The sequence below is a fragment of the Natrix helvetica genome, assembly GCF_964273705.1.
Source record: "Natrix helvetica genome assembly, chromosome: Z".
Classification (NCBI taxonomy): domain Eukaryota; kingdom Metazoa; phylum Chordata; class Lepidosauria; order Squamata; family Natricidae; genus Natrix; species Natrix helvetica.
The window spans coordinates 58,558,103-58,702,281 of record NC_138554.1 but is presented as its reverse complement, the minus strand read 5'-3'; the positions used below and the strand labels follow the sequence as shown (position 1 = coordinate 58,702,281).

Genomic DNA, 144,179 nt, shown 5'->3' with positions numbered 1-144,179 from the left:
TGAAAACACACATTAATCTTCTAAGATGTGGTTGGTTAATTAGTTGTGTTCTGAGAATACAGCATATGCATTAATACTACACTTCTCCTGGTTGATACTTTATGACTCTGCCTGTGTAATGCATGCAATCATTGTTCAAATATGCAACAAGTGGCTTCTGAGGTAACTCTGTAGGTGAAGATTTCCTTCCTTGCAAGTGGGAAGACTGCTAGTAATGGCACATGAAACTATAATTAACACGTGCAGCTGCATTCCTGCATCTTGCTCATCTTTCTCTATGTCTGACAGAGAAGCATATCTCTCTCTCACCACCTCCTGCTGTTCTTGCCTGAGCAACTTCCATCTGATAGCATCCCACTAATTAAGACTCCTCCTTGACATTGGGGCAAGGAAGTCTCTTTGGCAATGTGGGGTGCCAATTAGGGGTTAGGTTGGGGCAGTGTTAGGAAACAGGAGAAAGGTGGAGATCCAATTGGTTTCTAAGACTCTGCAGTGTTTCCACACATAGTTTTGAAATTAGGCTGTGTGTGAGACATTGTGTATGAATGTAGTAGCAATAGCAGCAGCAACATGTTCATTGCTCCTGATCATTCTCTTGCCAGGAGGTTTTGAAAAAAGCTTTTGCTGTTTCTAATGCAGGAATCTGAAAGATTTGGCTTTGCTGGACTGATGAATTATCAAAGACTTCAAGGAGGAACATAACACTAAGAAAGGATGGCAAGTCCTTTCAATCATCCCTTCCTAGTTAGCTACGTATTTGCAAAAGAGGCATTTTCTGTGACAGTTCTTCTAAATTCATGGTAAATGGAGAGCCTGTTTGTACAAACATCTGCCTTTGGAGAGACACGGTTGATAACACTTTGCAGGCAACACCTGCAGCTCATCTCAAGGTCCAAGTTTCAACCACACATACATAAACACTCCCTAAGAGGAGATGCTAGTCTGATGTAAAGAAATCTGAAGGTTGTTGCAAATCACTATCCTCTCAACAGGAAGCCTTGTTTCTTGCATGCCAAGGGTGCTGGCAAGCTACTATCATTACCAAATTTGGTGCTTACAGGTATTCTTCACTGCAGCCTTTCCAAAGCTGGTGGCAATCAGATGTGTAAGTTCCCAAGTTGCAAATTCCCAATGATCTGGACAACAGGATGAGATACTGCTTTGCTGTTATTTCATACAGGCTATAGTATATTCAATATTAGTCTTTCAGTCTTTATGATAGAAGCAGATCAATTCAGGAAGTCAACAATTTCTGGCTACCATTTCCAGCCACAGCCTTTTTCTATTACAGGTCAAGGATGTTGACATTAGATTACAAGAGGAATATATGTGCATCACTGACATTGGCAACAGAAGTCACTTTAACTATATTTTGAACATGACTTTTGTGATTTTGAGAAATGGAGACTTTCTTGTAAGGAAGATTACAAGTCCCTGTTCCATAAAAATTAAATGAGAGTTGTTTCAGATTTTAAATATATTACAAGTCACAAAAGTTGGCTAAAATGGAGCATGTGACATGCATACAAAATGTAGCAAATGGTTTAGCTTAATGGGTCTTTGAACATATCCAATCCCTCTTTCTAATAAAAATACCATGATACAATTACATACACGCATATATAATAATGTATATAATATAATGATATTAATGTAACAATACATACATTCTGTAGAAAGCATTTCAATATAAAGTTTTCCATAACTGCCATAGCTAAATCCCACTCCCCATCTTTCCATTGGTGTTAGTCACTATTTTTCAGACCTGTATCTATCAAAATTTTAGGAGCACCAAAAACTTCTTCCTCGTGGAATTTTTTAAAAATCCCTTTAAAACATTTTTTTCTGCAATTTGAGAACTGTTTTAAAACATTGCTATTATGGGATTTTTCATATATGATTTTAAATCTTGAAAGAGAAGTTCAGGAGTCATTACTGATGAGACAACATATTTAAAGGGCTTTAGATTTAAATACTTTTGTTTGAACTTTCACTGAAGTTTAGAGCATGATAGATTGGATTTTATAAATGTATTGTATATATTGGATTTTTCAGCATTTGAGTCAGGTTTAACCATTATGAAAATATATCACAACTTACACTTGTGGTTTTATTAATATGTTCACTATGTTTCATAAATATGAAAAAGTCCATCTGGACTGCATTGCTTCCAGTACGACTGAAAATTCTTCCCTTCAAAAAGAAAACTTGTAGATTTTATCCCAGATTTTTTACTAACATGACACTTTTCTCTAATCAGTGATGGAATGTTGCTGGCTTTGGCATGAAGTTTTTTAAAAGGAAGGTGGAAAAAATAATTCAACAACATCTCCATCTTCAGTTTTTCTTAGTACATCCCACATATAGAATTCCACTTCTAGTTAGAAATTACTTCTTCTATTCTGAAGAAGCAGTTTCATTCATGAAACAGGCTGCCCTTCAGCCCCTTTCCCATTACTGCAGGACAACATGTATGTGGGTGGAAGTTGAAGATGGAAGGCAGTTGCTTTTGGATTCTTCTGACCTAAGGAATTAATTAAGAAGAAACTACTTTGTAGTTAATTTTTCCTCCACACTGCTGAACTCAGCATTCCTTCTGCCTTACGGAAGTTACCTGGGGCTTCCTTTCACCTGGATTAAATATACAGACCAGTTTTTTTTGTTTTTTATTCCAAAACCCATAGGATTGAGAAGGCACTGAAGTATTGAGCAGAGCATGCTAGACTCATGCAGAATGTTACCAATTGCAGAGTAACAACCAGATCACTATTTGCCTCCCACATCTATTTAAAAAATAAATAAAATAATCCACCCCTCCACGTTTATAATCAGATTTTGAACTGCTAGATATTAATAGCTAATAGCTGTGATTTAAGAAACCTGAGGCTGAGGAGATTAACTAATTAATATAGCTTGGCACTTTTTAAAAAACACAATTTATTTGTTTCCTTATATGGAGAGACTTACATTTCAAAGCTGTTTTCCAAGATATATCTATCTCCCTACCTGCACTATAAAGCATGTAAAGGCAGCATTTTAGCATTAAACCAATTGCATACCAGAGACTGAACATCTGCCCAGGAGGATCATGAGTCAACAGGGCTAATCCTGGGAGTGGTGCCAGAGCAAGGCTGGATTTGGAAAGCACTTATATAAGTGTTCTGGAGCAGGGTTAAACCCATTGCCCTCAATTCTCTTATGATCCAGCTGCTGCTTCCCATCCCATCCCCCTTATTTGAGCATTGCAAGGCAGTGCCTGTCTGGGCAATCATCTGAAATATACTTTCTCTCCTATATTTGCCCCAAGGAGAAAGCACCTATGCTGTGGGAGAATGCTATCAAGTTCAGAACAAAGCTCTTGACTATTTGACAGCAGATCTTTCAGGCACTCAGTTTTGAAAATTTGAGAATTATTTTTTAAAGTATACTGCATATTCTTCCTCCTCCTGAAGCATTATTCTTCATAAATTACCTCTCATTTCCGTAGAATATGTTCTCTAGGCAAAATCTACACAAAAATTCCTTTTGGTTAAAAGTCAAACAGAACTGTGAATAGAAGAGTTGCTCTGGGCTGTCCTTAAATTACAAACCCGAAACCACTTCTTAGCTATTGGTGTGGTGCAGTATCAAAAAGACAGGTGTAGCACAGTTTCTTGAATCATGCCCTCAAGAAGTAAGGTACTGTATTATTACTCCCATCTTTGTACATGGCATCAACTCAGTGTTTGAGAGATGCAAGCTGTATCCCCAAATGGTCTCAGGATGCTAAGTTGGAAAAGTCAGGGAATCACTAACACAAAGGGCTTCATTTGAACTGGGGCTTTCTTAGACTTTAGAACCTGTTTTAATAATGCCTCATTGCAGTCCCCTTCAGTGAGGAAAAAGGAATACACATACCAAAAAAAGAAAACCAAGTAGCTATCACTTCACCATTGTATAAATCACAATTGGTTTTTCTTACAGAGTTGGAATGAAGGGTCAAATTACTAATTTTTAAATGAATGTATCGTATCCTTCTTAATGTATTTTAAAACTTCAAGTTAGGGGCATACAAGGGCATCTCATTTTGGAAGTGCCTCTCAATAGGTCACTTCTAGCATTTTGAAATTTTTTGGAAAGAGAAGTCTTTTCCTGCACTGTTCTGTTCTCTCATGTCCAGAAATGAAACCTTTAGAAGCAAATGGAAAAAGTATACATAATTTTGGACAGGATAATTAAGTATTTTAAAATATATATTCAGGAGTCCTTGTGAGCTGGAATGTAATGGGGATATTTGAAAAAGATGTTTACTGAAAGATTTCTCCCACTCAATAACCATTTCCAAGTTAATATGATCTTTGATATGTTGAAGCTAAAAAAAGGGTATAATTTCCACCCTACAAAGAGGTTATCTAACATATTTGGGAGGGTATCAACTTTAAAAAACCTGCTATAAACTAAGCAATAATTTCAGCTGAAACCAAATAACAATCCAGCAAGAATTTGATTAGGAAGAATTGGAGTTAGTGGTTAAACTGCCACTGCAGACTGCAAAAAATGTGCAAGATATGCCCAATTTAAAATGAATAAGCACAAATGTTAACTCTTTACCCATCAGCAAAACAACTTATTTTTGATCATGTAAACACATGATCTAAATTATGAATTATTATCTTCACTATAAACATAAATGTTTTTGCAAAATGAATCTGGAAAGTGATGTTTCTACCAATTGCGTTAGTAGAATTGCATCAAGCTACTAGATGGTAAATTTCTTTTGGTTTCAAAACAGATCATGTAAAATTTTACTTGATCTCATTGATGGAAGCTAGAACTACTGGGAGCACCACTGTGCCTAAGGGCGATGCTCCCTTTGCCCTTCAGCCTAGATATGAGTTGTCTGACTGGAGTGATTATGTGCTTAGAAAAACATTATACATGTTCAATTTTGTCTACCGAAGCAAAGGAAATGTAAAGATAAATGGAAAAAGTTTTTTAAAAACTCACAGCATGAAGTCATTGAATTTATTAATCGTATGCAGTTGCATTTTATTCCTGTAACAATTTTTTGCTTTTTTAAATTACTCTTTACTGTGTAAGAAGAACCTAGGCATTGAAAAATTTATTTGGAAGTTCTGCCTCAATTCAAACTCTTTGTCAAAGTATAAGCCAAGTGCCAAATCTAGTCTTCTGGTAGTTGTGCTTGGAAGTGGAAAGTATTATCTGAAAATAAACACCTGCAATTTTAAAGCCATTCATGATCCTCTCATTTCATGAACGGCTCTGTCCCTTTACCTTTCTCTCCAAGCATAACATTCAAAGGCAATTCATCCTCTCAGGCAAAGCTAAAATCAATATTTTATTTCTGAAATGAACTATGCCAAAGCTTTAGTCTATCTGGGAATAAGGCATACTTTGCTCTTAAGGAGATGGAGATGTTGGCTGTTTCATTTTTAAAAAAACAAATAGAGACTCCCATAATTAGAACAAGTGAGGGATTCAAGAAAATATAAACAGTTGCAGCTGCCTTTTCCTCATTCTTCTTGTTCATGCAATCTGCAAATGCTGAGAAGAGTAAATGATGATATCTATATAGTGTCTTGAGGTCCAGCAGTGGTAACATCTGATGCTTGCTTTCCCCCAAAAAAGTTAGTAGCCCCTCCACACTCCAGTTGTATGACTAATATATTGAAGATGACAAAGATGCTTTACCTAAGTCCACAATCAATCTGTTTAATAATTTAAGTTATGCTTTCTGTAAAAAACAAGAGTCTTTGAAAAGAGCCCAAGAAGATATTTTTTAAAGGTAAACTTAAGTATGAAAGGATTGCTGAACTCATAGAGCACAACCCACTACTTTGAAAAAAGCTTCTCCTTCTTCAGTCTGGGCAGATGCTCATTCTTTTTAGGGTAACAGGAAAGTAGACATGATAAATGTTTAGACATTCAACAACTCATTAGTCCAATAATTAAAAACCACCTAGGAAGAAACTAAAGACTTGGTTCATTAGTTTCCATGAATCATGCTTGGAATGATTACTTTTGTCCAGGTGGAAACATTGTTTCTCAGCACTTCTTCTTACCATTGCGAAGGAGTTTTTTGCGTTTGAGAATCATTTCATAGAGTTTTTCCAGAGCTGGCTGGAGGCCTAGTCCACTAATGGCACTGCAACCTTGGATGTGGCTCAATGTTGAAGTGTACAGTTCATGTAAGCCAAGGTGCTTCTCTACCTCAGCTACAGAGAGTGCGTGAGCCACATCCTGTTTATTGGCCAGCACAAGCACAGGGATTCCTTGGTTGTCTGAGGAATGGGCAATTTTGTGCAATTCAACTCGAGCCTCTTCCAAACGTTCAACCTCTGTTGAGTCCACTACAAAAACAACCCCATCTGTTCGGCGCATGTAGGATTTCCAGAGAGGACGCAGCTTTTCCTGGCCACCCACATCCCATACTTGGAAAGTAATGATGCGAGAGGTTCCCAGTGGCACCCGGATCTTCTCCATGTTGAAGCCCTTGGTAGGTGCACTCTTGATAAACTCCTGAAACTTCAGACGGTAAAGCAGAGATGTTTTGCCAGCTGCATCTAATCCAACTACAACCACATGCAGAGCCTGCAAGTGAGGCAGGAAAGGAGGCACAGGTGCCAACTGATTCCCCATAGTCATTGAATTGACATCAAATCTTGAAAAGCACCAGTAGATGATCACTGCTCACGGCAGCTAAGAAATTGTGACAAGAAGAGTTAGAGTTAATAATTTAAACCCATGAATGTATACAGCATTTGTATTGAGCTAGCTATGCATGAATATTGTCTAAAGATGTAATTTTAATCTTCATCATCCTAGCGTTTGCCACATATGCGGAGTCCATTATTTTGGATATTAAGAACAAAACTAATGTAGTTTTTCTTCAGGGGCCTATATCATATATGAGGATATTCTTCAGCTATCCAAAATAAATCAAAATTAACTGAACTCTAAAATTAACAGAACTTTACATTGACCTGGCATATAATAAAGAAGCCACCTACAGAATAGCTATGGTGGCATTCCTTTGCAACAAAAAGGAGATGCTGAGATTCCACAGATTCTGTTGAAAATTTTTGGTGAAGACTATTGCTAAAGATCCTTCTTTACAATCCACATTATAAAATCTTCTGATCTCCAAAGCTTCTACCCTTTCTTTGAGTTGGCCTAAAAATTATTATCCTAAAACAAAATTTAGAATGTCTATAGCTAACACAATTATTTTTTACTTTTTGTATTATAAGATTTTTCTCATTTATTTTATTTATTTATTTATACACACACACACACACAATTTTTTCACAAACAAAATGTGTTCTTGCACCTTAAATTCTACCCTGTTTCCCTGAAAATAAGACCTCCCCGGATAATAAGTCCAATCGGGCTTTTGCTGCATGTGCCAAAATAAGTCCTCCACCAAAAATAAGCCCTCCCCAAAAATACTGCAACACAGTAGCAGCTCACCGCCTCCTGTGCCTCAAAAATAATAAGATCTCCCCAAAAATAAGGCGAAGTGTTTATTTTGGGGTCAAAAGCAAATAAGACCCTGTCTTACTTTTGGGGAAACAAAGTAACAAATGCAAGTTAAATCCATTCTGATCAAATGGACTGGGACTTATGAAAAATGTTATTACTATATAAAATTTCATGAATTTAATCCAAACAGGCTTTAGTGTATGTAGTAATTAGGGTACCAGAAAGTATTTTTGCTTTATTATTCTAAAGGAAGAACAAACAATCTCTTTCAATCCACGTAAATGCCAGAAGATAGATAATGATCAGCCAGAATTAAGTAATATCCCCTCCACAATTATGGTTAAATCATAACCCGAAAACAGGAATCAATTTTTGCTAAGAAGAATTTTCCAATCAGTCTTCAAAATACTATTGATTACAAACATGCACAAATTTACTATAAAACAAGGCTGTATCATGCTTTCTAATATAATAGCTGCTGCACTATTGCTCTTAAGAGAAAGCAGGTACCCTTATATATAAGAGGAAAGGATATTTATATATACTGAGAAGAAATTTTTTTTCCTTCCTTCCTAAACCCAGCTGGACTTGGGCCATTATAACCAGAATTTCGATATGTATGTTATATACCTTGGACTCCCCCACTAACTATACAAAGAAAGAGCAAGGTTTGCACTCAGAAGCAGGCTAGAAAGCAGACAGATTGTAGGCTTCAAACTTAGCCCTGTCAACTGCAGGCGACCACAGTAGCCTTTTTAGAATTAAGACTGCAATTTAAAAACGTGGACCAGCAAACTTTCAGCCCACAAATGCACTAGAGAAGTTGCCTGCACAGAAAGTTACTCCCTGGAGCTTTTTATTTTTTGCTTTCTTCCTGCGATTAATTTTAAAAAAAGAAGGGTTTTTAATTTTTGTTGCCTTAATTATAAACTACTTTAAAGAGATCTGGCTGCAAATCTCACGGAGCAGCTTCTATCAGGCAGGCGAGAGACAGCCAAGCGATCCAAATCTTTTATCTCTGAGCTGCCAATTTCTTTTAGAGAATCTGAACAGTAGAAAAACTGCCCGCTTAGGGCCATTGCCCTGGATTTAGGTAACAACCACCGAGCGAGGGGAAGTGTGGTCTGTAATCACTCCCTGGAGAAAGGGAAACAACTCCTCAGTTTTTAATTTACAACATTATTTCGATTTCTAACATAAAATTAGTTTAGTACGGAAAATAGACGCCGAGATCCAGACCAAACTCAGATCTGCCTAGTGAGAACTAGCGGGAACTTTACCTCCATCAGGGATCCCAGCTGACAACTGAACACCCGCAGTCCGCAAAAACCCAGCCGGCACTGCAGAAACTCCTCACGCGCCTAACCATCAGCTACCGAACTGGAAGCTGCGGTCGCGAGGAAAAGAAGGCGGGGCTTCTTCGGCACCAGTCAGCATCTGCCTGGAGCGTGGATGGCTGCAAAGGGGCGGAGCCGGTCCTGGCGTCGAGAGCAGGAGAGGGCCAACTAAAGGCTCGCGAGAGTCCCCGATCCTACTCCGCTCGGGCCGGGACTTGTTTGAAAGGGATGTGAGGGCTGAGCGCGTCCTTGCGGCATGATTTACTTTTAGTTCCCAAATCTGTACCTTAACCCACCTTATGTGAAAGAACAAAATAAAGCCACAGTGTGTCCCCGGGCAGGTGTGCAAAGTTTATCCCCCCCCCCCAATCAGTCGCATAGTTTATTACATAGGGCAGGGGGTCCACAAACTTGGCAACTTTAAGACTCGTGGACTTCAACTCCCAGAATTCTCCTGGCTGGAGAATTCTGGGAGTTGAAGTCCACGAGTCTTAAAGTTGCCAAGTTTGAAGACCTTTGACATAAGGGCATTCACTGCCCGTGAAAAGTTTCACTATCCGTGAAAAGTCGTCCTGGGGCACTCTGAGTTCCCGACTCGCTTATGAACGGCATGAAATCAGGGTGGAGACAACATTCCAGAATATAGGCAAGCGGCTTCCTCCCTTGGAAATCGCTCTCCGAAACGCGAAATTTGGGACCAGCTATTCAAAGGAATTCCGAGTTACAGGTCGCCTGCTTGTGTTCGCAAACATTTAGCCTTAAACCATGGTTTTCAGCCTAATGGGGTTTGGCTGGGTTCGTATAAACGCTACACTAGAAAAGTCTACGGGGCTCTGTTTTTGTATGAAGTTAGTTCATAAACGTAGGTCTGCACCTTTCTACTTCGCAACGAACCATCCTCGGATACACTCAAGACTTCCATAATAACTCAAACATCGCTATTGGGAAAGAGGCTCGCAAGCCTTCTTCAACCGATCAGGCTGAGAAGGAATCATGATCCAGTGTTCAAAAACATGTGCTTAGCATAATAATATCTTACTCTCCTGAGCAACCGTAGTCATTACTTCTTTCCCCAGCAAAGTGAGACGAAAATTTAAAGATCCTTACTAGACCCACGGTTTGAACTGTTGCCAAACTGTGCGCAACTCTTGTTAACTTCACAGTAAAGACTTACAAAGCGGAACTTTTCGGAAGGGGAGCTTGCCTTACCGATAACCGCCAGCTCGCTCCTCGAATTTGATCGGGACTTTTAAGATTTCCATTGTTTCCATCCATCATGCTCCCTCCTCTCCACCTCCCTCCTCGCTTTAAAGTACAAGAAATATCGGGCTCTTTGTTTTCGCTGCTCTCTGGTGGCCAATTGTGTTACGTGCAGGAAGGAGCGGCTGGCGTCTCTTGAGTTGCCCAGCATCAGAGCATTGTGAGTTTTCACCTGACCGTGAAACCCTCTGTCACTGCGACCAAGGTCGTGTGGTTTCTTCTCGCCAAGCTTCAGAATAACACATTGTAGAATGGCTGCCTACCATTGGGAAGCGCGCCGCAAGCAGATAATAATGGAGCACCGGCTGCGGCTGATGCAGGTGGTCGGAGTGGGGGAAAGTCCTGCACAGATAAAGGGGCAGCTACCGCCGAAGTGGGGTTGCGGGGGGAGGTTGGGGCGGCGGCCAGGAGGATTAGATGGACGCTAGTAAAATGGAGGGGTCGAATAACTTCCTGGTCATTGGAGGCCTGTTTTTAAAGGTGGTGATCTACAAACTCTCGAAGTTTTTAGGATAAGTTCTGGAAGGCGCTAAGATAGGCGATGAATCATAATGCATTTCTTTATCTTTAAAGCGGAACAAACCTAAGCAGGAGGGTCTCCATGGAAATTGCCCTGTCTTAAGAATGGGCATTTCTGATCCAGGCTTTTACTGCGTTTTGTAATCCTCTGACTTTGAGATCCAGAAAATAACAGCTTCCCTATCTTTTCTTATCACCTATGCTGTCATAAAGTAGGCTTACCAAAAAAAGACAAAATATCTGCATAAACTGTTTTGACTAATGAGATTTGTTCACTAGACCTCCCCTCCCCCATCCCAGAATACTATGCTGAGTTGATGTTTTCGAAGTCTCTTTGGGTGGCATAAAACAAAACTAGCCTGACATTTGTAACCCCCTGCAAATTCCTTCTATCTCTATTGCTTTGTTTACTGTCACCATCATTACTCAGATAGTGAGAAAGCCTTACTAGTTTTATATACCTTAACACTACCCTGGTGAGGATAAGAAAGAAATACTTTAGTAGTTATACAGATGAGTGAGGCAATGGATGAAACTAAGACAGTGTGAATGTGGTAGAAAATACTGGGATATATTTGCATCTTGGTTAGGTGTAAGTAGGGAAAGACTTGGGTCAACCTGTCTTCTGACTTACGCTAGTATTTGTTCCTGACTGCGTTGGTGTTGAAGGGCCCAGCCACGCCAGGGTTTTAAGAGACTTATCTTGTGATTCTAGGGATGTGACAAGACTTCTCTCTCCAAAGCAAAGTACATGTGCTTTGCTCATAGTAGACCTGGCATTTTGTTTTCCTGGCATTTTTGGATGTGGGCTGGGAAAGCACCAGGTGTTTAACCTGAAGGAAGAAGGGCTTAAAAAAAGTTGGGTGCCAGGCACTAAAGGAGAGAAAAACATAATCAGAAACCATATGGTAAAGAAATTAGACCAGAGAAAGGAAGAATAATGAAATACACAGGATGCAGAAAACAGAATAATTTCAGAAAAAGTAGTATCTGTTCTTATAAAATGATCTATAAAAATAAAGGAGAAAATATAGATTAAATTAACCAGCAACAACAGAGGTGAGGAACTGAGAACAGGCTTTAAAGAGATGGGAAAGAGTGGAGGAGCCAAAAGGCAGGCTAGGAGATACGTATGTACCATTTCAATATCAAGCAACCTTATCAAAAATGGGCAGCTTAAAAAAAGTTACACTTGAATTTGTGCATTTGAGTAGCATTATTAACCTGCAGGATTGATTGTATCTTCATAAATAGCTCTCATAAATAACTTTTCAAAATGTCATTTAGTAGGAAGCCAATTGATTGAGGTTGTTCACTATCTTATCTACCTCTCCACTCTCTTCACAATATTGGATCTTCACCATTGCCCCATTTTATGTGAGATGTTTTATTTACAGCATCCCAGATTTTCATTTTTAAATTAAAGGAATCAGATACGGCATGAAGCCCGGCAGACCTGGGCAGAGGCCAAAAGGTTTAAAGAGAGCAACTACAAATAGGCAATCAAAATTGTCATTGTAATATTTTCGATTAGCAACTCCCTGTGGGCAATTCCTTCCTAAGCACCAGGAAGGCTGCTGTTAGATTTCATTATCTGAATTTGAGCATAAATTTGCCAAGAAATGCAATTTCTCAATTCTCATGCATGTGGGGTTTTGGGGGGGATGGACATAGGAAAGCAGACCATCAGAAGAAAGTCAGCAACAAGTTTCAAAGGAGAAAACCTCAAGTTCCACTGCCCTTTTGTGCTCCAGCACGACGTCTCAGAATTTGCCACAAAAAGGTAAATAATTTAAAATATGTCACAAAAGGGGAAGAGATTGTTTTGCAGATACAAAAGAAACTGCTTTAAATAATACTTTTTTGAACTGCCATGGACTTGCAGATATGGTAGACAATAACACCTATCCTCCCCAGCAAAGATAATTGATGTTATGCTTGTTTGGGATATGAGTTCTGTCCCACTCCATCTGGAGAATGGGGAAGGCTGGAATAGATTTTCAGTATACAGTATGGATAGGCAATTTTTGGGGGACTAGACGTAGTTTTGGAATGTTGATAACTTGTGATGGTGATACTCAAAATATAGTTTTCCAATTATGCATTGTATCATGCCAATGGGACTGAATGAGTTGCATTATATTTATTTTTAGCACAGTATGCTAGCAGTGATAATTTAAGTCAGATTACCTATATTTGATTTAATCCACATCCCAAGAAAGTTTCAAAAACCTTTGCATCTATTTTTTTAAGAAGTGACCTCAATAAAATAAATGAGCTGAATTGTACAGTAGTAGTTACAAAGGCTGAGGTAATGCTAAACAAGAAGTCAAAATGCCATAGAATCTGTTCCACCAGTAAATACATTTTCAGTATAATGTAGGACTAGTGGAAAAACAAAATAATTTTGATTTTAGTAGAAGCTAAGTGTCAGAAAGCTTGTTGGTTAACATCTCTATCAGTTTCATTTGTATGGGGCAATATAGAAAATAGCTACATTTGAAGTGTGTGAATTGCCCTCTATGAGCTACTTCTCCAAGTTATAAGAGGCTATTCAAAATTGTTACTTTGATAGCTCACAAATGAATTTCTTACATAAAAGCTACATTAATTTCTATAGAGACTGTGAATTGTTTGTAAACCTTTTCAACCACTTTCACTGGAGGCTTCTGCATAAAATTTTCAAAGACAGCAGGTTAGCCAGCAACCTTTTCCAAAACAAGGGACCATATTTCATGGTTTTATATATTATGAAGTAGTCACTCTATGAGATTTATACCAACAAGAATTACTAGGTGTGTAGTGACACTTCTAAGCCTGAACACTGACACATTGCGGGAAAGGAAGTGTTTGATTAACCCAAATACAACAGTGAGATACCTATGCATCTGGTTTAAGTAATATAGTGCTTCTGGATGTTGTGGATTCCAGCTCCTCCTGCTACAACCAGCAGTGCCAACAGCAAAAGATAGTAGAATTGTAATTTAAAACTTCTAAGGAGGTACCTTGCTTTACCTCTCTTCTTCAATTAAGCCTTGCAAAATAAACTCTCAAATTTTGTTCTTCAGATGATCTGGACTAGCATTCCCAGAAACCCCAGACAAGTACACAAGGATTATAGAAGTCATATTTCAAAACAATTGGAATTACCATTTTAGTTCTACCTTTATATTTTATATTGGTAACACAAACATTAGTATTTTAATTCAACATTATGAGAGCAAGATTGACTTAATACATTTATTTCCCATCAGCAAAGTGAAAAGACAGGCTTGGTTCACAGAGCTCAAACCGTTAAATATAACTAATAGTCCTGCTATTTGGTTGAGTTTACACAATACAGTAATAATCCATACATTAGAGAACCATATTTTATCATGTTTAATGAACATGATAGCATGAGGATAGAACATGTTTAATATGAGATCATGTAATGGAGTACAGTATGCTGCACAAACCCAGGAAATTTAGTAAATTAGATAAAACTGTAGATAAACATGCCGTATAAACAGCTTTACCAAGTACATCACACATCTTTTTCAGAAAGAGAACTTTATTTCTTGGATATTGAAAGATGATGCTACTATGCATCATCTTTCAATATCCACAGTCCACTATGCACTGATTTGTTGTTTGTGCCTTTACGTCTTGGCAACTTCATTCTTGGCAACTGCCTAGACTAGTCCATGCAGTTTTTTTGCTAACATTTTTGAAAGTGGTTAGTCTCCTTGCTAAGTCTGGGAGGAAGTGACTGGCCTAAGGTTACTCAGCTCTCTTCATGCCTAAGGAAAGACTAGAAGTCACAGTCTCTTGGTTTCTATACCTTAACCACTACAAAAAACTGGTTCTGATAGATATGTTCTAATAGTTTGTGCTGACCTTACAAGATGTGCAAGGAAACCTCATAACATAATCATACAACAGATAGGTAAAGTAAAAAGGATGGCAGAGTTCCATATGACTAGACTTTCTTTTCTCCGAGAAATACTACAAACTAAATCTGCCTAAAATTGCATTATCTGCACTTTATATAACTTTTCCCCACTTCTACCTGCACCTCTGATTGTCATTACTATATTTTCAATGTGGTCAATTTTATATGAAAGAAGTAGTCATAGAACGATCTATGAAACCATCTGTACCGCCTGAATAAATTCACTCCTTATTTGCAGAGGTCACACAGGATGATCGTTGCCTATGCCAGACAGAGCATATTCCAAGTCAAAGTGGTAAACTACTCAAACGATATAAGGTAAGATGTCAGAGGTAAAGGATGGGTTTTTCTTCCTTGCATGGAAAATCTGCTGGAGACCTATTTATCCCCAGATCTGAAATGAGGCTCATTTCAGTCTAGTTCAGGAATGTTGCACTTTTTAAAAGAAAGTGCTATTGGGCAATTTAGATGTTTAGTTTTCTTTATGACCCTTTACTTCCCATAAGGGAACACGCCTACTTCCCTGTTGCCCATCTGCTTTCAGAGTTTTCTTGCTAGAGTAGTGCCTACAACTTCCCTGACCCATTTCATAGGAGAACCCTGGCTGCTATGAAAGTTTTAAATGCACCTTGAAGCCTTGAGGAGTCAAGGTAATGAGAACAAAAGGTATGTTGTTGCCGAAGTCCATTTGACCACAGAAATGGCAATAGCTATAGCAATAGCACAGACTTATATATCGTTCCACAGTGGTTTACAGCAATCTCTGGGCAGTTTACAATGCCAACATATTATCCCAAACAATCTGGGTCCTCATTTTACCAACCTCAGAAGGATAGAAGGTTTGAGCAAGGACCTGTCAGGACCAAACTCAAGGCTGTGGGGAATACTACATTTTAACCACTGTGCCACCAGATAGGTGGTGCCGTAAAACTCAAAATGCATTTTTCTGCATTGAAACTTTAGGTAAGATATTAAAGAAACTAGTTGTGAAGCACTGCTCTCCTATATCTCCTTTGTTCTTTTCTATAAGGTTTCTGGCATTCTGTGGCTTGGTTCTTAGTGATTCTATGGCCCATCGCCTTTCTGTTCCTCTGATTTCCATCTTCAGATTTGTTCTTCCAAAATGTTCTTACTATAACATATGGCTATGCGTAGGATGGGGTGCGGTGTTGGATTAGGGATTAATGGGCTATATTTTCTCTTTTAGTCAATAGACTACATACAACAGTGGTAACAACAATAGAGCTGAAAACTGTATGGAGAAATGTTGTTCTGTAACTGCTGCAGGACAAAATGCCACCTGTCTGAGCTGAAAAGTCTGCCAGAGCGTACAATGAAGATTAATCTTTTTGGGAATTCTTCTAATAAAAGTTCTCTGGAGTCACAGATCCACAGTGCCTGCCTTTGTGTGAAGCTTTGCTATGACGTCTCCCCACTTTTCTGCCTGAAACTTCTAGCCACAGCCCAAACTTGCCTGTTATCTATTTTGTTTTGGGGAACAGGTTTGAGAAAGACTGGGAAAGAATCTGGTAGGACAGATTTAAGTTGTCATGCTAGGCCCTTTAGCAGTGCTGAGACTTTGCTATTCTGTAATGCCCCATGAAACTAAAACAGAAATTTCAGAACAGTAATTAAGAACAGAAGCAGGCTGTCTTATCCAGAAAATTCCTTCCTTGTTTCTAGGCTTTCACCAAGAAATCCAGCTGAACAAATTTTGTAATAGTTTCTTTTTTGCAAACTCTGTTCTGCCCATTTATTGCTTCTGGTTAACTGAGGTGGTGGAGTTGGTGCTTAATTTTTTTTTTAAGTACTAAGCACCCGCCTCACAGTCCTGATCAATGGTTTTTAATTTGCCCATTGTCAATTCCAGTTTCAGAGAAGTTAAAAGGAAGGAGTCCACATTGTCTTTTTTGTCTCATGATTATTTGTAGCAAAATAGCTTTATTCAGAAAAAGAATGAAAAAGAAATCAGATCATCCTGAACAAGAAAATAAACTACTGTTGATCTCTAATCTATTAGCTATAATAATAATAATAAGAAGTGCAGCCAGAAAAGGTTCATTAGATCCTAATAAAATACTTCTTTGTCAACCTACCTGATGTTTACTCTGCACTGCAGTACTAAATAGTCTGCATATCAAATGAAACCAAACTTGAAAAATTTAGGAAGTATTGTACAAGTATCTCTTTAAAAAGATGGGTAAATAACTGCCTTTTCCAGTTACGAGTTTTTTTAATCCAACTGTCTTTCTTACCATATATTATCACCAGGCAGCATTGCACAATTTGCTTCAAACCTACCTAATTTTAAAGGCCAGCAATTCTATCAAGGCATAATCATTTTTTACAGATCATTTTTTGTATGTGAACTGTCATACTGGTCTATGAGAAAATATATTCAGGATTTTATTCACCTTTTAGCTCCAACAGTGAGTAAACCTTTTAATGTTTTCTTTGCTTTTTTGTATTCTATGCTTTTAAAAAGTTAATAAAGTTTAAGGAAAAAAAACAAGAAAATAAAGCTGTGGTAGAAATAGATTTAGAAAAGCAGCATTTGAACAGAGCAATTATTTTGGCTTCATAAACCTTTTTTTCTCCCTAAAACTTATAAAAGAGCTGAACTAATGAACAGGGGAAAATCTAGTGGGAGAAGAAGTAAAACCTTAATTCAGTGGTAATGCCTCCTTCAAAAAGTCCAAGTTTTCCTCCTGCTATATCGGTATGGGAGAAGATAGTTCTGGGAAAAGGAGAACGCATCAGATCAACCCCCAGCCCTCCAATAAAGTCTAAAGTTGTGTGTTTCATTGTGTTTACAGATCCCAGTTCCAGGCAGTAACCTCCAAAAGAAACAGTATCAGCAAATTCAGCAGCCACTTGGTGATCCATGCAGCCTAAATCTATTCAAATTCCAATATGAAGCATAACTGTCTCAAGTTAGCATGTTCTTACATTCTGTTTTCTGCACTCAAGTGCCATTCTGCTGTTCTTTTAAAATATTGCTAGTCCATTAGCATCATCATATGCTATCTTAAAAGGAATGTGATGCCATAGCCATCTTCCTGTTTTGTAGAATTGGCAATAAAGAAATCAAAACTTCAGTTTCTTCCCACACTACAAATCCCCAGAGGCATGAAAAACATGCTACTGCAATTTCACGGAAGGGGACTGGAGAAACAGCCAAAAGAAGTTCTGCCAGGACTCTACTGTAGCCATGAGAGATTTTAGAATCAAGATAGTAGGACACTATCTCTGCAATCCACATACTGATACTTTTCAAAGGAGAGTTGCTCCGAATGAGAGAGATAGGAACAAGTCAGTGCACCTCTGGAAGGAGAGGAAAATAAGAATTTGGTAATATAATAAAATGTTTACAAATACAATACCTCCTTGTCACTTCTACCAATAATTTAAATTCCAGATTTTATTCTCAATGGTATATTTTGGAAGATAATGGACAAAGAATGCAAAATTAACAGATCTGGAAGTTTATTAGTCATTATAGAGAGAACCAATATGTTTTTTTAAAAAGAAGTGATATAATTCCTATAGAAATTACATTAATTACATTGATTAGTGATATGATGAAATGATTAAATGAGGAGTGAAACAACTACCGTATTTTTCAGAGTATGACGCACCTTTTTTCCTCAAAAAAGAGGCTGAAAATCTGGGTGCGTCTTATACATCGAATATAGCATTTTTTCCCTCCTGAAGCCCCGCCCTCTTCACCAAAATGGCTGTGCGTATATACCCTTATGCAGGCTTTCAGAGAGCTCCTGGGGGCTTGGGAGGGCAGAAATAAGCAAAATATTGGTCGTTTTTTGCCCCCAGCCCACAGCAGCACTCTATAAGCCTCCATAAGGCTATTACGGGCTGTTTTTTGCTCTTTTTTGTCCTCCTCACCCTCCCAGGAGCACTCTGCAAGTCCCCCCCCAAGCTATTCATGCCTTTTATTTGGGGAAAAAAACAGGCCTTTTCTTGGAGGTTTGCAAAGTGCAAAAACTTTTTTTTCCATTTTGGAAAGCTCTTTAACTGATGAGAATGTCAGTTGGTCTTACCTGAGCTGCATGTCTCGAAGATGGCGTAGGAGTAGTCACACATGGGTAGCCCTTTTGCCCTGGAGACTGAGGTAAATCTTGAGGCCACACCTCCGTACCTCCTCTGACCTCCCAGATTAACCGATGGTTCGTCGCAGAGCACCTGGAAGGAAGGGACAGATAAAATACACACACGTCCTTCCTGCCTAGCCCTGCCTGACCACTGAATTAACTCAGGCTCCTGGTGCGGTGCGCCCTAAGAAGGAGGGAAAGTGACTACTCCCACGCCATCTTCGAGACATGCAGTTCAGGTAAGACCAACTGACAGTCTCCGAAGTGAGGCATGTGAGGAGTCACACATGGGACATACCAAAGCTAGATGTCCTTGGGAGGGATCAATGGGCCTGAGCCCCTCAAGAGTCCAGGACTCCCTGAAGAACCCTCTTCCCAAAGGCCGCCTCCGCAGAGGCGTACGTGTCTAGCCGGTAATGCCTGATGAAAAGCGATGGAGAAGACCAGGCGGCAGCCCTGCAGATCTCCTCTATGGGAGCCTGAGTGGCCCAGGCTGCTGAGGTGGCCGTACTCCTGGTGGAGTGTGCGGTGATGCCCCCTGGGGCCTGGAGGCCTCGTGCCTCATAGGCTTTGGAAATGGCCGCTCTGATCCACCTGCTAATGGTTGCCGGGGAAACCTTGGCTCCCCGGGTGGAAGTCTGAAAGGAAACGAAGAGGGCTTTTGAGTGCCTAAAGGGCGCCATGCGCTTCAGGTAGATGCGCAGGGCTCTTCTAACGTCCAGTAGGTACCAAGATCTTTCTCTATCCCTGGAAGGCTGCGGGCAGAAATCTGGCAGAACTATCTCTAATCCCAGTGGAATGGGGAGTTGATCTTGGGCATGAACGCGGGGTCCAGTCTGAGGATGACCCGGTTCTCCAGGAAGGAGCAAAGGTCCGCCCTGCTGGACAGAGCGTTAAGCTTGGAAACTCTCCTGGCTGAGGTGATGACAACCAGGAAAACAACCTTAAGCGTCAGGAATTGGAGGGAAACCTCCCTCAAGGGTTCGAAGGGTGCCTTCGTCAGTGACTGGAGTACCGTGGGTAAATCCCAGGTAGGGAATCGATGGACCACGGGGGGTTTGATTCGCCGCTCCCTTAAGGAAACGACTTAGGACCGAATGGTGTGACAAAGGCGGGGAGTCCACCCTCCCCCAGGACAGTGGAGAGGGCAGAGACTTGTCTCCTGGTGCTGGGGGCCAGACCCTTTTCCAGTCCTTCCTGTAGGAAGTCCAGAACCTGGGGCACAGAAGCTGAAGCCAGGACAATGCCTCTTGCTTGGCACCAATCCGCGAAAGCGGCCCAGGAGGCATTGTAAATGCGAGTGGTGGACTGCCTCCTGGACGCTTCGATGGTCTTAATGACCTCCGCGGAGAAGTGGGCTCCTCTCTGTTGTTCCCGCTCAATCGCCAAGCGGTCAGATGGAGCCACTCCGGGTCCGGATTTCCAGGGACCCCTGGTGTAGGGACACTTCCCCTAGTGGAAGCTTCCAGTGGGGAGCTGATGACAGCTCCACAAGGTCTACTGGCCAGAAGGGAGCCACTAGAACCATCTCTGCTCTTTCTGACACTAACTCCCTCAGAACCCCGGGGATGAGGGGGAGGGGAGGAAAGGCGTAGAGGAGACCGGTCGGCCATCTGCAACGAAGAGCATCCGTGTCCATGGCGCCTCTGCTTGGGAACCTCAACACGAAGGTTGGCAGCTGGGCGTTCGCTGGAATTGCAAAGAGATCCACTGTCGGACGTCCGAGCCTCTCGCAGATCTGTAGGAAGATGTTGGGATGGAGTTGCCACTCTCCGTTGTCGACTGTCTCCCTGCTGAGCCAGTCCGCCTGCTGGTTCTCTGTCCTGGAGATGTGTTCCGCTCTGATGGATTGGAGGTTCCTCTCTGCCCAGTTCCCCAATCGGAGGGCCTCATCGCACAGGGCCTTGGAGTGAGTGCCTCCCTGTCTGTTCATGTGGGCCTTGGCTGCCACGTTGTCCGTCAGGACCAGGACATGATGGTTGGTCGCAGTAGTCCTGAAGTGGCATAGAGCCAGATGGATGGCCATGAGCTCCAACCAGTTGATGTTGTTGCACAGGTCTGTTGGAGTCCAGCGGCCCTGGGCAATCTGGGCCTCCAGGTGTGCTCCCCAGCTGAACAGGCTCGCGTCTGTCGTGAGTACCTTCCTTGCTGGTTCTCTGAAGAATGACCCCTTGTCTAGGGTTAGTGTCAACCACCAACGGAGCGATAGGAGAACCTGGGGTGACACCCGGACCTTGAAGCTGGCGTTGCTCATCCTGGCTCTCTGGTGTGGGAGCAGGAACCACTGGAGCTCCTTGGCATGGAGACGAGCCCAAGGCACGATCCCTATTCAAGACATGAATTTCCCAAGGAGCATGGAAAGAAGAACTACAGGGACAGAGCGTAACCTGCGTATCTCCTGAACCAGCTGTACGATGCTGTCCCTATATTCCCGGGAAAGGAATACCTCTCCAGACACCGAATCTATCATGGACCCTAGGTGTTGAAGCCTGGTAGTTGGGGCTAGGTGGCTTTTCTCGAGATTGATCGAGAACCCCAGGGACCTTAGCGTGTCGATGGTGAGACCCAGGTCCTGCCTAGCACTGTCTGGGGACCTGGCTAAGACTAAGATGTCATCCAGGTAGCAATGGAGTCGGACTGGGAAGGAACGAAGGTGACCCGCAGCCGCGGCCAGTACCTTGGTAAAGGTCCTGGGAGCTGAGGCCAGTCCAAAGGGGAGGGCTCTATACTGGAAGTGGCTGCCCTCGTGGGAGAATCTGAGGAACCTACGATGTTCCGGGGCGATTCTGATATGCAAATAAGCATCCGTGAGGTCGATGGAAGCCAGGTAATCGCCCTGTCTGACGCCCTCTAGGATGGATTTCAGCGAGGCCATCTTGAACCTACGGTAGACCACTCTGGAGTTGAGCAGTTTAAGGTCCAGGATGGCCCTCCACCCCCCTGAACTCTTGGGAACCAGGAACAGGTTTGAATAGAATCCAGAACCCTTCTCCCCTTCTGGTACTTTCTCTATAGCCCTGATGTCTAACAGGTGCTTGATGGCCTTGGCCTTAAGGGCCCGTTTGGCCGGATCTCTAGAGGAGGTGAAGGTGCGGAATCTATTCGGGGGCTGCGAGTGGAACTCCAGCTGGAGCCCGAGCTTGACCGTCTGGAGGACCCACTCGTCCGATGTGATGCAATCCCAGGCATCCACAAATAAGGAGAGGCTACCGCCAATGGGGTGATCCCCGATCGGATCACTTGAACCTGCGGAAACGACGGGCCGCTTGCTCTGCTGCTGGCCTCTGAATCTGTCCCTTGGGAACTGCCTGTCCCCCTGCCTGTGAAACCTGGGAACCGGGTACCTCTGATTCTGGGGGTCCGTGTCAGGCGGGTGGTAAGATGCTCTCCTGGGGTACGGGGCCGGTCGGTGATCTGACCTTCTGGTCGTGGCCGGAAAGACCTTCTGCTTATTCTTGTCCTCCACCAGGATTGGATCCAGCAAAGAACCAAACAGTTTGTCCCCGGTGTAGTCAGCTCCTGCCAGGTGCCACTTAGCTCGAGACTCCGCCTGCCAGTGACACAGCCATAACAGGTGCCTGGAAGCTACAGAGGACGACAAAGCTCAAGAGGCATACTTAACTGCATCCAGCGTGGCGTCTGCCGAAAACTGGGTGGCTGCCAGCACCTTGGAGATGTCTTGCAGTAAATGTACTTCTGTGGACGGGGTCCTGTCTGTCAGCTGTTCCAGCCATAGCACTGTTGACCTGTTAAAAAAGGAGGCGGTTGCGGCCGTCCTAATAGCCCAGGTTATTGCCTGGAAGGACTTACGCATGATCATCTCCAACTTTTTGTCCTCTGCCTTGAGGCAGTTGGCTTTGTCTTCAGTCACCACCGAGGAGCAGAAGCTAGGCTGGCGACCGGAGTGTCCACTGAAGGTACCTGCAGAGCTTGGGCAAAGGTAGAATTGAGATTATAGAATCTACGCTCATTGCTCTCCGGGTTGGGAAAAGATCCTGGCTTAACCCACTGGGATTTAAGCACCTCTAGGAACATCTCTGGAGTGGGGATCTCCTCCTTTTCCACCTGGGGCTTGTGGAAGGGCCCCTTCTTGTTCCCCCCTCTAGTGCTGGGGGTGGCAGTAGTAGGAGTGGGCTCTGGAGGGGAGTCCAGATCCGCTGTGGCCCTGGCCTTATGAAGTAAGGAGCTAAAAAGGGAGGGTGGAAAAAGCCCGGTGATGTTGGGCGCTTCAGGGGCCTGGGCGTCTTCATCCTCAGAGAACCCCACCTCCTTCAACTCCCCTTCCTCCAAATCTGAAACCTCACTGGCAGTGGAGGGGGAGGGTGACCTGGGTTCTCTGGAGGTGGTGTTCCTGGGGTGATCCTGATGTCCCCTGGACTGGTCCCGGGAAGACCTACTCCTGGCACCTTGTGACTGGTGCTTCATCCCAAAAGCAATCCCTTGGGCTATGGTCCTGGCTAGGACCTACTGGAAGCTCTCAGGAAGCTCTGTGAGGGAGGGATGCAGCTCTGGGGGTTGCAGAAGCTCCTCTGGATCAGGGGACTGCGGTGCCAGTCAGTGCCTAGGCTGGCTGGATGCCCTGCACCCAAAGGGGTCTGCCCCTATCGCCTGGCCATCAGATGGATGGCCAGGCGATTGGGGGGGGGCGATAGGGAACTACGCGCTCCTCCTGAGCCCCCTGAAGAGCCAGGGGATGCCACCTGGGTCCTCTCCAGAGCAGGGAGCCTGCGGTGGGGGGGGGATCTGGAAGGTGAGGGGCTGATGGTGGCCCTGAATCTTCTAGAAGTAGCCCTGGTCACCCGAACCTCTTTCCTAGAGGTTCCCTTCTTATGGGCCCTGGGGTGGCCCTTCTTGGTGGGGGACTTCTCTCTGGTGAATGGGGGAACCCCCCTGGAGGTCCCCGCGCTGGGCTCCGCATCCCCTATGGATCTGGTTCTCGCACCCCCACTCCTCACCATCTCCGCCATCGTACTCACGGTTCTGCTGATCACCAATCTCCTCCCTGTTTGCCGGCCTCAACTGTGGGATCCGAATCTCCTTGCAGTGAGCTCAAGACTCCACTCTTCTTCTCTGCCGCCAATCTGCGGCCCGAGTTGCTGGCAGGCACCGATCCATGGCCCTCTCCGGCTTGCCGGCAGAATTGAGGCCCTTCGAAGCCTCTTCCGGCTTCGGCAGTGCTTCCTGAGCGCTCTTGGCGTCCGTAGGAGGAACGCTGGTCATGTGCTCACCCACGTGCTCAAGATGGTGGGGCAAGATGGCGGCCGCCGATCTGCGGCCCAATCTCCTCTTGTAGCTGGGGAGCGTTGGGGCGATCCCTGCCGGATCCCCGGTCCTCCGAGAGTCTTCGCCGGTCTCCTGGAAGCCGGGCAGCCGTTCCAAGCGCTCACGCGGCGCCGAGGCTTCTTCCCCTTTTACGCGACCGTCCGGCCGCTTGGGGAGCGTGCGCTAGCAAGCGGCAAGGCTTTGCACTACCAGCACTGAGCACGGTAGAGGAGGGGTCAGCAATCCAAGTGAAGGTAAAAGGTAGAAAAATTCTTGCAAAAAACCTGTAAAAAGAAAACCTAAGTCTTCGAAGTGAGAGAGAGTCAGGAAAACACTCCTTCTGGGCCGGAGACTGAGGTTAATCTGGGAGGTCAGAGGAGGTACGGAGGTATAGCCTCAAGATTTACCTCAGTCTCCAGGGCAAAAGGGCTGTGTTAATACCCATGTGTGATTCCTCCCACGCCTCACTTTGGAGACTTACATTGATCAAGTGCTGTGCCAGCAGAAACAAAGTCCTAAGGTTTGTCAGCAATTTCCTTCTCCAGCACATGGATAAATACACCTGGAAACCTACTCTCTCTCTCTCTCCCTACCTAGCTACTGTATTTCTCTCTCTCTCTCTATCCCTCTATCTACCTACCCTCTCTCTCTCCCTACCTATCGTATTTCTCTCTCTATTTCGATTTCTCTCTCTCCCTCTACCTACCTACCCACACTCTCCCTACCTACCTACTGTCTCTCTCTCTCTCTCTCTCTCTATTCCTCTTCCTACTTACCTACCTACCTACACACACTCTCTTTCCCCCTCCCTATCTACTGTATTTCTCTTTATCCCTCTCCCTACCTACACACTCTCTCTCCCTACCAGCTATTGTATTTCTCTCTCTATCTTTCTATTTCTCTCTCTCTATCCCTCTACCTACCTACCCTCTCTACCTACCTACTGTATTTCTCTTTCTTTCTCTCCCTCTACCTACCTACCTACCTACTTTTTTAAAAATTTGCTTCTTCAAAATCTTGGTGCGTCTTATACTCCGAAAAATACGGTAAGTAAGAGAAGATTCTCTTGATTAAAAATATGCTCCTCATTTGAGCAGGATGAAATATTTGGCCTACAAACTAAACCAACCATCTAACCATTAGGATTTTAGGTTAAAAGATACAAATACTGGACCAAGAGTTAGCTATCATAAAACAGAAAAGAGAATCAGACTTACTGTATATGCAGAAGAACATTGTGAACCTTTATTTTGGTCCATGTGCAAATTTTGCTGAAATAATGAAGGGAATTTCACTGTTATTATGTGGCACATGCAAAATCATACTTTAATTCATTTCGTATTTTAGTACTCCTTTATGGTGTGTATTGAATTAGACTAGTTTCTCTAGATTTTACAGATGAAATGGGTATATTCCATATCAATGGAAAGATTTTGGTCAATGGAACCCAGGAATTTGTATGTTCAAGTCCTGGCATCCATAAATGAAAGTATCTTGGGGAAAATAACCAGAAAAATCCTTAAGGATTGATCTGCACAACCAGGTTACCTTAAGGCAAGGATAGGCCATTAATATCTCTTAAGAGCAGGGATACATATCATCCTCAACCAAGCCTCAGTCACCATTTCATGCTGGGTTGCTGGACTATGTAATGATGAAAGGCTGGACTTTTTAGTTTGTATGTGTGTGTAGACACCCATAAACACATTTGCAGACAAGTTCACCAGTGGAAATGTGAAAAGCTAGGCATTTTTAAAAACAGTTCACAGATGGAATGGTTAAAGGTGGACCTTTTTTTAACCATGTGAACTTGACTAGAGTTTGCTAGTTTCCCCTTATGTCCCAAGGGAAAGAAATACATGTGAATTGGTGATGCTTGCTACAAGGTCATTGATGGCACTGATATGGTAGAGTTCTCTTACCTCTTATCGGGTGAAATGGACAAGAGTTTTTCCTTTTAGTTCAAGTATTAAGAATAATGATAAAATCGTGTTTATATCCTTACTGGACCCATGAAGGCATCAGATGGAAAAATATCAAGTACTGTACAAGAACTGAAGTTCAAGTACTATACAAGAGTTGAAGTAAAATGTATCAGTGTATCAATGAAATCCATGTGTCCTTAAACACCCACCAAAGGGAAGAAAAGTGATGTGCCTGTTTTTCTAGCAATAGGGGCAAGGAACAAAGTGAGGTAATCCCACAACAGGGACCAATGCTTCAGTAAGAAAATATAAATGCATCAGGGTGAACGAAGAGGAGGAAGGGATTAAAATGTGAAGATTTTTTTTATGATGGCATAATTTTCAGCCAATTTATGCACAGGAGTCAAGTAGCTTAATGCTGCCATGGTGGGGGTGAGGAGGAACACAACTATAGATTCTGGAGAACTGCAGGTGTATCCATCTAAAGTCTTAACAGTTGATTTTGTTTCAGCTAAAGATTATTATTTTGTTGACTAAGCATGGAATTGGCATTATGTCAGAATGTTATAAAGCAATTTTTAGTCAAATTAAGTATTTTTAAATCCTCTACTTTAAAATACAGGTAGATTTCAAATTCATCTGTAGTTCTGTTGGCTATGTTAAATTACTGCAATGGGGATAATCAATTCTGTATCGCCAAAATTAATCAGGGAAAATTAGCATTATAGATGCTATAATGCTTCTAGAAAGAACGTTGGTCTTACCTGAACGTTTTTTTCTGGAGAGTGGAGGGAGGGGTCACTGGAGGGAGGGGTCACTGAAGGGTTATTACAGCCTGATTGGTCCATTTGACTGAGAGAAAACTTCTTAGCCTTCGGCTTCTCCCGTTGGCTCCCAGTTTCCGCGATGTCACGGTCAGCGTCTGCATGATGTAAGAAGACAAGGGAAAGCCGCCCAGGGCCACCCGATCCTACCCCTCCCGGACCCTGTCTATCTACCTAGGGCGGGAAAGTGACCCCTCCCTCCACTCTCCAGAAAAAAACGTTCAGGTAAGACCAACGTTCTTTTTCCAGTAGAGTGGAGGGAGGGGTCACTGAAGGGACATACCCACGCTACATCCCAGGGAGGGGAGACTGGGTCCCAGGGGGAGGATCGGCCGCCACCCGCTGGAGCACCCTCCGCCCAAAGGATGCCTCGGCTGAGGCATAAGTGTCCAAGCGGTAGTGTCTTATGAAGGGAGTAGGGGAGGCCCAGGTGGCTGCGCGACAGATGTCCTCGAAGGATGCCCTTGTGGCCCAGGCCGCTGAGGAGGCCGCACTACGAGTGGAGTGAGCTGTAATCCCCGAAGGGGGGGATTTTCCCGAGGCTCCGTACGCCTCAACAATGGCCAACCTGATCCACCTCCCAATAGTTGGAGACGAGACCTTTTTACCTAGGGAACTCGGATGAAACGAGACAAACAGCGCCTCGGTCCTACGAATGCCCTCCGTCCGTTTTAGATAAATACGGAGGGCTCTGCGTACATCCAACCGATGCCACGCCTGTTCTCTCTGCCTTGTTGGATTGGGGCAAAAATTTGGTAGGACAATTTCCTGGGCCCTATGAAACAAAGTGTTAACCTTCGGGATGAACGAAGGATCCAAACGCAGGACCACCCTGTCCTGGTGAATCATGCAAAGGTCACTTCGAACAGAAAGGGCCCCCAATTCAGAAATACACCTGGCCAATGTAATGGCCACTAAAAATACTACTTTCAGTGAGAGGAGACGCATGTGGACCGACCTGAGAGGCTCAAAGGGAGGACCCATCAGCGCCTTCAGGACGAGGGTAAGATCCCAGGTAGGGAACCTATGAACGGGGGGTGGACGGATGTTGGCCGCCCCTTTAAGGAACCTCTTCACCAATGGTGAGCGAGAGAGGGTAGAGGAGCCCTCTCATCCCAATATAGTGGATAGGGCCGCTACCTGTCGCCTGAGTGTATTATGGGACAACCCGTCCTCTAGTCCTTTTTGGAGAAACTCTAAAACGTCTGGAACCGTGGCCCTAGCTGGATCCACCCCCCTGGGGCTACACCACTTCGCGAAAGCCGTCCAGGTGGCGTTATAGATTCTAATTGTGGACGGTCTCCTAGCTGCCTCCAAGGTAGCTATGACCCCTGATGACAACCTCCTCCCCTTCAGTAATCCCCTTTCAAGAGCCACGCGGTCAGATGCAGCCACTGCGGCTCTGGGTGAATTAAGACTCCCTGACACAGGACTACCTCTTCTGGCGGAATCCTCCAGGGGTCTGTGACCGAGAGCTGGACCAGGTCTGCGAACCATGGTCTCCTCGGCCAATATGGGGCTAATAGAATGACGTGAGCCCTCTCTGTGACTACCTTCCGAATGGTTCTGGGAATGAGGGGAAGGGGGGGAGGCGTAGAGGAGACCCGGAGGCCACCGGGTTCTGAGAGCATCCGCTCCTTCTGCTGCTGGAATCTTGAATCGGGTGAAAAATCTCGGCAGTTGTGCGTTGCCGGGGGAGGCAAACAGGTCTACAAGGGGGTTGCCGAATCTGAGGCAAATCTTCCGAAACAACTCTGGGTCCAGCTGCCACTCGCCGTTGTCCAGAGTCGCCCGGCTCAACCAGTCTGCCTGGTGGTTGGACTCCCCCGATATATGTTCCGCCGTAATTGAGGCCAAGTGTCTCTCCGCCCATAGGCCTAATGTCTGTGCCTCCCGCCACAGGGCTCGGGAGTGAGTCCCCCCTTGACGGTTGACATGAGCTTTCGTCGCTACATTGTCCGTAAGCAGGAGGACGTGTCGCCCCTGCAGCTGGCGGTGGAAAGTCCGGAGGGCCAGTCTCGCGGCCTTGAGTTCGAGCCAATTTATATTGTGTCTGAGGTCCGAGGCAGTCCAACGTCCCTGGGCCATGTCGGACCCCATCACGGCCCCCCAGCCGTAAAGGCTTGCGTCCGTCGTGACTTGTACTCTCTCTGGCTCCCAAATTGAGGCCCCCTGTCGCAATGCCGGGGACATCCACCACTTGAGCGAGCATCTCACTTCCGGCGTTAAGCGAAGCGGTCGCAGAGAGTTGCTCAACATTCTCCTTTGGGCTGGTATCAAGGCCCACTGGAGGGGATGCAGATGTAGACGGCCCAGGGAACTATCCCTATACAGGATACTATCTTCCCCAGGAGTCGGGATAAGGTCAGGGTGGAAACGGACCTTTTTGTCCTGATGGACGTGATCAATTGTCTCAGACTGGTTAGGCGGTCTGGGGACAGGCGAACCCTCCCTGACTCAGAATCTATTACTGTCCCTAGATGCAGAATCTGTCTGGATGGGGATAGATGGCTCTTGGGAAAGTTTACTGAGAAACCTAGTGTCTGGAGCCATTGGATGGTCAGCTGGAGGTCTGCTCTGGCTCTGGGGAGGGACCCTGCCTGCACTAGGACGTCGTCCAGGTAGCACTGGAGCCTCACCGGAATGGATCTCAGGTATGCAGCCAGGGCCGCCAGGACCTTGGTGAACGTCCGAGGGGCCGAGGCCAGGCCGAATGGAAGAGCCCGGTACTGGTAATGCTGGCCCTTGTGGGAGAACCGCAGGAATTGACGGTGAGCCCGGAAGATGGGGATATGAAGATAGGCCTCCGTCAGATCTACCGAGGCCATGTAATCCCCTTTTCGGATGCCCTGCAGGATAGACTTTAGGGAGGCCATCTTGAAGCGCCTGTAAACTAGATACTGATTCAGGCGCTTCAGGTCGAGAATCGCCCTCCAACCCCCCGAGGTCTTCGGGACTACAAAGAGGTTTGAATAGTAGCCCCGCCCCTTCTCCGGGTCCGGAACGACCTCCACCGCTCTGATTTCTAGAAGGTGTGAGACGGCGAGGTCCATGAGACGACGGCGTTCCGGATCCCGGGATGGGGAAAACACTCTGAAGCGTCTCGGAGGGTAGGAGAGAAACTCTAGTCTTAGGCCGTGGCGGATGGTCGCTCGGACCCACCCGTCTGATGTGATCTGGTCCCACTTGTCCGCATACAGTGCCAGACGGCCGCCTATGGGATGACTCGGGTTCGAGTCATTTCCCTCTGCGGAAGGGGCGCCCCCCCCCCGCGAAAGGGCCGTTTGGATTGGGACTGGTACCTGGAGCGGTCCTGAAAATTCTGCCTGTTGTATTGCCTGTCCTGTCTGTACTGCTGGAAACGGGGCTCCTGGTCCCTGTCATAATTCCTGAAGGAAGGCCTGCGATACGGGTGACTGCGTGTTTCGGCCTTCTTGGTGGAGGTGGGCATCACCTTTTTCTTGTCTTTATTCTCCACCAAGATTGGGTCTAGAGCAGACCCAAACAGATTGGGACCCGCAAAGGGGGCAGCTATTAAATCCCATTTGGCTTTATTATCGATCTGCCAATTCCTAAGCCAAAGGAGCCGGCGAGCGGCCACGGAGGTTGCTAAGGCGCTGGAGCCGAATCGCATAGCATCCAGGGTTGCGTCGGCCGAATACTGGCAGGCCGCCATAATCTTAGTTAAATCCTGATGGATGCGATCGTCCTGGATCGGGATACGATCCTGGAGTTGGCGGAGCCACATAACGGTCGTGCGATTAAAATACGAGGCGGCGGCCGCCGCCCGCATAGCCCATGCAGAAGCCTTGTAATTTTTCCACAAGGTGAGCTCCGCCCTTTTATCCTCCGGCTTAAGCTTATCTGCCGCATCCCCTGAGACCACCGGGGAAGATGAGACCAGGGCAGCTATCGGTTGATCTATGGCCGGCAATTGGATGGCCTGTAGGAAGGCCTTCTCCATGTTATAGTCCCGCCTGTCATTGCTGCCAGGGGGAGAAAAATTTGAAGGTCTAGCCCACTGACTGGTGGCCACCTCCAAGAACAGAGGAGGGGCAGGGATCTCTTCTTTATTGGTGGCCGTGTTTGAGAACATTACCATATCTGGATCTCTGGGCGGGGGCACTGTGGGGTCCCCCGTGCCCACCTTGGTGGTTCTCCTAGCCTTTTTCAGTAAGGGCTTAAACATGGCCTGGATGAATAGATTGGAAGAGGTGGGCTGATCAGTGGCCGCATCCTCTTCCTCAGAGAAACCCCAGTCGTCTTGACGACTGGCCTCCCCCCTAGAGGAGACCTCGCTCATGAGGGAAGGGGAAGAATTCCTAGACCTGGCCCTGCTGAATGGAGTAATCCTATTATGCCGGGAAGGTCTGTCTCTTTGAGCTATTCCCCTGGAAATGGCTGCAGAGATTAACCTTTTTAGATTTTCAGGGAGGTGTTCTAGATCCTCCACGTCATAATCAGAATCATAGTCATGGGGAATCGAATCCCTGTGGGACCTCCTACCCCGGGAGGGGCCTGCAGAGGGGCCCTTTAAAGGATCATTTCTATCCAAGCCCCCTGTCCCAGGGGAAGTTGGGGGTGGGGGTGAAGCCCCCCGTCCTTCACTCCTAACAGATCTGGAGGAAGAGGGAGAAGAAGGGCTGAACCCCCTGTTGACAGAAGGGGAATGACTAGGAGCCTCAGGTCTGGGGGATCTAGATCTAGGCCTGGGATCCCTGACCTTCTTCTTTTCTGCCCTCTCAATGGCTTTCTCAATTGCCCTGGAACGCCTAAGCTCGTCCCTTTGTAGGGCTCTGGAGGGGCGATCCTCCGCAGAAGGCCTAGAGACACGAGGCCTGGCTGGGGCAGTGGGGCCTGACTTATCTTCTTGGGCCTGGGGAGTTGCAGCTTGAGCTGCCTCGGATCTCGCTGCCATCGCCCCACTTACGTGCTCTGATGAAGTATGGAAGAAGAGTAGTCGCAGCCAGAAGCCTCTTGCTGGTAGAAACTCTCAACTTGGGCCTTGAATGTTGGTGGGGGCTCGGTAGGCCTGGAAAGCTAGGCCCGACACGTGTCCAAAATGGCCGCCGGCTGAGGATTGTTGTTCTTCTTCTCAAGCGGCCGTTAAAATGGCGCGCGAGCCTGCCGCTTGCCTCCCCAGCAATTTGTTAGGCTTGCCGTTTAAAAACAAGGGATCGCGGCCCGTGGACGATCTCCGCCGGTCTTCACGCCCGGCAAGAGCCGCTGGCGCTCCGGTCTCGTTTGCGCGCCGCCGCCGAGGGCACCGCCGACCCGGTAGAGGCGGCGCGGTTGCGTTTAATGGCTGCCGGTCTTCACGCGCGGCAAAAAGCCGCCGGCGCTGCGGCTTCAAGGCAAGCAAATCGTCTTGGGGGAGGATTTGTGAGCTGTAAGCCCCCCGGCACGCCCGAGTCACCAGGAATCAGTCGGGGGGGAAAAAAGGCCCGCAGGGAGTAGGATGGAAAGAGCTTCGCTCCGCGCTGCTTTCCCTGCCTATTTAGGACCGCGATAGTTTGTCCTATTGGGCACAGCTCTATTTTATGCTAGTAATTTGCTTTGATTTAAAGTATCCAATTGATCCAATTAATTTTCGAATTTAGTACTCACAATCACTCTGGGAACCAAATTTAAGTCTTTGGACCTTCTTGACTGAGAGGAAACTGGGAGCCAACGGGAGAAGCCGAAGGCTAAGAAGTTTTCTCTCAGTCAAATGGACCAATCAGGCTGTAATAACCCTTCAGTGACCCCTCCCTCCAGTGACCCCTCCCTCCACTCTACTGGAAAATTAGGCCTTTTCTCCTTTGAAATAAATCTAAAGGAGAAAAAGAACTTCCTCTAAATATTTTAAAAGCATCTCCATTAGTTCTGCGACATAAAAATCTATCAACTAGTTGATTAAAAGGTTATGTAATTGTCAAGACAAATAAAATTTCACTTTTGACACCATTATTTTAAAATGAATTAGCTAATTGCTGGATCATTTCTTAGAGATATACTTACTAAGTGTTGGTATCCATGATTGTACTAGAGATGCTGTAAAGGATCTAAAAATATATCAGAAAGAGAAAGTTACTGTAAAGTGTTTTCATATTTGTGTTCAGACAAATTAGTAAAGCCCTTCAAGTCCTCACCTGGGCACTCTGCAAAAGCTTGATATCCAACTGAGTCATCATAGTTTTTTTCCCAACCACCACTGTTTTATGCAAGACTTCAATGTCAAGCTTAGCCACATACACAGGATAAAAGTTGTTGTTTGTCACATTTAATATGTTCTAAAGAGAAGGAGGATAGGTGGTCAGGAAAAAGTGGTAAATTGGCACATTGTTTGCATTCATAAAAGGATTCTCTTGAACTTTTGCCCTTAAGAGGTTCCTACTCTGCCTCTGTTGCTGCTACTTTTTAAGATATAATACAAAACATGATGAAACATATGGTTTCCAGGTTTGTGCAAAGTTTCAGACTTTTAATTCAAAAATCCACAAGTGCTTAATCCCAGTCCACATCTGCTGGTCTCTTCCGAAAATCATACAAGCACCTTTCTGAAATCATATATAAAGTCCTGCAAAGCCCCAGTGGTTCCTGTCTTAAACAGTACACATCTTTATAGTAGATAGCCATTTACTTTTATGGGGATGAGAGGTTGAATGCAAAAGGAGAGGACAATGATTGTGGGATAGTGATCTGGACAAGTAGCAGGTTGGCCCTGGATAAAGGTTTTTCTATGTATATTACTTACTAAATTTAGCTCTATCTTTTTAAGAGCCGCAGGAGCCAACTCTACTAGTATACTATTCAGAACATGGAATTGACATGTTTTTACACTTGGTGCATACTAAGAATTATTGTGACACTCCAAGCTGTGGATTTTGGCAGGCGATTGTATAAAAGCTTGTGCATTACCTACTTCTTTTAGGTACAGAGCAATATTAACCGAACTAAATTTAGAACAGCTTCCTTTTGATCAATTTCATCTTGTCCATGAGATGAAGGCTTATAGAAGACTAGTTATTTGGTCCTTTCCATGTTCTTCAGCACATTCATTTGCATGCAGCATTTCTACACATGAAATAATATTGTGCTTATTTCTTGGTAGCATAATGCTACTTTGAATGTCTGCAACATTTATCTTTGGATGTGGTATGCTGCTAAGCTGCTGTACAAGTTGTGTGCTGATAATACAAGTCTGTTCAGAGTTATGACAATGAGAGATGGAGGGAGGAAGGAAAGCTTTATGAGAACTGCAATTTCATCTTGCTCTGGAATTCCTTTGAATTTATAATTTCCCCTCCAACCAAGATGTGCATTATGACCAAGTGCCAGAGTAATGCTTTGCTGCATGAAAGAACAGCAACCATTGATCTTCACAGCTTCTCTCTCTCTCCCCCTCCCACCCTCCCGCACCCCCACCTTCTCCCTCCCTCCCATCCTTTTTCTATCACATATTTACTTAGTGACCATTTTGCTTCTGATTTAAGGAATGGATTGTGGTTGCTACACAAGGACAGAGTATATATTATATACTTATTGCACAACTTAACACATTGAACAAAGATTAAAAATATGATGTTGATAATTGAAAATAGTAAGATTGATCTGCCAATATAACAGATATGTACTATATTTTATTCCATATATAAAAATAATTAAGTTCAATTTCTTTCTTCTTCCCCAAAAGAAAGATTTGAATTTAATGAGCTGATTTTTGCTTTCCTAAAACAATTCTAATTCTGGTATTTTCATCAGGTACAGGCAATTTAAAAGTTCTTCAGATATTTTAGACTACAGTTTTCTATACTTAATCAACAGGTTATGCTAGCTTAGGTTGATGGGTGCCATAGTCTGCAATATCTGAAGAGCATCATCTTGATGACAAAAATTAAATTGGCTGTCAACTCTGAGGTATTTTCAATGAATGAATACATGTCTAGGCATCCTGGCACATTATCCTGGACCCCATTATATGGAGTACTAAAAAATATTTACTTTTTAGAAAAGTACTGCTGTTCAAGGCTGAAAAAATTAAATTGAATTGCTGCTTGCTAACAGTGAAGGGTCCCCCCCCACCCGTTTTGATTGCAATGCAAATTATGAACAAATGTTATTTTCCTTTTGTCAGAAGGTTTGTTAGTAATGATCTAGGAGTTCAATGAATATTGAGGTCCTTGTTCATGCCCTAGCCCTTCTGAGTAGGAAACAAATTCTTGATGTGTTATTAACCATGTATTTATTTTATTGTGTCTTGAAATATATCTTCCAGAATGGTACTATCAAAAGCCACACAAATCCCTTTAAAAATTGAGTTAGATTATCATGTGTAATTCTTGGATCATATATGCTGGGTTCAGACATTGTACTAGGTCATTTATTTCATTCTAGTTTTAAAATCTCCTTTAAAAAAAACAAGCTAGATCAAACCATAATGGGTTAACCAGTGACAACTTTTTGAAGATGAAACTTATGATTAAATAAGCATTTAAAAAAGAGACCATGTGGCCAGACACAAGCTTTTTAGAACTTGTATTATGTTACATAAACTTTCTTCTCCTTGCTATATGCAGGTTTCAAGTTTTGATTAAAAAGAAACTGAACCATGCTCACACAAAACCCAGTGAAATGCTTGGTCTGGGTTAAAAGAAATAGAAAGAGACTGACTAAACTTTATTCCATTTAATGTCATTTAGTCATTTATTCTTTTGTTTTAAAAGATTAAGATTTAATTTGGGAGCAAAGTTTAACCCAACAACTATTCTACCCACCAGTGTTCAGTCTTAAAATAGATATTTTGACAAAAATTACTTCTAACCCTATTCACCAAGCTTTCCTTCAAAAATGAGCAACTACATGCTATAGAAACTGGACAAAAGAGAGGCTTCCACATCAGAATTGACATGTTTTTCAGCTTATGGCCCTGCAATATTATCCCCCTGCTTCCTATAAGCAGCACACAATTATATTCAATCTCAGATGAATTTAAAAAAAGATTCATAAGATGAATTTGGTCCATGTCTCTCCCCAACTCACTCTTCCGTCACTCTGTTCCTTGAACTTACAGTCATATTCAGGATGATGCTGGAAGAAGAATTGTCAAAAGAGATGGTGGAGGCATTGAGACCTGAGGGGAGCACCACAATTGAACGTGGGAACAGGAAGTACATCATGAGACAAGTTGTCAGCAGGCAAATGGCTACTGTGAGGAATACATACATCTTCCTGCCAAAACAGATCATAGGCAGTTAGTGATAACAGACTTTCCTCCCACCTCAACATACATAGCAATCGCTGATAGGAATGTCTAACAAATAGGGATAATAACTCCAGTAGGATGAAGCAGAGGAAGAAAATGATGAATTCATTTAGCAGAAAAAGACTGTACTTACGTCCGTCTAGGCTTCAGCCGCTGATCTCCATATGGAATGAGGGCCACTAACTGTTGCTCCTGCTCTAGAAGGAGAACAATAGAAGAGAGAAAAATGAAGGAATAGTCTGGAAAAGCAAATCTTTAGGAAAATTCAAAGCTGCCAGAACTGTTGGAATCTGTCAATTTAATAAAAGCTTCCCTATGTGCAAAACACGATGTATGGGTTCTGACTATTTTCATTGCAAAAATATGTACATGAGAATTGCCTATCTTTCCACAGAGATTTTAATCAGGCCAAAGCAGCTTTATAGACTAGCATTACTAAGCCCAATTAATGAATCTCTTGTTTAAACAATACATAAAATAGGAGGGGGCCAGGTTTGACTCTGAATGTCAATCAACAAGGCCAGGTCACCTCTGCAAAACAAGCCTTGAAAATGTACTTACCTCTGGGGATTCTTCCAGTGCCTTGGCAAGTCGGACAAGTGACAAAACCTCGATTGGTATGATTACCGCAAGGAACACAAGACACCTCAGAAGCATCTGCTCCATTAATGCTGGCATAACAGGGTGCTTTATTCTCAGCATATGAATTTTTCTGTATAATCGATTTGCTTTCTTCTGTCTCCTTTCTGGTAAACAGGTTCTTGAACCATAAGATGGCTTTATCCATTGTACATAAACACTGTTTTTCTGTTGAAAACAAGCAGCATTAACAAATCAGAGCACAAAAAGGACTTTTGATTCTATAAAGCAGCACTTCGTTCCTGAATTTAGGACTCAGACAATGAAAAGAGTGTTTAAAATTAGTGATTTCTTCATAAATTACTTTCCCTTCTAAAGCTTCCCCACATTCCAGAAATTCATTGGATCCAGGTATGTGATATTGAATTGCTAATAATGCTGCTGTTTATGGTCTTAAGCTCAGCTGTGAAATTTCATAAATACATAAACAACATCCTGCCCAAGTTTATCAATCTGTTGAATAGTAAAATTGATGCAATTAGTTCATTTAATTCAGTCCTGTGAGTGGCACACGTTTTAAGTTCAAATAAATATTCGTTTCAAGAGCAGAAACACTTTGAAACACTCTACCTGGCCGGAGGTGGAGGGTTGTCCAGGGGGCTTATTTGCGGGGGAGGGCTTATATTTTTGCCCACCAGAAAAATGTGGCATGGCCTTATGATCAGGATATGTTGTATTTTCGGGGAAACACGGTACTTTAAATTTTTCTCCAAATTTTTACAAAAAAATCTTCTGAATGGGATAACATTTTAGCTCTTTTGCCTCCATTCAAAAAAATAACAATGGGAAACTCCTATTACAGCAGAAGAAAACTTGGAGGTAGGCATGGCTCCAACAATTTTTTTCTAGCTCAAATGTATTGGCAAAAATCTGAATAACTAACACAAATAAGTACAAATTATTTCAAGATTCTTTTCTGAATCTATCCTACTTTACAAAAATAATCCCTTCCAATTAAATATTTTTTTCCCAAAGTTCATTTGTATACAGAAAAGGAATTTTCTATTTAATTATGGTGTAATCATGGATTGCATTGTATTGTGCCTGGCAACCTTTCTGGAAAAATGATTGATTCCTAGGAGAAAGTCAACATTCAAACGAAAATAATTTTATTCTATTTAAGAGGGATCTCTTTCTAAATGTTGTTCCTTTAGAACTCTAGATAGGATTTAGTTGACCGTCTGTAACCTAATGAACTACCCTAAATTATGTTCCATTTCTGCTGATACAAAACCTGGAATTCTTCTAAATTCTACTTTCTAGCTGATCAGAAGCCTGTTGAACTTTACTCATGTCACAAAACAGACTGAAAACTAAATGAATTTTAAAGAGGAAGCAGTTAGTTTGTTCCTGAATGCTAGCTGTAACCTGACACTAATATTGCCATCATCTACTGAATTCAGTCCCACCATTTCGTTTTTTGAGATTAATTTTTAATTACCTCATGATAAGCATTTGACTTAATTTCTGGACTTTTTATTTTTGTATTATCCCATCGACGAAAAAATTGATTGATGAATTTGAAACTTCTATTTTGTGCTTTGATCCTAAACTTAGGTTTATTAGTTTATTAAATTTATGTTTCCCGTCTTACCTCAAGATTTTGTTTGTTTATTTTAAAGTTTCCATGGCCTTCCATCCTAAATACAACTCTGAGCAGCTCACAACAATAAAAACTTAGCTAAGTAGGTAATTAGTCTTTGAATTAGTCTTCTATAAATATTTTATAAAGCACAGTAAATAATTGATTGTTTATCATTTGTAAATATCTACACTTGAAACAACTCAGATTTATATTTAAAATAAAACAACTATTATATATACTGAAACACAGCTGGGTCAATTTTTTCAAGATTGTTTAGAAAGTCAATTAGATAGAAAGCATATCTCTACAATACTGTTTTGTACCTTTAACATATATGATAACTTCAAAATATTAGCAGACAATAATATTGTGAAAAGCTTCAACCATTGATTCTATTAAATTCTGAAGAAAGGGGCAGAAAGGGCCAACTGAAAAAGAGCTGTGCCTACCAATGATGACATGGGAAAAAAACCAAGGAGCCAAAGTTGTTTTTACATACCCTAACTTATTGATGTTAAATTTTTTCCCATTAAGCCAATGTTTAGGTTTTGCAAAACATACCTAATTATAAATTAATTGTGAGAATTATATATGCACAGCATTCTAGGATCCATAAGCTGCGACGCTTATGCTTTAATATGAGTTCTTGTTCATGCCTGAGAAATGTTGCTAAGGGCTAGATTGCCATTTTGGAACGAACTTTGCCTTCTCATTCCGCTACGCAATCTGAAAAGAGTACAGATTAATGAATTTGCTTCACAAGAACATCACCCTCATTGGTTGCTTCCCAGCAAATAGGAAATTCACTTAAGTTCCCTTGTTCTACCAACTGGGCATTTTTCTGGTTAGCATAATGGTGTTAAATGTCAAATTACTTTGCTGCAAAACAACGGATATTAAAAACCACTCGTCTAAAAGAAATGGGGCATGAAATCAGAGAGAAATAAAGTGTTTTTTAATCCTCATAACGGCCCAGCAAAAGGTTTCAGAAAGACAGACAGAAAGGTTAAAAAAGTAGAAAAAAAAACAAGAGCGAAAGCAAAGCAGCGGAAGATAAATCGATGAGGGAGGGGGTGGGTGGGGAGAAAACAGTGCGGTATAGAAGAGTATGAGAGTCATATGTTGATCGTTAGAAAGGTTTCTGAAGAACTTAAGGAGAGTATGTGCTCACCGTATCTCGCCGAGGCCAGAGTCAGGCGCTAAATCCTTAGGACTCCTCAGCCAATGATACACATCAAACAGAAAATAAATAAAAAAATACTACAACGGTGCCAGCCTTCGTCCCTTTACACGACTCCCACCGTCCTGCAAGAGGTGGGAAATAAACAGCTCCACCCTCGACAGTCACTTCCCTTCTTTTTCAGTCGTTCTATTAAGGTGCATTTTTCTCCCCGAAACGTAGCAAAGATTCAGATCCGCATTTTTTCCCCGGGAATGGGAGGTACCAAAGTTAAACACTGACTGAAAAAATGAACCTTGTGACTTACAACGTGATTCTTTACGCTTACTTATTCGACAATGAAAGTGCTCTTGGAAATATTCCAAAGTAAATATCGTTGAGGACTGGAGCCTTGCAATAGATCAATCCGTTTCATAATTGCATGGAGGTGAAGCCCATCAAAAGAATAGTTCTTCCTCCCAAAAAGAGCTCTGAAACTCGTAGCTTAACCAACCTAACCCTTCCCACGCGCTGCAAACCCATGCCAAAATCCGCTGTACAGGTGCGGCATAAACAAGTCGCGTTAAATAAAAGGACTGGCTTAATGTAAATGCCCACGCTCACGTGTTTGAGCGTCTGCCTTCCGCGTTTGGCCCTTGGAAGGGTGTGAAAGGAAGCGCTTGTGTAATTTTGACACTCTACTGAATGGGGGTTGTGCTTCCATCGGTTAGCATTTCGCTCCATTTATTAACAGTGATCTTTATGAAGTGTGTCTGAGCTCGCTTCGCTTTCTCTGTTCGGAGACGCTGGTTCACTTTCACTTTAAATTCAGAATGTAAATACGCTCTCTGGATTTTATGTGATTTTTTTCAATGCGTTTGGTAAATTTCCTCGTTACAGTGTCTATTGCAATTGTTCTAATGAGCGATTGCACGGTTTTTTAAAAAGACGAAACTGGAAAAATGTAACTGGAATTTCTCGTGCAATTTACTATTCAGCGTTTGGCCTCAGGCAGAGTAAAACGGAAGTAGTTATCTCCTTAAAGGCATTAATGTTCCTTAATAGTGTTTTGGGGTTGGAGATGCGCCAAAATAAATTGACTCATCTTGGGCACACCAATTTATGTTAGGGTCTCAAAATAATCCCCTGGATGTTCCCAGCACTATTAGTTTAAAATGATCACATTAGAATTATCATTTGGTAATTTGCCATAGGACTTGCACTCACAGGCCTGAATAAATACGATTTAGTTTCCTCATCCCCCACCCCCATGAGGTCCTCTCACTTGGAAGCCCATTTGTTGCAAGTGCAAGTGGGAATACTAGGCTGTCTCTCCCTTATGATTCTAAATGCTATTAGAAAGGTGGATTTAGCCTGTATTTAATTTCTGATCTTCAAACTAGTCTCCCCCAGGGAATTGCACTGTAGATGGAGTAACAGACAGGTCTTTGCCTACTACCTTGCAGGAAATATAGAAACAACAAGGAGGATGTGCCTAAAGTTCACGCAGAAAAGCCTTGCATCTTACTTTCCTAGAGTTGGGCTGAAGACAGTAGCTCCAAGAAGAAAAGGTGAGGTTTACTCAATGTCAAGAGGTTCACTTGATGGCAGGCTGTCAAAATTATTCCTCTCCTCATAATTTTTAATAGATCCTTTCCAGAATACTTAATTCAAGGGAAACCTTTATCTGATCTGGGATTAAGTTCCTGAAGTTATATGGTAGTATATATCAGACCCTAAATAAGATTACTTATTTTATGCCATGTTTCTGAATTTGTAAAAATATTGGATAGTCTCGGAAATTTGATTAATTGATAACCTGGATGAAACTTTGAGCTGGCAAAGAAATTATATTTGAGAAATCAATTAATTCTTTATTCTCTTTGTATATTGTAAAAGCAGCCCCTGCTTTCTAAATAAAACATACACAGCTGAACACACACACACACCATTTTGAATGTGACAGTTTCTTTCTAAAATAACCACTCTGCAGCCCACACTCAGTATTTCACTATCTGCATAACAGTTATACACATGACAATAGGTAATTGGTGTCAACATCTCTAAAGAGAAAGGTCTTTCACATGCTCAGGGAATCTTTGGACCTACACAACTGGTATAAAGAATAATAAATGTACCTTACTGTATAAGTGTTGCTATGCCAGCATGAAGACGTATTTTATATGGAAATACATTTGCTTTTATTAGAAGTTTTTTTTGCAATCCATATGGTTTTACCAATAATTTTAAAGATGAAAGAACAAATTTTCACAAAAGCAAACCTAATGTGCATTTTTAATATTTATTTTTCAACTCAAAGACCATGGTGCTTAATCTAAGCAATAAACAATATCTTAATATCAGTATTGTTTAAATTATCAATCATGCAACTTCTTATAAAACATACAAAGCCAATAGAAGAAAATGTCACATTTTATGAAACATAAGAAGAAAGCTCTCTTCATCAGGGCCAACAAGAGGTTAGTTGATTGAAGTAATTCAAAGTAAAGTAATTGAAAAAATATGAAGATCTACCTAGTAATTTAAAGGTTTTCCCCATCAGCCCAAGAGAAGTTGCAAATCTAAACTCTTCCAATATTCAGTTTGCATACATATTAAATAAGCATTACATAGCACAAGCAGCTTGTCCTCAGCTCCTCAATCTGCCTCGTTAGGAAACCTTTCTCATTTCAAACTCTTGCAATCATTAACTATTTTCCTACCAAAATCACAGAAAAGCTATACATGTGTACATCCCATTACTGTTGCCATGCTTTATGAAAAGACATTCTTTTTATCCTATATGAAAAAAAATCAAAGAAACACCTGAGAGTCAAATCAAAAAGTATAAACTGTTTAGGATCAAATCCTTACAGTATTTATTTTTGGGTATGGGCAGAAATTCCCCCAGATTCTTGATTCCTCTATTTTGATTAATGGAGACATAGGAAGTTATTTTCCTTAAATATCATTCATTCATATTTTTTGTCTTTTTCTTTCTTTTACATATTAGGCAAAAATTTCTATCAGGTATTTAATTAATCTATCACTATGTAATTAAGCTGAAGATTTGTTAAAATATTGCTTTTTTAAGGACTTCAAACTGGTCTAACACCTAGGTAGAGAAATCAGGAATACTGCTTGTGAAAGCAGTATTTATTCCTATCAAACACTGCTGGCTGGTAAAAGTCTAGAAAAATAATTCTTTAAACACTCAGATTTGTCTTGATCATCTACCCTTCATACAGCTTGAGCAGTCACTATCAATATTTTGTCTCTATAAAGAATTATGCAGTACAAACAGCTACACCTTTAGTATTTTTATTCACATTACCAATTGTTCTGCTTCTAACAAGGAAATAACCAGAAAATTATGGAATTGTGGGGTTTTCATGGAATCTTCCTAATGAGAAGGACATAGTTTTCAGATAACGTCAGTATCTTGCAAAACACACAACATTAAATATGGGATAAAAGTATTGCTTAACCAGAAGAGAAGTAAATTAGAGAACAGCCTACGTTGGCTGCTAACTCCACTTTTACTTCTGGAGCATAATCACTTCTTTTCTCCTATTTATAATCTGGTATTCACCAGTTTGGGGAAAAACATTTTAAAATAAAAAAATACTCTAATGCCTGAGCTGTAGGATAATAGAGATGGTAGGAATTATAATGTACTGAAAAATAAAAGTGAAGCCATCTTGGCTCTGCTTAGGACAGAAGGGAGCTAGAAGCTGCTGGTGCCAGTTGCTATTACGTTTTTTAATGCATAAGTGAAAAAGGTTCAGTATGGGTTCCCATACCAATCACCCTGATTCAGCTTCAGCAATTCGGTGACAACAAGATTCATGTCACATTTATGTTTCTGCAACAGATGGAGATTAAGGTGTCTGTCACAGAAGCCCATTTCATATAGGTGAGTCAGAAATGAAGCCGTTTGATTTTCACTGGTTACAGAAACAGCCTGGAAGGATAAAAAGTACAGAAATATCAATATAAAGAGGAAACAAACACATAAATGCAAAGATGCATAAAGCAAACATTTATGTACACCTCAGATGCTACAATCATCTCAGTAAAATTTAAATTGGAATAATCCCTACTGTACTCAGCATTATTTTCCTTATTTGTAATAATTTACTATATCACCCAGTTCTCAAGCTTATCTTTGCATTCATAAAACTAGCAACCTGTTTTTTAGGTTGCTGTATCCTCATCTTTAAGGATTAATTGTGAAACTATAAAATGTACACACTCCTGTCCTTGCTTTTCCATATTTATTTTTAAAATGTATAAGGCCAAAGACTTAAACAATATGATTTGGCAGCATGCAGCACAAATAATTAAAAAGAAAAAACCCATCATACAACAGTAACCAAATATATAAAAAGTGACCAAGCACATAATAAAACAACCAAAACAATCATTTGATTCTCATTCAAATGGCATCTAATGCATCAGGGATTTTTGGGGGGTGGGGGTGGGGGTTGTTCCAAAGAGCAGAGGCAGCTATAGAAAAGGTATCTTTCCTGGGACTCATAAGGTGACAAGATGATCTATTTACCTGATCCATGGGGGCTTGCCCAACAAACAATGCCTTGTAAGCTGAGGCAGCCACTGATAAGGCCCCTTTCACCAGGCCACCAGCAAGGCTATTTCCCGGGCTATGTCTGCAAATCAAATTGGAGTTTAAAACATACAAATAAAGGGAAGAGGCATTTTCCATATCAGATTACTGATCCACCCAGCACAGTATAACCTACTCCAATTATGAATAGTTTCCAATCTTATGACCCATTATCTTCAGTGAACATGCCAAAAACTAAAATTAACATTTTCTGCATGCAAAGAGTAGTGGGTGATAGTGAGTTCTCTTAACAATCTCTTAAGATTGTTCTCTTAAAACCATTTGTCTACTCTAGTTTCTTTTGACTGAGTGGTGGCTTGCTACTTCAGTAGTGCAGGGTTTTTTTAAAGCCTCAATTGATTTGATCAACTGTAAGATTAAATCAACATTTCTGAAAAAGGAAGAAACAAAAGCCTAACTGACACATCAAAAATCTCACAAAAAATTGTTATTCACATCATGATGAAATCTGTTTGATATTTTTTTTTTACCTAGATGATTCAGGATACATTGATGGGTTATTTATATTTTCTGGAGATGAAACCTCAGACTCATATCTCTGTAATTCTACAAGAAAGTGGAAATAAAAGTACATGAGAGCAAGAACAGAAAAAAAGAGAAAATAATCCATCTTTGTGCTCCAGAAGGAACAGAGACTATTCCTACAAACTAAATTTGTAAAATTTACTGATTTACTTAATAAAAACAATATGTATATATGTATACTTCAAATATACACAAATCTCTGGAGAGCAGCAGTTAGAAACTCCTGCTTACCATCTATCATGTAGAACATTGCAATACAATACCTTCTCTCATTTGGACAGGAACCAATAGGGCTTCCTCTCTAGTGGGAAAAGTTGCTTCTTGGGAACTCTCAGAAAGAGCCCGAAATCTATTAGAGAAAAACAAACAAATATTCATAATAGTGTACCAAAAGCTCCAAAGAATGAAAATTGGGGGGTACACATTGTTACACATTCAGGTACTTCTGTTTTATTATATCTATTATAATATAGTAAAATTCCAAATGGCTTCTTCATTTGCAATTGTTTGTACATTTTGGCTTGGTATGTACACTCAGAAATCAACACTTCTCTTTGGGAGACTACTTATAATTATAGAAATTACTGAAATCTTAAGGTTCTAGATTATTCTTGGTTTATTTGGTATATACCTTATTAGCCGTGGTTCCCCACTCTGAGGGGTCAGTGGCACTTCATCAAGGATCTGAGATGTATTCAACGTATCACTGGTGCTCTTCAGTGATGTGTGGATTTCTTCGGGATTTGCTGGAGCCATGGTAACATTTTCTAAATTTGACTGAGAGAGTGCTGAACTGTACATTGACTCGCCCAGAGGACGACTAGTATCAAAACATTCTGGAAGAACAATGATAAAATCTTCAGAAAGAGAAGATGCCTGACTGCTGAATTCATCCTGAGAATCATTGTCAGCTTCTCTATTTGATTCTTCACCATCTTGCACTGAGAGGTTTTCTAGAAGACAGGGAATAGTGTTTCAGTATAAATGTCAGCATTGCAGTCCTTTCCACAATGCCTTCATCATTCTGTCTTGTAGGTATACCCAAGTCACAACCCTCATAAACTAAAAACATATTCCCCACCATCCAAATCATAGGAAGTTCTCAGGCACATGCATTTCAAATATGTATCTTGGAGAGGAACAAAAATGTGTGTGGGGTGTGTGCCATCAAGTCACCTTTTGACTTCTGTTCACTGCCTGAACTAATCCCTTGTTTTCTTAGCAAAGTTTTTCAGAAGTGGTTTGCTATTGTTCCTTTTAATGGCTGAAAGAAAGTGGCCCAAGGTCACCAGCTGGCTTCATACCTAAATTGAGTTTATGACTCATTCCAGCCTGATGCCTTAATTACTACATCAAACTCTCATAAATTATGAGTAATTTAGTGAAATCTTTAACAGTAAATCTCATTATTATGTTAACTCTGTTCATCTGATCCAATTTGGGAACTTCTTCATTAAGCAGAGATGTTACTTACATTCATTAACTCTTCAGAAAAGCAAAGGCTTACCAAATTCAAGTCTTACCAAATTCAGAAGTTGGTATTATATCCTGTAATTCCTCTGATACAGAAACAGGGTTAATGGAATCATTGTTCTCTGTGCTGCAATGGGCCATATCGGATAGTGTTTGCAGAGAATCTAAATCAACAATAACAAAAAAGAGGAAATAATGATGCTGGAGGTATTTTCTGAATATGGTAGATTTTTTAACAAAGGCATTTGAAAGCACTCACTGTGAAAAGACTTTTTTTGTGGGGGCTGATGGTCAGGTGCAGCATCTAAGGTGAGAGAGCGAATGACTGTTTCACATACAAACTGGGTTCCACTCATGTCTTCCTCTCCTTCTTCTTGGTTTCCTGAATTTTCAGCCTTCCCTTTGCTGACTTGAGCATCTGTAGGATGAGATTAAATATTCTTGGCAGTATTTACCAAAAATTTCAGAATAGAGAAAGCTATCATAGATACTGAGTTTGCATTTAATCTCTGGTCGTCATTTTTATCTAATTCATTTTACCTAATGAATGCAATTACTTCAAGCAGTGAGATACATCAAGAGGAGGCGTGATACCATTCAAGTTACAGGGTTGCAAGAACAGTGTTTTTACAAAACATCAAGAGCCCGATTTGGAGATTTCAGAACCTGAATATTAAACTTTGTACACAAAAAATAGAAATACTTAAATTTCTAAGTCTACAAAATTTAGATTTTATAATATTTGAACATAGGCCTAGTAAGAAAGACTTATGTTGAGCTAAGTATATTTCGGCTATCAAGGGATGAAGGGTATCTTGCAGCTGGAGTTATATTATAAGAAAAAAAGCTGAAGATATAAAATACAAAACTAGATAAATCTGTTGAAAGCAGTTTAGATTATCTTGGTCTATAATGCAGCTTTGACTAAGTGCATACTACCTTGCAATCATTTGTCAATATCACTAAAACTATCTGGTAAATTTTCCAAATTCTTAAGAGCAGCTTTTTAGCAAAATAGATCGTTAATGATAAAGCCAATTAAAATGGTTGGTCATTCAGTTTTTAGTTGAGACTTCTGGCTTTTACTTGATAAGGAAACCCAGTGAAAGAACAGGGAATTTTTAGAGCCATCGCAGTATTTGTCATTGCTTACCAGACAGTAATTTATATGTGATTCTCTCATTCTCTTCTTGTTTCTGACCTAAGACAGTTGTTTTTGGCAGAGAAGTGCACTCATGGATTTTGTATGGGCTTGGACCTTGTATGGAATCTGAAAAGGCAAGATAAGGATAATACCACAAGGAAAAACCATACCCCCCTTTTGTATTTCTGAAACTATTTTTATAGATTCTTTCCATTGCCCCATCTGTAGAAAAGAAAAGTGATGAATTGGTAATCAGGTAAGGACTAAACATACCTGGAACCAAATAGAAAGAAATAAAGATTTCCAATAGTTGAGAGAAATGTATCGCCACATATTAGCTGAGCATCATAGATCATACTGAAAAATTCACAAATTTATCCTGTTCAGCTCAACCGTCATTTACAGTCAGGCATAATGTGATAAATACATCCTAATATGTTGGTCTAGACTAGAGTATCAAAGGTAGCAGATGCTGATCCAACTATATTTACCTTGAGGAAACTAATAAGGAGGGGACTAAGCCGTACAAATTAAAATCTTATTATAGTTCCATACCATGAGAAACCTCAGAATCTTTCACAATAAGCAAATAGAACATTGCTTGCTTAACAGAGCAGGCAAAACCCAGTAATTGCAAGAAGCAGCAGCAAATTCAGAAGATTCCAGGAGCTGGCAGAGAATTCCCTAATGAAAAAGTATGGGCCTTGGCAGGTATCCAATAATGCCAATTAGACATACTATATTGGGAAAGCAGGATGAGAATGTATTTGCCACAACTTACCAACAGGAGTATTATGAGGGACCTGTTCCAATTCTTGCACTATGTTAATATCCAGCAATTCAAAGGAGAGCAAATCCTAATGGGAAGAAAAAAGAACAATTTAATGACAGAGAAAACTTATGGAATGAAATTTTTTATCTGAACCCATTTTGAATTTTGGTCTGTACCGGACATTTCACCTGGGCTGTGAGAAGATCAAGTGATGGGATGTAAAACTCTCTAGCACTGAGGATTTTTTTCATCTTTGATGATGCAACCCGGTTGGCCAAACTTACTTCCCCCTTAAATTCTGAAGCTCTTTCCTATGGAGAAAAGAATTAATAATGAAGGATGCTCCAGGATGATATTGAGGCAAACTATTTTATTCAGGCACTTCCTTGTATTGTTTATACTGCAGAATATCTTCCATACTACCTTGATCTCTACATTTTCATTTTGTATTCTATATTATATAAAAAAGACTGAATCTATTTAAAATATTTGGTATAGAGAATCTGGAATTCTATTTTGTTTAATTCTTTTTTAGCTAAACAAAAATGTAAAATAAACTTGCAAAGTTTAATTCTTCAATACATCTTTGTATTTTCTAAAAAAATAAGCAATATTGGTATACTTTTTCCCATTGTTCTGCTCATTCAGAAGTTAAATATTATCTTTCCTAAAAAGATAATATATCCCTTATATTATTGAGCTGAGAAATAGATGAAACAGCCACTTGCAATTAGTTTAGAATGAAGTTAATAGGATAAATAGACTAGGATTTTTTCAGGATCCTATTTTTGCTTGGGAAACTATTTCGTGCAGACTAATACATTGATGCTGGCAAAATTTGTAACAGTCCTGTAAATTTGGATGACAAGTCTCATAATTTTCAATCCATGTAGATTGATCAGCAGGCTTTATATGGTATCTGATCAAGATCTTTTTCTCAGTTATACCTGAAAACAGCAGGAGTTCAAATTGTTAAAACAAATTAACTAACAGTCCATAGGATAATTAGTTGATTGATTCTAGGAATTTAAATTATTTGAATCAGGAGAGAATATGCACATTAAAGAAGAGGGGCTAGTGAGTAGACACAATACAGTTGTAAGGCAAAAGAGAGGGGGGGGGAGGAGGGAGGGAGGGAGAGGGGGAGAGAGAGAAGGCAGAGATATATTAAAATTACAAAATGTGAGAGGTGGAGAAAAAATATTGAGAGGAGAAAACCAGTGTCTTAAATAGACCCAGGTACATGAGGGCCTTACCTCTTCTTTATAAAGAGACCTACTATTCTGGCAATAGCTAGGCATCAATCTGCCATGGTCAGAAAGATTGGAAATTGTGGAAGAAGAGGAGTCAACCACAATACTGCACCAGATCCGCGGTCCAAATTGTTCCCCTTTATGTGATAACCTCCAGTGGGATGTATAGGTTCCTTCTGTTGCTGGGGCTTCAAACTCCACTGAGACAAAACCCTCTTCCCCAGGAAGTAGGGAAGGCACAATCACATCTTTTTTTTCAGAAGACATCAGCGTTATGTTTCCCCACATGAATTTTAGCTGAAATGTGAAGAGAAGGGGAAGTTATTTTATTGTAACACAAAAGCATGCAAGTTTCTCATACTGGTCATAAATGAATGTTTTTAAGCCTTATGTCCAAAAAGTCTTTCATTAAGTAAATGTTGGTAAACGGAGACTCAAACTTCCATTCTGAGTTGAGCTTCTGTGGTTTTCAGGCACTTCGCAACACAAAGAAAAATTACTGTGAAGAAGACATCAGAATCCTATATTTAAGTATCTGGGACTATGACATAGAAGCTCACCTCTCAAGAATCTGGCTGCAGAGAGAAAGTTATTAGATAATTTTGGGGACAAGTGATAATGAAACAGACTAATAACACTTAAGAGACAAATCACAATTCACTGAATGTATACAGTTCTGAGATTTGAGCATCTCTGATTCATTAAAACGAATCCTTCAGTGCCCATTTACTTAGCAACCAGAGCAGCACAGAACCATAGCTTCTGCTTTTAACAGTATAGCCAAAACTCCAAAGCGGGTTGTTGGGAGTTTAAAATAAACCTTTGTATAAATAAGCAAGTTATATTCCTGAGAGCTATTATTTATTGGAATAGTAGAAAACAAAATATTAGCACGACTCAGCCCAAAACATGCAACAAAGTACTAATGCATCTTATAAAGTACCGTCCCAATATTGATACAGAAAGAACTAAAGGAGATGAGCAAAAGGAGCAGGCTCAGTGCCAAAGCTAGACTTTAGCGTGTATCTTTACAAATTAAATATTGAAAAACACCTTGGTATCTGAGCTCCATGCCATATTGCCTGTGTTCCTCATACGCCAATGCTTCATGAAGATAATCTTTGGTGGAAGGTGACTTCCATCTGGTAAATTCTCATCTACAAAGGCTGCACTCAGTGTGGAGACAACTGGACATCGCTGCAGAGAACTGTAAAACGGAGGAAACCAGAGGCAAATCAGTAAAATTTCAAATCTGCAGGCTCATTAGCCATTCTCAGTAGGTATTCTAGGAACAATAGTCCAACATAGCTACCTACCTAGGAAGCTGATCTAAAATGTATCCGGGATTATGAATTTACATACTACTGCAACCTTTAACTGGACAAAACAGACTATCGTGGGGCAACCATTTTTGAACCAGGTACAACTGGCTAACCAAAATCTGAGACCCGTTGTGATATCCAAAAGGATAAAGTTATCCTCTGCCCTTTGTGTTTTATTTTGGTTCACTATAGAGGCTGGGTAGACTGATCCCCACCATTGGCTGCTGGAATGTGATTAGTCATGGTAAAGCCAGCAGGAAACCATTTCCACTTCCAGAGTTTTTGGTCTTGGCCATTCTGTTTCTCTAATAAGGAAGTATCTCTGAAATGATGACCTAATGAATCACAATTTATCTTATAGTCTTTTAAAACTATATTTTTTAGAGATGTAGGAAGTTAAAGATACCGAAAATACTAGAAATGCACAAATCATGAACTGGCTAGAAAAGGAGCTAACAGTCCACTAAAAGCCAACACAGAATGTGCAGAATGAGCTTTCCAAACATAACCCAGGTCCAGGCTTGCTTACAGAAGTGTACTGGATTGTAGCCTCTCAGATTTTGCAGCTGCCAAACCAGGGTGGTCAAGAGCATGAACTGAGTTCCATAGATTAAACCTCTGATGCAATTTAAGTTGCTTCTTGAGTTTCCGTGCTTCAACTTTACGCTGCTTCTTTTCTCCTCGTAAACGCTGCTTCTCTGCTTTCAAGAAATTCTTATCCAGCTGCTTCTGGAATCTGAACAATTAGAAATAAGATATTAATTATGCTTCTCCTCTATTGAAAAAATATGTGGAGCTGGATGTCTCCTAAGTTAGCCGGACAATCCATGGTTAGAGGGCCACTAGCAATAAACAAGCATCCTTTTCATGACATCCAAATACTATTATTGGTTGCCAACTTTTCAGCAGTAAGTCATTTAAGGAATCTACAAGCTTTTTTTCTAGTCTTAATAAAACAAAGCAAAACAAATACAGCATCTCTGCTACCCCCAAAACAAAGCCCTATCCTATCAGAAATTCTGGTCTTTGTCCATTTCAGTAGGGCATCTACAACCATCTACAAGAGGCGAAAGAAAGGCATGGAGACAAACTCAATTTCCCATGTTGATATGAACTTAGCTATATTTTTGATTCCTCCATGAGCTTCTTTCACTGTATGTTAAATTCATTATCATGAGCACTCTAAATATAAACAATTCAAGGGGACTCACAATGGAAGCAAGGAAGTTGGTTGCTCACCTGACTTGCTCTGAAGTGACAAGAGATGATGATAGCTGTCCAAGACTCTGTGTGTCGGAAATATGCCAAGTGGGCCTCCGCAGTTTTAGAAAGACATGGTTAGGGTCATGGAAATATAACCCTGCTTCACACAATTCACAGATGTTATAGGTTGGGCAAACACTGGGGAAATAAGAAAGGTGATGTGGTGAATTACTGATCTGTTTCCTCTATTAGCTGTTTAAGTCATTTGCTAAAATACTTTCCCAGCTGTGCTGGTATATTGAGATATATTAGTGTATTTATAAGTACAATATATTTGGATGAAATCTTAGGGGGAAATATAAAAGCAGAATTATGAACCAGTGAAGCTTCTGTAAGGAAAACAAAACCTTAGATTTATTTTTCTCAAATGTTGATTGAAAAACTGAATAGGGAGGGGTTACTTTTATCTGCAGAACATTTGTGCGGACATATATTCCAGCTGGCACAATCAAGGAAAAGAACCTTTTCCGCGATGGCCTCAGCCCATTCAGCTACCACACTTCTGCCCTTCTGGAGGTTTATAGAAACCTGGTTTTGCCAGTTGGTTTGAGGCCTTGTGGGAACATGCACCACTGGAGAAGACTGATGAGGTAAAAGAATATAATCCCTGTGCTACCTGTCTCCTTGTTTCTAAATTTTTATATAGTGTTTTAAATTTTAATTAGTTTTGTATCTATATTTTTATTGTCTGTAAATCACCCAGAGTTGCTTTATCAATAAGAGGGGCAGCAAATAAATTATCCCTTAGAAAACTCCTGTAAGCAAACCTTCTTGCCAAAACAGGGAAGTAATAAGAAATAAGAATGGGAAGAAAGGTTAGAATGGCTAATATTCCTGAGAGGGTTTAAAACTTTTTTCTTTTCTTTTTAGAGAGCCTTTAGGGTAGAGTAAATTCTGGTAGTTCCTGATGAAATGCAGCTGCAGTAAACAAATTGAGTTTCATATTGTGTCCTAAGCTATTTTCTGTATTAACGAAATATAAACTGCTCAACGTATATGTGATTAGAGCAGCATTAGTTTCAGTAAATAAATTACAAATAAAAATGAAAACAGCTCCTTTTGCCAATATAGCATCATGCAATATTTATTGCCCAATTTTTCTTTTTTTGTTTTTGCTAAAGAAGGAAAATGGAACTCTACCTGTGTAGTGGAGTATATATTTTTTAAAAGCAGAAATTTTAAGAGGAAGAATGTGAAAATCAGTGATGATCCTCTCCCAATTATTCAAGTAATATCACTAACTTTACCTTTGATTCCATGAGATAGGGCGTTGGTACTTACCTGATACGCCTCTTCTCATAGTGGGGGGAGGAGTATCCAGGATGGGTTGACCTTATCTTCCAGCTGATTGGACTGAGTCAGATAAGCTCTTGGGACACGCCCCTGGCCCACCAGGCACCGCCCAGTTATCGAAGAACTCTATCCGACTCCAGTCCAGACTTTAGTATGGTTTCAAACCTTTTATTGAAGAATAACTTAACATACCAGTGCAACATTCAACAAACACGTTACATAACCATGTCAGGGGGGGTCTGGATACTCCTCCCCCCACTATGAGAAGAGGCGTATCAGGTAAGTACCAACACCGTTTCTCCATAGTGAGGGGGGAGGAGTATCCAGGATGGGATGTACCAAAGCTCGCGTGTCCCTAGGGAGCGTCACATATTGAGGGCACTGGCCAACTAAGCCTGGTGGGGGGTGTCCCCTGCCCTATGTACCATCTGTAAGACCCTGCACCCGAATGAAGCCTCCGCTGAGGCAAAGGTGTCTAACTTGTAGTTCCTTACGAAAGGTGAGGGGGAAGACCAAGTGGCTGCCCTACATATCTCTGTCCATGATGCCTGGGTAGCCCAGGCCGCAGTGGTGGCCGCACTTCTTGTGGAGTGTGCTGTGATGGGGCTCAGTGGCTGAATGTCCTGAGACTGGTAGGCCGTAGCTATGCAGGTTCTCAACCACCTGCCTATGGTGGTGGAGGTCACCTTCCTGCCCAGAGACCCCAGTTGGAATGAAACAAACAGGGCCTCAGACCTTCTATTCTGCCGGGTTCTTCTGAGGTAGATCCTCAGAGCCCTTCTTACGTCTAATGTGTGCCATTTCCTTTCTAGAGGATGAGAAGGGTCCGGGCAGAAATTGGGCAAAACCAGCTCCTGTGCCCTGTGAAAGCACGAACATACCTTAGGTATGAAGGAGGGGTCCAACCGCAACACCACTCTATCCTGATGAAAGATGCAGAGGTCCTCCCTGACGGACAGGGCCTGCAGTTCTGATATCTGTCTGGCGGATGTAATGGCCACCAGGAACGCCACCTTAAGGGTTAGAAACTTTAGTGACACTGTTCGCAATGGCTCAAACGGCTCCCCCGTTAGAGCTTCCAACACTTTGTGTAAGTCCCAGGAGGGGTACCTATGTACTGTAGGTGGTTTGAGGTTGGACGCTCCCTTCAGGAACTGCCTGACCAATGGGTGCTGAGTAAGTGTCTGGGTTCTGCCGCACATAAGCACTGAGGAGATGGCCGAGACTTGTCTCCTAATAGTGTTGGGGGCCAGCCCCCTGTCCAGGCCTGCCTGGAGAAACTCCAGCACTATAGGAACAGTGGCTCTCACCGGGTCCTGCCTGCGGGAGTTACACCATGTGGAAAAGGCCCGCCATGTTGCGCCATATATGCGCTCCATGGTGGGTCTTTGGGTGGCCTGGATAGTCTGTATTATCCTGGGGGAGAGGTTTTCCTCTCTTAGGATGCTCCGCTCAACCGCCACGCGGTCAACTGGAGCCATTGGGGTTCCGGGTGCTCCAGGGATCCCTGACTGAGGGATATTCTCTCCTGGGGGGGTTCTCCATGCTCTTCCCACCGAGAGCGATTGGAGGTCTGCAAACCATGGCCTCCTGGGCCAGTAAGGGGCAATCAGTACCACCTTTGCCCCCTCCCGAAGAATTTTCTGAATTACTCTGGGGATCAGGGGCAAGGGTGGGTATGCATATAGAAGCCCCCTGGGCCACGGGCAGTGGAGGGCGTCCGCCCCCTCTGCCCCGTGTATTCAGTACCTGGAGTAGAACCTCGGTAGTTGGGTGATGAGGTGTGTGGCGAATAGGTCGACCTCCAAGTGACCGAACCGATTCATCACCTCCCTGAAGATGGCTGAAGTCTCCACTCTGAGTGGTCTACTTCTGCTCTGCTGAGCCAGTCAGCTCTGTTGTTGTCCACCCCCGCTATATGCTCTGCCGTTAGGGATAGCACATTCCACTCGGCCCATCGCCCAGTCTCTTGGCCTCTCGCATAAGGGCCCCTGATTTGGTTCCCCCTTGTCTGCCCCTAGGTGGATTAGCTTAGTGGGGGGGTGAAGATGGCTCTTGGCCAGGTTTACAGAGAACCCATGGTCCCTCAGTACTGCCATGGTGGTATCTAGGTCCCTTAGAGCCCCCTCAAAGGAGGATGACTGTATCAGCAGGGCATCCAGGTAACATTGGATCCTGACCGGGACCTGAATCAGATGAGCTGCCAGGGCAGCCATTACCTTGGTGAACACCCAGGGGGCGGATGACAACCCAAAGGGCAAGGCTCGGTATTGGGAAATGTTGCCCTAGATAACAGAACCTAAGGTACCTTCGGTGCCCCCGCAGGATTGGAATGTGTAGGTAGGCCTCTGTGAGGTCTATGGAAGTGAGGAGGTCTCTCTGCCTAATCCCCTCCAGGATGGAGTTGAGCGAATGCATTTTGAACCTCCTGTAGCGGATGAAGCAGTTCAACCGCTTCAGGTCCAGAATAGCCCTCCAGCCCCCTGAAGCCTTGGGAATTACGAACAGGATTGAGTAATACCCCTGATTCTGCTGTTCTAGGGGCACTGGCTGGATGGCTCGGATATCCAGCAGGTGCTGTATGGCCTCTTGCATCAACAGCCTCCTGGCCGGGTTATTGGAAACCGGGCATATCCGGAAGAACCCTGGGGGGCTGGAAGGGAACTCCAGAGCCAGCCCATGTCTGATGGTGTGTTGTACCCACCTATCAGAGGAAGAGCGGTCCCAGCGCTCCGCGAGGTACGCTAAGCGCCCCCCAATGTAAGGTGAATCTGGTCTGGACTTAGTGTTTGCGGAAGGAGCGCCCCCCCGCCTCCTCCTCCGTCACCTCGAAAGGGCCGCTTCTGTTGTTTGCCTTTCTGTGGCCTATCTGGGTACCTTTGCCTGGCAGCGAAGCCCCCCTGGTACTGCCTGCCTCCGGTCCCCTGAAAGAGTCCTGACCACGGAAGGAAGTCCCAAAGTCCTGTCCCCGGTAGTATGACCGTCTGGGGTAAGGCGCCGCTCTGAACTGACCTTTCTTTGCAACCGTGGGAAGCACCTTCCGCTTATCCTTGTTTTCTACAAGGTACGGGTCCAGGGCTGTCCCGAAAAGGGTATCTCCTGTGAAGGGAGCCGATGCCAGGCGCCACTTGTGTCGTACCTCGGCCTGCCACTGTCTCAGCCACAGCAATCTGCAGGATGCGACAGTAGAAGCGATCGCTCTGGAGGTGAACTTGGCTGCAGACAAGGTGGCGTCCGCCGAAAACTGGATAGTTGCCACCAGTTTGTTGATGTCCTGGTGCGCTCTAATCTCAGTTACGGGGATCCGCTGCTGCAGCTCCTGCAGCCAAAGTAAGGAAGTCCGGTTGAAGGAGGCGGTGTTGGCCGCCTTCACTTCCCAGGCTGCTGCTTGATGCCTCTTTTGGAGGGTGAGATCCACCTTCCTGTCCTCCAACTTCAGAGCCTCTTCTGGTTCTCCTGGGAGGTTAGTTGGGGTGTGCAGTGCCCATACCGGCTCATCGATGGAGGGCTGAGACAGCACCCCACCCATGTCCTTATCCACATTGAAAAAGATCTTATCTGTGAATGTGGGCATAGGCCCCGCTGTTGGGGCCGCCCACTGGCGCTTGATTGACTCCAGGAAGGCCTTGGGGTTGGCACTGTGTCGGTCTCAATGGCCTTCTCATCAAAGACGGTCTCTGCCGAGAACCCCTGAAGCTGAGGTGAAGCTTCTGCCGTTCTGTTTCCAAGCTTGGCTGCGGCCTTGGCCTTGAACAGAAGCGATTTGTACAATGAAGGCTGGAACAACCCAGTGAAGGCCGGCTTAGGAGGGGGCATACTTCGTCCTCGGAGAGTTTATCCTCCCTAACTTCCCCCTCCTCTCAATCCAGGTCGCTGTCCTCCTGCAATGAGATTGAGGAGCTGGAGATGTCATTCTCCTGGTCCACCAGGTCTTCAGGTGCCCTGGAGGCTGGCACCACCTGGGGCTGCGCTTGTGGCTGCTGAAAAGCCGCTGTCATGCATTGCTGGAACGCCCGCATCATTAGGTCCTGGAAGTTGGGGACCCCTGATGGGAGTTGTTGGCTGGGCGCCATGCCCACCTGTGCAGGAGGGGAACCCAGCGGTGGAAGTCCTGTGGGCAGGGCTGGGCCCAGGGAGGCTGTATGTGGAGGAGAATGCCACCCCTGATGAGACACCAAAGACCTGATGTGTCAATTGGGATACTAGCTTGCAATGGGGGTTCCTCCCCTGTGGCTCCGCTTGAGGAGGGGGCTCCAGGGGCCTTCCCCTTCTGCCCCAGGCCTGGGGTGGATTTGTGCCCACTTGCCTTCTTGTAGAGCTGCTCCAGCCTCTTGTGCCTTCTTGTCTCATACTTGGAGGCTTTGGCAGGCTTGTGACCACCCTCTTCCAGCTCTGCCCTGGAGGAAAGGTGTCTTCTCTTCTCCTTAGCCTTTCCTCCCCCCCCCCCCCCGGGCAGCCCTTGCGGTGGTCACTAACCCTGGCTGTTCCTCTGCGCTTCTGGCGGGGCTGCTGTCCAGCGCTGCAGGTGCTAGACTCCTGCCGGTCTCTTCCTGGTTGCTGGGCGCCATCTTGGACCACGTTGTCCCTGCCGGCTTCAAGATGGCGCCCGTGCCAAGAGACGAAAGGCGCGGTTTTTAAAAAGTTCCCTGAAGCACCTTGTGCTCCAAGGAGCTGCCGCGCGCCTCCCCCGCCGCTCTCTTCTTTCCCCTCTGCCTCTCTCTGGTGCTAGGGGATTGGCTCTGCCCGTGGACTCCCTCCGATGAGGTGAGCCACATGGGCGATGGCGCGGGCACTCCACAGCGTTTGGGAAGCCGCAGTTTGCTGCTCAACCCGGTGGGGAGCAGCGGAGCGCTCCAGCGCCTAGCAGAGCTTCCAGCGGCGGGCTCACCTCCTGGGCGGGGATCCTGCGCTGTCCTCTTCTGACGATCGCGCTCCCCAGCGTTTGGACGCTCCGTGGATCCCACGCGGCAGGGCTTGCCTATGGAAGGCTTGCGCCCTGTGTTCCTGCTTGCCCGGCTGAAATTCTTTTCTGAGTGATACTTGTCTCACTCAGATGCCTGGGCAGCTTGCCACCACAAGGGGTCTTTTGGCAATCTTTTTCTCTTCCGCTCTGGGAGCTATTAGCACACTGGCGGTGATTCTTCTTTTCTTCTTCTCTTCAAATTTTTTCAATCTTCCTGGAGCTCCAGGATGGCAAACCGTCCAGTTGAGGACTGAGTCGATACCTGGGCGGTGCCTGGTGGGCCAGGGGCGTGCCCAAAGAGCTTATCTGACTCAGTCCAATCAGCTGGAGGATAAGGTCAACCCATCCTGGATACTCCTCCCCCCTCACTATGGAGAAATCCCATGTTTCCACTTTAGCTACATAATGATTAGGCCATTTTTGTTTAAATCGCTTATATACATCACAAACAACAGTCACTAGAAAACCTCAGAATACCGATTTCTAACCTCCTGGAAAACCATGGACATTTGCATTTTAATCCCCTGGCCTGTGTCCTACCTGCACTGGTAGCGAATCCCCACTATGGGCTTTTGACAATTATTACAGGAAAGCAACCAGTCATAGGAATTGCCTTGCACCAAGGAACTTGCAGGAGTTTGGTGTCTTGAAGTGTTCATGGACTTTGGAAGCTGGTTGGTAAGAAGCAGCTTGTCATTCAACTTCTGTTCCAGCATTTTAACAGTGTCTTGAACAACTTGCTCCCGGAACTGCAAAAGAAAAGGCAGAGAGAAAGAAAAGGATCCTGAGCAAATTTCTATTGGATTTTCGTTTCTTGCTCTGATCTCCATTCCAAGAATTGATGCATGCACTCCATTAGAATGGACAGGCAGTAAGTTGGTTTAAAGAAAAATAGTACTGCATACAACATACACTTTAATAATTTGGTGTGTAATGGGAAACCCTCCTTACACGCCTTCAGTTATACTAACCATGAGAGATGAATGCATTGATTTTTCCTACCTCCTGACCACACTACACTAAGCTGGCAAAACTGCCCTCTTAAATCAACTAAAAAATTGGGGTTTAGCCAATTTGGATCAAATATCAATTTGTGTGTGAAGCTCTATCCATGATGAATAATATCATTTTCTTTATCTTTAAAGAAAGAGATATTATTCTCCAATTCTGTTTGAATCACACACCTACCTCCAATGCCTTTTCTGAAGGCCTCTTGCATAACAAGACAAATAGAAAAGAAACCACATTCACCTTTTCCAAGTAGCTTGTAAACCACTCAGGAGGGACCTCACTGAGAAGGCGCTCACTCTAGAGAGATTAAAAAAAATCATAGCAGCAAAACTTAACATACAACTTCCTTGTACTATTCATATTGGACTTGGCAACACTAAGCGAATAAATAAAGGCACTCTTCAGACTTTGCCATATTGTTTGTTTGTTTGGTATTTTTATTTAAAAATAAGGCCAGGAACAGAAACAATGTCATTGTTCTGGCAGAACAGAATGTAACCTGGACTTTGGTATTCAAGGAGGTGCTTGGAAGTTTGCAGATATGTTCAGTCAGGCCAAAATCTTAAAAGCCCAAAGTAAAACCTCTCCTATTACTTCTAATAGCCAAGAACACTGGTCAAATTCATAAAAATCTGAGGATCTTTTAGCATTATTTAACACAGCATTATTTAAACAGTATTATATCTTTGAATACATATAGTGGATTACTAACTGGTTAATTAAATGTATCTGAATATTTTGATAATAAATTTTGCTTGTGGTTTTAGAAAATAGCTTATGATTTCTTCAGCTTTTTACTACTTTAATATTTATAGCAAAATATATGATATATTCAGGGGGAAGCAAGGAGAAGCAGTGAATTCCATTAATACTTTGCAAGAAACAAATCTCTTTCAAACAAGTCTGAAAGGTGGAGAATGATTACGTACTCCAAAAACCGGGAAAATATTTACTCTTCAGAAAAAAAAGCATAGAGTCCATTCAATACCTACATTCCCCTCTGAATATTTTGTAGGGGTTTTAAAGAAATGAAATAAATTGTAAAAAGTAACAAGAAGAAAGATTAGCAATAAAATGTGGGAGAAATTAAGGCATTAGAGACTAACTTTAGGACAGGGGAAAGTCAATTTTGAATAATAGAGAACCACAACATTTCATCAACATTAATACACTAAAGACCTTGAATATTACCTGTGTGTTTTTCTATTTTTGTATAATTAGAAAAAAATTGAGATAATTATCAATAATTATCTCCCCCCATGGATTTAAGCTCAATACATTATCCCTAAGCCTGTATATATCTCAGGAAGATATATACATAACAACTAATATATACATAATTCATCTTAGATCTTAAAATTTGAATCTAAAGATAAAAGGTTGGTTAAAACAGAATGGAGCGTTGCCACACAATGTAATGAAATTAAAATCGTAACCTTTGCAAGTTTAGATAGACTCAAAAAGAAAAAACGTGGTGTTAATGGATAGTTGACAGGATAGTTTCAGATGACAGAAAACACATCTTTTTTACTTCTACCTGTATTCTTTTATTCTTTCTTTTAGTATCTTTGTCTTTTATCAGTGTTTGAGCAATTGGAGCCTTCTTTTTAACTTCTGGAACAAACGGTTCCTCAGATCTCCCAAATACCAGTCCTGAAGACATGCCTGAAGGAACTCTTAATTCATAGACATTCATCTGGAGCCGACTGCCTTCTTTCATTGCAATCTGGGGGTAAAAAAACCCTTTCAATAAAGTCACTTGTACATGGACATAGTCATTCTAATGAACTATATGCCATTTAAAAAATAATCCTAATAATCCTTTCTAAAGTTACACATTTATTGAGAATTGAAATTTTAAAAAAATAACATTGTGACAGGTTGATGTACCTGGAAGAAGGAAAGCCGATGGTCTGCACTAAGGTCATAGTTTTCTCAGGACAAGACCATAAACACTTAAGCAAAATGGGAAAATGCTAGAAGGTACTTTTACAGTGGAATTTATATGTCTTAGATATAAAATATAAAAGATAGGAAAAGCTGAAAAAGGATTTTTTTAAATTAGCAAAATTGATTACTGATCAAGCCAGATGGATGTTGCATCAGTAATGGATCTTTTCAAACTCAACATATATGGAGATTTTCCTAATTTCTAAGGCCGAAAAAGATAAAATCATTTTCCTCTTATGTCATTATTTCTATATTCACTTTGCTTTTAATTTCCTAGAAATTTCCTTAATAGTCTCCTCATAACCAGCAACTGGGATACTAAGTGGTTTTGCCAAAATTCCTCCTGTTAATTCTCTATCTGTGACAAGATAGTTAGTACCCTTGATGACCAGACAGATATCCATCATCCAGGATTTAGACCAGAAGAGAGAATCTAAACTCTCTAAATCTAAAGTTAAGAATCAAACTGTTGAGAATGGAAATAGTAACAATAATCTTTCACACAGAGTAAGTTACAAGGAGACAACCATGACTTTTATTAAAAATCAGAAATGTTGCAAAACAAAAAAGACTAGGTGCTTAAATCTAATATAGAAACTAACAGAATAACCATAAGAATGTGGAGAAAGTAACATAAAAACTGAATCTGTTATATGTATTCTGACCCAACTCAAGAGGAAGGTAATAGAGGAGTAATTTGCTCTTGTCCGGAGAATAACTCTTTACGACAAAATAGATAAACAGTATTGACTAAAAAGAACTTCAGTATCTTGGAACTGGACTAGAACGGACTAGTTTAAAGGATTCTATTGGTTGAGATAAAATAGAATAATAAAATCTCAGACACATCATGAAATCTAAAAGACTTGATTCGTACTACTATAAAAATAAGCCTCCAAAGCTAGTCTAATCCATTACCTTAACAGCCTCTTGATATTCCTCTAAAGAGAGAAACAAACCGTGGTTAATATTAACACTATCATGTCCAAAATTGCATTTGTAAATAAATTATTATATTTTAATTACATTTGGGCCCAATATAATTTTACTGCTTTGGTAATTCCTTCTTATTTCTTGATACAGATTTCATCCCCCATCTCCAAGTCCAATTTGAAGTTTAATACACCCTGCAGGACTTGCTAGTTTTATTATGGTGTACAAATCCATGTCATTAATTTCATCTCTTCAAATGTAATGGAATTCTATTTAAATTTAAGTTAGCATTGAACTTAATAAACTTTACATAATAGGAAGTGAATGAATAAAGAGCTGAAGACCTCATTAGGTTCAGCCTCCTCCTTAAAAGACTACTAAAGAAGCTGCAGATACAAAGCCTCATTCTAATGCAGAAATAGGCATATGCTTGTTAACTAGATAATTGCTGCATACAGTTTTTACAGAGGGAAAACAAGGCATGTTTTGTAGTTTACAAAAGTATACTTCTTAGTACTATTAAGCACTTCTATGTGTCCCTTATTTCGATCGCTGCCTTTATTCACACTACCAAAGCAGAACTCAACCGATTTTATGAGTCAACCAAAGACAACTTACCTGCAGTGTTGATGGATACCTGTAGGGAAAAAAACCAAATTATGAAAGGTTTTAATTGCTATAATATTCATAGCAGGATTTTTCATGTGAGTCATTGCAGAACAGTAGATTAGCTTCTGACATTATAGTTATTACAGACATGTATTTCTTTATTAAACAGATCTTCTCCCCATCCTGCTTTCCTACTAAGAAACTACATAGTTCGAAGTAAAATCAACAAGGCTATGCAATTTAAAACTATAGAAAGTTATTTCAACAAATATTGCTGGTTACACCATATTCAAATGTAGTCACTTTCTCTGCCTCAGCCCAAATATGCTGCCATCTCACTGTTATGGGTTATCATTTTGAAGCAGACTAGTATAGGTACATCACAGAGCCTACCAGCCTATTCCAACTTGATATTCTCTGGATGCCACAGCCAGAGTTCCATGTTGGGTGGGAATTTTGGAAATTGTAATATAACTCATATCAGGAGGAAGCCTCCTGTACAACTAAAGAATAAACCACTCCTCCTCAGACAAAAATATTTTCTGTCATACCTATTTCTCAAGAGTGGACAAATTTGGAGCAAAATGTATGTACATTTTTCTTCTTTTAGACATAAGTTATTGTTTTTTTAATAATTTCAAGAGAAAATATTTTTAAAGAATTGTTATTGGGGAAAGGGGGGGCAGGATTCAAGAAGTGTCCTTATTTCTGCTATAAAGGCGTAACTCGTTAACCCTTGACTTACAATTGTTCATTCAGTGAGCCTTCAAAATTATGGTGGCACTGAAAAAAGGGACTTACAGCTCCTGCCCAACGTTCTAACCATTGCAGCACTGCCAGTCACATTATAAAAACCCGGACTGCAGGGATCACATACTTATGACTACAGATTCTCTGTCACTCCTTACCGGAAAGGTAAGTAGATCCAGGCATGATGGGACAGGAAAAAGGTTCACACATCTCAGAAATGGCAAGAGCAAAGAGGTGGCTTATGTGTTGGTGTGCCTAGCTGGCTGAGGTCTTCTGGCCATGGCAGGCTTCTGTCCATTGGTAGGCCTAACAAGCTGAGGCTTCCAAATATGGCTGTAGAATGGGGCAGCCCAGGCCTCTCAAGAGTGGCAGGGGAAAGGGAGGAAGTACCTGGGCTTAGCCAGCTACAGCTTTTTGACCCACATATTTCCATATGATGGTAGGTGCCAGGATTCCCAAGGCCTTCATCACCCCTTGAAGCACTCCTGCATGGTCACTTAATACTTAATAGAGCTAGGATTATGATAATTGAGGCAGTTACTTGGATGTCTTGCTTAATTACTATAATTTATAAAAAAAATCTGGGATTAATTATGATCATAAGTCAAAGACTATCTGATTATTATTTTAAAAAAATATCTTTTGAATCCTGAAGTGGTAAGCAAGCCTCAGGAGAGATGTCAGAAAAATTAGATAATCTGTGAAACTAGCTATTACACAATACAGACCAAATATTGACTGGAAACTATTTTGCAAGGAGAAAAAAAGCTTCTTTATAAAAAAATATATGAAGTTCTTTTTAGTGTTCTATTCTTTCAAAAGTACAATATTACAGTTTTCATTTTTAAAATGAAGCCTTCATAGGAAGATAAAAGTGCAGTACCTCATCATGGTCCTCATCTAGGTATTTGATCTGGATATTATTCAGTTCAAATGAGACTTTCACCTACAACAGAAATTAACCTTAGTGAAATGGCTCATCTCCATGATGATGGAAAAACAGGCAACAATGATTTATCCTTTTTATTGATATTTCAAAAGTGTAAATGAAGCCAAGAGCAATTCTACTCCTCTTAGAGTAGAATTGGTCAAATCCAATCTATATATTTTTTGTACTTAAAAGAATCAAATCTTTGCATCCCAGAGAATAAATCTATAAGCTGTTTAAAATATTTTGCATATACCTATCTTGTCCATTAATCAAAAGGTGACTTTGGCAATCTTAGTTTCACCTTCCTTACACAATAGACTTGAGTTTTCAATCACATCGCAGACCTACTAAAATAAATCAAGTAAATGATTTCTTCTCACAGACTCATAGCATTCAATAAATTCTGGGGAACTTGAGAATAAAACTAAAATTCTTAATATCTAGTACAGGAGATTCTTCCAGTAAAAAAATAGTATTTTTGTGAAAAAAATGATTGTACACGTAAACTAGCAAGTTAAAGATTTCCAAAGGGCAAAGCAACCTTATGTCAATATTGAATTAAACCACTTGCAGCAAAAATATGCAAGTTTATGCCTATTTTTAAATACTGTTTACAGCTGCTCTAAATTTACATTTAATCTTGATTGGAATATTCAATTTTTTTATAGTAAGTGCTGGTCCAAAAACATCTCAGATCTGCTTTCTGCAAGCATATAAAAAGCAACTTGTAGGTACAAGAAATTATCTTGTTTGATCCTGAACAGACTGTAATTCAACCCCATCCATTTCTGCTATGAAGCACGGATTGGTCAGTGAACAAATAACTTGAGCAAGAACTGTTCACTTACACAGAACATAAAAAAATGAAGAGAACACTATTGGGAGTGCAGATATATTTTTAATTATCATCTGGTAGCCTATGCCAATTATTAGATCATTGTCTAGTTTTGATTAGTAGAATGTTGTTGTTCCTAGTCACTAATCTTGCACTTATACAGGTCTGCATAAATTGAGGGAGAAGGTTGAAGCTGTAAAAAATGTTAAAGTTATACTAGTTTGACTACTGCATAGCTGGGATACTATAGACATGTCAGCTATGCAACAGCGAAATTGCCTTCAATCTTTTCCATTTTATGGAATTAAGGAAGAGTGGGGACTTTAATGCAATTGTATTAATAAAATCTGTCCAATTTGCTAATCAAAGGATGGGAAGAAAGCTGAAATCATTGGAGGAATGACTAATACACAACATTTTACAGAAATAATCCTCTCAAATTGTATTAATTGTTGGTTTACCACTTCAATTACAATAGGAATTCTAAATACATTTTAGAATTAAACAACAAAGATAGAAATCAATAACAAATAATTAAAGCTTATTAACAGTCACACTGGGAAAATGGATGGCCATCTGAAACATATGTCCAAAAATAGGTTCAGAGACTATCCTGTTCTACGGCCTGCTGAAAAAGCCAGATGTTTGTGAAAACTTAAAACAGTAAGTGATGTGAAGACAGTAAAGGGTAATTTAAAACTGTTATTGATCAGTGAATTTCAATTAGCAAAGACCCAACTCACCATGGCTTCCACATCAGCCCATGTGGTTTTAGATGATACAAGGAAGTTCAAGGTGTTACCTTGGAAGGTCACACTGAAATTTACCTGGGGATCCATTCTACGAATCTGTGGAAATAAAATGAAAACATCAATTAAAAACAATGTAGTTGTTCCAAACTTAACTTCTTTTTGTGAGAAACCGAGTAGTCACAATATTTTTATACAATTCAGAGAACCAAAAACCTGGGGTTAGGACCGCCTGGGTTTTTCTCTTCCTCTTCCCATTCTTCTGAATATTCTCATAAACTGTGCTTGTTTGCATATGAGAAAGATAAGAAAACAATGATGAAATTAAGCGGCTTCATGTCTTCTGACTGCTAATTGATGTTCATGGATACACTATGTGTTTTGGTTAAGTCAGTTGCACAGTTCTGTACTTTGTTAGGTCAGGTTCACCTAACCAGATACACCAAGATTAAAATACCCAGAATCATGTATATAAAGTCAAGGTTAATATGGATTAATCATTATGTTAGTCATGCTATATTGAGAATATGGAATGGATAAAAATCCAAATTGGATTTTTGAAACACCCTTATGATTCTCTCCCCAAGATTTTTTTATAAACAAGAAATACTAGGCAAACATAAAGGCTAACTTATTGTGAGATACTAAAATTTTGTAAAGGGAAATGTAAAATATAATTTAAAAAATTATCTGAGAGGTGGATATAATTTTCAATTAGATTCAATTAAATATCTCTAGATAATAGAAATATTAGTTACAATTATATTTAAAACAGACAAAATAATTTATAGTTTTGAACATTCTAAGACTGAAACAGAAATGTGTACAAATATGAATATATAATTGCAAAAACATATACCTCTATTGAAATTTGAAATGGAAGAGCAAAGTTATGGAACTTTTTTTTTAGAGCTACAAGATTATTGTATGCACAAATCAAAAAGATTTGGCATTATCCACAATGGAGGAATAGCTGAAGATAATGGATAATACAAACAAGACTGGGAACATTCAAATTTTGCATATTTCTAAGTGTGTTGTAAATACAATCATATTTGCGGTTTGTAATGCTTCCCAGCCCATGACCAGAATGTACATGTTACATTGTTCTTAGTACAACACATGTTTCTATATTTGTTTCTTCATTAATCTACCTATAATTGTTTACAATGCATTTGTATGTAAGGCATGCATATTCCTTTTTGGTAGCTCCTCAGAATGGCATTGCTCTGAGAAAAATACCTATGAAGTGAAAATGTGGTTTCTCACCATTTTGAGGTAGAAAAGCAAGTATTCTTTAGGCATACTTTTATAACTGTTAGGACTATCAACAGAAAAGCAGGTCTACAAAAGGTATCCAGAGTTATCAAAAATAATTGGTCATTGGTCTAGATTATTGAAATTACTTCTCCCCACATAGCCACAGCAGGACAGCTCTGCTTTAAAATTCTATCCAGCTTTATTGTAGGGCATGACCCATAAACACCAGGATGTTATATTACTTATAGAACAGTTTTGAAAGAAAAAAATATTCTGGAATATCTGAAAGTTCCTTACCCTTACAGGAACTTAAAAGTGGTATATCTGAAATAAGAGTATTTTGGCTACATAACAACTTCACAAACATTCCAGACAAGCACCATGGGATAACTACCATCTTGAAAATCCTTGGAACAGGAAATTGCCTATCATGGGATCTACCGGAAAGTCACCATCTTAACTGGCCTACTTGCTACAGTGCAATATATCTAGTTAGTAGGTTATCCCCGGGATTAACCGTAGTATTAATAAAACTACGAAAACACAAGGGGTTGCTACGTTAACGCTGCATTTATGTGCTTACGTACATGGAGATAAAAGCACCAAAATCGACGAATATATGCAGTAAGCATACATAGATAGCATTTATCTCAATATCACACATTTAATCGAAGGAGAGATTTAATCGAAGGAGAGATTCTATTGGCTTCGCATTAAAATCGAAATTGCCAACTTGGAAAGTCTTAGGAAAGAGTTTATTATAACGCGGGGGATGGGGGCAGCGAAAAAGTTGCCTGCTGTTGAAGCAACTATCGAAAATGGGTCATTCGCTCCTCACGGGGACGGGAGAAGAGCCGACTTAAGTAACGCAACGTTTCCCGAGCACAAAAGCTATTCGGTAGCCGCTTCTCTCTCCAGGACGAAGCTTACTCCTCGCTTACCAAACGCTCAGCAAACCCCCATCAGTCGGCGTCCGCCACCTGGCGCCCTCCAGCTGCACTAAACCGCCGCAGCCCATGGACGTGGGGCGGGTGAAGCCGAAGGGGCTATTCTACTACCCCGCAGACTGGAGGACGCCTCTCGGAGGGAGGCAGCTCCTTTAAGGAAGAGGGCAGGAAGGCAGCAGGCGTGCAGGACGGAACTTACTGGACTGCCCAGCAGGTCCTGGACGTCAGACGAGTGGACTTCGTGAAAGACCAGGGTTCCACGCTCAGCGTTCGCCATCCCCTCCCCACGCTGTGACGCAAGGAGATCGCAGGTCCGTCGGCCAGCTCTTGCAACCAGCAGCTGCTTAATGTGACTGGGCGGAGGGCCTCTGTCTTTTATACTATTGGCTATCCGCGAGGAGAGAGGCGGATCCGCTAAAGAACAACAATAACAACAAGGAGATGGACGCATCTCATTGCCGGGGGAAGGGATTTCCGGGTTCAGAGCGTGGCAGAAGCCATCTTTACGTGCCTTCTGTGTTGCAAACAGCCAATGAAAAATCGAACATTTGACTGCAGTAAAAAGATCGCGGCAAATACAAAAAGCGTCGGAATTCACATTGGATTCTTTGGATTCTTCTTCTTCTTCTTTCTTCTTTCTTCTTCTTCTTCTTCTTCTTCTTCTTCTTCTTCTTCTTCTTCTTCTTCTTCTTCTTCTTCTTCTTCTTCTTCTTCTTCTTCTTCTTCTTCTTCTTCTTCTTCTTCTTCTTCTTCTTCTTCCTTCTCCTCCTCTTCCTCCTTCTGCCATATCCATCATGAGACATGGGCGATCATGTTGGCAATCCTATTTTTGTCACCATCCACATGAAAAAATGCTGCTGAGTTTTGCCCAAACCAGTCCCTTAGATTTTGAAGCCATGATGTCCTCCTTCTGCCTGGACCTCCTTTGCCTCCCATCTTTCCCTGGAGTATTAAGTGAAGGATGCCCTATTTTTCTGGGCGTTGCATCACATGTCCAAAATATTCACACTTTCGCTTTTTAATGGCTATGAAGATTTCCATGTGCTTTCACAGAAGGCTTATCACCTCATTTGTGAGTTTGTTAACCCAGTTTATAGGTAACAGCGTCTGTAAATCCGTGTTTTCCTTATTGGGAAGAAATTATCATGTCTTTCAGAGATTATGAACCATTTATGTATCGAACATGTATGCCGCCTTGCCACATCGAAGGAGACTCAAGGCGATTTACAGACAAATCAGTTTAGATTTTTTTTAAAAAACCTACAGCTATAACGAGAGCCAGTTTGGTGATTTGCCATTGCTTTCTTCTGTGGGCTGAGAGAAAGTGACTGGCCAAGGTCCCTGGCTTCATGCCTAAAATGTGCCTAGAACTCATAGTCTTCAGGTTTCTAGCATGTGTTGCCTTAATCCAAGGCGCCCCAAATTTGGCAATTTTAAGATTTGTGGGCTTCAACTCCCAGAATTTTCCAGCCATATATACAATGCTGGCTGGGGAATTATGGGAGTTGAAGTCCACAAGTCTTAAAAGTTCCCAAGTTTGGACACCCTTGCACTAGACCAAACTGACCCTTCATCGCTTTTTACTTAGCTTTCATTACATTTCAATAACGCCACATTGTTCGGTTGTCAGAAATTAGTGATGGGATCCTCATATTCGAGCGTCGAGGACTGCAACGTCATTCTTTCCCCGGCCATTCTGGCGTTGCCAATTGATGGGGCTGGTTATGTTGCAGTCATGGGATCCAGAAGCTAGAAGGCGATTGGTTGGCAGGCGGTTGCCCCGCCTCCCGGATATCAAAGGGAGGAAGGCGCGAAAAAAAAAACCCGCAGAGTAGGAGGCGAAAGGAGTAGAAGTCGCTTCTTGGGGGCGGCAAAGATAGGAGGTCATACAAAACTTAAGCGAAGAAAACCAGCGTTTGGGTGAGCAATACCTATGTAGCAGTGTGACTTGGCAGTGACAGCAGATTATGTCTGGAGTTTAGATGCACATTTATTTTTTAAATCTCGGATATTTTAATCAAGAGGCGCTTATTAGTATTATCACTAAAGGAGTTTGGGGAGGATGATACAAGCATCCACTTCATATGATAAAAGACTGGAATAAAGGAGAGATAAATTGTTTTTGTCAGCAGCTAACTTGTCTTTCGGCAGAGTCTAAACTAAGTCTCTTCCGTTTTTGTTACTATACTTATTGTATAACCCGGGAAAGGGGAGGGGCGTTGTGTAGTAGTAGTATAGTAAAGTAACTTTATTAGCTCTACGTGTGACAGAGAAATCTTTGATTAAAGTTTAGTACTTAAAATAGGGCATTTGTTTCCTGTCCATAAAAAAAGGTTTTACCTACAAAATGAAACAACTGAAGGTGGATAGAAAAAGAACGATAGCCAGTAAGGCCTACTTATAACGATTTCATGAAATTATTTTGGATAGTTTGTGAAATTAGATAGAAATAATGCAGGACATTATAGGGCAATAAATCAAGGATATTCTTAAAGTTTCTTTATCAAAATTTGCCTGGGTGACTTTAGGCCAGCCACTTTCAGCCCAACTAACCTCACAGAGTTTTTGTTGGAAAAATAGGAGCCCAAATACTTTCCAACATTATGTCTATCTAATTTCACTGACAATCTGAATTATTTGACACCTTGAGTCATTTATAACATAATAAAGGATGGATGATCTGCTGGAGGATATTAGACCATTCACTTTGGCTTGTGGCCTTGAAACTCTGGCATGCCAACTCTGTCAATGAGCTGCTAAGAAGTTAACCCCTGAACTTGAGAGAGACATTATCTTTGCAAAGGGGCTTCTTTGCCCCAAAATGTAAATCAGAAGTAATTCAGGCAAAGAAAAAAAATCAAGAGTTCAATTTCTTTTTATTGGTCCAAAACAAATTATACACTCATATGTCATACAGCAAAAAGCAAATGGTTAAATGATAACATGTGAGATTTGAATAATAGAAAACAATGATTCTAGATAATTAGATTCAAAAAGTGGCAAATTCATGACTTATATTATTTTTTCCTTATTGGATATGTATCTTTCTTAAAACTTATATTCAAGGACTTTTAGAATAAGCTCTTTATTGTTTAGTGTTAAAAAGACAAGTTTGTGCAAACCAAAAGAAATTGCCTTGTCTAAGAAAAAGGTACATCTTTTCTAAAGTTACAATAGAGGCCTAGACCATTTTAAAATTGCTAATACTATCTTTTAAAACAATAATAATGAAGCCTAAGATACCAGGTAATATCCACAACCCAAGAAGCAGACAATGGCAAACCACTTCAACATCTTTGCAAGAAATCTGCAGGTACTAGTTCAGACATCCTCCAGGTTTCAACAGTGATTCAAAAGCTTACACACAAATATAGCACTATACATACTTATTGGAATCTGGGCAGTTCATGTTTCTTTGGTCTTGCTAGCTACGTGGAAATTGATAGATACCTCCATAGATCTTGTGCGGTTTATACAGATTCAAACCTGTTTTTCTAGTCTTTCACTGTTTCCTGATTTTTCTAGATATAAAGCATTTTATTTAATCTGCAAACATAGAAGAATCTGAAACATCCAAAATAATGTTCCGTAATATTATGCAGTTTTAATTGCTTAATTCAGAGGTTACAAAAATACAAAAAAGAAAAAAAGACAAAGAAATATCTTCCTCTTTTATCCTAGGAGGGAAAAATAGCTTAACAACAAATCATAAGTAGTTTAACAATTCTTTTGCTTAGAAACAGATTTTGGGCTTGGTTCTGGTTGTTAATCAATGACTACCTGTAATCTTTCTTCTACTCATAGTTATTGTTGTAAAAGTAAAGAAAGCCAGTCAGTCTTTGTCAGCAAGCTTCCAGTAATGGAAACCAAGTATAACAATTTTTTTCTTTTAACTCTGATTAAACAAGCATCTTATAAACCTCTTGAGTTTTAAAAATTATGAATGGAAATACAAATATTAGTTCCTTTATTGGTATTTATCCCAGTGTCAGTATGGGCGTTCCAAAGAACAGGAATGGTTAGGAAGCAAGCAAAAGGAGCCAAAGGATGGAAATTGATCAGTCTTTGTCAGTTTTGAGCTGGATATCCAGGTGCCAAATAAACATTTCAAAGGCTAATGGGCAAAACAAGAGTTGTGGTCATGTGATTTTCCATTTAGCAATTGTTTCACTTAATATTCACTTAATATTAGAGATACTAGTCTTAATTGCGGTTGCTAAAGGAGAAATACCTGTACTATATTTCAAAATGCTACACAAAATTATTTTTTTCTGTTTTCAAGGTATATAACTAGCTATGGATTTGCCTGTTCCAAGTATTAGTGACGTTCATGGACTGCTGTTAGCTTTGCAGAAAAATTTGGAGTGTCCAATCTGGTATGAAAAAAAAAACAGTTTGAATATCAAGATTTTATTAAAAATGTATAATATCTAACAAACTCTGATCTGATACATCTGGATATCAGATAAACAACACAAGGAAGGCTGTTCCAGAAATATAAATTATATACAATCTTATTTTCACAGTGCCAGCGTTTGTCTATATTATAATATGTTTATAAAGTTTCAGGACTTTAGAAAAGAATACATCTTCACTGTATATATAAGATGGGGGTGTGAGAAAGAGTTACTTCAGATCTTTACTGCTGGGAGGAAAATGTGACTAAGACCTGATTTTTTTAAAAAAAATATTGATTTCTGAGACTTGGCAGCATAATCAAAGAGGAACAGTACAATTAGTTATATTTCCTGCCATCACTAAAGTTTCTTGGAGTACTACATAGAGTTTCATTTTTTGGGGGGGAAAATAAGTGGTTTTGCATACAAAATAGTTATTCTGGTAGCTAGAGATATAATATGAATAATAACCATTTGGATAATCTGCATTATATAAATAATGGAAATTTCTAAACTATTTGACATAATTTTTAACAATACAGGTAGACCTTACTTAGTGACTGGTCTTGGGCAGTGACTGTTCAAAGTTATGACAATGGTGAAAAAATAACTTTGGAACAACGCCTAGATTTAAGACTTGCAACATCTCTTTCACAGTCATTTGTTCACATTGTCCTATGCTTGGCCTATTTGTTTTTCCTTCCTCGCAGAGAGGAGTCTTTGCTTAAACAAGGAATGTCTTCCTGAACTGCTTTTCTCCCCAATTCAGTGTTTGCCCAAAAGATAACTACAAGTTAATAAGCCAGTTCAATGACCTAATTAGACTGTTTGCAGCTGCTTCTTGTAAGATCACTTTCAAAATTTCAGCAGTTGCCATGTTTCTTTTGACCCCTGAAATAAGCACTTGCCCTTATTTTCGGGGAGGTCTTATTATTTTTGAGGTGCAGGAGGCTGTGAGCATGGTCATCTCATGGCTGCTGCTGCGCTACAATATTTTCAGGAAGGGCTTATTTTCAGGGGAGGGCTTATTTTAGCACATGCACTCAAAACCCCCCAATAGGACTTATTATCCGGGGAGGTCTTATTTTCAGGGAAACAGGGTAGGAACTATGGGCGCATTAGACAAACAGCTAATAATAGCATATTCTTTTTGATTGTGTTCCTGCTTACCCCTTTGTAATGCCTTCTTCTCTACTGATCGTAAAGATAAATGTTAATTTTCTACTTGCTAATTACCAGCGCAGGTGGTAGAGGGGGTGGACGGAAGAAAGCTGAAACAAAATCATAAATTTTATCATGGTCACTGAATTTCCAGTTACTGACTACATAATTGTGATCTCTAAACAAGGACTACCTGTATAATACAAATGTTTGATATTTCCTGTTGATATAAAACATTGGTGTGAATTATTCCAAGTTAAGCAATCACACATGCTATTAAAATATTATTGCATTAATACATGGTACATCTTACTTTTTACAGAATAACGTAATGCAATTATTTTTGCAATGTAACATCAATGGTAATTTGAAGCTTCATTTTTTGTAATTACAAAGTAGCAGCCTTTAGATGGGGCTCTGCGGCCATATTTTTCAGCTAGGTTTTTTGTAGAATTTCTTTGAGGGCAAGGCTATTTTGATGTGCAATATGTTTAGTATTCTGTCTCTTTTGTTAAATTGTTCTTTTTTACTTCCATTAACTTTATTCTTTTGTATTATTTGAGATGTAGCTTAAACTAAAATCATAAATATATATGCATGTAATGATTATAAAATGAACACTACTAAAACAACTATGATAAATATAGCTAATACCTCATAAAATATATAAAACCAATCAGTAGTTATTGGGAAAAAGTAACAAATTTTGATTTGGTTGCTAAAGGGACAATAATGGAAAACTAGGCTTCTGTCCCTAGGAGGCATTTAATGGCTGAAATGATACAATCACATTGTTATTGATTTACTACCAGCCACTTTGATGTTTTCATTAATTCAACATAATTAGAGAAACAAAATTTCTACTCTTCTCCAAAGTTACTGATATTCCAATCCAGACAGAATTCAAAATGCTATGAGAAATTATAACTGTATATAGGCTTCCAGGACAGCCCAGCCAGTGGACGCGTGAGCAGGCTACTCTTTTTCTCTCAGGCCTTCCACCTGGAAGGCCCCGCAGAAGCTGGGTCCGAAAGGCAGCCTCACCTTGGTGTGTGTCTCCCCTCCACCCAGGTGCCCTTTGGCTAAGCGCAGCAAATCTGGAGCAGATCTTCCTTCCCTGCTGTCAAATTTACCTTCCAACTCATGGGGCTCTCACCATTCTCACAGTGGCAGCCCACGCTACACCAAAGCATGCCAGTGGGCAAGGGGGCAATGTGGGCAGTGTAGTCTCGTACTCCCTGTTGCCCCCCTCCTCCCTCCAGCAGGCAAGACCCAGTAGCTGAGGAGAACCCAGGCAGGAGGCAAGATGCAGGCTGCTGGGGAGCCGAGCAGCGAAATGGCTCAGCCCTGGCTCACCTTCCCTCTGCCACCAACCCTGGGAGGGAGGTAAGGTTGCGGGACGAAGAAAGCAGTCTTGGGGAAAGAAGTGGAGAGAGTGAGTAAGGGGCCTCTGAAGGAGGTTAAACAGGGCAGAGGTAAGCAAGCCGATTCGGCAAAGAGTGAGACTGCGGTAGAAACTTGTGGGAACAAGCAGTGGAGTGTGGGGGAGATGATCCTTTAGAAAGGCAGGAACTGGCGCGTCCCCCAAGGCGAAGAGTAAGCAGGCAGCATGAGGGCGGAGGCCCTGGGAAAGGCCTGAGCCAGGGACTGGTGCCTCCCCGAGGTGAAGGGCGAGTGAGTGGCATGCAGGCAGAAGGATGGTGAGAGGCTGGCCCAAAAAGTGACTGAGCCTCGCCAAGTCCACCCTGAGGTAGCCCTTTACCTGACCGCCTTACCTTTGTGGACAGCCACGGTGAGCAGAGCGGGCAGGGTGCGGAGATCAGCTGAGCCACATGGTAGACTGCGGCAAAGGCAGGCAAGTGGGTGAGGCGTGGAGATCAGCTGGGCCGTGTGGTCTAAGTGAGTGAAGGAGCCAGAGAGTAGCTGGGCACAGGTGCAACAGCCAGTGGTGTGATTAGCCAGTTCTCCAAACTGCGCAAAATCTTAACAACTGGTTTGCGTAAACCGCTCCAAACCGGCTGAAGCCCACCTCTGATCATATTCAAATAAGAGGTGCATCATATATTCATGCAGGATTGCTACATTGGCAGGTTTATTTTTTATTCCTTTTCCAATTATTCGAAGCACGGAATTTTCCTTCTTTTTTCAGCTGTTATCAACACATCAGGATGAATTTTTATTGAGATATTTATCACAATTCCAAGATTTCGTTCTTGCTTAATCAGTATCAGTTCACAATCACATATCTGTACAATCCAAAAAACATTATTTTGTTACACAGAGCTATTCGTGCTATTTTAAAAGCTTGTTTATTCTATTTAGAGATATTTTGGAACTATATATTTTTTTTGTCAAAAACTTACCTAAATAAGAAATTTCAACTTTGTGATGTATGAATATGGAGAAGTGACTCCAATTTTGCCCAAACAGCTGGGTTTTTTTTAACACTGATATTCTTGCTAATTATTTGTTGTCATGGTAGCAAGCACTTCATGTTGTATCAGGCATTATTCTTCATACCACCCTTTTGCTTCTTTTGCCTTTCCTCTCTCCATAGCTAATTTGATTAGATGGTTAGCTAACGAAAGCACCACAATATAAAAACTTCTCTACAAGGTGGTATGCCGGGTTTATAGACCACTGAAGCACAATTTTCATATCTTAAAAATTAGTTTTAGTTTACAAAGGCTTATGTCAGAATAAATCTATTATACTGCAAGATTAGAGTGTGTGCAATTACTATAATGCTAGAATGGCTACTTCACTAGCATTAATTCTTAGAATTACAGTATGTTGAAGATACTTTGCTTGACATGCATAGCTTTGATGTTTTATATCTTTCAGTCTGGAGGTGATGAAAGAGCCAGCCTCAACAAACTGTGGTCATACCTATTGCAGGTAAGACTCCTCAATTATCAAAGCTTGAACATATCGGCTAATTGATTGATGGTGATGAGCGTTGTTGTCTCATGCATCTGGAGGACATGTGACACTGAAGGATGATGTTAGGATGTCAAGTGTTCATTCTCAGGATTTTTAGAGGTTTTCATGTAGAAATTTAAGATAATTTCTTCTTGAGAGACAAGGAAGCTATAAAATACATGGGTATGCAGGCATTTAAAATACAAAATAGTTATAATTACCTCTGTCCAGATTGAAAGGCTGAGTCTCCATTATTCATGTTGAATATGTTTCATAACCATATACCATATCACCAGCTGGCTAAATTGCCTATTGCCGGGCCTTTTTTTGCCTCGAGCAGAGTTGAACTCTCATAGCCATAGTGTCTATCCTGCTGCAGACATAAAAGTCATTACTTAAATGTAGAATATTCCAAATTAGAATACAATAGAATAGCAGAGTTAGAAGGGACCTTGGACGTCTTTTAGTCCAACCCTCTGCTTAGGTAGGAAACTGCTTTCTTTGTTTTACAGCCCTCCCTCCCCCTGCCTTGCTTCGTTCTTCGCCAGTTCTTCTCCTTGCTCGCTGTCGTAACGGAGCAGGAGGCTGATCAATGCACTGGTGTGGCGGTCACAAAGCGAGGTGGTGAGGGTTGGAGAACGACCCTGCAAGGCAGGGCTTGTGGAGCTGCTTCCCATTCCCTCCACCAGCTTATCTGAGTGCCCCACAACCAGGCCATCAACATCTGCCTGGCCTCGCAGCGGCTCCGGCAGCCCCATCCAGGACCCTACGTCCGTCACTCAGCCTCTTGCTTCTTTGTGGCTTGAAAAAGGTAGAAGTGAGCCAACAGCCACACAGGGGCCCTGGATGGAACACAGGCTTTGCACAGGTTTTGTCTGGAAGAGTAGGGAGAAGAAAGAGGAAAAGAGGCCGAGTGATAAACGCCCTGCCAGCCAGACACTGATGGACCACCAGTGAGACAGAGAAAGAGGGAGAGCAAGAGAGCGATACAATCCTCTGTGTGTGTGTGTGTGCGTGCATGCACGCTTCACTGCCTGGCTGATGGGGCACTTCTCACTCAGCCGCTTTTCCTCTTCTCCCTGCTCTTCCTCCTTCAGGGAAAAGCTGCGCTTTTCATCCATTGCAGCACAGTGCAAGGGATTTACTTTGACAAGGGTGGGGCTTGGGGGATGGTCCATTCCATTCATGGTGTGGCGGAGAAGGTGGAAGGTAATCCCACCCACCCACCCACCCAGACAAGACCAGCCTGATGGGGGTGGAGTGGAAAACTGAGCAGCGCTGAAAGCTGAGCTAATAGATTCCAATGCTGGCTCATTTAGTTTGTTAAAATTACTATAGCAGTTAGGTCCAAGTATAATATGAGACAGGAGTAGTGATTTTTTTTTCTAGCCATCCTTTTGGGCTCTCCTTTTGTTTTAATTAATGAGGGAAGCAAGGGGATATCCTTCCTAGTGCAGGAATACCACATTGAAGTGGGCTCAATTTCTAGATATGGCAGTAGGATTTAATATACATGTGTTGAATCTTTTTTGAATACAAAAACACCTCTAAGCTGAAATTTAGTAGTTGCACTGTCAAATTTTAGAGGTGCAGTTTGAGATAGTATGATGGTAATAGAAATTATTCTAGAAGCCTTGATGTGTCTCATAGGTTGCTGCCCCTCTTGTTACATCATATATTGTTCATCAGTGTTCAAGGAGGACATTTTTAATCCTATTCTCTACTATCACATTTTGCTATTAAAATTGTAGAATAGTGTTAGGTTAACCTCTAATTTAATTTGATTTTATTTAATTTATTAAATTGGTATGCTGCATAACTCTTAGTGAGTCTGTGTAACTCACAAGAAAAAAAAAACATTTGGGGAAAAAAAGCAAAAACATTAAAAGATGGCAAAGATGAGAAGAAGTGAACATAATAAAAGCAACCAACAAGCTCATACTATCTACAGTAGGGGTGTGAAACTTACAGCCTGCGGACCAGATCCATCATCTGCAGGGCATGTCCACCCCAGCTCCGTGAAGGGTGAAAACGTTGTGAAATGTCACGTGACAGCAACACGTGACATAGTTTGACACCCATGATCTACAAGGACTTCACTCACCCTTGCCAAAGTGATATAAATAAGATAAATAAGTCTCATAGACATCAAGCTGCAAAATGCCACATTTCGGAAACACATTTCTTCAGGCATTTTACTTTTACCTTACCTTACTTTATTGGTTATGTTTGATAGTAATAAGATAATGATAGTGATTTTGACCCTGGACATTGTACCAATTTCTGCTGGCATGGTGCTAGCATGAACCTATATATTTCCTCTCTCTTTTTCTTGTCCCGTCCATTTCCCTCCCCCCTCCCCCTTTCTCCTACCTGTAAGTAATACAAATGCACACTTTTTCCCCTTTGAAAAGAAAGGAGAGACCAGGAGGGATAAATTAGTTTACTTTCATTACTGAATTGAAAACATTCTCATTTTTTTTTTATTCACTACCAATGATTTTTCAATGGTTACGTTTCTGCTATACCCAAAATTACGCTTTCAGTGAAAATAACAGGCGCTAATAATGTCATCGTATTATTTTGTTCCTGAAAAAGAGACTGTGGAGGAGTAAAATTTTAAATATCATAAGCTTTTGGTGTTTGAAAATTTGTTGATATAAAAATATGAAATATAAGCATAGAAAAGAAAAATAGTTTATACTTACAAATATGGGAATATTCCAGGAGGAAGATTATTTTTTCCCAGGGTGAGCTTTTTTTTTTAGAAAAAAAGAATTTCAGTGAGAGAACACTATTTTTCTTCTTTTTCAGGTTCTGTGTTTTGAAACTGCTTACACAGAAGAAAGGTGCAACACGGTGTCCACTTTGCAATGCCAAAATCACTAAAAGGTAAATTTCTTCCAGCACAAAATATATTCCACTTGTTAGGAGACCAATAGATAAAATGCTGAACTGAGCATTGCCAATCTCAGAAAGACTCACTATTCAATTGCTAAACACTAATCTGTGCGATGAGGGCATTGATGTAAAAGGGTTGCAAATATTTAAAGCTTGCATGAAAAAATACTATATTGTATTGATAGCACCTCCATCTAACATTTGTTGGCTTGTTTCAGGAGTCTGAGGGAGGATATCTTTCTTAAAGAAGTAATCAAAGGAATTCTAGAATGCATCCATGCTTTTGAATGTGATACAGGACTCAAGTGTAAGTATTGTGCCTTACCATAAACTTCATAGGAGGTTTTTTACTAACGTTTTTGTGATGCTGAATTGCACAACTGATCTTTCTGTTTTAAAGTTTGATTTCCATTTGTAGATTTAAATTTTTAAAGTATACTATCTATAAAGTTTGCATCTTCTTCATCCCTTGCTTCAGTCTCTGAAACAGGTAATATACAGTATCTAACGCTACTCTGAGTTTTGGTGCTACTGATCCTTCAAACTCTTGCTATCAACTATTCTTGCTATGTTGATGAATGCTGAAGTATCTGGAGACCATTAGATCAGCCTACTCATGCTCTAATACATTTAGTAGTATCAGAAGTGCAGCTTTCATATATCTGGTTCAAAGACCATGATTGGATTTGTTGGTTTGAAGCTCTGTCATTTTCTTTTGATTCGTTTTCCTTTACTTAGTTTGATTGATTAAGATCCAAGTTTGGATCATGTCTAAAGGCACAGTCCAATTGGACTGTGGCAGCATTTCACAACAAAGAATGAGTACGTCTTTTAGGGTTTATATTTTAGAAACATATTTATTAAAAGTATTGCTACGATAAAAAAAATAGCTTGTATTCTGCAAATGTAGATTCATGTTCTTTGGCACTGCTAAAAGCCTCCCTCCCAAATTTAAACCAAAAGAATCACCAGAATGTTTGCATTGTACCGTTCCATGTGCATTTTGGTTTTAAATACACCAGAGCACAATGGTAGAAAACCAATTATTTTAAAATTTAAAAGCTAAACACAATACATTCCACTAGTATAAAATTCCTGGCTAATAAACATGCTTTGACCTAATACTATAATTTTAATACCAGTGGCATCTTATTGAAGAGATAGTCCATAATAATGAATCTTTATTATATAAAGAAACTACTAGAGGAAGCAAAATCTGGGGTTTATTGCTGTCTCTTCTCTCATCCCAGCTGCAAATGAGAGGTTGCATTAAGTGGGTATCTCACATAAAACAGTTACCTCATCAAAGTTATTTCATCTGTAGAGGCCACTTTTACTCCTCATCAATAGCTGAACATCGTCAAGCCTATCTTGTTCCCCTACAAAGTGAGTAAAGTTGTTCTGGTTCTAACCTGCCAAAGAAGAGAGGCCTAAGACAGTTTAATTTAGCTCTCCACTACTCATTAGTCATCTTGCTTAAGTCTCAGATTTAATGCTAAGGATTCTTCTGATAACTGTTCTGAGGGCTTTCAACACGCACACACACACACACACTAACACCCCCGAACAATGGAATATCTCAAGACTTCATGTTCAGCATAACAAGTAAATAGCTGCTTCAATGTATCAGCTGACATGGTTTTCTTAAGTGAAAAAGAATTGGATGATATGAAAATAGGGCATTCCTTTGCCATGGTTTAGATTATTTTCTGCTGAAGATTTTTTTCTTTTGTTTTTGAGTCAGGCTGGACTTTTGACAAACACATGTCTACTTTTCTCAACAACATTTTTCTGGAGTGGTTTGCCTTCTTCCTAGGACTTAAAGAGAGTGACTTAATCCAAAGTCATTCACTGGCTTTATATCTAAGACAGAACTACTCCAAACTTGTTAAAATTCCCTAAATCTTAATTCTAAAATTAAAAACCAATGAATTCTATCTGGAGGACTTTCCAGTTGGTGTGACAGGAATACCTGTGGATGCCTTGGTCAACCCACCTGTTCTCTCCGTCTTTAACAAACTTCTGTGGTTCAGAGCTGTGGCCTAAGAAGCAAGTGAGATGAAACTAGACTGTAGATAGAGGAATATTCATACCAAATGAGACCAGACATATGAGCTTACTCATTGGAAGGGAAGCTAATGAAGACTTATCCCAAAGGTGCTTTTTTTCAGGAGGCAACTGGTCTTTGTTGTGTGTGTGTGTTTTTTGAAGACTTTTCGCTACTCATCCAAGAAGCTTCTTCAGCTCTGACAGTATAGTGGAGAATGGAAGGATCTATATGCTTTGCAGACAGCTCATAATTTGCATCTTTATAGAAGTACTTGGAGATTTATCTGTGTCCTCAGGGTCACCTGAGTAGCGCTCCTGGTTCCTGTAGTCTGCAATTTTCCCTCTGGAAATCCATTCCTACTCCCACACCATTCAAAGGGTATTCATCCCAAATTGTATAACTAAAAGTCTGTAGAGATTCTCAGTCATCAGGGCATGGTTGTCCCAAAGATGCTTTTTTCAAGAGGCAACTGGAGTTTTTTCTTTTGAAAGTAGTTGTCCCATCTTTGGGACAACCATGACCTGGATGACTGAGAATCTCTATAGAATAATGACGACTTGCTTTTCTATCTTTATTCCATTTAATGTGTAAAAGATAATCTAGCTCAGTCCAGAAGATTCCAGACTCATTAAAAGTAGCTATTATCATTAAAAGTAGCTATTAAGAAACCTAGCCTGCATCTACACAATATAAACATTTATATACTGGCTACTTATATTTCCATGCTGGGCATTGTTAATAATTGCATGAGACATAGAGATTCTGATACAAAACTTCTTCTATGGCTATTTATATCTGGTTTCAGGCTTAATTTTTTAAATAAATTGATGAGAAGAGTCGCCCCATAGTTATTTGGGATATCTTGGTAGCTGTTGATTATAATAGCCCCTCAGTTAAAAATTGCAGAAACAACATCATAGTAGATTGGATTCCAAGCTGTTGCTTGGAATTCTGATTACAGAAGGAGGTCCCGGGAAAGTTACCACTCTGCATAAGTACCATGAAGCTTTATTCCTTGTGCTTTAGAACGTACAAAATTTAACATTCAATTCTTCTAAAATATGATAATCTGACTCATTTGTAAGTGGCCCAGTAGTTTAAGTGACTTCTCTGAATTAATTCATATTGTTGCAGATTGTTCGTGTTTAGGAAATTAATGTTCAAAAATGGTAAAATAAGCATTTTAACATGACTTACAGGAGAAATATAATGCTTCAGAATTTTAAGCCAAATACTCTCACATGATATGCACATGTGGTGTTTCCATGTGTGCATGTATCTTTGTATGTAAGGGTATGTATGTGTGTCTGTGTATAGATATAGATATATACACACACATGTATATATCTGATTACCAGGGTTCCTAGAAGTTGAGATCAAAGCCACTTTATTCTTATTCCTATAATCAAGATCACTGACTAGATTTTGTTAATAGCAGTGGAGGAATAATATTCTTTCTTGATTCACAGGAAATAGACGACCCAGTTTCAGGCAACCCAGTTTCTCAGTTGTGAATTTTAAATCGTGAGAACTCTTTGTTTCTATAAAATTGTATTTAACAGATTGCATAAATCCAAGTCCTTTAAAAATCAACCCATAATCTGTAAAATCTTTACCTACAACGACTTATGTTTCAGGATGAAACTCTATTTTCTCAGTTTCAGATGACTTGTGTTACCCCAAGAAAGAGATAGAAACTGTTTCTGCTTCATCCACATGTAAAGAACAATTGATTATTAACAGTAAGGGATATAGAAATAGATCGAAATCTATGAAGAAAGAAGAAGAGAGAAATACTGAATTGGTAATAACATTTTTCCTTTCTTTTTCCTACATATTGATATGTGACATTGCCCTCCCAATTGTTAACTATTGGTTCACTTTTATTTTCATTTGAGAAGTTCTTGCTTAAATTGAACAGGCTGGGAAAGTGCAAAAATACTTCTTTTTGCAATAGATTCATTTCAGAGGTTTCTGAAAGAAAAGCTGTCCTTATTGCTTTGAAACATTTTATAGTGATTGAAATTACTGCTGTAAGGACTCTAAATCAGGAAAGCTGGAATAAAGAATTACAATAAGAGAGACTGTAGAATAAATATCTGACATATAGTTTTGGCCATAAAGAATCAATGTGTTTCCCAGATTCTTGTTCTCCCATCTTCTGACCTGTAGTGATCTAAGTCATACAGTTTTTCCCTTGCGGCGGGGGAGAGTCGGCAACCTGGAGCTACGGAGCTGCATGTGGCTCTTTGGGCCCTCTGCGGCGGCTTCCTGCTGCCCTGTCGCGGCAGAGGGATGAAAGAGCCATCATCCAGTTGCAGCAGTGGCATGGTCGGAACCTTAGGGCAGGAGCGAAATGCCCCTGCACTTGCCTTTACGCGGCAACAGCATTCTGCGTTTGTCGCAGTACATTTTTGCTGGCAGCAAAAGGGGCTGGGAGAGAACTGCGGAGGCGGGTCTTGTGGGGTGGGGGCCATCCCCCAAGCCTGCCGCCTTTCTCCCTTGTCAGCGGGGCCAAGAAAAAGAAGGGTGGTGTGGGGAAGCACTCTCCTCTCCTGCAGAGCACACCACTTTCTGTTGCCTGTGCCTTCCCCAATCTGCCCCAGCAAGAGCTATATTTCTGCTCGCTTTCTTTTCCTGCGTCTGACCTGGGCAGCAATGGCTGGGGGGGGGGGGGGGAAGCAGAGGCAACAGGGCCGCTCTCCCCACTCAGCAAGCCGGGCCTTGAGTACGGAGAGTTACAGGCAGGTGCCGGAGGGTCAGAAGACCTACTCCGACATCGCCCCAACACATGTTTCCAGAGCGTGCTTCTCTGTCCCAAAGTAGGATTGAGTGGAGGGAAGAGAGCAGGGGTAGGGTAGAAGGGAAGGAGAAGCCTGGCTGGCTTTCCTTTGGTGTGAGGCATGGGGAAGATCCAATATCCCCTCCATAGCCTGCCCACTGTTCTTCTTAAAAGAACAATATTTTAATAATATTATCCTTTAATAATGTTTTGTTTTCTTGGCAGGGTGATAACCCCACCTTGCCACAGTGCAATGGAAATGAAGCAAGATATTCTCTCAGAAAGAAAAAAAATTCTAGTAAAACTATGGTTTTGGAAATCAACAAGGAGCACAGTAAGTAGTGGTAGTACAGGTAGTCCTCACTAGTTCGCTTAGTGACCATTCAAAGTTATAATGGCACTGAAAAAAGTGACTTATGACCATTGTACATCCCTATGGTCATGTGATTTACATGGTTAACAACAGACGCATATTATCTTTCCCAACCTTCTGACAACCACAGTCAATGGGGAGATCAGATCCACTTCACAACTGCGTTATTAATTTAACAACTGCAGTGGTTCACCTAACGTGTCAAGAAAAGTCATAAATTGAGGCAAAACGGAAGTAACAAATTTCTAACTTAGCAACATAAATTTTGTGCTCAGTTGTGATCGTAAGTTGAGGACTGCCTGTAAAAATGCTTTTATTCTGTGTAGGTTAATTTTAAAGCACCATGGCCTTTGATTTTCTTAAATCTTCCTGTTTTATTTCCTTCTTTTTTCTAGTATTTCTCTAATAATATGATGGTGCAATTGATAATGCTAATAAGAACGTTATTAGTGTTCCACCTGGTCAAAGCTACTGGCAAGATAAAGTTTGTGAGGGAGTAGGCTGCTCTCTCAGAATAATGGCCAGCACCTGTGCTGCTTTCTGTCCTGTCTCTTTTAAGCTTTTCCCCAGCCAGTATAGCATCATTAGCTTTGATAAGAAACAGTAATAGTTACAAAGAGTAGGATTCATAATTAGTAGTAATTGGAAGAGGAGGAGTGAGTAGCAGTGGGGGAGAATGGTGTAGGGCTGAGTAGGGAGTAATAGCAATGAATGCTTGATTGTGTAAGGTGTCTAGGGAGCTATGTGGTTGTTGACTATTGAGTTTAGATCCCATTATATTGAGTATGGTTAAAAAAAATCCACGACAAACATCCCAGAGGGGTTTTTCCAAAAGGCAACTGGATTTCCTGAGTCCCCCCCCCCCCCTTGGAAATGTTTTGCTTCTCATCCAAGAAGCTTCTTGATCGAATGATGGAGAATGGAAGGATTTATGGAAGGATCTGAGTGCAAAGAACATAAGTCCTTCCATAAGTTTTTGTTACATTGAGTATGAGAGCCATTACAGCTACCAGTTATCTTGCTCTGTCTCTTACTCTATTATAAGGGTCTGTTTACCTCTTCTATTTGCCTATCCCTTAATTTACTCTGTGAAGTTGCCTGATTTCCCTACTCCAGCATTACCACCAACTGTTCCACTCATATGTTGGGATTTCAACTTCTATGATCCTTGGGATTATAGGAGATATGGTCTCAAATCAGTTGACGAAAAGGTTGAGGATGGTTGCTGTAGTCCATATCCTACTGAAATTGCTTTCCTCTGAAAAAGAATTTTTAACAAAAAAAAAAAAAAACCATTAGCCTCTGAAAAAAGTGGCTGTGATCCTGCTTGCTCTAAGTGATAACATTGGTATTTGAATTCTTTCTGCAAAATGTGTTAATTGTAAACTTTGCTCATCTAAGGATCAGTCTCATCTGAAGATACCTTTAAGGAAGAGAACATAGTCAGCTGGTAAGTTAATGTTCACTGGAGTTTGCATATTAATTGCATAGAAATGCTATTAAATACTGGGTAGGGTGCCTATTAGTGACATATCATATTCTTTATATCATGAAAAGACAATTTCTGAAGAAGAGGCAATGGCTTTTACTGTGACAAGAACTTCTGAGAACATGTATTTTTTCTTACTTAGCCTTTCTAGGAATTGTATAAACGTGTGAGAAAGAACACAACAATGTGATTATATTGCTTAGGAGGTTTGCTTGAACATAAAGGACATTGACTGTTGATCCCACTGGGTAATATTGGATTAATGCTAAGGTTGACTAAAAATCTGGACGCAATTTACTAGTTCAGCATTTATCTACATTTTCTAAACATGCCAAAGGAATTTGGATATTATTGGCAAAGTCCAGACAATAAGCTCCAGTTACTTAGGAGATGTCATTTGCTTTTTACTTTTTCACTTTGATCGTCTAAAAACAAGATGAAAGAATTAGAATATGATTAAATAGTATACAGTAGAAACATACAAAGTGTTTATTCATTTTTCTGAAGGAGGAGAGAGGCAGGCTGAGAAAAACTTCCATCCCAATAAGGGCTGGTGGGAGGTCCTCTTTTCTTAGTCACAAAATATGGAAGTGCCATCAATATCTTACCTGGTATTGTTTAGGTTTTTTTTTAAAATATGGGATTCATGGTTGAGTATAACTTTATGAACTTGTCAGACCTTTAATTTCTAGAATTTTTGTTCATTCTTTTCTACAGCATGGATTTTGAAAGTCCTTCCTCATCTCAAGTTGGCAACAACTGTACTATGAATCCGAGCCAAAGCTCTTGCCACGTAGAGCATCCTGAAACAAGTGCCAAACATGAACCATCCTTAAATATAGGTGAGAGTGTTTCCCCGTATATGGTATTGGTTTATTGGTGGGATACTAAATATAGGAATCAAAGTAATGCACAATAGTTAGCTAAGTTGCATTTTTATAGGGGGGGGGGGAATTTTTATGGTATGCAAAAGCAGTATGTGGGGGATTGACCTTGGGTATGCAAATCAGTTTATTCCTGATTCAATTTTTTTACTACCAGTTCTGTGGGCGTGGCTAGATAGCCATATGACTAATGGTGTAGCTAGATAGCCATGTGACTGGGTGGGTGTGGCTAGGTGGTTACAATCCTAGTTCCCCCCACGAGGATTCCCGCATCCAGACCTTTTGCAATCCCCCAAAGGGTCAAAGGAAACCAGATTCCATACATCTCTGAACTCTTAAAGCAAACCAAATACAAGTGGTCCTCGTTTAATGGCTGGTTGCTTAGCAAGTGTTCTAATTTATAACTGACATCCCCAGAGTTTTGGAGTTTTGACAGCTATGCGCTCGCGTACACATGCGCACACACACACACGACCAGTTACAACATGCCACACAGTCATGTGACTGAGGTTTTCTATGTTTTTTGCCAGTTTCCAACAATTCCTTCTGGTTAAAAATGCTCATTGGGTAAAATTGACTGGAGCTACTAGACTAAGTGCCTGAAGGACCCCATCCCGTCACTGGGAGTCCAGGCAACTTGGCAATTAGCGGGTGGCTTGGCTCCTTGAGAGACAGAGTTCGAAGGGAGCTGATCTACTGCTGGCTATAACAATGTTCATTCTCATCCGTTTTTGAGATTCCTAGTTAAGGTTGACTTCGGCAGCTTCTCTCCGCTGGAGTACTTCCTGGTTGCGGCTTACAGCTCTGAGCTCAAAGCAGCAGGAGGTCTGGGCTGCCTTGGCGCCACCAGCTTTGGGCTCTTAGCAGTTCACGGAGGATGCACTCAAATTGGCACTGAGACCAGGGCCTCAGGAGGACACGGGCAAAGACTTTTATGGCTTTCTTTCTGCCTTGCAGAAGCAGATATGGGTGGGAGGCCCGAGAGCACACACAGCACCCCAACGCAGTACTCTCCCGAGGGCTGCCCACCCCCTCTTCTCCACTTCGCTAGTTCAGCTGATGATCTCCCACATGCTCCTCTCAGAAACCAGGCCGGCTTGGGGAAACACACAGGAAGGGTGTATTGGTCTACCCGTCGTCAGTATCACCTCTCTGCCAGCTCATCCTCACCTGCCGGCCTGTGCCCCTCGGCCTTAGCTATGCGAGCAGCAGAGAGCAGAAGTATGTAGAAGTGCGGCTAGATTCTGCAAGTAGTGGCTGGGTGGGATGGGATGGGCTACTCAGAATTTTTACTACTGGTTCACCCGAACCGGCTAGGACCGGCTGAATCTCACCACTGACCATGGCAGAGAATAATACCGTGTTTTCCCGGAAATAAGACAGGGTCTTATTTTCTTTTGACCCCCTAAATAAGGGCTTGGCCTTATTTTCGGGGAGGTCTTATTATTTTTCAGGTGCAAGAGGCAGCAAGCCCACCGGCCTCACCCTCTCCGTCCCACCACCTGGTTGCCCGCAGTCACAATGACCCAAATTCTCCTTGTTACCTGCCCTTCGCCTGCCCTGCTTGCTGGCCTTGCTGCTGGCTGGCTGCCGAAAGCTGACTGTGCTGCTCTGGCCTCACTGGAGCTCTTCACCCTCCTGGCAGAATTGCTTCTCTATGAGGCCTCTCGGGAGATAGTGTGCAAACAAAATAAAGCGTTGTGAGTCCGGCGGTCCTTTCCGTTTGTTTCCCATTCTTCTCTCACCCCTTCTCCCTCCCTGGGAACTGTGCAGGGAAGTCTGCCAGAGCCCAGAATTTTATGGCAGAAAAGAGAGGGGAGGGGGATTTCAAAAGCCCTATAGAAAAAGAGCAAAGCTCTTCTATTCGCCATCCGAAGCTGGTACCGAGGCCAACCCTGTAGGATGCGATGTGCTCCTTCATGCAAAACCTCACAGTGGAAGGACAGAAGGGAGAGAGAGAGAGAGTGAAAGATCAAACCTCTGTGTGTGAGAGAGCCAGAAAGAGCACACTGCCAGCAGCCCTGGTCTTGTCCTGCTCAAAGTCTGTGTGACTATGGTAAAAAAAACCCAAAAAACAGAAAATGCCTTCAAACTTCTCGCAAAAAAAAAAAAATCTTGCAAAGTTGTAAGTAGTCCCACAAACTACTTTTCTTGCCCTGCACGTGGCAGTGGAGAATGGAGCAGGAAAGCAAGTTACTGGAAGGATGTGGCTGTCTTGGGAGGGTTTAGGGATCTCTCTCTCTGTGTGTCTGTCTGTCTGTCTGTCTGTCTGTCTCTCTCTCTCTCTCCCTCTCCCTCTCCCTCTCTCCCCCTTTCCCTCCCCCCCCTCTCTCCACACACATACACACACTGTCCTTTCCTTGGGAGCTCTGCATAGATGCAAGGATTGCAAAACTGAAGGCTTCGATTAGTGTATTTGGGGTATGTGCGTCTGCGCTGAGATCCCAAGAAAAGAATGATGGCCAGGAAAGAGGGGGGCATTTTTCCTCTTATCCTGTACTGAGTCTGTGCTGAGCTTCAGAACAGGGTGAGAGGAAGGAAAATCCCCCCTCTTCATTTTCAAGCCGTTTGCAAAAACGCCCCATTCTGACCCTTCAGCATATTACAGGATTGCAGCATTGAAGGCTCAGAACGGGGTGTTTTTGCAAACGGCTTGAAAATGGGGAGTGGGGATTTTGTCTCTTATGTTCTCATTCTGTGCTGACCTTCAGAACAGGGTGAGAGGCAGGAATATCCCCTCCACATTTTCAAGCCGTTTGCAAAAACGCCCTATTTCAAGCCTTCAATGTGAATATGCAGGTGAAAAGCGACCTCCTGTAGGCATGGAAATCTATACATCTGGGACATTGGAAGAAGCCCTGGGAGGAGACGCTGGTGCCGAAGTGCAGGAAATATCTCTCCCCCCCGCCTGCAGATCATCCTTTCAAAGATGAGTTTCACCAGGACGAGGAGATGACTGAAGGTGGCGTTTGTGTTGCCTTCATCCTGGTGAAACTCCTCTTTGAAAGGACAATCTGCAGGTGGGGGGAAGATTTCCTGCACTTTGGCAGCCGCATCTCCTCGCAGGGCTTCTTCCGATGTCCCAAGAGTATGGATTTCCATGCCTTATTTTCCTGTTCCGTGGATGGAATTGCAAGCTGTGACTGTCACCATTAGGCAAGGAGGGCATGAGGCATTTGGGTTGTGTTGCTTGGCCTCCGGCTTCTTTTGCAGCCACAATTGGCTGCAAAAGCGACTGCACTTGCTGGAGGCAGAAGCCTGAGCGGCACCCGCGAATCAGCTGTTTCATGAATGGAGTGGCTCAGCTGATCCGATTAAGGGGCCGAGAAGCCCTCAGGTGACCGGGGAAGGGAAGGGCTGCCTCCTGTTCTGGCTACACCCACCCCTTCACTAGGGCCTATTTTTGGGGGAGGGCTTATATTTTTGCCCACCCCAAAAATCTGGTATGGCCTTATTTTCAGGACATGTCATATTTTCGGGGAAACTTGGTAATATTGGATTTAATGATCACAAATCTGCCTTTAAGTTAGAGTCATCCTTTCAGTCACAGTAATTTGTCATTCTTAATCCTTGCATCCATTGTTTGCTTCTTAATTGTTTGTCCAGTGTTAATTTCTGCTCATCATGGTGAGATGTTTCCTTTTTGGCTTTTAGACAGATGGCCAATTTGTTTATTCTAGGCTTCCAGGAATTCCCTAGCAGATTTGGGGTTGGCTTGCTTTAGGACCATGATGGTGAACCTATGACATGCGTGCCACAGATGGCATGTGGAGCCCTCTCTGCAGGCATGCGAGGCATTGCCCAGCATGCATGTCTCCCGCCAGCCAACTGATTTTGGGGTTTACCCTGCAGGCAGGAGATGCAGGCACATACCTTTCTCCTCACTTTCTGCAGCCCGTGCCTTTCCAGATCTCCAGAGATTCCCCCCCCCCCGCCCTGTTTTTATTTACGAGGCTTTTTTTCTTTTCTCAGTGCTGTTTTGAGAAGGGAGGCATTTTCACCTCAGTGCTGTTTTGAGAAGCCTCCCTTTCCCCCCTCTCAGCGGTGTTTTTCGATGGGAGGCTTCCCCCCCCCCCAGCACTGTTTTGAGAAGCCTCCCTTCTCAAAACAGGCCTGAGAAGGGGGAAATCCTCCCTTTGCAAAACAGTGCTGAGAGGGGGGGAAGGGGGGCTTTCCCCTCCTCTCAGCGCTGTTTTGGGATGGGAGGTTTTTCCCCCCTCCCCAGTGCTGTTTCGGGATGGGAGGCTTTCCCTCCCCCCAACTCTGTTTTGGGATGTGAGGCCAGAAGGGAGGGGATATGGTGTGCGCTTCCACGTGGTGGGGACAGGAGTCATGCGTGCATGCGCATTAGTTGTGGAGCACGGGGGATGTCACGTGGATGTGCAGGGGATGGGGCGCGTGGGAGGGCCATTGCATTATGCAAGTGCGTGCTTTCGGCACCCGAGGAAAAAAGGTTAGTCATCACTGCTATAGGATGCTCAGTTTCTCAGTTGAAACTATGGTTAAGTCTGTCCTTGTGTTGTGAAATTAATCATACTTTCTAAATGCTAGTTGGTGTCATATATTTTCTAACTGCCAGAATAGCTACTTTTTACACTGTATGGTGCATATTAGGGGTCCCCAAACCCTGGGTTGTGGCCCGTTCAGAACCAGGCTGCAGAAACTGCATTGGTGCAAGTGGTGGGTGCGTGTGTGCCCACCGCTTGCACAAATGGAGTTGCTCGCTTGCTGCTCATGCGGAACCATCCCCTCTTCCCTCCCGGTCCACAAAGCCAGAAAGGTTGGAGACTGCTGTTGTAGATGACTCAGGGCATCGTTGTAGTACACAGATTTAACCATATGAAACTGAATCCTAGACCGAGTAGAGACCAAAACTTCTAGAGAATTCCTAGAAGTTGGCATTTAGATAAATTGGCCATCAATAGGCACATAGTGATAAACAATTTTTACTTTCCATTCAAAAGAGACAATCAAAAGCCAAAAAGGAAACAAAAAGACCAAAACAGTTTCTCACCAGCAAGCAAGCAATACCCATGTGAGCAAAGATTAATATTACACCGACTGCTTAGCACTTGATGATTTTATCTCCTTTGGTAATAAAGCATCTGCAAGAAAACAATCAAGTTCAGAGAGCATCAAAGGCTCTATAGATCAATCTTGAGCTACAGGTATTATCTTCTATTGGTATGAGTGGTGTTTTTGGAATGAGAAAGACCAAGTATTGTTTATCACACATAATAATGAATCAAGAAGCAGAAAAGGATGAGATGAATGTGAGTGATAAATGGATTGCATAAGCTGCCTCTAATTTGTTGACATATTATTATTATTATTATTATTATTATTATTATTATTATTATTATTATTATTATTATTATTATTATTATTATTATTATTATTATTATTATTATTATTTAGATATACGTGGAGCCTTAGAAGGGAGAAAACAAGGAAGCCAAGATGATACCCAAGCTGTCAACGAAAACTTAGAAATCTTTGAAGGAAATGTGACCGTCAAACAGCAACAAGATGTAACTTTTCTAGATTCCTGCATGGAACAACCTGGTTTTAGTTACTTACGGGATGATAGATCTTCCTCTTTCTGCAGGACGACACAAGTACAATTGGCTGGTGAAACCATGCATATGAGTACAAAGGAACAGATAGATAATGGCGAAAAAACTCTCATTGACCAATCTGATGGAAATTTATCAGTTGTATGTGGAAATAAGGAATGCCAATTACAGTCCCAGACGATGCCTGATGACTGTCTGAGTAAAAGTTCTGGGGAGAAAATGATACAGAAGATGAATGAAGCCAATGAGTGGGTTTCTAAAAGCAAGGAGACCCTTTCTTCTAATTCACTGGTGGATGGTTGCAGTGAAGAGATTCTTCAGGATCCAGATTCAGATTCCTCGGATTCTGAGATCTCTCAACCACTGAGAAAGGTAGCCACACAAAAGAGAATGCCGATATTCGATCTGAACGATTTCGTTAAAAGACAGGATGTGAAAGCAAGCAACAAGGAATTGGGTAGAAAGAGAGAGGACCCTGTTGTGGAAAATAGTGATCAAACCTTTGCTGAACAATCAGAAGCTGCTTTTTTAAAAACAGCCTGTGTTGAGGAAGCAGTGTCCATCTTGAAAGGAGATGGAGATAAACAAGCTCAGGGTGAATGCCATGTGTTACCAGAATTGAACCTAACAAAAAAGAAAAACAAAAGTAGTTATTTGAACAAGAGAAGAAAAGAATTAATCAAACCACTTGGTAAACTGCAGATGTTGAATAAAAGCCCTAGGCTATCTGAGGATACCAACGAAAAACTGGATATTAAGGAGCTGAGAAAAATGAATCAAGACCAGAAGCAAGTCAAATGGGACAGGGAAATTCAGTTATTCACAAAAGAACCCAGGAGACAAAGCTCACGCTTGCAGTTTCATCCTGGAAAGGCAGAACAAGAAGTTTCTAAGGATAAACAGGTCATGATGAATCAATCTGAGAAATATGCAATTTGTTCTGAAATAATACAATGTGATAAGATTTGCACAGATAATTGCAAGTCCCCTGAAACCAACAATAAAGCTAAAGTGAGTTGTGAATTGAATCTGGAAACTGAAGAGAGTGAACTAGATTCAGGCTTCATGCAGAATATATTTGGCTGCTGCAAACGCCAGTCATTCTTGTTATGTCCAAGTCAAGTAAAGGAATTGGCTGTGGATATTAAAGATTTGCAAGGGCTAAGCCCTGACAAAAGGGATAAAGATGGAACACATGAAGAGAAATGTGATGTTTCTTGTCACATGAATAAAAGTACCTCTATCCAAACACCAACATTTTCTACATCCAGTTTTTCTGAACATAAAAATGAATACTCTCAGTTTGCCTTGAAAGTTCCATTTCCTGATTGTCCATCAATATCTCTACAATCAGTTACCAGAAATGAAGAAGATGGATGTCAACCAGAAAGTGAAAAGACAAGGGATGAACAGAGACAATCTCCAGGGTTAGAGAATAAAACTGAAAATCCAGATGATTGCATTAGAAGTTTGAATGTCTGGAAAAATAGCAATTCGCACGACACAAGTTTCAGCCAAATTAATAGGAGTAGTTCTGGTTCAGTCCACTTCCAAGAAGCAAAATCCAAAGATATTGAAAACAAAGAAACCGAACTGAATTCTCAGATAGAATTAATGCAGCAACATTATTTAAATTATGTGCCATTGTTACTCGAATTCATCAATGCTGGGAAAAAGAACCCCATGGAAGAAAAGCAACTAAACAGTCACACAGAAAAAGCTGTTGATGTTTCTAGCACCGGTGGGATTAAGAGTGCGATTCCCCAACTGAATTTAGAATGTTCTGCGAAAGAGCATCAGCCTTTTGAACTGCTGTCAGAGACACCAGACAACTTTCTGGACTCACCTACCAAAAGTAAAAAGGAATCACCAAATCTTTGGGAAACGAATGACATCTTTGCCATGTCTGCTAAAATAGACAAGCAAATTACTAATGGAACAGATCTGGGTAGCAAAAACAAATGCAGTCCCACGTTGAAGAGTCAGGACTTTGTTTTGACTTACCAGAAATTGCTACAGAAGCTGCCATCCTCAGAAGATGATTCCAGTGCAGATGAAAAGCTTCCTTGTTCTCAGGAACTAATAAATATGCAAAGCACACAATCACCCACAGTAAAAGAGAAGGAGATACCAGTAGAGGTGCTAGCATCAAAGAGCAGTAGCAGAAGTTGTTTCAAACACAAAAAAGAGGATGTCTGCCAAAGCCAGGAATCAGAATTTTCTTTGAATTTATTTTCTTCTCAGTCAAATGTATCTGTGGTCTCTGGCAAAGCTTGTAATTCAAAGGATTTAATCCTATTCTCTAATTCCAAAGAGAAATTGCCCAGTCTCAGTGGGAATAACAAAGACATTTCACTTAGTGATAAAGTCTCTATAGATGCTGAGCAACTAAAATGTGGACAAGAAGAATATGCACATTCAGAATCCAATTTAGGTACAAAATTTTCATTGCAAGTATTGCCTAGAATTACTTTATCTTTAAATACCCTTCTGCAATTTTGAATATACCTTTCTAGCTCCAATGAGCTACTCATCTTGATGCTTTTTTATAAATTAATCCAAGGATTCTCAAACTTTACTAACTATGAGTTCCTTACAAGTAACACATTAATTTCTTTTGCCCACCAAATAAAATCAAGTAAGGTTGGAGCAAGTCATAAATTACTTTTATTTTGTTATTTGTATTGCCGTATTGTTCGGTGTATAAGATGCACTCCCCCCCTCCAAGTGGATGGAAATGTCTATGCATCTTATAGAGCAAATTGCCGAAGCCCTGCCCACTCACTAGCCCTCACCCACTGGCTTCTGTCTCTCAGCAATTTGCATTCTTGCAGCAAACAGCCTATTCAACTTCAGCATAGCCTGATTTAGTGCAAACAGCTAATTGATGGTTGGATCTCCATGCCTCTGCACATCACATTTTCGGCCCATTTCTTGCCACTTGGAACAAGCCAAAAATGGGGCATGTGGAGGCCAAAAATGGGTGCAGGGAGGTGTTGATAGCAGTAGGGATAGGAGGCAATGATGATCCCCACATCCTGGAACCGCTGGTAGGTGATATCCATGGTGGGTTTCCAAATTTTTTGCGACCAGTTCACTCGCGCTCTTTCACGTCCGCGACTGGGTATGTGGGTGGAGCCTCCTGCTGCCCCTATAACCAATTCGCTGATCCAGGCCGAACCGGGACCAACCCACCTCTGCGCAGTATTCCAGAAGCCAGATCCAACCACCAATCAGCTGCTCGTGCTAAATCAGGCTGTGCTGAAGCTGACCAGGCTGTTCATTGCAAGGAGGCAAATTGCTGGGAGGCAGAGACAGATTTTTTTTCTTGTTTTCCTCCCCAAACCTAGGTGCGTCTTACAGTTCAGAACATCTTATACTCTGAAAAATATGGTAATTACATTTTATTTACATACAAAATGATGGTACTGTAAAATTTAAAAATCAAGTTTAACCATCCATTTTTTTTAATTGGAAGAATTAACTTTTATTTTTGCATTATTATTGAAATCTGGGTTTCATTTTTGAGACAATTCTCATTTCTTATTCATATTAATTTTTAATCAGCATTTGCTCTGTCAATAGCACTTAATCAGAATTTGCTCTATCAATAATTGTTAAATATTGTCTCAGAAATAGGATGTTGTAAATATAATTATTCATTTTGCACATAACAATAGCTGACGCATCAGTTGAAATGCCTAAAAAGTGTCAAATTGTTCAAAGAACATGTAATTCATAATTTTTATTATAATTTTAATCAATTTCTAATTTTAATCAATGTTTATTTTGCTTATCTCCCAAAGTAATTGGTAACTAGACTTTTTTTCCTCTATTGTGGTTTGTCATGCAATCATCCTGATGTTCAGACTGTGTTTGGCATTCTTTATTCATCTATTGAATTCTTCCAGTGGCCAGGGATAGACAGATATGGATGTTAAAGGACTGTGATGGCAAACCTATGGCACATATGCCACAGCTGGCATGTGGAGCCATTTGTTAGGGCACATGAGGCATTGCCCTTTCAGCTACAGAGTACATGCGTGTGCATGCAATTAGTTCCTCGTTCTCTTTCTTCACTTAGCCAGTTTTTAATCATTGACTAAAAACTGGCTAAAAAGTATTGTCTAAGAGCAGGAAAATTGAAGAAAGACAAAGGGACTAATTTTGACTGCTTTAATCATATTTATTGTTATTGTTGTTGTTAATCTTCAATTTGATTCACAGTCTGGGACTGGTAAAATCTTAACAATTCAAGTCCTAACCAAGGACCTAAGAACAGTTAAGGTAACATCTGAGTATATAGGCAGTTCCAAGTAAGGCAATCTTTTGCAAAGTCAGGATATTCAGATCTGATAAGTTCAAATTTTCCATCTATCTAGTGGTGGGATTCAGCCAGGTTGCACTGGTTTTGGAGAACCATTATAGCTATTTTTTTGAGCAGTTCAGTGACCCGGTTGTTGGAAGAAACAGCCTTTTGTTTTTCCCTCTTTGCATAGTTAATCCTATCAAGAAGGCAGGAAGGAGACATTCTGATATATGTCTTTGTGTTTGTTTCTAGCCTAATCCTTATCTTTATTGTCCTGCTGAGGTATTTTCAGAAACTGCCTCTGCTGTTAAGCCTTGTTACATTGTAACAGCTAATGGTTCTTAGCAGTACGCATAGTTTCTATAGCCTGATCGTCTCCAGATATATTATGTTGATATAAAATATGAAACATTTCAGATATAATGGAATTATTATTAGAAGATAATGGAATTCAGAATAAGGTTCTTGCTTCACTTATTTCACTCCTGGGCTACTAAGTAGGTAGACAAACAATCTATGTTTCTGCTCCATGTCAACCAGCTGGCAGTAAAATGTTAATGACTATTTTTTTAAAAAAAGTTAGAACTATCTCAAGTCAGTTTGGAATTTGGATGGCAGGCAGCATTCAGCTCGGATTGCAATATCTCTTCACATTCTATGTATCTATGTCAAGTTCACAGACAAGTCTAGCATTCTCCCCACCTCCAAAATCCAGCCTGTGTGTTTTACAACTATTGAAAAAGGCTGCAGCTGTATTGTTGGTTGAATAATAAAGAAGCATTGCAATACAGCTTTTTTAAGAAAGAGAAAACCATTATTGCCTCAAGCTTTAAATTCCAGAAGAACTTCCATTTCAATGTACTCTAAAGCTCAGTATCAACAGGATGCAAAAGTATACAAATACCACAGCTTAGCAAATGAATTACAACCATTATTTATTTATTTAATAAATTTATATGCTTTCCAGCTCTCAGCAATTCTGCTTTGATTTATCCTAGCAAAGCATTTATTCAATAATTTTGCCAGACATAAAGTTAAGACCAGTTATCTCCATATTTATTCTCTTTCTCTGCAAAAGAGTAAGCAGAACACACTATAATAACTTTTGAATTCTGATTTATATGTTTAGTGTTCTACTATGCTCCAGCATTCCAACCTCCCTATTAAATCATTCTATCAAAGTACAACTCAGTAGCAGCCCAATAAGATCATGACCCGCCCATAGGTTTGAATTTTTTTAAAAAACAACAGCAGTCCATTCCTGTTTACATACTAAGCTACAGATACATCAAGTGACTCAACATAATGTGTGAGTCAAACCATGTTAAATATAGGACAAAATGGCTATCTGGGTTTCTGCTGTATCGTATTTCTAAATCAGACTTGAAATCAAACCCTCATAGGTTGAGATCACTCATAACCAAATGTAATAGCTTAGAGAAACATTTGTACTTTGGGGTTCTGCTCAATTTCCTTCTCATATATTTTATTTTATTTTTCATTACTTGCCTAACATCAAGTAACTTCAATACCCAAATAACTGCCTGTCATATAGGATATTTTATTGCTTGTATATCTATATGATCTAAATTCAGATGCTGAAAAAAATGTATAGAGTTCTGTAGTTTCTTAACTTCCTCATGTTATTCTTTAAAGAGCTTCCCACCCCCCACCCCCCAACTCTTCCCAGGAATTGTTTGCTCTCTCTTACTCTGTAAAACATTTTTTTCCTGTAAGGTGAAGAAGTGATGCCCTATGACAGTGAAGCAACCCCTCTGGAAGATTCATTAGGTCAGTTCTCCCAGAGTGAAATTCTTACCACACAGGTATGAGATTGCATGTTTCCAAACATAAAAGTGATGACTTAATTTATGTGAATGGTAACATAAGATTAGGTAGAAGCTACATTATAAGGAAGAGTTTGCAACGAATGTGACTAATTTGAGGAGGATTGGCTAAAATTGTGAAAGATTTGAAAATTCATTTAGGTGCTAATACAAAAGGCTGGATGTGTTTAGTCTGTTTAGAGTTGATTAAAAGAGTGCATAAATTGAAAACCCGATATTGCATTAATATTGCATGTACCATCTAATTCAATAGAGTTACTGCTCTGGGATAGAAGCTGATTTTCAGCCTATTTGTCCTTGTTTTTATTATCCTGTACCGTCTGCCAGATGGCAATAGTTTAAAAAAAGGGTGCCCAGGATGAGATGGATCTTTAAGAATGTTTTGAACTTTCTTAAGGCAGCGGGAGCTATAAAGCTCTTCCAAAGAGGGGAGACGGCAACCAATGATCCTTTGGGCAATGACATTAACCCTCTGGAGCACTGTCCTATCTGTCACTGTGCAATTGGCTAACCATACACAGGTGCAGTAAGTTAAAATATTCTCTATAGTGCAGAGGTAGAAGGTCACCAGCAGTTTTTTCATTCTGTTGTTGTTTTCTGAGAAGTCTCAGGTAATATAATCTCTGCTGGACCCCTTTGACCAGTGCTGCAATGTGAGTGCCCCAGATCAGGTCCTCTTTTATGATAACACCCAAAAACGTAAAACTGGCCACTTGCTCCACTTGGGCTCCATTGATAAGCAAGGGCTGGATGTCTGGTCTGTTCCTCCTGGACTCCACTATAAGCTCCTTGGTTTTATTGGTGTTAAGGACCAAGTTATTGTCTCCACACTATGAAAGCAGTGTTGCCTGCAGGACACTGCAATTGTCGTAAATATGTGTCAGTTGCCAAGTGTGTGAATTTTGATTGTATGACCATGGGGAGACTGTAATGGTTGTTAGCATGAAAAATAGTCATTAGTCACCTTTTCCGGTTCTATTATAATTTCAGATGGTCACCAAATGAACTGTTATAAGTCAAGGACTACCTGTATTATTATTTTTTGGCTTGTATAATGAAAACTATCTTCCTTTTTTGGATTACAATTGTACTAAGATTTAAATAAATTGGATGTAGATAGAAAATTCTGGAAGTCTGTTTTGGAAATGAAAAAAATGATCAGATGAATAAAAAGGCCTCCTTTCTATATTAAAGATTATCCAGGGCTCAATAGACAAAGAACTTTCTGATGCTGAGAAGGATGCTAGAAAACTAAAACTTAAAATGGACAAGGAGAAAGAGTTTTGTGCAGTAGTTAAGGCAACAGGCTAGAAATGACAAGACTATGAGTTCTAATTCTGACGTAGGCATAAAGGAGGTGAAGTTAGACTAATCACTCTCTCTTAAGGCTAAGAAGAAGGCAGTGGCAAAGTACTTCCAAAATTTCACTAAGAAAACCTCAGACATTAGTCCAAGCAAATTCCAGGAATCAAATTGGTCTCAAAGAGACCCAAAAAGAAAGAAAAAGAAAATAGACAAGAGAAGATTGGACTAAATGAAAGCTAATTTTGCATAAACTCAAAACAGTTAATGCAAGAAACACATATACAACAAAACCATGTCATTTTACTTGGGGGGGGGGAGGGAAAACTAGGGTAGACATATTCAGTAATTGGAAAGACAAAATTGAATAGTATTTTATTTTAAATATTAGGAACACTAGAAGAATTAAAAGATAAAGAATGAAGAATTTTAATCCTGAAATTAAGAAAAAAAGATCTCAACGCTGGCATGTCCTTATGTGCCAAGCTCAAATAAGGAAGAATTCTAGAAAATATTATTTCAGTTATTGATAGGCATTATGGGGGAGGAAATAATCATTGTAGGAAATTTGAATAGAGTGCTAGGTTGAAGCTTAGACAAATCATCACAGGGGGGAAAAGAGACAGCACCTTTTGAAAAGTTTTTCAATATGTGTATATACTGGCTTTGATCAATGCTTGGAGATTTTAAAACTATCCGAAAGCAAAAAATTACAGGGTGTTTTTTTCTAATAAGACGTCAAATGTATTCAAAAATTTATATGTGCTAGATTTTAAAAGCTCTCGCAACATCTATTAAAGAAGTATAGATTTGTTCAATGGTGTACACAGATCACACACTGATTCTAATATATTCAGAGAGAGAAAATGCCTTTCAGATGGTGAATGATGAACTATTACTTCAAGAAAGTATATTGCTGAAATACAAAGGAAAAATTAAAGAGCTTTTTGTAAATATATACAATTCTGGGGATGTATTTGGGAGATAGCTTATATGCAAAGCTTGTATCTCATAAGGCTAACTATATTTTAATAAAGCTTGCAACAAATAAAAAAACAATGAAAATCATAATTAAATGAGAAAATAAAGGAAATAGATCAGATTCATAAAACCAATCCAGGTTGACAACACTCAAATAAATTAACATCAACTAGCTATATTGAAGACGTCAGAACTCCCAAAAATGATAAAATATGTCAAAATTGCCTTTAAATTTTCAAGAACATTTTAAAAACGCAAAGAAAGTTTTCATTTATCAAATTAGAAAAGAGAAAGGAGGATGATAAAAGCTATAGAGAAGAAGAATAAATTATATACAAGATCAGAGTAGAACATGAAAAATAATAGGAATTATATTCCAGTCACAAAATTGACAATGAATTTGAAAAAAAATATTGGGCTCAAAGAATTTACAGAACATAAGAGATATATTTCAAAACAATTACAGCTATTAATGGAAATAAATAAAATTGTGAAGAAGATAGTTAAAACTTTCATTACAAAATTTTCTACGGATGGCATACAATTGTCAATTATTGCCGAGGAGGAAAAAACCTCATAGAACAATAGATGATGCCACCCTAAAGAAAAAAACGCTTTATCATAAGCAATGTTTTCATAAAAAGCTCAAAAGTACTGGAAAGAAATAAACATTCAGAAATTCTGCAAATAAAATTTTAATTAAAACAACAAATACTTTTATTATATGTGATCCCAGAAAACATAAATGTACAGCATCACAATTTATTAAGATACATGCTGATAGAGACAAGACTCAATCTGCTACAATATTGGAAAAGAAAAGGCAATACAAATTGAGAGACTAAAATTGGAGAATAGGTAGCTATGAAAACATTGACACTATAATATTTATAGCAGACATTTCACCAAATTCAAGTAGAAATGATTCCCTTATACCCAACATATTACACCGATAGTCAATTTACATGTTTTCTGTAGAAAAAAGGAAACTATTTAAAAGAAGTTGAAAGTTTCACATAGAAATGAGCAAGAATTTGGCCAAACCATTATAAAGCAATGTTTAAGTAGCATTTCAGGGGGGGAAGTGGGGAACTACTAGAATGCTTTATCCAATCATGTTTTTTATTCCTTTTTTATTTGTTTTGCCTTTTGAAGTGTCTTTTAATAAATATATTTTTACCACCTTTGCTGTAAAATATTTATAAGTGTTCATTTCCTCTTTCTTTGTTTTTGTTGTTGTTGTTTGGTTTACTTAATGATGATGAGTAGATTTAAGAAATGTGACTTGCCAATTTTTGACAAGGCATTTTTTTCTATGAATCAAGATATTAATCAAAATGATTTTCCTTTGGCACATATTCCATAACATCAAAACAATTCCAAATAGACAATTGTTTATGTGTGATTTGATAAATTGCTTTTATATATTTGTAATTTATTTAGATGTTTTATTGAAATTTAATATGTTAATTGTTAGGGTTTTATTTCTTTCTACCTTTTTTTTGGTAATAGAACTTAATTAGGTTACCTATTGGATGGACATGTATATTACCATTTTAAAAATTGGTTTTGTTTATTTTTTAAACACAATGAAATTACAATCTAATTACAATGTACTTTTTAAAAATTACAATGAAATTTACAGTGAAAAATATTGTCTTTGACCAAAGGAGAAGGGATCTTATTTTAAGTAATTCCCCTGGAGTACTGTGTGATTGTTTTGCAATTTAAGGCAGATTGAAAGAGCTCCTGATCTTTGAGTTTTAGATCAGGATTAGAATCTAGAAAAAAAAATATGTATCAAATTTAGATATCACCCACTTCACTCTCAAAAGTGACTCCAAATGACTACAAATAAAAACATAAAAAGTTAAGCAACTAATTTCCCTTCTTGATATTGATTTTGTTAGTGCAGTATTGTTCGCCAGAATTATGAGTAGAGATGGAGGTTTATCATGTTCTTTCCCCCCACTTCGTTTTGTAAGATGGGAAGATAAACAATTGTCCTCCTTTTTGAGCTGACAGTGTTACCCTTTTATTTATTTATGCCACTTATATGCTGCCATTAACTCAAAACTGAAGTTATTAGATGAATAATGAGGTACATAATACTTCTGTGTCGGAAGCACTAAAGTGCTTCCGTGGTGAAAGTATTTGCTTGTGATATCACCGTGTAGTTCTCTGTGTGTCTCACTTCTGACTGTTTTATTCTCTATTCATTGATGAAAAGTTATCTGAGGCAAGCCTGTGTTTTGTTCTGTTCTGTTTGTAGCAAAGGGATGCTATGCAAACTAACTTAAAGCAACTAGAGCAGAAGATGGCTTTCATTGAAGCTGTCCTCAAAGAGGGAAGCCAGGGTATGGGCTCTGAAGGATGGTCACCGGAAAGAGAGCAGACAGAAACAAGTAAGGGTGAGTTGGCAGCGTTCTGAAACTGCTTTTCTTTCAAAAACAATATTCCTGAGAATTTGGAAATTTCTTCCTACTTATAAAACATTAACAAAAATAATTCATTTTTAAATGGAATATCCTGTTACGAATTTATGTATAAAATGCATACATTATTGAATGAATGCATTTTATACATAAATCCTCTGCTTTTTCATCCTCAGAGAAATATTAAATCCTCAATTATTTGCTGGGTTTAATATACACTGTATAGGACTCAAGCATCCACTAGGAATTGAGTCAAAGTTGAGAGGAATAATCCATTGTAGGTGCTCTCTATTATTTTCTTCTGGCAGTTTTATCTGCACTCTTTCATTCTAAACATAAGCCTTCTGTGCAGTATACTACCTTGGTATAGATTGTCACTGATGAATTATAGAGTTAATTTTGTTTGGTTACTAGTGGAGTTTATGAGTATTAATTCAGAGTTCTGTTGCCATGGCAATGGTTTTAAAATTGATTTCTATTGCATTGTTGTGATGGTGTATTAGCTAGTTGAGGGAAATAAACTAGTTTGGTCCAAGAAATGAACTTGTTCTAGGATTTTTCTTTGCAATTCTTTTGAACTGTGCTTCTACACAAAGAAGATCAGTTTAATTATCATATCATCAGAAAAGCCTATTATGTTCCATGGAACAACAAAATATACAATAGTTAGATTCCAGAGGCTTATAACTTTTGACATTTTATTGAAGTAGAAGAACTGTAGTTAATAGACATAATTAAGATCCTTCTATAGAAGGATAGTTCAGGTAAACAGAGCACAAATCTGTAAGTTTCATGTCTCTCTGGGATTCTGCCATGAGAACCAGACTGAAATGTCAATGGGAACAAAATAGTTGCTTCCAAGTTTTCTACAAAAGCACCATTCTAAATAGAGAAGATGGATCAGAATTATTAGGACATCTGAATTCTTTCAAAAGATTCTGTTCAATAGATTGCCACATTGTGCTGGAATCCCTGTAAATATCTAGGATGAGAACATTCTGGTGAAAAGTAGAATAGCAATAGATGTGAAGTACTTAGAGATACTATGTTTTGTAATCCACCTTGGGAAGAATGCAAATTTTAATTTAATCTCAATCACAAGTAAAATTAGAGTTTGTAATCCCCATTCTCAGTCACCCTCAGACAGCAATTCCATGGCATGACTGTCTAGGTGAAATTAATTTAAGCTTGTGCAGGACTGGCTCTGATTTGTATTAAATATAATATTTTGAGAGCAGGGTCATTGATGTTTTCATTACCCATTAATCCTCCCACTTACCCAGTTAAGTATATAATGTAATGGATTTATCTAATTTCTCATGAGTCAGTTTCTAATTATCTGGAGATCAAAGGAAAACTTTTATTGTAGACTGGGGAAATAAATCAGCCATTATTATTTTACTTAAACAGTAATAATTGTTTAACCTGGAGAAAAAGGAAGGCAACATTCCTGATTCTTATAAAATGATAAGGAAACTATAACTGCAATTGCTTGCATTTCTTAACTGTAATGGCCAGGCTAGAGGGAATTAATTAGTAGTGTGTAGTGGAATACTGCTTGTTCTTGAATAAGCCAAGTAATTCACAATTCTCTATGTAACATACTTTAAGAACAGAAATTTATTACTTATCATAAATTGCAAAAATGTTTGCAGTTTTGGGGCCTGTGATCCTTTCTTATATGCTATTTATATACCATTTATTAATATCTCTCATATAGTGAGTCATATAGTGAAATATTATTTTCTGGGTTTGAAGAATTATATCCAGAAAGGATCTTATTTGCTGTGAGAAAAATATGTTAATTAAATAATGTAAAAATGTATTCATTTTGCTGGAACAACCTTAATAGATGTTTGTTTTTTTAGGATCTTCAAATCCAGTCAAAGCCAGTTCCTTGATTGGTATAAATAGTAGATCTGAAATATTAAATTAGTGAAATCAAATCAATTAATTTCTTTTGTACCCCGAAACAAACTGAATACAACATAATTAACGCAACTTTTGTTTGGTCTTTTGGAACAAAATAAAATACTTTGGATCATCTTATAAAAGTTTCAACAGATTATAGTTATTGGCAGCATGATTACAAATTACAGTTTATTCTCTTGGCTAGTTTAAAGCATTTTACTTCTTTTTAATTGCATTTTGGAGAGAGGAAATATATTAAGGCTGTTTGAAAGTAGAATAAACAAGGATAAAGATTATTGCCTCAGGTCTTAATATTTTTCCATGTTTTATCTTCTATTTTATCAGTCATCCTGTCATGTGCATCACTTGACATTTTCTACTTTTAAAATATGATTGACAATTAGAAATATAATTTGAATTTTGTGTAGGTCATATATTAAGCTGCATGCCCAATAGACAATTAAAAGATACAGGCACCCCTAAGAAGGAAGAAAATATATATTAAATGTCTATTTTTATAAAAAAAGTAACTTTATAATAATTGTTATCAAATTATCCGAGTCCCTTTTGGGAGAGGGGGCGGTCTAGAAATACGAAATAAAGTAAAGTAAGTAAATATAAAACATGTCATTATCTAGTTAAACAAGATTTTTTAAAATCTTCTTTTCTAGAAATGCATAGTGTATTGGAAAAATCAGTCTCTCCCTTGGCACATACCACCTGCTATAGCACAAATAAAAGGAAAAGAAAGAGTCTACTTCTGACTGGAAGGCAAAACATGTCTCTGGTGGCATCTGGTTTAAACCAGAGTGAATTGGTAAGCATGCTCTGATATGCTTGTAGATTTTTCATAGCAACAGATATATATTTTTCTGAGCTTTAAGATTTTGTGGGAGGCATTCTTTTAAAGATAAACCTGCTTTCATAGCCATTTTGTAAAACATATAAAGGAATAAACCAATAAAAGCAGAGATCATATATATCCAAACATTCAAATGTTTAAGCATATAAAATTCTATAAGGACTTCATACCCCTCCCAACAACCAGGTTTTCAGCAATAGTTTTGAGTATCAACCATATAAATATTTGAAGGGAAGCATTTTGAAAGCACAAGTGCTGCAGCAAAGAAGAGACATTCAGTGTAAGCTGAATGGAACTGAACAAGTACAAACTTGAGTTTGTAATTGAGAACAAGTCAAACTAGAGTCTTGGATTTTAAGAGAATTTCAATAAACTTAGAGAGCGCTTGGGAAGAATTCCATGGATGAGAATCCTCAAGGGGAAAACAACTCAAGAAGCTTGGGAAATTTTGAAAAATGAGATTACAAAAGCTCAGTCTAGCACAATACCAATGAAGAAGAAAAATAACACTCCCAAAAGAAACCAGCATGGCTGCATAAAGAACTCTCTGACAAATTGAAAGACAAAAAAGTTAAGTATAAAAAGTGGAAAGAGGGGGACATAACTAAGGCAGAATATCAGCAAATAGCCCGAGCCTGTAAAGGCTTGCCACAAAAGTATAAAAATAACAAAATAAGCTTCTTCCAACATGTTAAAAACAAGAAAAAGGTTAAGGAAACAATTGGTCCATTGCTGGGAGAAAGTGGCAAGAAGGTGACAAGCAACAGGAAGAAAGCAGAACTATTTAACTCATTTTTTGCATCTGTCTTTACACAAAGGGATAAAACAGTCCAACCTATCAAAAATAGTACCACAAAAATCAGATTAGGAACACAAATTAAAATAGGGAAGAAAATGGTAAGTGAGTACCTGTCTACCCTAGACGAGTTCAAATCACCAGGACCGGATGGATTACACCCCAGGGTTCTGAAGGAACTGGCAGATGAGATCTCAGAACCACTGAACTATATCTTTCAGAGATCCTGAAGCACTGGGGAACTGCCAGAGGACTGGAAAAGAGCTGATGTGGTTCCCAACTTCAAAAAAGGGAAAAATAATAGATCCAGGAAACTATAAACCTATCAGCCTGACCTCAATACCAGGAAAGATTCTGGAAAAGATAATCAAGCAGAGAATTAGCGAACACCTAGAAGTAAACAAAGTAATAGCCAAAAGCCAACATGGGTTTGTCCAAAACAGATCATGCCAGATTAATCTTATTGCATTCTTTGACAAAGTGACAAAATGAGTGGACCAGAGGAATGCCGTTGATATAATTTACTTGGACTTTAGTAAGGCATTTGATAAGGTAGATCATAACCTACTACTAGATAAAGTAGAAGAATGTGGCTTAGACAGCATCACCACCAGATGGATTCATAACTGGCTGACCAACCGCACTCAATGTGTAGTCCTCAATGGAACTGCATCTACATGGAGGGAAGTATGCAGTGGAGTACCCCAAGGTTCTGTTTTAGGCCCAGTACTCTTCAACATCTTCATCAATGATTTGGATGAGGGGATAAATGGGGAACTCATCAAATTTGCAGATGACACCAAGCTGGCAGGAATAGCCAACACTCCAGAAGACAGACTTAAGATACAGAAGGATCTTGACAAACTTGAATATTGGGCACTATCTAATAAAATGAAATTCAATGGTGAAAAGAGTAAGGTTCTACATTTAGGCAAGAAAAACGAAATGCATAGGTACAGTATAGGTGGTACCTTCCTCAATAGTAATAACTGTGAGAGACATACCCAGTTCCTGCAACCGTGTGAGAGGGATCTTGGAGTTCTAGTGGACAACCATTTAAATATGAGCCAGCAGTGTGCAGCAGCTGCCAAAAAAGCCAACACAGTTCTAGGCTACATAAACAGAGGAATAGAATCAAGATCACGTGAAGTGTTGATACCATTTTATAATGGCTTGGTAAGGCCACACTTGGAATACTGCATTCAGTTTTGGTCGTCACAATGTAGAAAAGATGTGGAGACTCTAGAAAGAGTGCAGAGAAGAGCAACAAAGATGATTATTATGGCACGGGACCTAGTTACTTGCGGGATCGCATCCTCCCACATACATCCCTGCGGCCAATTCGCTCACACAGAGAGGGACTTCTCCTGGTGCCGTCCACTAGGCAATGCCAACGGGCGACACCAAGGAGTAGGGCCTTCTCTGTGATGGGCCCAACCCTCTGGAATGACCCCCCCTCCCGACATCAGAACCACTACTGACCTCCGCTCCTTCCGGCAAAAATTGAAGACTCACCTGTTCCGATTAGCAGGCCTGGCATAATTACAACTGTTCCTCCTGGCAAATGCACTATTAACTGGTTATTTTAGGGGTATTGTTTTTAATTTATTGTGTGTGTTTTAGGGGTTTAAAATTTAAATTTATATTTATATATACTGGCTCTGTACAGTTTAATTCCATTTTAACCTCCTCCATTCCAACTCTACATATTCAACTTTTTATTGTATTTTGATATATTTTGCATGGACTGTACACCGCCCCGAGTCCCTTTTGGGAGAGGGGGCGGTCTAGAAGCACGGTAAAATAAATAAATAATAAATAAATTAGGGGACAAGGGATGTGATGAACGGTTGCAGGAACTGGGTATGTCTAGTTTAATGAAAAGAAGGACTAGGGGAGACATGATAGCAGTGTTCCAATATCTCGGGTTGCCACAAAGAAGAGGGAGTCAAACTTCTCCAAGGCATCTGAGGGTAGAACAAGAAGCAATGGGTGGAAACTAATCAAGGAGAAAAGCAACTTAGAACTGAGGAGAAATTTCCTGACAGTTAGAACAATTAATCAGTGGAACAGCTTGCCTCCAGAAGTTGTGAATGCCCCAACACTGGAATTCTTTAAGAAGATGTTGGATAGCCATTTGTCTGAAACAGTATAGGGTTTCCTGCCTAGGCAGGGGGTTGGACTAGAAGACTTCCAAGGTCCCTTCCAACTCTGCTATTGTATTGTATTGCAATTGAAAAAAGACAGATTCTAATTGAACTGTCTTGATTTGTCTTACCTGTAACCAAACTAAGTCACCCACAGGAGGTGCTCCTAGATTTTGCCTTGACTTACAGCAATTGTAGCTCACTTGTGTCCAGTTAGGCTCATCTACTAGCTGTACATGTTTCTAAAATCTGTAGTAGTTGGCTATGTTAATATCTTAATTATCTTTGGATTACTATACGCTCTAAATGAAATAGATTTTAAACATGGCAACTGAATTCCAGACCATCTCCAGTTATTAACATAATTACTCATTTTTTTGCTATTATTCATCTGTTTCCAATTCAAGGACTTAATTATAACTATTACAGTTTGAGAGCAGAAAAGATAAAGGATTTATTTCTCCTATAAGAGCCGTAGTGGCACAGTGGTTATAATGCGGTACTGCAAGCTAACTCATGTTCACTCCAGGAATTCAATTCTGAGCGCTTCAGCCTTCCATCCTTCCGAAGTGGATAAAGTGAGGAGCCAGATTGTTGGGGGCAATATGCTGATTCTGTAAACTGCTTAGAGGGGTCTATAAAGCACTATGAAGCTGTATGTAAGTCTAAGTGCTATTGCTCTAGGAATGCATTTATTGGCTCCTCACTGATGGAGTGTCAAAATAGTCATTTCCTACTTCTTTGATCCATCCTAATTTTGGATTTTATCTGTTCTATCATGTTTTTATAGTTCATAATCATATTATCAAAGTACGGTAGTTAATATAGGGGAAAAGTGAGATATACATTTTTTTAATAAATGAAATATTCCACTGAAGCCAGCAATCTGCGGTGTACTAATAAAACCAATTATTTCTAATTCATTTTCTTTTCTTCTAGAAACTAGTACGTAAATTTGCCAAGAAAACTCAGAGCACTTGGTGTAGTAAAATGACTGAACAAACAACTCATCTAATAATTAAAACAGGTGATTTAGAAACAAAAGTGAACATCCTATTTGATTTATCTCCATAATTGATTGGGTGGGTGGGTATACCTTTAGCATTGTGAGATCTTAATTTAATAATATGCACTGCTACTTATTATTCAGGATACTGTGGCAGCTTTCTTTGAGTTAATATGTATTTAAATTGGGTGTATTGCAACTTAGTATAGTTTTGGCCAACTTGATGTTTTTCTCAAATATTCGTATAGCTCCTATATAGGTTGGGAATTCTGGGGTTTGCAATCCAATAAATATTAAAGTGAGGAAAAGTATTTTAGTGGATGAACCAGAATTCCTAGTCTGTTTCTTTCCCTCTTTTGAATGTCAGAAGTGTGATTGCAAACCGTACCTATTTTTTCAGCTTCTAAAGTTATTACATGAAAGATAAGTGTCAAAAAGGGTTTTTTTTAAAAAAAATGCAATCTGATAGGTTTACTAAATCACATGATCTTTATAATATTACTCCAAGAGCTAATAAGATCATATGCTAACATAGAAGTCTTGTAAGATTTCAGTTGCTTTTCTCTTACTTTCTTTGGACAGTCTGTAATCTGTAGCTGCTTTTCAGCAATTTTGCAAACTTGGGCGGGGGGGGGGGGGGGGCATCAAAAAAGCCACTGACCTTTGTTTGAAGGACTGCATACCTCCCTCTGCACTATTGCTATTGGTGACTGTAATATAGTTCTTCTGTTCTTTTATCTACCATTAAAGAGAGTCCATTCCATCCATTTGTATAAAGGAAGCTGAGCTTCTTCTTTTTTTTGTAGTCTGTACTTTAAAATACAATTTGCAGTCTTTTATATTGTTTCAAATTGTTATCTTGGCCAGTCTATGAAAAATATCATTTTAAAAAGAGGTATGTAAAATAAATCAGTAAAGCTCTAGCCTCTGTAACTCTAGAAGCTGCTTTTGAAACTGGACATATTTTTGAAAGCAGTTTGTGTGAAGACCTGCTGTAAATGAAATATTTTAAAAATAGTCAGTGGTCTTTATTCATTTAATATTGAACACCCACTTTCCTCTCTCTCTTTAATCTTCAGATGAGGATCTGGCCTGTGAAAGAACCCTGAAATACTTTATAGGTGTTGCTGCACAAAAATGGGTATTGAGCTACCAGTGTAAGTGTGAATATTCAATTTTTAAAAAATCAATTAAAAATAAGACTTCCTTTCTGATGCACTGTGTATTTCAGTTTAGTGTTCAGGCATAGACTCTTAATTAGTAAACAGTTCATATCATTAACATACAATAAATTATTGTAAGTTAGCTGTGCAATTATATCTGATATTTCGCGTTAAACAAGGAACATTTCATCAAAATTTATCCTATAAAACAATATTAAACTATATAGGAAAATAAAGGCAGTAATACCATATAGGATAATCCATAGGGTGTCAACTAGTCAAAAGAAAACATTTATCTTTAGTAAATGTCAAACACTGAGTAGGAAGAAAGACATTCACAATTTCTAGCTTAACAGATACCAAGGATAGTTCAAGACTTTCTTGAGCAAAACCAGATAAAATGCTTGTAGATATTCAAAGTATATGCTACTACCATTCTTTGCATGACAAAGAGAAACACACTAATATACAGAATCTTGCATGCGCTTTGAAGATCATGTATGAATTGTGGGCAAAGGACCTGTGGAATTGTTAGAGGAAACTAATGCTATGGTCTGAATCTAGTTTGCATACATTTGATCTTTCAAATTATTTTAGCTAAACTTTTAGCTAAGCTAAACAAAAATTAATCGTTCTGATACTCTGATACTAGATTTTCCCAAGTTTTATCTAGGATCATGCTAATAAAGATAGATATATTTTTGAATTTGATTCATTTTCATATTTCTTATACCATTCTCCTCTAAAAGATTCTTGGAATATTATTAAAAATGTGGGAAATTGTTATTGAAAATATGGGGACAAGAGAAGAAAGGAAAACCAAGCATTTAAGTGTCCTGCTTATTTCATATAATTTAATTTGATTGTTTCTGATTACCAGGCCTGCTTTTTTTTTCCTGTGACATTGTGATACATTGTTTTATCCACAATTGCTCTTACAGGGAATAGCATCATCTCCAAAAGTTAACCACAAACTATTTCAGCATTGGAATTCTTGTAGAGAATGAATTTTAAAATCTGTAAGAGATAGGGAGGTGAGGTCTCTAGCAGTGCATAGTAATACTGCTGGCAGGCACTATTATGTAAATATAGACTTACTCTTTTGCAACTCTCCATGCAGTTTTCTTTTATGTTTAAAATAAATGTTACAGATGGTAAAAAGTGCTACTTTAAATAATAATAATGATGATAATAATAATAATATCTGCTTCTACTGGTCTAGGGATTATTCATTCATTAGAAGCAGGAAGAGTTCTTAAAGAGGTAGGTCTGGTGTTTATGGGAAGGGAAGGTGGTTTTGGTTTTTTAACCAGTATATAATGCTTGCAGAATCCTTAAATAAGGAAGGTGGCAGAAATCCGTGATTGATTAGTATATCTTTTTATGCCATTTCTTTAAATGCTTAGTCTTATACATTTTTCACTATACAATTCTCACTATAATATTGTGATAATAATTTAATGCATGTATAATACATTATAAACGTAAATCTTATAAATCTTCAAAAAATATCTCGCAAATTTTAAATATTTAAACCAAGAAAAGATATTTTTGAGTATGTAATTTTTTTTACTTGCAGATGAAAATCCTACAATTACAGTGGCAACATTTAACTATGGCTATAAAATTAAAGCTATCAATAATGAACCAAAGATTTGCTTTAAGTCTATTATGTAATATTTACTAAATATTTTACTTGTTTTATCCAGTACTAAATTTACATTGTGTTTGTAACTTGCTTTTGGGCCTTTGGGCTGTAAATAAAATTGATTGATTGATTGATTGAATACTTAGTAGATTCTAATGACCAAGAAGAGAATAGACATGTAAAATAGAGAAATCCTTAGTATGTCTATGACTTGCCTCTTGAGAAGAGAACAGCAACTAACAACAAGGGAGGCTATTCTATAAGGATCGGAAACACAATTTCCTAACTTCAACTGGAGTTTATTTTTCATTTCTTCAGGCACTGCATCTGACATTTTCCCTGTGACATGCTAAAATGGAATCAAGCCGCTGAAAGACATAGCACACATTCAAAAATTTAGAAATATAACTCAATAAATGTTCTGTTTCCCAAAGTAACAGACATACTTACGACAATTTGAATGGATTGCCAAATTTTGTTGGATGAAAGAAGATATTGATATTTAGCTGGGATAATTGCTGGGATGCTATACAGGCTGGGGCCTGTGTCTTCCTGGACTTCCTGGATCACATTGGACAAACCAGATTATTATTATTATTATTTTAAATTATATCTTGGTCCCCTGCTCTCCATTTTTTCCATTTCTCCACTCAACTAGAGTAGACTGTAAGCTTCAGAAAAATTCTGCTTCAGTCCTGCTTGAGCTGCCTCTTATATTGAAGGAAGAAGTTAAAAAGAGGAGAAGCCAGCAATTAGACAATGGATGGTTTTTCTCCAAACGTTTTTATGCTATAATTTTGATCCACTGTATATATAACATGTCCTAGCTAACCTGTGTGTTCAGCCACCATCCTATCCTGCCATTGATCATATTGCTATGTTATTACTGAAGATGTATATTCAAATTGCTATAGGGGATTTGCTTAATTATATAGAGGTTTCCACTTAAATAATTTAAATATCTTTTTTTAAACAATAAAATATGGAGTAGGAATTGTATTGCTGCAGTCATACATTCTTTCAGCTGCTTCAGTTTGGATATTTGACTTCTATGCGCCATAATTCTTGTTCTACTTTAGTTATATAAGATACGGCTCAGCCAGGAATTTGTTGGCATGTGATTCTATTTGTTTTCTTTTCAGGAAGATTTTGAAGTGCGAGGAGATGTAATCAATGGGAGAAACCACCAAGGACCTAAAAGAGCAAGGGAATCACCTGTTGGAAAGGTATGGCTATTGTAAGTGGTACATCACAAAAGAAAAAGTTATCCTCAAAGTCTGCCCTTCTTCTTTGCCATAACACAAAATGAATAATAATAATAATAATAATAATAATAATAATAATAATAATAATAATAATAATAATAATAATAATAATAATAATAATATTTATTTCTTAGCCGCACCCTCTCCCGAAGGACTCGGGGCGGCATACAATGAAACATATGAAATAAATATGTGGACAAAACAAACATATAACAGAGACATAAACCGAAACACACACAAGGAGGAGGTCGGCTGATAAATAAAAACAATTAAAATACAGTATTTAAAAATTAATTAAATATAATTAAAATACCCAGTTAAAAACCCGTCAGGAGCGATATGGTTAGATCAAAGTTGAGCCAGGCCAGCTGCTTGGAATAGGTGGGTCTTAAGCTTAATACGAAAGGAGCGGAGGTCAGAGGTATTCCTAATATCCGGAGGGAGGTCATTCCACAGGGCTGGGCCCGCCACAGAGAAGGCTCTACTCCTAGGCGCCGCCCCCCGACACTGTCTAGTGGACGGCACCTGGAGGAGGCCCTCTCTGTGCGAGCGGATTGGTTGCAGGGATGTATGGGGCAGAATACGATCCCGCAAGTAACTAGGTCCTGAGCCATGGAGCGCTTTAAAGATTGTTATCAGAACCTTGAAACGCACCCGATAGACCACAGGAAGCCAGTGCAGCTCGCGCAGGAACGGTGTCACATGGGAGTACCTAGTACTCCCCATAATTACCCGCGCGGCTGCATTCTGGACCAACTGTAGCCTCCGGGTGCATTTCAAGGGAAGCCCCATGTAGAGAGCGTTACAGTAGTCCAAGCGAGACGTCACCAGCGCATGAGTGACTGTGTGTAAGGCGTCCCGGTCCAGTAGGGGGCGCAATTGGCGCACCAGGCGAACCTGGTGGAACGCCCCCCTTGCCACGGCTGTCACATGGTCATCCATGGACAGCCGGGCATCCAGGAGGACGCCCAAATTGCGCGCCCGCTCCACGGGGGCAAGTTGAATGCCCCCAATGGCCAATGATGGAATTAATTGGCTGAATCGGGGAGCTGGTACCCACAGCCACTCCGTCTTGGAGGGGTTGAGCTTGAGTCGGTTGTCATCCATCCAGATCCGTACGGCTTCCACACACCGGGACATCACTTCGATGGCCTCGTTGGGGTGGTTCGGGGTGGAAAAGTACAGCTGAGTATCATCAGCGTACAGATGGTATCCTACCCCGAAACCACGGATGATCTCACCCAGCGGCTTCATATATGTGTTGAACAGGAGTGGCGAGAGGACCGACCCCTGTGGCACCCCACAAGTAAGGGGGCGTAGGGTCGACCTCTCTTCTCCTGCCAACACACGCTGCGTCCGGTCAGAAAGGTAGGAGCCGAACCACCGCAAAACGGTGCCCCGGACCCCCAACCCCTCCAGCCGGCGCAGCAGGATACCATGGTCGATGGTATCAAAAGCCGCCGAGAGGTCTAATAGGACCAGGATAGAGGAACAACCTCTATCTCTGGCCCTCCAGAGATCATCCACCAACGCGACCAAGGCCGTCTCCGTGCTGTGAAGAAGGTTGAGAAAAAAGGTTGCTTTCACAAAGTAGAATCCTGAGAAGGGACTTTCATTTTTCCGTGATGATCCTTAGGAGAAACAGAGAATGCAATTATGTTGGATATAAAATTGTCCAGATAGATAACACAGTCTTCCTGAATAATTTTTGCAGCAATGCTTACAGCTACTAGCATTTTTTAGCCTACCCTGATTTTTTTTCAGATTTCTTTAAGTGGAATACTATTGTCCTAAATGAGTATGGCGATGGATATGTTGCGATTTCCTCTTTAAAAAGTGACTTATTTTCTGAGCATTAAGATGATACATTCAGAAATTATAAGGAAATGGACAACTACAATTACAATTCAATGCCCTGTTGCCCCGTTGTCATAGATGAACATAACTAATCCCCCCCCTCCAAAAAGGAGGGAGGCAAATTATAATGAGGAATCATTAGTGCAAGTAGTGTTGCAGAAGCAGTAGTGCTTGCGCCCTGCTATTTTGTTTTCATTATTTTGTCGGTCTCCTCTATTCTTGAAATTCAAGGATTTGGAGTCTTGCCTCTGTTCCTGAATAGAGATGAATGCTGGATAGTATGTAGGTGGGAAGGAGGGGACCAGTTTAAGCTGGTCCTTTCTTTTCCCCAATCATTTTAATAGCCCCAAAGAATATTTCCAGATTCCCTCTTGTCTTCCCTCTCAATAGGAAAGTCTCTTCCAAGCTAGATGCTTGATAGAAAGCTGGAAAGGTGAAATTGACGAAGCCAAGGCAACAGACATCAGCTACAGTAGTTTCCATTGGCTAAAAGTGGATAACACTAACCAGTAGTTACTTCAGCTTCTTTTCCAGTTCCATCGGATTGTTTTCTTTCAGGTGGAGGATATAGATGTGTACAGTACTTGGTTATCTTTTCTTCCCTATGAATTTCTCTGGCTTTAAGAATTTTATTTCCTAAATTTCTTATTTCTCAGTACCTAACCATTTTTTTAAAAAAAGTTAGTTAACAATCTAAACTGTTCAGAAACCTCATATCAGATCTTTCTCCAGTCTCAACAAAATGTCTCATTGTCAGTCTTCTGCAGCTGACACATTCCGTTGTCAATGAATGATATTCTTGAATGCAGTTTTCATTGTGTTCAAACACATTCCGACCTAGCTGGTAACTTAAATCACACTGTTTGGGTTTAATTCTACACCATGCTTAAATACTTGTTTTCCTTTCCTTCCCAGCTTTTTCAAGGATTGGAGATTTGCTGCTATGGGCCATTCACTGACATGCTCCCAGGTAAAGGGATTGGGATTCTTGAAATAAGTTGAAGAAATGAATCGAACTGAAGTCTCTTTACTCCCTGTTTTGCTTGTGTAAATAATTAAGTTCTGTCAAGAAATGACCCAACTTTTTTGAGAAAAAGCTAACTTGCTTTAATAGCTTAATTTTCTTTGCTCACTCGGTAATATTTATCCTTTAGTAAGGCAAGATTTATGTCTTGCTGCAGAGACATTTCTGAATCTTGAATATTTAGCTAGATTAAAGTACATACATTGGCCCACTTCTGCATAATTCATTCTGCTCCTGATTGTCATGAACAAAGATGATCATTCTGGCTGTGTAGACAGTTATATCCATATTCTTTCTCAAATTATGATGTGGTTTGAATGCCTGTCTCCTTATCTTTATTGACCTATTTGATGAACAGTTCTTAAAATGCAAGTTGGAAGGATTGTATGCTGTCCTGATTAAATGCCATTTCTTCATCTTTTTTCTTAAAATTAAATCACTTAGTATCAGGAAGGAGGAATGCTTAGAAAATTTGCAAATGGCACAAAATATAGGATAGCTAATATCTGGAAAGACTGAAATAAAATCCAATATATCATCTTCATAATAGTATTTAGCAACAACCTTGGAAAGAGTGATTTACGGCCTGTAAAGGATTTCCAACTGTTGCAACATACCTCTGCTATGATCATGTGATTGCGATCTGGGTGTTCGACAATCTTTGCACTTATTAGCAGTTGCCAAGTGACCAAAATCCACTGCTGGCTTCCTCAGAAAAGCAATTGGAAGCTAGCAGGGAAAGTTGCCCCACCCCTCTTAGGCACTCTGGGCTTCTTGCTTGGGGCTCTGTCTACTTCAGAATCCACAAGATTTTTAATGACCATAACTGGGAGTGTTGGCATAGCAATCTTTGTTTTGTTTGATTGGATTGAGAGTCTAATCCCACTTATAGTCAGGAGTTGAAGAATCTGTAAAAGTTTGCATTTGGTGGTTAAATTTTGTGACCAGTGCTAAGTTCCATTTTTACAGGATTCAGAAATATAGAATATGCAACTGAAGGACCCAAAACCGATTTGCTTGTAATGTCAGCAGTCGTCAATTTGGGCTTAACATCTTATGGGGGGGGGGGGGGATAAATACTTTGCCATTATATATAATGCATTTTGTTTATCTTTTGGGAATTTCTCAGAACATCTGGAATGGATTGTACAACTCTGTGGCGCCTCCCTTGTGAAGCAACCTCACTTATTTACACATGCAACAGTAAGCTTGATAACTATATAGGCCAATTTGAGAAAGAAAGATACTAACAATCAGCATTTCCCACCTTCCCTTTATTCTTTCAAGATGTTGGTAAATTTAGCTGGTTCTGCTTAGATATAAAATCAGATCAATGGCTTATCTTGCCCTGTATTGCTGCTAGAAATCCTCTCGCCCAAGTTATTGCAAATAAACATAGATTCATACAGCTCTGTGGGATTGCAATATGTCACCCACTAAAAAGATTTGTGCACAGAACTCATTTCTTTTTAAGAGAAAATATGTTTGTGAATGAGTGGTAACATATCCGTGTATGACGTCTTTTAAACTACAGTGTGTTAACTTTTATATTCTGTCATGGCTTTCGCATGGGTATCGGGTATCTCCTTTAACTTTTATTTTGTCACATAAGAGTAATGGTTTGCTTGTGAAATCTTTATTTCTTCTGTGACTCCCCATACTGATTGCAGTATTACAGCAAAGCTGAAGAATAGTATGCCTTGCAGTACAAATTATATATAGGAAAGATGCATTGATCCTATATGCCACTTTCCTTTTCCTTTTTGTCTTTTATCCTGTAATCATTTAGGACTCTGTTGCTGTGATAGTTGTTCAGCCTGATGCATGGACCGAAGAAAGCACCTGCCAAGGTGAGATGATAATGCTGTTTGTGTCTCCCCAGTCATAAAGGCTTTACAAAATGTCTGACTGACTTCTTACTTGGTATAATAAAATACTGCAGCAGACAAACATGTGAGGGAATAAGAATTATGGTTGGCTTTAATCATCAGACATACCACCAACTTCTCTTCCCTAAGAAATTGATAAAAGATATTACTGTTCTTCAACAGTAGCAGAGTTGGAAGGGAGCTTGGAGATCATCTAGTCCAGTGATGGCGAACCTATGGCACGTGTGCCACAGGTGGCATACGGAGCCATTTGTCAGGGCACGTGAGGCGCTGCCCTGTCAGCTGACCAGAGCGCATGCGTGCGCTGGCCAGCTGAGTTCACCTTTTTTTAAAGCCATTTTTCGCCCTCCCCAGGCTCCAGAGGCTTTATAGGAGCCTGGGGAGGGCAAAAAGAGCCTCCCACCACCCCAGAGGCCCTCCAGAGGCTTCATGAGCTTTCCTGTGCAAAAAACCAGCCCTAAGAGCAAACCGGAAGTTTGGGAACAGACTTCTGGTTTGCTCGGAGCGTCGTTTTGACTGCTCCGGAGGCTTCAGGGAAGCCTCCTGAAGGTCCCTAAAGCCTTCGGAGCCCTCAAAACGACCCTCCAAGCAAACCGGAAGTGACTTCCGGTTTGCTCGGAGGGTCGTTTTGACTGCTCCGGAGGCTTCAGGGAAGCTTCCTGAAGGTCCCTGAAGCCTCCGGGGGGTGGGGGAGGCTGTTTTTGCCCTCCCCAGGCTCCTATAAAGCCTCTGGAGCCTGGGGAGGGCGAAAAAAGCATGCAAAAAATGGGTCGCGCCTGTAGTGTGTGCATGCGCACTGGAGGGTCCCACATTGCATTATGGGTGTGGCACGCCCGCACACGAGCCCCCTGCGTTCCCTCCACTTATGACACGCGAACCAAAAAAGGGTCGCCATCTCTGATCTAATCCAACCCCCTGTTCTTGCAAGAGACCTATGCTATTTCTGATAAATGGCTGTCCAGTCTCTTCTTAAAAACCTCCAATGATGAATGGGGCGCCCACAATTTCGAAAGGCAATTTGTTCCCCTGGTTAATTGTTCTCATGTTAGGATTTTTTTTTCTTTTTTAGTTTTAGGTTGCTTCTCTCCTTGGTTAGTTTCCATCCATTGTTTCTTTCCTGCTTACAGGTTCTTTGGTAAATAAGTTGCTCCCTCTTCTTTGTGGCAACTCTTCAAGTATTGGAAGATTGCTATCATATCACCCTTGTCCTTCTTTGCCTTAGACTAGGTGTACCTAGGTGTCCTGCAATTGTTCTTCGTATGTTTTAGCTTTTAGGTGCCTAATAATTGTGTTGTTCTTCTCTGAACTCTTTCCAAAACTCCAACATATTTTTTGCATTGGGATAACAAAAACTGGATGCAATATTCAAAGTGTGGTCTTACCAAGACTTTATAAACTGGTATTAGTACTTCACATGATCTTGATTCTATCTCTCTGTTAATGCAACCTAGGATTGCATTGGCTTTTTTTTGACTGCTGCCTCATACTATTGGCTCATGTTTAGATGGTTGTCCACTAGGACTTCAAAATCCCTTTCCCAGTTACTAGTGTATCTAAATTCTTTATGAAGATATTAAAAAGTACCGGGTCTAATACTGCTTACTTCCCTGCATGTAGGTATAGTTCTAATAAGGACTACATATGGAATTCAGTTTGTCAGCCAGTTACAAATCCATCAGGTGATGATGCAGTCTATTCCACATTTTTCTATTTTACCAAGATTGTGAGCAACTGTTTCAAATGCCTTACTCAAGTCCAAGTATACTATGCCCAGTGCATTTTGCTGGTCCACTAATTTAGTCACTTTGTCAAAAAATGAAACAAGATTTGTTTGACATGATCTGTTTTTGACAAACATGTGTTGACTGCTAGTTACAGCTTTGCTTGCTTTTAGTTGTTTGCATATTTGCTGCTTGATTGTCTTTTCCACAATCTTTTTGGGTCTTGGTGTCAGGCTGATTGAGCTATAGTTTTCTGGATCTGTTTTTTTTTCTTCCTTTCTTAAAGATGGAACCATATCAGCTCTTTTCCAGTCTTCTGTTAGTTGTCCGGTTCTCCAGGATATTTGAAACATACGATTTACTGTCTCTTACAGGGGAAAAGATAGGGAGCAAGCAACTTTGAAGTGCCTGCCTCTCCCCTGAACTGTAATACAAATTAGAGTTTGTTGTCTTTCAGTTTTCCATATCTGCCTTTCGAAAATCAGAGAATGCAATTGAATTGCATGCATAAAAAGCTTCTCTCTTACCTATACACATTATCTTGTAAAGGGTAGTTACAACGACAATGAAAACCTTACGATTTTCCATGCTTAGTAGGTTAAGGCATTTGAAATGTTGTTTATCAAAGTGGCTTAAAGAAGGAACTCTCAAGAAGAAGATACCAGCATCAAATGTTTCACTAATTGTCTGGTATTTTACAGCGCTCCCGCTGCAATGCAGCACTGCTGTAGTTTCACGTGAGTGGGTGCTGGACAGTGTTGCCTGCTATCAGTGCCAGCCGTTCAGTGACTACATCTTTTCACAGGTATGATGGAATTAGTTCTTAGAATTACACCTGAATGTTTTTGCAGTAATTTTCTTTACAAAGAATGTGACATTATAAATATTTCAGTTGGCCTAAAATGCCCTGCCTTTCACCAAAGGTAGAATTATATTGATAAATATACATTTTCAACACAATTATTGGAGTGGATCACAAAATAATATGTGCTTTATGTTGATGCAGATTATTTTACAATCCATTGTTGCCTTGTTTGGAAAGATTTTTTCTTTCTTTCTTCATAATGTCTTTTAAATGTAATCATTTGTAAGAGTTAGATCGAACAAAGAGCTTCGATTAGCTGGAAAGCAGCAGTTTGTCTGATTGCTTCACGGGAGAGTGTTCAAAGAGGCAGTTATGCTGGATCATTGGCATAGCATACTAACTAGGAGCAAACCAGATTGGGGATGGCCCAAGGGACCCACTGCAAAAGATCATAGGGCAATAAAGAGGCATGTGTGGAATCAAATATTTGATAATAAATGAGTCAGAAATGTAATATCTTAGAAATTCATTATCTGTCTAGCAACCTAAAAGCAAACTTGACTTGATTAGTACCACAATCATCGTAGTGAGTGTGGCTGGCCTTTAAAATGTACAGATTTTTTATACAGTGAAGAAACTGAAATTGGAACAATCTCACTTTTCCAGCTTGCATGACAGCAGATAGTATATATGCTAAAAGAGGAGACTGTCATTGTCCTCTTTCATTCATCTGCCCATTTCAGAAAATTAAGGAGGTGCAGAGAAGTCAGATGATAATATTGTCCTCAGTAAGGACTACCTCGTTGGTTTTTCATTTCTTCCAATAGTAAACTTGGGCTATCTCACAAGTATATTTTACTCCCTGCGCATGTATGCATATGTTTAAATTTTATGTTCATTTCTTAAACACAAATATGACATTCTGTTTATTTAAGGTGGGAGGTGGGGAGAGACAGATCGAGATTTTCTCTGGATGTGGCAAATTTTCTGTTAATTGATATAATTTGTTTTCTGCAAGCAAATATACTTATCTTAGTCCCTGAATCTAAGCCCAAAGAGCCACTGGTGCTTTGTGCATGTTTTGTTTGGCTATGTTTTTATTTCATTAGCTATTCTAATAGGATATTTCTATTGATTAAGAAAGTCAGAGTATTTTATTATAAGCATCCCCCTTATATAGGTAGTTATCAATTTATGACTGTAACGGAGCCTGCCCATTATGACCACAGGTTGTAAGGATCATTAAATGAGCTGCCCACATGATCACTCACCTAAGGATCTCAATCTTGCTCTCAAAGTTACATTTGTTAAACAGAGCACAGAGTTCTCCAGGGGCGGGGGACTCCTGGAAGGTCTGGTGCAGGCCCATACCCACCCTGCAGGATTTTACCAGTTCACATGTGGTCTTCCAGGGCCGCTCTCTGGGGCATCCCATACTCTGTTTCCCAACCTGATGGATTCCCGCAGGACTTAGGCCTACTTTCCACCCCAATGAGATACATACCCTCCTCCCCACCTGGCATCATGGCTTGGCAACTTACTTTTTTAAAAATCTCCTTTGAAAGCTGTTCAGCTGTGTAGCTTTTCTACACGAAGGCCATGTGGTGCTGTCTATATCTCTCTAGTGATTGCATTTGGAAAAGAGAACAGGCCAACCTGCCCCTCCACTTTCCTATTCAATAAAGAATACCATGTACTGCTGTTCAGAAGTGGGTGCCATTTCAGAGCAGCCACAATTCCCCAAATGGTGCCCATGTCGGCAATGGTGCCACATGGCCTCTATGTAGAAAGGCCATATGATGGAATGGCTACTTCCCAGAGGGGATTAACAGAAAAGGTAAATGATGGGTGTAGGGAAGAGGTGGGGGGCCAGGTGGGGGGGGGCAAGCAGGCCTAAGGCTTATGGGAACCTAGCAGAGTGGGAGGTTTGAGAAGATAGACATGGAGGCACTGCAAAATCCTTGTCATAAAGAGCAGGCAGATTGCCAAGTGCCAAGTGTTTATTCACTTGACTGTGAGGGCAATGTAGTAGCCATAAATTCCTTTGTTAATTTCAAAACAGTCACTGAATGAATGATCATAAGTCAAGGACTACCTCTATGTAAGGTGTGTGTGTGTATTTGTGTTACAAACCCTGGTATGCCCAAATATGGGAGGGAACTCACTACTCCCCCTTTCTGTCCTTCGGCTCATTACAGAAAACCATCCAGGCAGAAAACCATATTTTTATTTTTAATGTTGCCTTTTTATATTTGTGTTATATCTGTGCTGATAAATAAATAAAGGGAGACTAGTATAGATCTATTTCAAGCTATTTAGCTCTCATTCAAATCCCAGTAAGGGTAGGGCTAGCTGATTAGAGCTAAATAGCTTGAAATAGATCTATACTAGTCTCCCTTTATTTATTTATCAGCCCAAATACAACACAAATATGTATGTATGTATGTATGTATGTATATATATATGTGTGTGTGTGTGTGTGTGTGTGTGTGTGTGTGTGTGTGTGTATATATATATATATAATGCTGCACTATTTAATTTAACAACAGATTTTAAAATAATTAAGCGTTTAATGCAAATGCTTATAACAATAAATAATGTGCATTGTCTTGCTTTGAGGCAGTAAATACTGTAAGCAACATGGGAGGCAGAGTGTGATGAGGCAAACTAGAGTCAGTGAAAAGAGCAGTGAAGTAGGTAGGCAGATGCCGTCAGCCAATAAAGGTCTGGCCTTCAGGAGAAGCAAGAGGGTCAGTGTTGCTCATCAGAGTAATGATTGCCAAGAGTCCTAACTCCAAATGATTGGTCTTTCACCCTTTTATCTTCCTCTGTTCGCAGGAACCATCTTCCATGTCTGAATAATAAAGCACTTGTAGTCTGAATAGGAGTACAGCTTTCAATGGGTTTCTCACCTACACTGATAAGCAAGTTTTGGGAACTGGAGAAGTACCCAGAAGCCTGACGAATCGTGACGTCTTTCATGAGGTTTCAAGTCCAGGAGCAATCTCTAATTTATGCATTTATTTTCTTTAATTTATCTATTGCTTGTCATGTGCTTCCAAGTGGTGTACAAAATCAGCATAGCTTTTGTACAGTTCAGTTATAGTTAAAAAGTAATAGTTGAAATAATATGTAGCTTACATTAAAGACTAGTAATAAGTCAGAACACTACCACCTTGAAATGTTATAAATAAAAAGTTTTCACAATCAGATTTCTGCATATTTTATTTGTAGTTGTATACTTTTCTCAGAGGACTGATTGCTTTGCAGTTTCTGTTTCCATAGTGCCATGCTCAAGCTCAGGGTCTAGTTTTTGCTTCTCGTTGAGATGCACGTGGTGTTGACTGAATGTGCTCTTCCCTTCCATGCCCTAGTCGCTGCTCAAGAAGAGATTAAAACTATCTTGAGGCAATTTATTAATATCACACACAAGGAGTGCCTCTTACAAGTTACTGCACGTGAAAGCATAGTTTAAAACAATGTTGTTTTTAAATTATTGTGCTTTTGTGCTTGCAAATTCTAAGTTAACTAATCAGCTGAACTAAAGGTTTCTGGAAGTAAGTTCAGCAGAATGAATTAGTCAGCTAAAAGCCTTAACAAACCTAGGATTCAGAAAAATTGAGTGTACTGGTATGTTTGAGCATCTGATTGGGAATTTGTAAGACTTGTACTATGAAAAATCTGATTTAAATTTCTTAAAATGTTTCATTCAGTTCACATTTTTCCACAGGCTTCCTCAGTTTAAATCCCTATATTTAAATGCCCTCAATAGCTCTTATTCACTCTACTGACATTCCTAGACTATTTTGTAATACATATTGCAAGCACAACTATTCATAAAGTCTTTTATTAAGGAAGAAAGACATGATAAAGTGGCCTTTTTAAAAATGTAAAATAGCATTTTCATTGATGACATGAAAACTAAATGCATCACTGCATGTTACATACCTTCATAATGAGTAACTGGATAATGAATGTTCACTAGCCAGCAGCATAATCCGTAGCCTGATTGTATCAAAAGTGCCCCATCTATTGCCAGGAGTGTCACGATGTTAAAAAGTTTGCTAGGCATGAACTGACATTCAAGAGTTAAACTAAGAAAGCTTTATTGCGCAGGTCATAAAACAAAATGTTATCTGAAAGTGATTTATTGCGCATGCGGTTACACATTCCAAAATTCCTTTCTTCTTTGTTCGGCTGCCAACTTGGCAACCAGAGCTTTTATTATCAAAATGTAACCAATTAGTTATTTCTGTTTCATTTACTTTTATTATTTTATTATTAAAGTTTGTTTATTAATTAGAATACTTCTTAAAGACTTTTATTTTCTTAATATCTCAAAAGATATGCGGAAGGGAATCAGCCACGGTCCATTGATCTCAGATATCAGGCGTTTTTCCCCTGACAACTTGGTAGCAGAGGATGGTTCGATGATACAAGCTGAGATGGCTACAATTTATGGCTGTATTTTCTCTTCGCGCTATCTTAAGATAACCAACTAAGCCTAATTAGCAATGTCGGAGAAAAAGAAAAAAAAGAAAAAGAAAGATGGGGCGAGCACAGATGGATCAGCTTCCTCTGACAAGGAGGCTCCCTCGGACACAGAGAAGCAAGAACCTTCAAACGTATTCCAGGAGCAACAAAGTGCCGAGCCAGATGTGGGGGAAGGAGCTACAGGACGCGACATCCATGAAACGAGGTCAGTGGTTCCTCCTTCTAAAATATCTCCAGGAGATAATGAATTTTTGGGGGCCAAGCCAAAACTTCCCACTCTGCCAGAGCCACTCCATTCCCAGACCCTCGCAGATTATCAAACAATTGATGAATGGCCGGCAGAAAAAAAATCCTCCCACGCAGAAAGCAGATTTTATGAAATCTCCCCAGATGATGAGCAAGAAATGCAAAGCTATCTTGATCAAATAGAACGTTTCGAAAAATATGCTAGGGACGTGAGAGAGTGCTTTAATGAAATAAAGCGAAGTAGGAGGAGCTCCCCCACTCCCAAAATGTCTGAGGACGCCATCTTGTCTTCAAAACAACAGCCTAAGACACACCCCACAGAGTTCATTGGTCAATTAGAACAAAGAGACATGTACACGTCACCGAGGTCACGTGGTCCCTTTGAGTCAACTGAACTTCCGCATACGTATAGACGACTGCAGCCAAAAAGTGAGGCTGCACTGCCATCTGCTGGCGGAGAAAAATCATTAGAGCAAAAGATGAAGCAGTTGGACCAGATTTTTAAAGATCTGTCTATGAGTTTTACAGAAGCCCAAACTTTGCCCCCAAAGGTTAAGTCTTCAACACCCCCTGGCGGTGTCGAATCCTCCCTAGATGGAAAAAGGCAAAGCCCAAGGCGAATTTGAGGAAGCCAATTTGATGTTGCCACGCAAAGGCCAATGATGCAACCCCAGCATCCCCTGGTTCAACAACCAGATTTGCAACCAGAGCAACAAATTGTTCCGATGCACATTCCTCAGCAGGTATTCACAGTCACCCCCTTGACTGGTGAGTCCAAATTAAAGGAGTCAGGAGAGAATTATAAAGCCTGGGTCAGTGAAATTGCGCTCTTGCTTCGAAGAGAAGGCACACATTCCATGGTTTTTAATCCTCCTCCTCCACCCTGGACACCTGCGATAAGAGACCTTGAAAACAGAGCAATCACGACTTTACTCATGCCAATGGAAATTGAGATCCAAGGTATCTTTCCACCTGATGCAACTGCCCAAGAAATTTGGGCTATTTTGGAAGATTGCTACAGGCCCGTTTCAATTGAATCTTCATGTTTGCTCATGTCTGAGTTCCATGGTTCGAAGTTGAAACCTGGTGAACGAATTGGTGGACATTTGACCAAACTGAAAAGAATGAGAAGTGAATTGAGACAAAATGGCCATGTAATCGATGATATCCAAATGATTAGCATCATCATTAACTCATTGAATTATGAATGGAAAGATGCTGTTGCAAAGATTAACTACGTGCCTATTGCTCAACGCACAGTTAACCACGTTTGCAGACTTTTAGTGGAAGACGAAGCTATCAGGTTAGCTACACCACATCTGCAACGACCTCCAGCATCAAAGGCTCCAGCCAGACGTCCCTTCCGAGGAAGAGGCTACGCTCCAAGGATGCCAAAATGCTACACCTGCAACCGTGTGGGACATGACACCCGGGATTGTCCCCAACGAGTTCCAGCTCCCGCCACGTACCAGCCCAGAGGAACAGATTCCAGAGGCAGAGGTAGAGGCGGAAGACAAGGTCGTCATGGTCCAAGGCGTGATTCACAAGCTCCACTTGTGACACTGGCCATAACCAACGTTCCACAACCTGATCCAAAGTTCGACAGACGTCTTTTGTGGACTTTAGATAGTGGAGCAGCTGTGCATGTTACCCACAGAAGGGAACTTTTCACAGAGATGGGCGAACCAGAGCCCGAGTATCGAGAACTGTATTCCTTCACCAACCACACTTGCAAGGTTATGGGAAAAGGAACTGTTTATTTTATTTATTTTATTTATTTATTATTCATGCTTCTAGACCGCCCCCTCTCCCAAAAGGGACTCGGGGTGGTGTTTACATTGAAGAGCTCGATACACACATCCCTGATGTTTATTACATACCTTCAGCAACCAGTAATTTGCTTAGTCAAAGTCACTTGTCTAGAGATGTAAAGTTCCAGGTTCACCACCTCGAAAAAGCAAGTTACTTAGTTAAAGATGGTGATATTGTTGCTGAAACCATGCTGATTGGTGGTGTTTATTACTTAAAGCCAAAGCCTAAAGGGCAAGCACAGGCAAGTATGCAAACTCCAAAAAGGCACAACGTGAACCCAGAGAGAGAGGTCCCAGAGAGAGAAAACGTTACTGTGCCAAAGGCTCCTAAAGCCAACAAACAGAGAAAACAGAAACAGATTGCTCAGAGCAAGCCTGAGGGTCCTCATGAAACTGTTAATGTTGAGAATTCACTAATTGGTAAACCTTTACATTCCAGGTGTATTCACAAGTGGCACAGAAGATTGGGGCATGCCAGTTTCCGTGTTCTTAGAAAGATGCCGGAGTTCGCAAAAGGTTTGGATCTAAAGGGGTGTAAGGTGTTTTTGGATTGTGCCGTTTGCAAAAAGGCTAAATCCAAGGCGGCTCCAATTCCAAAACACGCTACACGCCAGTCAACACGCATTTTTGATTTGGTACATACTGACATAGTGGGTCCTTTCCCACCAACACTTGGTGGCAGAAAGTATTTTTTAACAATTGTAGATAATCATTCTAGATATGGATTTGTATATCCTATGAGAGAGAAATCTGAGACCTTTCAGATCTTTAAAGACTTTGCAGCTTTTGTTTCTACACAATACCAAGTTCGCATCGCCAGAATCCAGAGTGACCGTGGTGCAGAATTCATGTCTCAGCGTTTCCAGGACTGGATGCGTAAGAATAGAATTCTTCATCAGACATCTGCTCCATATACACCGGCTCATAACGGAGTCGTAGAAAGAAGACAAGGGGTTCTACAAACCATGATGCGTTGTCTTCTAGAAGATGCCAATCTCAGTAACGCATACTGGGGTGAAGCAATCAAATATGCGAATTACATTGTCAACCGTACTTGGAGCAGTGTAATCAATCAAACTCCTTTCTACATGCTGTATGGCTACAAGCCCGATCTCAAGAACCTCCATATTTTTGGTTCATATGCTATGGTGAACACTCCCTTAAGTCAAAGAAGAAAGGGAGGTACAGTAGCAAAGAGACTGAGATTTATGGGTATTGATGATAATTCAAAATGGTACAAATTCATTGATACTAAACATGTGATTGTCATTTCACAATCTGCTAATTTTGAGGAAGACATTGACTGGTCCAGGATTCATTCCAATGATCCTGAAGTTTATTTTCCTAGAGATGGTGTTCCAGATGCCACGCAGCCTGATGACAATTCGCAGGCAGATATTCCTTCTACCAGTTCTTCACAACCTGATGTTCCGTCTTCGCAAGCCGCAGATGCTGATGCTAGCGACGAACGTGAGGACGAGGATGATGATGAAGAAGAAGAAGAAGACTGGTCTGTTGCTCCTAGACGCTCCAAGAGGGCCACAAAAGGAATCCCTCCACAACGTTATTCATGGCAATTGACAAAAACACCAGTACCTTTGATTTGCAACGTTACTCTTCCTCCAGAGACATTCACACAAATCAAACAGCTTCCTGATTCAGAACAAGACAAATGGTATGATGCAATGCAGGATGAAATGGACAGTTTGAAGAAACTTAATGTATTCACACCTGCAAAACCTCCAGCAAACAAGAAAGTCATTGGCACCCGATGGGTCTACAGAATCAAGAAGAAACCAAATGGTGAGTCTTTATACAAAGCCAGACTTGTAGCTCAGGGTTTCGCTCAACGTTATCCTGAGGACTACACAAACACTTACTCACCAACAGTCAGAACTGAAAGTGTAAAAATTGCTTTAACCACTGCAACTATTCTTGGTTTAGAAGTTTTCCAATTTGATGTGGACACAGCTTATCTACATGCAGACCTAGATGAAGAGATCTACGTGAGAAGCCCTCCAGGATTCCGAAAGCAAGAAGGGGATACCTGGTTCCTGAACAAAAGTCTTTATGGTCTGAAACAGTCAGGTTTAATGTGGTATTTATGTCTTAGTGACAAGCTAAATTCAATGGGCTTTATTAAGTCTGAAACTGATGAATGCGTGTTCACAAAAAGATCTAACAATGCATATGAGATAATTCTTGTTTATGTTGATGATATTGTTTATATTGGTCCAAATAAGAAAATGAGTGAGATTTTTGCTAAAAGTTTGCAAAGATACTTCACACTAAAATCTTTAGGACACATTAGCACTTATTTAGGTGTTCAAATTGAAAAGACACAGAAGGGGTTTAGTCTTTCACAAGAGGAGAAAATTGACCACATTCTACATCATTGCAACATGAAAGATGCTAGCACAACAAAGACACCCATGCAAACAGATTTTCACAACTTAACACATGAACCAAGTCCTGAGTTCGAGGATCAAACACTTTATCGTTCAGTCATTGGTTCACTATTATACATTAGTAGTTGGACCAGACCTGACATCGCACTTAGTGTTAATCTTTTATCACGACACGTAGGTAAGGCAACACAATTTCATTGGTCATGCATTAAGAAGTTGTTGAAATACCTAAAACACACTAAACACATGAAGTTATTGCTAGAACCAACACACACTGATCAACCAAAGTTGATTTGTTTTGCTGATTCCAACTGGGTGAGCGACAAGAAGTCACGCAAAAGCACTTCTGGTTACATGATGTTCCTAAATGGTTGTCCTGTTTACTGGCAAGTGAGAAAACAGAGTTTTGTTTCATGTTCATCTACTGAAGCTGAATATGCTTGTGTTTTCAGATGCTTGTAATTCTCTAACGTGGTTTGATGCTTTGATCACAGATATCTGGACACGTCCGATTCGACCAATCACCGTGATGGAAGATAATGTATCTGTTGTTTATATTTCTGAGTCACATTTTACAGGTTCTAGGTCCAGACACATTGACATTCGTTATCAAAACACAAAGCAATTAGTTAAGCAAGGTTTTGTTAAATTGCAATATGTTTCTACACATGATCAGATCTCAGACATGCTTAACAAACCACTTGCCGCAAATCAACACGAATATCTACGAAAGAAGATGTGCCTTAATTGATGATTTGATGACGTCAGCCCAGACTAGCAAAAGAAGGGGTGTCACGATGTTAAAAAGTTTGCTAGGCATGAACTGACATTCAAGAGTTAAACTAAGAAAGCTTTATTGCGCAGGTCATAAAACAAAATGTTATCTGAAAGTGATTTATTGCGCATGCGGTTACACATTCCAAAATTCCTTTCTTCTTTGTTCGGCTGCCAACTTGGCAACCAAAGCTTTTATTATCAAAATGTAACCAATTAGTTATTTCTGTTTCATTTACTTTTATTATTTTATTATTAAAGTTTGTTTATTAATTAGAATACTTCTTAAAGACTTTTATTTTCTTAATATCTCAAAAGATATGCGGAAGGGAATCAGCCACGGTCCATTGATCTCAGATATCAGGCGTTTTTCCCTTGACAAGGAGTTTATGCAACAACATTTTTTTTACTGTCAATTTAGCTTCGCCCTTTGATTGTCAGGTTTCTTATCTTCAACGTTCACCTTGGCTTCTGTTATCTGCTTCTGGAAGATTATAGCTATCTTTCAAAACTGCCTAAATAATATGAGGAAATTGGCAACATGCCCCCATAGGCACTGCTCTGAATTATCTTTCCATTTGGAAGGTGAACATAGATGCATAGCTATTGGAAAGGTAGCTGTAGTTAAGATGGTGAAGAAGAAAACATTCTTGCATGACATTTAAACAGGGTTGGATTGGATTGAATTGATTAGACATAGAAGGAAATTTGTTTTGGTGCAGAAGTTCTCAGTATACACACACAGCAACAGATTAATAATCATATTACCAATAAGAGGGAGTAATAAATATAAGGATAATAAGGATAATAATAAATATATGGATAATAGTAATAAATAGTAACGTAAATAAGGACTTTTCTACCATGCAGTCATATTGGGTTTTACCAACTTGAGCAGGGGATTGGACTAGAAGACTTTCAAGGTCCCTTCCTACTGTTATTCTGTTCTGTTCTGAAAAATGCAACTTTTTCTCTTGCTCTTTAAAATGAGAATTTCTCCCTTGTTTCTTGTCCCTGTTCTTGAATGTAGGAATTTCCAGCACAGATCCATTTTTCTACTATGTTTTTGGTGAGTTCAGTCTTGGGATTTTTTTTCCTTTTACCATAAGCCATAAAATAAAAGTCTGTGGACCAATATAGAACTGTTATTCCTGGAACCCCTGAAATCAGTCACAAACTACTAAAAATGATGGTATAATTGGCTGTGCAGATTTTTACAAAATATATTATAGGATATATAAAAAATGCAATTCTGTTTCAGATAACATTTTCTTCTGATTATAAATATGTAGAAATATAATGTTTTTCTTGGATATTGAGAACATCTATGTTTTTTATTGTGGGACACTGACTCAGTGGCTGAGCTTGTCGATCAGAAAGGTTGGCAGTTCAACGGTTTGAATCCCTAGCGCCGCATAACTGAGTGAGCTCCAGTTACTTGTTCCATCTTCTGCCAACCTAGCAGTTTGAAAGCATGTAAAAATGCAAATAGAAAAATAGGAACCACCTTTGGTGGGAAGATAACAGTAATAATAATAATAATAATAATTTAATTTGTTAGCCGCTCCCTCTCCACAAGGGACTCGGGGCGGCGTACAATAAAAACATACATAAATGCATATAAACATACACATACACACATATACATACATAGACATACACGGAGGAGGTAACAATTAAATACATCACAATAATAATAATAAAATTAGCCATTAAAAATACCCCATAGTAAGATTACAAATTTAAAAAAGGACTGTCAGGAGGAATAGGATAAACTACGGCTGAGCCAGGCCAGATAATTGAAAAAGGTGGGTCTTGAGCTTTACACGGAAGGAGCGGAGATCGGAAGTAATCCTGATGTCAAGGGGGAGGTCATTCCACAGGGCTGGGCCCATCACAGAGAAGGCCCTGCTCCTGGGTGTCGCCCCCCGACACTGTTTAGCGGACGGCACCCGGAGAAGTCCCTCTGTGTGAGCGGATTGGTCGTAGGGATGTATGGGGCAGGATGCGATCCACAGGTAACTAGGTCCTGTGCCATGGAGCGCTTTGAAGATCGTAATCAAAACCTTGAAACGCACCCGATAGACCACAGGAAGCCAGTGCAGCTCGCGCAGGAGAGGTGTTACATGGGAGTACCTAGTACTCCCCATAATCACCCGCGCGGCCGCATTCTGGACCAACTGCAGCCTCCGAGTGCATCTCAAGGGAAGCCCCATGTAGAGAGCATTGCAGTAATCTAGGCGAGACGTCACCAGCGCATGGGTGACTGTGCGTAAGGCATCCCACAATTGGGGCGCACCAGGCGGACCTGGTGGAACGCCCCCCTTGCCATGGCTGTTACATGGACAGCCGGGCATCCAGGAGGACGCCCAAATTGCGCTCCTGCTCCATGGGGGCCAGTTGCTCGCCCCCGATGGCCAGAGATGGAAGCAACTGGTTGAACCGGGGGGCCGGAAGCCACAGCCACTCCGTCTTGGAGGGGTTGAGTTTGAGTCGGTTGTCACCCATCCAGACCCGTACGGCTTCCAAGCACCGGGACATCATTTCGACGGCCTCGTTGGGGTGGTTCGGGGTGGAGATGTACAGCTGAGTGTCATCAGCGTACAGATGATATCCCACCTCAAAGCCACGGATGATCTCGCCCAGCGGTTTCATGTATGTGTTGAACAGGAGTGGCGAGAGGACCGACCCCTGTGGCACCCCACAAGTGAGGGGGCTCAGGGTCGATCTCTGCTCCCCTGCCAACAAACGTCGCGTCCAGCCGGAGAGGTAGGAGACGAACCACCGTAAAACGGTGCCCCTAACTCCCAACCCCTCCAGCCGGTGCAACAAGATACCATGGTCGATGGTATCGAAAGCCGCCGAGAGATCTAATAGGACCAGGATAGAGGAACAACCCCTATCTCTGGCCCTCCAGAGATCATCAACCAACGCGACCAAGGCCGTCTCCGTGCTGTGCCCGGGTCGGAAGCCGGACTGGCGCGGGTCTAGATAATCATTCTCCTCCAGGTGACGTGGAAATTGTTGGGCCACCACACTCTCTACAACCTTTGCTAAGAAGGGAAGGTTGGAGACTGGACGATAATTAGCTAGCTCCGTTGGGTCCAGGGAAGGCTTCTTGAGTAAGGGTCTCACAACCGCCTCTTTCAAGGCGGCTGGCAGAGACCCCTTGCCCAACGAAGCATTCACTAGGCCCAGGAGCCAGTCGCGTGTAGCCTCCCAGGATGCCAGTACAAGCCAGGAGGGACACGGGTCCAACAAACATGTGGTAGGTCGCAGACGTCCACGTAACCTGTCCAAATCCTCGATGGCAACCGAGTCAAACTCCTCCCAGAATGGTCTCTCAAGACTCGCCTCGGGCGTCTCCGCTAGCCCACTGAAAGGGACCCATTCCCTCCGGATTTGAGCGACTTTATCCTGCAGATATTTCCCAAATTCCTCTGCCCTGCCCTGTAGGGGGGCTTCCCACGGCCTCTGAAACAGAAGGGAGCGGGTCACCCAGAACAGGGCAGCAGGGCGGTTATCTGCGGACGCAATAAGAGCGGCCCAATGTCGACGTTTGGCCGCTCTTAATGCCACAAGGTACATCCTTAAGTAGGTTCGTACCTGTGCTCGGTCAAATTCGGAGCGGGAGGATCTCCAACGACTCTCTAGGCGTCTCTTGTGGCGTTTCATCACCCTTAGCTCCTCGGTAAACCAAGGGGCCAGGGTGGTTCGTTGCCGCAGGAGAGGCCGCAAAGGCGCCACTCGGTCTAGGGCCCCGGCTGCTGCACTATTCCATGTGGCTACCAGGTCCTCTACCCGGGGGCGGGTCAGGTCTACAGGAGGTGGCCCAAGCTCCATCTGGAACTTATCTGGTTCCATCAGGCGCTTGGGGCGGAACCATCTAATGCCTTCCGGTTCCGCCTCCCCGCAGCGGGGGGTAGCACCAGGGAAGTCAAGTCGGAGACGTGAGTGATCTGACCATGACAGGGGAGTGACAGTTAAATCCCCTATTCCCAGATCACTCGTCCACTGGCCAGAGACAAAACAAGGTCCAGCGTGTGGCCTCCTTCGTGTGTGGGGCCCTGAATTAATTGAGTCAGGTCCATGGCTGTCATGGAAGCCATGAACTCCCGAACCCCCTCGGACGCTTCTCCCATCGACGGCAGGTTGAAATCCCCCATCACTAAAAGTTTGGGGGTCTCAACCGCCACTGATGCGATCAGCTCGAGGAGTTCAGGCAGGGCTGCTGATGTATAGCGAGGAGCCAGGTATACTATCAGCAGGCCCAACTGCCTCCCTGGGCCCCATCTCACGACAAGGGACTCACACCCGGATGTCTGCGGCACAGTGAACTCTCTCGGCTCTAGGTCTTCCCGGATAATCACTGCTACCCCACTGCCCCTTCCCTGGGCCCGAGGCTGGTGAAATGCTCGATAACCTGGAGGGCAAATTTCCACGAGGGGTAGACCTCCCTCGTGGCCCAACCAGGTCTCAGTTATTCCTGCGAGGTCCGGCTCCCCCTCCAGAATCAGATCATTGATGAGGGGGGCCTTGTTGACAACGGACCTTGCATTGCATAAAAACAGCCTCAGGCCCTGGGTCTGTAGATCCTGACCACCTAGTATGCGGGGGTTGGTACAAGCGACCAGGTATGACCAATAACCACGGTCTCCCAACCGACTACGCATTCTTAATCTGTCCTCGCACCTGCCCCTCCCTACGACCGTTGGTATCAAAGAGCCCTGTATTGGAATGCTGTCTTCCGTGTTCAGTGTTCCGTGCGCCTTCGGCATTTAGTCATACCAGCCACATGACCATGGAGACATCTTCGGACAACGATGGCTCTTCGGCTTTGAAACGGAGATGAGCACCTCTCCCTGGAGTCGTGAACACCTAGCACATATGTGCGAGGGGAACCTTTACCTTTATTTTTCTTATTTTGCACTAAAGTACATACATATGCCATTTTGATTAAGTCTTCTTTGGGCACAGGCACCACCATTATATGGCTTGTGTAAAATTAATATTGGTACCGATTAATTGAATACCTGTATCCCACATATGTGTGACAACTAGTGGAGCAAGCCTATTTTGGCAGCATATGTGAGGAATGGAGTGGCTAAAGTGCCCAAAAGGTTACAGGTATATCAAGATTCTATTCAGTACAGGTGGAACAAGAATAGGCAAGTACTTAGCAAGGTGTGGCTGCTTTTGAATAGCTCAACTTCATAGCTTTATTGACATCATTACACATTTATCCCTGTTCTGCTCCTTTGTTGTCCCAAATAAAAGTTTGTTCTTATAGTGAAACTTGCTTTGCATGTTAGAAAGTTCTTTAGATTCAATTTACAAAGAAATCATGCAGATTCCTGTAAAACTTAAATGCAGGTTCTTAATTAGCCTGTTACATAACATACCAACAATTGTATTTATTTTTTCTTGGTATGATAAATGGCAATCAGAATTATTTCAACTACATTTTCATATGACATTTTTATAGCCCATACTCTTGGGTTTGAGTTCAGTAGCCCTTGTTTAGCAAACACAGTTGGGACCAACAATTCAGTTGTGGGCACTAGGGGAAAAAATCACATGATTGCAACTTATGATTTTACATCTGCCTTCTGTTTACTGTGCTTCTTGAAAGCCTGGTGTTTCATAACTGTGGGATGCTGTCATAGTCCTAAATGCAAATATTGGTGAGCTGCTTTCAAGAGAATCATAAGCAAGCCAATATAAGAGATTTGGCTCTTACATTGAAATTCCAAGTTAAGTATCTGTGCTGCATGTTTAATATGGGAAATGAGCCGATTTGTCCAAACATCAAAAGTTTTATTGTAATAGAAAGAAAAGAATGGAGAATCCTCAAGTTTAGGAGGAGGAAAACTTGCAAATATCAATTTGGCTATCATTATAATAAACCGAAAAAATGTCGACAGACCATAGGATTTTATCATGCTGAAAATTTTCTTTCTCTTCTCTTTTTCTTTCTCTAGGCAGGGGGTTGGACTAGAAGACCTCCAAGGTCCCTTCCAACTCTACTATTGTATTGTATTGTATTGATAATGCAGATTTGTTCTCTGGCATGATAACACTTGAATTTAAGTTACTCTCTTGGTGGAGTAATTTCTTAGGATTTGAACCATTTTCTATGACTGCAGGAAAACTGAAATACAAACTTCTACTGTGCATTCCTAGAATTCTTATTTTCTTCTTGCCGCTATCTTATTAAATGCTGATTTCTTGCCATTTTGAAGTGGAAATTCATACGAATTGAAGATTCAAAATAATTGTTTTAAAGCTTTTCTGCCAAAAAATAAAAATAAAATTTTTGCCCTGCCCAAATATATATGTCTCTATCTACTTTGCAATAATCACTATTCCTTGGCAATTATAATTTCTGCTAACATTACTAAATACAGATCCTTCTGATCAAAAGGCTGCTCATCCCTGCTTTGAGAAGAGCCACCAAATGCTTTGGATTTAATTTGGCCTCTTGCTATTCCAACTGCAAATAAGAACTTGGGCAGTTTTGCCGCCTCACTCCTCTTTTGCATAAAATCAAAACATTTTGGATCTTTTACTCAAATTCTATGAGATTGAAACCTAGAATAACTCTTGGTAGGTGGTAGGGGAGGGCAGCATCTGGATTTTAATGGCTTAGGAAACAAACAGGACTTTTAAAGCAGGACTAAGTAGGTAGACTACTGCAGTATCACCATCAGACAGAGATATACTAAAGCTAAGACTTCACTTTGTCGTTTCTGGTGTTATTTTAAGAAGCTGCTTTCCTGAAAAAGTCGTGAAGTTGCTAGGGAGAAGTTCTTTTACACCTGTAAAAGGTTGTTAGCATATCAGCCAGCTTTAACTTCATTGGTATACCAATTTCTCACTTCCTCACCCTATGATATCTTTGCTTGCTGAATATATAACATGATATATTTCTTTGCCAAGTGCAAAAGGGCCTGAATCAAAGACAGTTGCAATGGGTTGCATTATAATAGGAGAGAAAAACTATCAATTGGAAATAACAAGATAATGATTTTTGGGGAAGGAAAGTATAGCCCTACAAAAACATTAGCCAAGGCCAACTCAGAACTTCCAGTAATCTTTCTATCTTTCTTTGCCTTTTCATCAGATACCAAAAATTTAAGTTCTAAGGTTCTACATAGGCAGCACATACACCTTGCATTGGAAATACCAAATTTGGCCATGTGCTATATTCATGGTTCTTATTGTGTCTAGACACCCTTGGCTGAGACTGATTATTGGGATGTATTACAAGTCAGAGCTTAGCCTAGAACCGTGATGGCGAACCTATGGCACGTGTGCCAGAGGGACCACTCAGAGCCCTCTGTGGGCATGCACGCTGTCGCAAGCTCTTCTAGTTTCTAGCGTGCACATCCGCACTTGCACATCTCCAGCAGGTACCAGAGCTCCAGAAAATGGCCTGAGAATGCCCCCAAGCAGCCTGAAAAAAAGGCCTAAAACGGCCAAAAAACAGGCATGTGCGCACCAGCCAGCTGATCTTCGGGTTTCCGGTATGCACATATGCATGTGCATGCACATGCATTCTGGTTTGGGCATTCGTTGCCAAAATGGTTCGCCATCACAGCCTAGAATACATCTGATCAGCCTGATGGAGAATCTATGTGGGAGAACGATCCTCTTAATTTTCTTGGATATTTAAATTGTGCTTGATCCCATTGACAATGGTCTCCTGAAATATTTGTATTCTTATGAAGTAGTTATGGAGAATTTGCTGCATTTGTATGGGAGATACAATGTTATGTGCTACAGGCTCTGTTTGGGCTACCCATAGTCTCATATGAAACCACAGAATGAGGTTATGATCATGTCTATGTTTGTCAGGTTCACAGCAGCCATTCTGTTTCTCTTCATATTCTACTGATGCACTAAAACAGCTCTCTGCTTTGCGGGTGTATATTAAAACATAAATTATTAAGTCATAAATTATCACTAGATATAAATCGCTCAAAGCTTTTCTCGAGGAAAGTCAGAGTGACATTGCAGTTTCATAAATAACAGATTCTTTTTCCCAAGATCTGTCAATAGCAGAAATTGCAGAGAAACTCTTTTCAAACCTTTTATGCTCTGTGAAGAATGAAACAAAAGCTAACATGAGGCCATATGCTGGCCCCAACTGGAATTATCTACACTTCATTCATTTATTTGTCACAGTCCCCACCAAGTCCTAGCCTGGTGGTGTGGAATCCAACTCAAATTTTTGAAAACGTGGGTTTTGCACCTTAAAGGGAATCAATGCATATTTTGTGCCTCCTCTTCTGAGTAAGTATAAGGCATCCTGCTGAGCAGTCACGGGAATAGAGAGGACAGATATCAACGCAGTCATGTTACTTAGGAAGACTTTACTTCAGATTAAATTCTGTACCCAGCCTCTCTGAAGCATACAGTGCTCCAAAATGATTGTGCAAAATGTTCTGTAGGATACTGGAGAGAAACAAGCAGCAGCTCACAGTGAAATCACTGGGTGCCTGTAAGCAGATGCTGCTTGTTTCTTCCTGTGCTCTCGGCCACAGCTGTTCATGAACCCAACATGCTATGTAAATGTACCGTTCCTAGGAAAACTTTTGACTTGCAGCAGAGAGTGCTGGGAAACAGCGCAATGCAGGCAGCTGTTGTAGGCAAGGCCCTAGTTCTACGCCCTGCACTTGTTCTACATTACGTCACACTGCTTGGCAACATAATCTGCTGTATGCTGGGGTGGGAGGGGCTGCGTGCATGTGAGCTTCGTCCCAACAATTGCAGAAGAGCTGGGCTGAGCTTGACTGAATTAAATCCACTCAAACAGTTGCACCAGTTAAGTCTTCTAACTCTTGTTCTGGGAGTGGTGGTGGTGAGACAATCTTCTGTAACCTCACAATTTTTAAATCTGTAGCATAGCCACAATAATGCTTTGTGGGCAGATCTGTTGGCTTTATCATGCACCCATTCAAGACACAGAAATACAGAGCAGTATGAGAGGAGTGTTTCTGTATCTCTGACCTTATGACTTACGACCCGGTCCTTTACAAATTGCTAGGCTTTATATGCACAGAATAAAAGGAAATATTTACTTTATTAGAATTAACTTTCATGCGTGGAAGAGAACTGCAGTTATCCAAAGTGCCTCTAAATTTGGTAACTGAATAGATAAATCTGCCATATTCAAATCAGCGGCCTGATAGTGTGAACTTACACTATCCTTTTCAGAACAGAGAGGGATTTTGTAATGTTTTCCATTCATACAAACTCAGAAATATATAAATTTGGCATCCTGGTACAGTTGCCTCTTGAAAAAGCATCTTTGGGACAACCATGACCTAGATGACAGAATCTCCATAGACATAAATTTGGGATGGAACTCTTGGGAAGGTACATATAGTCATTTCAAGATTCCCATGTCTTCTTCCAACTTCTCCCTATCCTGCCCATCTCCATCTAGTTTTTTGTGAGGTCCTGGCTTGCCTTCAGTGGGAGACCCAGTTTGCAGTTTGTTACAACTGCAGAGTCTGATCTAGATTAGGACTCCAACAAAAAAGTGGAATGGGAAGAAGTTTAAACCTGGCAATTCCTGCTATCACACTTCCACAGGAAAATAACCTCTTTAGATCTGATACTGCTAACCTGAGGTTCCTGAATCACGTGAATCTCCTTTATCTCGTCTGAAATCTAAATACAGCTACTAAAAAAGAGCAGTCCTTTTTGACTACCATTTTAAAATAATTACAAAAAGGCAAAACAGCAGGAGCAGGACAACAAAAACACACCATTTTATAAATGCTCTTATTGTCAGTCCCTATCTTCAGGCAGGGCTGAGAGGCAACCCTGACTAAAATCCTGCACAGCTGTTGCTTCCTGCTGCTGGTTATGCCCTGATTGGGCTAAATGACCACTATTGCTATCATTTTGGCTGGGAGGCTGAAAGAGGGTGGGGTTTATTTCAGCCCATGTGTTTGCTAATTTGACATCATGATATGATTTCTGAATTTGATAAAAGCATCTTGAAAGTGAAAAGCTTACAAATAATGAGGTATACAGCATATTCTTACCAGGTAACGTTTTGTGTTGGTTTTGTACTGTATTTAAGTGCTCAGGAAGATTGTATACTTGACACAAAAACTGGCAATCTATATTTTTAGACTTAGGTGATCATGCAAAGTCCTAACTTCAGTTATTCTTTTTTTCTAATCTGTTAATAAAGAAAAATTGAACCACATTTTTGGTTTCAGATCATTTAGGAGAAAACATGTAAAGAACAAAATGAGAAATAGAAGAAACTGGTTCCAATGATATATTATATAAAATAACAAGCTGTGTAAAATTACACCAGTAAATGCTTTTACATAAGTAGAAGATAGGCTGCTCATCTCAAAACAACCCAAGAAAAGTTCTTTTGAAGGATTGATTGGGCAGGTTCCAGAGGCAGTTTATAAAATATACCGATGGTTTCCACAGTTGTCAGATTCAGCTGCTACCTTTCCCCTGTTTTGAAAATATGCTAGCAAGAATGCCTGGTTATCTTGCTCAATAACTTTTTCCCCATCTAGGAGTACAGAACAATGTGCTTGGAACTTGAGCCAGGAAACCTTTCATCCAAATAGTACCATGTTTCCCCAAAAATAAGACAAGGTCTTATTTTCTTTTGACCCCCTAAAATAAGAGCTTGGCCTTATTTTCAGGCCTTATTATTTCTGAGGTTCAGGAGGCGGCAAGCATGATCACCTCATGGTTGCTGCTGTGTTGCAATATTTTCGGGGAAAGCTTATTTTCAGGGGAGGGCTTATTTTAGCCCATGTGCTCAAAAGCCCAATTGGGCGTATTATCTGGAAAGATCTTATTTTCGGGGAAACAGGGTAAATATTGACTATAGTGTAAACGCATGATTTGTCAGCAAGGAACATGTACAGTATATTTTCCTTAGGATTTTGAGTGTCCGTAATTTTCCAATGTGCATAGAAATTTCCTTCATGGAACTTAAATTGTGTTGCTGCAAGCTCAAATAAATGTTCAAGTTAGGACTCATGTTTAACAGGATAGGAGGTACATGTGTTTTTCCACATCAAGATACAGACTCTAAATTCTCTGGATCGAACTTGGTCTGAGATTATTTGCCTTTTCCCAAATCCTGTCCCTAATTACAAAGTTGTCTATGTGCAAGACAAAATGGAAAGCAGTTGCTCCCCATAATAGCTCACAAAGAATTATAAGAAAGACAAATTGAATTGGTTTCCTTTCCCAAACTTTTCCAACTGACATTATTTGGCCCAGCATGAATTGGGATTGATTATCTGGGGTTTGGATCAAATTCTTTACATTCTTGAAACTATGTTTGGTTCTAACCAGATGTATTGCTCAGGAAGCAGTAGTCTGATTCAAAATTGTGTCTCTTCACCAGGATTAAGTGCTTAGTTTTTGTCCCTAAAGTGAACATAAGCTTGCATATGAAAACATCCACCATTCTCTTCAAACTTGGGAGATGTTGACAGAAGCTTGACCTATATTTTATTTAAATAGGACAGCTTCAGTTAGGATTCAGGAAGTTTAAAGCCTTGATTCCCAGCATGATAGTAATTCCAAGGAGAGCGGGATACAATTGCACAATTCTTATTTCTATAAGGTACTTGATTGGGCATTACTAAAACATTCACTTACTGGGGTATTTTAAGAACTACCCCAGTAGTTCTTAAAACTAATTAATTGAACAAATATTTAGTTCAGCAACAAATCCTCCCGTCATTCTCTGATGCTCATCCACGTATTCTCCGTTACTAGGAGATTGTGGAAGAAATTCAAATTTCCTAATTTTGTCTGATTAAATGTCAAATGTTATCTAGTTCTTTCTGAGAGGCCCACAATATCAAAATTCAGGGAACATTTTCCAGTGATATTTTTGAAATGGGTGGATTTCTAATGCTGATTTAAAGTAGCTAGGTAAAATCTCAGATTGCACATTTCACAATTTTTAAGAGATTTAGAAATAAGCAATTTCTGCCATAATTGTAAAGTGCTGCTTCATAAAAAACTTTTCAAATGTTTGCATTGTTGAAAATGTATTTCTGTAAAAAGTTTTTTAAAAACTACCAAACAAAAGGGATGAAAAGAAATGAGGCCTAGTGTTAAAGTGTTGGAGTGTCATTTGGGAGATTCTAACCCTCTCTAAACTTAAAAACTTCACTGGGTGTTTTTGGGCCATCAGTTCAGCCAACTCCCTACTTCAGAGGGCTATTATGGGAAGAAATGCTCAAGCTCCTAAGCGAAAGACAAGATACAGATCTAATAAATGCAGACAGTATGTCTCTATTTGCATTCTCCTAGAGCAGGAATGTCAAAGTGGCGGCATGTCATCACATGACGTATTGAGACTTTTCCCCCCTTTGCTAAAATGGGGGTGGGCATGGCCAGCGGGTGGATCACAACTTTGACATCCTTTTGTAGCGCTTAGCTGACTTCCATCTACCTATCATAGATACCAAGGGCATTCTTGTCTTGTAACGAAGGAGCAGAATAGTTAGCTCTTCAAAACTTTCCAGCTGCTAAACTGCAAACTTAATCCACAAGCACTTCTCTAGTGTACATTGTAACGTTAGCTAAACCACACCATTTGATCACTGCCAGTTCCAACTTACAACCACAGCAGTGACTAGCAACCACGGACTGATGAACAATCTGGAATGTATCAGGCAGGAATCAAGGAGAAATAACTTTCAACTATGCTATGAAAAGCTTTCTATTTCTTGACTTCCGGTTCAGGCTGCGGTTCGCGATGGGCATGCTTTGCTCGCCCCGTGTGCTCCTGGTGGGCTCCCCTTTGATCGGGGGGGCACAGGAAGCCTTGTAGGGGGCCCTGCCGAGGGGGTGGCATAGCAGGGGACCCCCTGCTGGGGGGGACTCCCTGCATCACCCTAGGCATCAGGAGGCAAAAGGGGAGGCACTTCTGCATCTTCGCGTTGAGGCAGCTGGACGAAACTGAAGATTTGAAGGACACAGTTGCAATGCGGTGAGATGGAGATTCCCCCGTTCCCTT

At 40.7% G+C, this 144,179-nt stretch overlaps 4 protein-coding genes across 8 annotated transcripts; 1 reads left to right on the top strand and 3 right to left on the bottom strand.

The window, feature by feature from the left end:
• Nucleotides 1-4,842: 4,842 nt before the first annotated feature.
• On the bottom strand, nt 4,843-10,122 carry ARL4D (ARF like GTPase 4D). Of its 3 annotated transcripts, none has more exons than XM_081971607.1 (2): nt 10,029-10,122; nt 4,843-6,699 (listed from the first exon to the last, which is right to left on the bottom strand). In XM_081971607.1, exon 2 carries the CDS (start codon nt 6,643-6,645, stop codon nt 6,046-6,048), a length of 600 nt encoding a protein of 199 aa, XP_081827733.1. In that variant the 5' UTR covers nt 6,646-6,699; nt 10,029-10,122; the 3' UTR covers nt 4,843-6,045. The 3 variants fall into 3 exon arrangements, with proteins under 3 accessions (XP_081827733.1, XP_081827734.1, XP_081827732.1); XM_081971608.1 differs by lacking the exon at nt 10,029-10,122 and adding an exon at nt 9,994-10,025; XM_081971606.1 differs by lacking the exon at nt 10,029-10,122 and adding an exon at nt 8,763-9,119 and having other exon boundaries at nt 4,844-6,699.
• Nucleotides 10,123-13,810: 3,688 nt separating this feature from the next.
• TMEM106A (transmembrane protein 106A) lies at nt 13,811-39,886 on the bottom strand. Its single transcript, XM_081971601.1, has 8 exons — nt 39,292-39,886; nt 36,458-36,703; nt 36,030-36,093; nt 35,703-35,862; nt 32,784-32,924; nt 32,653-32,696; nt 25,121-25,174; nt 13,811-17,856 (listed from the first exon to the last, which is right to left on the bottom strand). The coding sequence occupies exons 2-8, from the start codon at nt 36,681-36,683 to the stop codon at nt 17,760-17,762; spliced, it is 786 nt and encodes a 261-aa protein (XP_081827727.1). The 5' UTR covers nt 36,684-36,703; nt 39,292-39,886; the 3' UTR covers nt 13,811-17,759.
• Nucleotides 39,887-41,562: 1,676 nt separating this feature from the next.
• On the bottom strand, nt 41,563-68,300 carry NBR1 (NBR1 autophagy cargo receptor). 2 transcript variants are annotated; one of them, XM_081971026.1, is made up of 22 exons: nt 68,110-68,300; nt 65,698-65,802; nt 64,072-64,134; nt 62,448-62,466; nt 61,815-61,837; nt 60,484-60,672; nt 59,187-59,243; nt 58,476-58,684; nt 51,656-51,817; nt 50,946-51,152; nt 50,148-50,301; nt 49,098-49,391; nt 48,030-48,152; nt 47,851-47,926; nt 47,079-47,195; nt 46,185-46,343; nt 45,976-46,089; nt 45,084-45,405; nt 44,716-44,801; nt 44,398-44,473; nt 43,844-43,949; nt 41,563-43,243 (listed from the first exon to the last, which is right to left on the bottom strand). In XM_081971026.1, the coding sequence occupies exons 1-22, from the start codon at nt 68,185-68,187 to the stop codon at nt 43,064-43,066; spliced, it is 2,919 nt and encodes a 972-aa protein (XP_081827152.1). In that variant the 5' UTR covers nt 68,188-68,300; the 3' UTR covers nt 41,563-43,063. The 2 variants fall into 2 exon arrangements, with proteins under 2 accessions (XP_081827152.1, XP_081827153.1); XM_081971027.1 differs by lacking the exon at nt 68,110-68,300 and adding an exon at nt 67,905-68,088.
• Nucleotides 68,301-69,677: 1,377 nt separating this feature from the next.
• On the top strand, nt 69,678-124,640 carry BRCA1 (BRCA1 DNA repair associated). 2 transcript variants are annotated; one of them, XM_081933709.1, is made up of 22 exons: nt 69,678-69,830; nt 72,193-72,286; nt 76,313-76,366; nt 79,205-79,282; nt 79,510-79,598; nt 83,000-83,145; nt 84,349-84,457; nt 85,898-85,946; nt 86,703-86,827; nt 92,288-94,879; nt 98,492-98,580; nt 103,157-103,295; nt 105,902-106,047; nt 109,975-110,062; nt 111,121-111,198; nt 112,427-112,467; nt 113,995-114,078; nt 116,890-116,944; nt 118,128-118,201; nt 118,788-118,848; nt 121,310-121,413; nt 124,252-124,640. In XM_081933709.1, the coding sequence occupies exons 2-22, from the start codon at nt 72,207-72,209 to the stop codon at nt 124,273-124,275; spliced, it is 4,305 nt and encodes a 1,434-aa protein (XP_081789835.1). In that variant the 5' UTR covers nt 69,678-69,830; nt 72,193-72,206; the 3' UTR covers nt 124,276-124,640. The 2 variants fall into 2 exon arrangements, with proteins under 2 accessions (XP_081789835.1, XP_081789836.1); XM_081933710.1 differs by lacking the exon at nt 92,288-94,879 and having other exon boundaries at nt 124,252-124,639.
• The last annotated feature ends 19,539 nt before the right edge of the window (nt 124,641-144,179 follow it).

Bases quoted from the DNA above. Each gene is read 5' to 3' on its own strand.
- BRCA1 (XM_081933709.1), top strand. From the start codon at position 72,207: ATGGATTTGCCTGTTCCAAGTATTAGTGACGTTCATGGACTGCTGTTA. The intron at 118,202-118,787 runs GTAAGCTTGATA...GTAATCATTTAG, and splicing joins ACTTATTTACACATGCAACA to GACTCTGTTGCTGTGATAGT. The intron at 121,414-124,251 runs GTATGATGGAAT...CTCTGTTCGCAG, and splicing joins GTGACTACATCTTTTCACAG to GAACCATCTTCCATGTCTGA.
- NBR1 (XM_081971026.1), bottom strand. From the start codon at position 68,187: ATGGCGAACGCTGAGCGTGGAACCCTGGTCTTTCACGAAGTCCACTCG. The intron at 51,153-51,655 runs GTGAGCAACCAA...CTAATTGTTCAG, and splicing joins GTCACTTCAGAGCAAGTCAG to ATTCCAGAAGCAGCTGGATA. The intron at 43,244-43,843 runs GTAAATAGATCA...TTATCCTTCCAG, and splicing joins GGCAAGCCCCCATGGATCAG to GCTGTTTCTGTAACCAGTGA.
- TMEM106A (XM_081971601.1), bottom strand. From the start codon at position 36,683: ATGGATAAAGCCATCTTATGGTTCAAGAACCTGTTTACCAGAAAGGAG. The intron at 32,925-35,702 runs GTAAGTTCAAGG...CCTTCTCTTTAG, and splicing joins GCATCATCCTGAATATGACT to AACATATTAAATGTGACAAA. The intron at 17,857-25,120 runs GTAAGTCTGATT...CTCTCCTTCCAG, and splicing joins AATGTTCTTCTGCATATACA to AGGTGCACTGACTTGTTCCT.
- ARL4D (XM_081971607.1), bottom strand. From the start codon at position 6,645: ATGACTATGGGGAATCAGTTGGCACCTGTGCCTCCTTTCCTGCCTCAC.